The sequence below is a fragment of the Sebastes umbrosus genome, chromosome 16, assembly GCF_015220745.1.
Source record: "Sebastes umbrosus isolate fSebUmb1 chromosome 16, fSebUmb1.pri, whole genome shotgun sequence".
Taxonomy (NCBI): domain Eukaryota; kingdom Metazoa; phylum Chordata; class Actinopteri; order Perciformes; family Sebastidae; genus Sebastes; species Sebastes umbrosus.
Window position 1 is genome coordinate 9,700,694 of NC_051284.1, and position 144,179 is coordinate 9,844,872.

General features: G+C 39.5%; 7 protein-coding genes across 17 annotated transcripts in view; 3 read left to right on the top strand and 4 right to left on the bottom strand.

Annotated features, from left to right (window-relative positions):
• The first annotated feature begins 4,645 nt into the window (after positions 1 to 4,645).
• On the top strand, positions 4,646 to 6,944 carry LOC119504102 (complement component C1q receptor). Its single transcript, XM_037796161.1, has one exon. It carries the CDS (start codon positions 4,779 to 4,781, stop codon positions 6,492 to 6,494), a length of 1,716 nt encoding a protein of 571 aa, XP_037652089.1. The 5' UTR covers positions 4,646 to 4,778; the 3' UTR covers positions 6,495 to 6,944.
• Positions 6,945 to 7,515: 571 nt separating this feature from the next.
• Positions 7,516 to 10,090, top strand: LOC119475066 (thrombomodulin). The gene has a single exon (XM_037747545.1). The coding sequence runs from the start codon at positions 8,160 to 8,162 to the stop codon at positions 9,279 to 9,281; it is 1,122 nt and encodes a 373-aa protein (XP_037603473.1). The 5' UTR covers positions 7,516 to 8,159; the 3' UTR covers positions 9,282 to 10,090.
• Positions 10,091 to 15,986: 5,896 nt separating this feature from the next.
• gnmt (glycine N-methyltransferase) lies at positions 15,987 to 26,986 on the top strand. Its single transcript, XM_037746644.1, has 6 exons — positions 15,987 to 16,345; positions 19,708 to 19,835; positions 20,024 to 20,137; positions 20,452 to 20,594; positions 22,791 to 22,912; positions 24,652 to 26,986. The coding sequence occupies exons 1-6, from the start codon at positions 16,137 to 16,139 to the stop codon at positions 24,821 to 24,823; spliced, it is 888 nt and encodes a 295-aa protein (XP_037602572.1). The 5' UTR covers positions 15,987 to 16,136; the 3' UTR covers positions 24,824 to 26,986.
• A 19,527-nt stretch (positions 26,987 to 46,513) lies between these two features.
• On the bottom strand, positions 46,514 to 70,069 carry sertad4 (SERTA domain containing 4). 2 transcript variants are annotated; one of them, XM_037747115.1, is made up of 5 exons: positions 69,481 to 70,069; positions 69,229 to 69,314; positions 53,069 to 53,241; positions 52,011 to 52,129; positions 46,514 to 50,644 (listed from the first exon to the last, which is right to left on the bottom strand). In XM_037747115.1, exons 3-5 carry the CDS (start codon positions 53,220 to 53,222, stop codon positions 49,736 to 49,738), a joined length of 1,182 nt encoding a protein of 393 aa, XP_037603043.1. In that variant the 5' UTR covers positions 53,223 to 53,241; positions 69,229 to 69,314; positions 69,481 to 70,069; the 3' UTR covers positions 46,514 to 49,735. The 2 variants fall into 2 exon arrangements, with proteins under 2 accessions (XP_037603043.1, XP_037603042.1); XM_037747114.1 differs by lacking the exon at positions 69,229 to 69,314.
• A 7,838-nt stretch (positions 70,070 to 77,907) lies between these two features.
• On the bottom strand, positions 77,908 to 113,829 carry syt14a (synaptotagmin XIVa). 2 transcript variants are annotated; one of them, XM_037747254.1, is made up of 8 exons: positions 113,037 to 113,829; positions 99,951 to 100,103; positions 96,208 to 96,435; positions 86,957 to 87,228; positions 86,429 to 86,878; positions 85,995 to 86,184; positions 84,575 to 84,631; positions 77,908 to 79,592 (listed from the first exon to the last, which is right to left on the bottom strand). In XM_037747254.1, the coding sequence occupies exons 2-8, from the start codon at positions 100,048 to 100,050 to the stop codon at positions 79,279 to 79,281; spliced, it is 1,611 nt and encodes a 536-aa protein (XP_037603182.1). In that variant the 5' UTR covers positions 100,051 to 100,103; positions 113,037 to 113,829; the 3' UTR covers positions 77,908 to 79,278. The 2 variants fall into 2 exon arrangements, with proteins under 2 accessions (XP_037603182.1, XP_037603183.1); XM_037747255.1 differs by lacking the exon at positions 84,575 to 84,631.
• A 23,214-nt stretch (positions 113,830 to 137,043) lies between these two features.
• Positions 137,044 to 141,150, bottom strand: sdsl (serine dehydratase-like). Of its 4 annotated transcripts, XM_037796259.1 has the most exons (10): positions 141,001 to 141,135; positions 140,628 to 140,716; positions 139,818 to 139,980; positions 139,632 to 139,668; positions 139,409 to 139,548; positions 139,156 to 139,244; positions 138,817 to 139,050; positions 138,584 to 138,714; positions 138,309 to 138,395; positions 137,044 to 137,432 (listed from the first exon to the last, which is right to left on the bottom strand). In XM_037796259.1, the coding sequence occupies exons 2-10, from the start codon at positions 140,657 to 140,659 to the stop codon at positions 137,329 to 137,331; spliced, it is 1,017 nt and encodes a 338-aa protein (XP_037652187.1). In that variant the 5' UTR covers positions 140,660 to 140,716; positions 141,001 to 141,135; the 3' UTR covers positions 137,044 to 137,328. The 4 variants fall into 4 exon arrangements, with proteins under 4 accessions (XP_037652187.1, XP_037652189.1, XP_037652188.1 ...); XM_037796261.1 differs by lacking the exon at positions 140,628 to 140,716 and having other exon boundaries at positions 141,037 to 141,150; XM_037796260.1 differs by lacking the exon at positions 140,628 to 140,716 and having other exon boundaries at positions 141,001 to 141,145.
• Positions 141,151 to 142,452: 1,302 nt separating this feature from the next.
• Positions 142,453 to 144,179, bottom strand: part of LOC119474289 (apoptosis-stimulating of p53 protein 1-like) — a 65,994-nt gene continuing 64,267 nt past the window's right edge. For all 6 annotated transcript variants that reach the window (XM_037746228.1, XM_037746227.1, XM_037746226.1 and 3 more), the window contains one exon: positions 142,453 to 144,179. This exon is cut by the window's right edge and continues 173 nt beyond it. The gene's annotated coding sequence lies outside the window, so the exon portion shown is untranslated.

Genomic DNA, 144,179 nt, shown 5'->3' on the forward strand with positions numbered 1-144,179 from the left:
CACAAGCGCAAACCCGATGCTGACTTTCGTTGACTAAACGGCCACAGGTGTCGCTGTTAACAAGCATTTCTGATTCTTACAAACAGTCCCTCTAATAATTAAACGTTAGTAACTTCTTAAATTTTTGAAACTTCTTACATGTATAAATCGGGTTGGTGTCCCATGCCCATGCTCGTGTCCCAAATGAAAAATGTAACGCGTTATATTTTGAAAGGGCAAAGGATAAAGTAAAAAAGAAGCCTTGATGCATGTGGGAAAAATAGGTCACTGCAGCAGTCTTTGTGATGACATCCCTTTTACACTGTGTAAACAAAGATGCACTATCTCGGTGTACCGTACTCTTTTGTCTGCAACTTGTCTTGCTGATATATAGCTTGATGTTTGGCTTCATTTTTGTGCTTTACATATCAAAATTAATTTTTCTTGTACTCTTCATTTCAATAATCCACGCTTCTCCTATGTGTTTTTACTCCTTAATTTCACCACTGTTAAAGATAATGTTGTTTGTCGTTTGTTTCCATATTACTGACTGAAGTCTTCCAAGGTAATGCTTGCTCCTTGTGCAAATAGGAAACACACAAAGCTCAGCAAACAATAGACAACAATAGGATTTGTTTTTTAATGGTGTGGTGAAGCCATGTTGTGCCCCTGGGTCAAGTGTTTGACTGCTGCTTATTAATGTCAGGAGATATTTGCAATAAGATTAGAACACTTCTCAAGAAGTGGCGCCCCAATTCTCCAGAAGGAGAAACTCCTTAGGGTTCATTTGAATTTTAGTGGTTAACACAGCTGCTGGATGATATCAATACATGTTTTCACATGTACAGGCTGACTGCCTCCAGCTCTCAGTGATACAGAAGCTGCTGTGCCACTAGTGTAAAGCCCACTGCCCAGGCGGGGTCTTCACTATTTTTTTCCCCCATGGGAGCCACACTGTCAATAGGAGAGACACTTTTACAAAACACCAAAAACCACACAATTTTGGGTGCATGATTTTGGAAATGGCAAAAAGTTACTTTGCTTGGTACCGGAGGGGGTTTGGTGGCACATTAAACACAAATGGTTGGATCCGCGGAGGACGAATAAAAAAAATATTTGTTCATTCCTCTGTTCATCTTGTATGAACTCATAACTTTCTTTCGTTTTTTTTTACTCTGACCACCTGTCGTCTGCCTGCTATAGGCCACTCCCTCCATTTGATTTGCAACTTTGTTTTATTAGATGTCCATCAATTTGTATTGTTTGTACACTACATGCTAGCCAGCACGAGACCTTAGCCGAGCTAACGCTACTCGACGAGTAGGGATGTCACGAGAACAGATACTTCGGTACCAACTCGGTACCAAAATTCGAAAAATGTGGCTGTACTCGTTTTCTTCGGTACCAAAGGTACCAAACGATGCCTGTAATTGTCATTTGGTACCGGAGTGGAGGTACTGGAAATGCGATTCTTCCGGATCTAATGGGGGCAATATACGTTTACAAGTGTTCTCATCTGCCGTGAAATGAAGGAAGAAGAAGAACGCCATAACAGCATGGAAAAAAACAACAACACGAGACGTGAAAGATGGCAGTTGCTGCAGCGCTACCTCCGCCTCAACTCGTAGAGAAAACAAATAGCAAGAGTCGGGTATGGAAGTACTTTGCGCTCGAGGCGGATTTACAAGGAGTAATAATAGATTCGTAAAAAACAGTATGCGGTGCAGTAACGGTGCCGTCGTACTTTTCTTTCCAAAGGAGGAAATACTTCCAATTTAGCAAAGCACCTCAAAGACAGACATCCAGACATTATTGTTGGTTTTAAATACTTGAAGGCTACATGCCACTGTTCTGTTTTGCAATGTTAATAGACATTTCTTTTTATTTATTACTTAAGGCTACATGCCTCTGTTTTTTGTAATGTTCAAATGTTTTAATAAAGGAGTGCGTGTTGAATTACATGGGATTTATTGTTTTTTTTACCGTGGTATCGAATTGGTATTGAGAATCGTGTAAATTCACTGGTATTGGTATCGACTACTAGATTTCTGGTACCGTGACATCCATAGTCCTGCAAGCTGATTCTTGTATAATAGTCCTCTCCCCTGTTCAAGACATGTTGAACACTGTGTGAACTGTTGGACTTTAATTGGACGGTTCACAAAACCGATTTTCCCACTTGACCCCCTGTAGAGATAGTTTGGGTTTTATTTGCCCAGGTTGTGAGATTTCTGTCTGAAATTTCCTTCACCCCAATACATAGGAGGTAAATGGAATTCTATTTGTAGGATTCACAACATTAAAAAAATAAAAATTAGAAAGGTCCTGTTTATTCTGTATAATCCACATACCCCATTGTGAAAAGGAACTACTTCCTTCTGAAGCAATAATCCCTATAAATGTCAACATTGTTGTGCATTAACTACCACTTGGCTGGCTTGCCATGGCAGTTGGCCCACACATTTATTTGATCTTTTATAATGTGCTTCTTTGGCACTTGGTTTCGATGTTTTTAACGTTTTATGTAAAGCGCTTTGAATTGCATTGTTGCGTAAATGTACTATATAAATATACTTGCCTTGCCTTCTCTATATTCAGTTGAAATCATTGATGCTGGTTAGAATGAATGGATGAATGTCTGTAAAAAATGTCATGGAAATCCAATAGTTTTTGAGATATTTTAGTCTGGACCAAAGCGACTGACAGATCGACATTGCCATCCCTAGAGCCTAAAAGCTGCCAAGTCAAACCCATCTATGCAGCTTTACTTGCATACTTGTAGATTACACTGAGAAATTCAGTGGTGGAAGAAGTATTCAGACTCTTTACTTAAGTAAAAGGAGTGATACAACCATGTACAAATAGCTCATTACTGTACAAGGAAAAGTCCTGCATTCCAGAGCTGATGTCCATCTTGTTTATTGCTGCTGTGTGTCGTGGCTCCAGTTAGACTCTGGTAGGATTTGAATGATTTTACCTTGTCTGGAAATTCCTGAAAAACACAGAGGACACAGAGGATAATAAGGTTTTAACCTGATATGATATTAGATAGAAATGGAAGCATCTGTCTATAGGGATTTCTTTGAAGTAACTGCCTATGTGAGCTCAATGGGTGGAGGACTGTCTTACTCTGTTTCCTGTGATTGTAGTTGGGGTACTTCCTGTGTTTAGACAAATGCAGGAAATGTTGTCTGGATTCGCATGAATGTCCTTGGCACTAGCAAAACAGTACATTCAGGGTACTTAAACTCACACAGGTGATACACATACAAACATAATAAAGTGTACCCAACGCCATAATATTTTAGACTTGACTGTTTGACTGTTTTAGTTCAGTTTGCATGGCTGTCCATTCACCTGAAGGGCAAACAAAGCCAAGGGTTAGTACAGCATGGAAAAACTGCATTGTTACTAGTTTTTGTATGTATTTATTAAGTAAATATAAGGAGTTTATTTATTTTTTTTTTTAAAAAAAAGGCGCCTTGATGACTAAATTGCTATTTGAAAGAACAATCATACTTTCTTCTGTTTTTATGCCTGCTCACCGGAGTTGTTCGTCCATACGTCTGTCCGTCCATACGTCCATTTGGTCCCTCTGGTCCATTCTCGTGAATGCGATATCTCAGGAACGCCTGGAGGGAATTTCTTCAAATTTGGCAAAAAAGTCCACTTGGATTCAATGGATGGACTGATTAGATTGTTGGTGGTCAAAGGTCACTGTGACCTTACATCCATCCCATTCTTGTGAAAGTGGCAACTTAGGAATGCCTTAAGCAAATTTCTTCAAATTTGGCACAAACATCTACTTGGACTCAATGATGACCTGATTAGATTTTGGTGGTCAAAGGTCAAGGTCACAGTCACAGTTTGTGACTCACAAAACACATTTTTCGGCCATAATGCAAGAATTCATATGCTAATTATGTCAATTTCACACAAATGTCTAATAGGATAAAGTGATGAAGTGATGACATTTTGGACAGACATGGATGTTAACTGGTTGGCGGAGGCATACAACAGCAAGGCGGTAATTCTAGTTTTACTTTCTGTAGTCATACATAGCTTATACACTCCCACATCTCCCATAATTTCCGCAAGGAAGGCTCTGTACCAATCTTTATGAAATAAATTCATACCTTATCTCTCAATTTGGGTACTACTACAGAAGTAAATCATAAAAGGTTTTATCTTTACTGATGATCAAACAGTTAGAGACACAATAAATAAATGATTAAACTTTACACACCTTTATGCAGATAGTATGGGCAATAAGGTAATAAATGATTTATGACACTGACTGGGTGATATTAAATAATAAAGTGAGGGTGGACTGTAGTCCCTGTGGCAGCAGGGTGGCAAAGGTCACAGGTTCATTCTCTCCAGCAGCTATTATGCGTCCATCCACAGCGTCCATTTGTAATGTCAAAGTGTCTCTGAGACTCTGACCCCTGCATGCTCATGCATTGTAAGGCACCACAATCAAGGGAGTCAGCTTAAATGCCAAAAGCCTACTGGGGCCGGAGACATCTGGAGAAGCAGTCAAAACACTGCGGAGCCTGCCATTGTTTTTAATTTCAAAACGGAAGTGGTCAGCGGGGGAGAAAAAAAAGAACCCATAACTGCTGCTAAACATGGTTTCCGTCTTTAGTTTGTGTCCCAAACAGGATGCATGAGCATGAATGTTAGTCTGAGACCCATACCACTTGTTTTTGGCTGCGAATGGACGACCACGTATTGGTCACATTTCAGCTCCAAATCTCCCAGAGACCTTCTGGATATCAGCTAATTTGCTGACCTCTATGGCAATTATGTTGTGGATTTTTCTGCTGCAGCTCATCAACAGCTTTGAGGGTTTATCTGGAGCCGAACATGCAACGCTGTGCACCCATAATGCCTGTTTCACCCTGCATATGGTCAAGCTGAGCTTTGAGGATGCCCATAAGCACTGTGTCGAAAAAGGAGGTCATCTGAATACAGTGAGAGATGGAGAGGAAGAGGATGTGCTGCGCTCGCTTCTCTCGCGGATCCAAAGACACCGTCCGGACAGGGCGCATAAATTTTGGATTGGATTAAGACTGCACAGAAGGGACTGTGTGTTGGCTGACAAGACTCTCAGGGGGTTTAAGTGGGTATCTGGGGAGGAAGAGTCCCACTACTCCAACTGGGAAAAAGAACCTGTCACCACATGCACAGAGGAGAGATGTGTAAAGGTTCATTACACCATATTAGGTCAGAACCAACTGAAATGGACTGCTGGAACTTGCAAAAGCCCTGCTTTTTATGCATGTAAGTTTTATTTTAAGGGAATGTGCAAACCTTTGGCTCTGTTGGGGCCTGGACAAATCGCCTACACAGCGCCCTTCTCAGAAGAGTCACAAAGAAGTGAAATGCAATCATTTCCCCTTGGAACATATGCTGATATTTCATGTAATGACCAAGAGCCTCAATACTCCGTGTGCATGGGGATAGATGGCATCTATCGTTGGAATGTCCCTGGTCCATTTTGCAAAACAGGGAAGCAAAATTGCAAGGTAAACAATGGCGGATGTGAACATTTGTGCCACCAGGATGCGGATGAGGTTCGATGCTTTTGCAAAGAAGGTTACGACCTGGATGAGGATGGACTCACTTGCAGGATAAAAGACTTGTGCGGCGCCGACACCTGTGAGCATCGGTGCGTGATGAGGGAGTCTGGGTATTCCTGCAAATGTCCAGATGGGTTCGAACTAGATGCAAACCAGCGGAACTGCTCTGACACAGATGAGTGCCAGTCACAAGCTTGCGGGCATCATTTGTGCGTAAATACGCACGGCAGTTACACGTGTGCGTGCAAAGGCGGCTACGAAATGGTCAATGGTAAATGCACCGATGTGGATGAGTGCACGCAAACAAGATGCGAGCACGGCTGCTCAAACAAAATCGGATCCTTCTCTTGTCACTGCAACGAAGGCTTCACTTTGTCCGACGATGGCCACTCCTGTGCGGACATTGACGAATGCGTCAGTAATCTCTGTCAGTTCAAATGCGTCAATACCATAGGCAGCTTCTTGTGCACCTGCCCGCAAGGCTTCCACATGGAGACCGATGGATCGACCTGTGCTCCAGACGTGACAGAAACATCAGCTGCTTCATCAGATGACCCAGCTGAGGAGGAAACACAAGAAAACTTCACTGAGTCTTTAACCAGAACCACAGTGGAGCTCCAACACCAGTCGCCTCACACTGACGCGCCACTTCCAGACCTGGTTAACGTTACGCACCGTGGTCATCAGGGCAACACATCCTTGGTGACAGCCAAGTCAGTTAATTCCAGGGTGATCGTCTGCGTCCTCGGTTCAGTCATTCCTCTGCTGCTTTTGGTGGCGGTGACTCTGGCTATTGCGATTTTTCGATGCAGTCGCACCAAAAAAGAAGTCAAGAAAAACGCCACTACTGATGGCTACTGTTGGGTGCCCTCTGGTTTGGATCCTCGTTTAGAGAAACTGTATGAGTCCATCTTGACTGATGACCTATGACCTGATAGTGATGGAGAACACTGTCTGCATGGATTATCATGCTTATTTATGTAATTTATGTTCATGCAACCTCTCTAGGTTAGGCTGTTGTAAAAGCATTACATATCAAATCAATAGTAAAAAAAAATATGGTGACTTTGGCATGAAGTAGCAAAGTGTAAATCTGCGTAGCCTAGGCTCTGTTTTGCAAAAGGGCTGTTACAGTATGGCGGGGATGTGAGGGGCTCTGTATAATGAGGGTGACTGGGTGTAGAGTACTCATAGTTTAGACTGGGTGCCAGATTGTTCCAGAAAGTTTTGATTTGAGTTTAAGGAGACACACCCCTGGCAAAACATTGTTTTTCATGCACTGGTCCATTTTGAGATTTTGTGATATTTTGCTTCCATAGTATGTTTTCTTTCAGACTACTGTAAAGAAAACATCCAAAATATACATTTAGATGTTTATTTTACTGCACTTTTTCAATTTGCATCTGTAGATTTCTCCTAAATTCACCAAAAATTAGCATTAGATAATGCCTCATTTGCATATTTAAACATAACATTTTAAAAACTTGTAATACAAAAAATATTGTTCTTAGTCTAAGCAACCAACTGGGGAAGTTTCATGGAGATATTTATTAGTCAAAGATTTTTACCATATTCACCTGTGGTGTCTTGCGAAATGTATGAGATTTTACAGTACATATCTTTAAAGGATGAGTTTATCTCCACTTCAGTAGCACTTACATTTTCATTTCTATCTATATTCTGAAGGTTTTTACTGAGGAGTTTGTTCATATATCATTCATAACTTGATTTATTGAACATTTTATTCCTAAAAACATGGCGGAAATGTTTTTTTATGGCTGCTGACAGTATTTTCTGATTTATGGAGTGATAAAAAGAGATGTTCAAAATCCCCTCTGGAAAAACCTTTGACTCTGATATGTCAACAAAATGAAACAAGAATTTTGAACCTGGCTTTTTTCCAATGTTCGCATTTCTGTTCTGGAAATGTATGCAAATTAGCACAAATTTGATAAAGACAGTGCCTCATTTGCATAGTTAAACATAACATTTCAGAAAACTTGTAATGCAAAAAATACTTGTGTTAATGTAAGTAATCAATTGGGGAAGTTTCATGGTGATCTATTCATGGTGTTCTTTTCAACCTGTGATTAACTCCAGGCCCAACAACATTGTTGTCTTTACCACATCATTCAGATGACATAAAAAAAATTATACAGTACGTTCACCTTTAAATACCACATGGCAGAGATGGAATCAGTATTCAGATAGTTTACTTAAACCTGTAATAACTGACTTTACTTGCTGAATGGAGTTTGCACATCTGATGCTGGTGTAAATATAATGTAATGATAAACACATGTACGTCAGAGTATCAAATGAATATACTGTATATTATGTGATGATAACAAAAACAAAATAAATAGTTTGTTCTGAAATATGAATAGGTTTTGTTCCTGTATTTGCATATGATGATCCTTGCTTTCACCAACATAGGAAAAGGGCCAGTAGTCTAACTTTATCTCATTTCCTTCCTGTCGTTAACTCAGTCATTGTCCTTATGGGGTGTTGCTTCCGGAGTTCGGTAGCCCCAGGCTCTAAGTCCTCCATAACTTTAGTCAGCCAACATTATCAGATGATCTCCTGCACGACATCATGGCCTGCTTGCAACTAACTGTGCTTGTGCCAGCGAAGGTAATAACTATTTTGATGTCAGTGATGTTTTTCTCGTTTATTAAGACAGGATTTGGCATGAAACAGACTGATGTCTGTAGGCCATTTTGTACTGGGAGTGACTGCATAACTTTAAACCAAGATCGCGTGGATTTCCAAACTGCTGAGGAAGCATGCCGTGACAGGAGCGGGGAACTATTGACATTTCAGTCTGAGACAGATGAGAGCAACCTTGACATTTTGAGTCAAGAATTATATGGGAACTTCTGGATTGGACTGCATTTACCAGCTGCCGCTTGCAGCGACCTCTCAGCGCCACTGAGAGGCTATGAGTGGACGTCTGGTAGTGTGCACAGCAGCTTTATTCCATCCTTCAGCACCTGGAAAGACAGTGTTAAAGTGTGCTCTCCACGCTGTGTATCCATTTCAAACAACCAGAAGTGGACAGAGAGGCCGTGCTCGGACAAAACCGACGGGTTTCTGTGCAAAACAAAGCACAAAGATGCATGCCAGGCACGGGGATTATCAAATCCAGATGTTATCCCAAGCTCTGACGGCTGTTCAGGTGGTCATTGTGAGCATACATGCACAGATGCAAAAGGAGGTTACATATGCTCTTGTTTCAGAGGTTATATCCCAGACAGAAAGAACCCCGGGCGGTGCAAATTGCACTGTGCACAAGAGAAATGCCCCGCGGTATGTGAGAGAAACGCCGACCCATGCTTCTGTGCTGACGGCTTTCTATTGATTGAAACATTTTGCGAGGACATCGATGAATGTTCCAACGATGGATGCGATCAAGACTGCAGCAACACTTTTGGAAGTTATGTGTGCTCCTGCCGAGAAGGATTTGTACTGAAAGATGAAGTGAAATGCATCAAAGCGAAGGGCGGTGTCATAGGTTTTGTAAAACCAGCCCCCAGTAATCACACACTGAAGGGTTCTTCTGCGCCTGCTGGTGGTTTTCTCTGGATATGGATTTTACTTGTCGTGGCTGTGGCAGTGTTTGTAATTATGTTAAGGTTTTATGTTGTTAAGCGTCAGAAGCACAGAGAACAAAACTCCAGTCAGTCTGCTGCTCCTGTGGACAATATTGAGGGTTAATCCAGTCCAAACAATGATGATCACCAACTCCACCAACTAGAGTTTGTGAGTCTCCATTATCATTTATCAGGTGGCTGCAGTGGGTAACTTCTCAGGATAAACTCTTTTTAGTAACTGATTTTTGAATCTAGGTGATGCATTATAAAATATAACTAATATGCATTAATATGAATACATTTTAAATGAAGCGGCAGGGCTATTAATACACTTTCAGAAGTGGCTGGACTGGTCCACTCAGTTTCTCATATACATAATTAAAAGCAAAAGGAAAACACCTCATTAAGTCATTTCAAATTTTGTCTCGAATAAAGCACATACTTGTGTATAAATATACAAGCTGTATTATGCAATTGCAGCATTAACATATCAAACATGTTTTCATGTTTCAGTTGATATACTGTTTGGTTGTTGGAAAATCTTGACTGTTGTCATTTTATGAGTTCAACATACATGTTTCATAAACAAAATGCTAATCTGCAAAGCAGTTATTGAGTGAAGCTGTCAGATAAACAGTCAGCAACAGTAGAGCAAAAAGTAAAAATGGAGTTGAGCGGAGAAAAGTCTCACAAAAATGGAAATCCTCAGGGAGAGTTCTCCTTAAAATGTAAAACTAAATGTGTTCTTTTCAACACTGACTTTTTCTTTGAACATGTGTAATATGTGAGCATTTAACTGTTTGTAAAATATGAGTTTTGAAGTACATATGAAGTGGTCTATAATATGGGACACTGTGGGTGATTTGAAGTGTCATTTTGTGTTGATTTTATGTATCATGACATGAAATTAAAATCTGAATTCATTCATAACAAGTCATTGCTTTCGTCATTCTTGCTCTTAGAGTGCCACCTACTGGTCTGTTGTACACATTGGTGAAAAGGGGGGGAACCAGTTACACAACAGTCACATTCTGTATATGTGGCCTTCTGATTTCCTAACAAATATTTTTATTTATTAAACACATAAACTGTTAGGCGTGCATGCTTGCTTTTAGTGAATCCTTATGTTGTTAATGATTATTTAAGGAAAGATTATTGCTCATTTCAATACTTGAAGACCTTCAGACAACCAGCATTTTTTTTTCTGGACATTACATTTCAAAAAGCAAAATAGGCTGTTTTGATATGCCACATTGGGGAAAGCACAGAAAACAAATAATAGAATGATTTATGCTAATTTATTGAAATTAATATTTTATTTTATTTAAATAAATTGAAAACATGGTTTACGGGTCCTTGTATTGTGTATGCTGGCTCACTGTTGCACTGCCATGACTTACTGGGACATCTGAATAGAACAGAGCCTTCCTTAATGTTATTAGTAACACCTTTGTTATTATGATAAGTCATATTGTCTTCTGTGAAAACAAGGCCTGTTGCATTATTTCTGTATTGTTAAATGTTGTCATCTGGTTTAAATTTTCCATTTAATCCGCCTTCCTTCCAAAACTTAAAGGCAGGGTTGACGATGTTCTCCAGTATACACTATTTGTTATATTGGTTGAAATGGTCTTTACACCCCGACAGCGATCCATTACTGATGAGCTCTGAAAAAAGACCGGAAAACAGCCGTCATCTGTAGCTGCTGTAATCCTGTAAAAACGTTGACCAATCACTGCCTCGCGGTGCGCTTGGAAAGAACCAATCAGATGCCTCCCTGCTCGTACTCTACCCTTGGTGTGCACCAGCCTGAACTCAAAGCACGTCACCGCCGCGAGTTTCCTGGAGAATGGAAGAGAAAACTCAGCCAAAAGTAGCACTGCCGCAGTTACTTGTCATGAGGTGGCGTTGTTGAGTTGAGGTCCTCTCTCCGCTCTGTGTGCTCATGCATGTGTGTGGAGGGCGTTGCCTTGGAAGGAGCCCCAGGTCACGGCTCTGGATCAGTGTTACTGAGAATAGCGAAAGTTGAAAGTGACCTTTTTTTCATTATTTGCCCAAACCCTAAACAGGTTTTACTGCCTACTGAGTAAACAGTATCCACTTCCTGCAGTGTTGATGCTTTAAATCTTATTCTTGTAGCAACTGCCAGCACTACTGGATTTATATTGGATGGACCCTGTACATAGCCATTGGGCCCCTGCCTGCATCCACGGTTATTCATTCTAGTATCTTTGTGGGCCCTCCTCACGAGGGCCCTGTGTACTCCGTCACCTTATTCCCCCAGTCCAACTATGACTTTCATTTACAGATTCAATGCATTGTTCTTAGATATTCAGATATTTTCTCATTGGCTTTGCGTTCCAAGATTTGTTATACTCTTTTAAGGATGGAAAGACCTGAAAATGAAAGGAAGAACAGCTAAAAACAGCCCATATAGTTTGTCTTTGCTTCTCCATCTCTTCCTTGTAGGATGCCCACGATGAGCTGCTAATTGTACAGTTTTACAAAGCTGTGCAAATAGAGTATTTATTTTACAGTTTACACTTTTCTGGACTTTTTGGACCCCTCTCCATCTTCATCTGATGCTCTCCAATATCCCTCATCTCCTCCACATCATCATCATCACTCTGGCAATGTAGTCTGACACCCCTGAACCAGTCCTCCCTTTGTGTGGGTGAATTTAGTCACCAGTCTGCCAGCTGAAGGTAGTTGACAAAGTCATTCAGTACACTGTCACAACAGTAACTTTAGCTACGGATATCTTGTTGCAGTTCCTAACAGCTGCCACTAGATATTACTATTGAGACATATTTTACTGATAGTCACTAATTACTGTACTACCTATTCAAAATGACCTACAACAGAGTTGCCACTCCCTGTAGTTCCAGAAACAATGAGCACTGAAATCTGCCCATTACAGTTTTTCCTCAATTGCTTTGGTTAATTTTTTTAAACAGCCTTAACCTTCTCTAAACTGTGAGTGCAATTGTCACAACTGTTTCATGTGACATCACAACTCATTGCATGTTTGCAAAAGGTAGTAACTCATCCAAACCACATCATTCATGCTTCAAAACCTAGTTATTGTGTCAGTAAATTGGCCAATGCTATACCAAAATTAAAAATTGTTTTGTCATGGTGTGAGCCGTACTGGTCAAAATGGTTCGACGTTTTTTCAACATGGCAGTTAACCCTGGAAATATTTCTTATATAGAACAAATCTCTGTTTTGTTCTACTTATTTGTTGACACTGACTTCTTACTGTATTATACCGGATTGTCAGTTTTCTCTAGCTGAATGCTATTGTGTATCGCAATGAGCTTTTTAGATACCTTTTTGATTTTGCATGTGATGGCTCAAACAGTGAAATAATGTTCTGATCAGCTAGTAGCCATATGTGTGGTTAAGTTTTGATTGTGTACATTGTATAAAATTGTACTTATACTCTTTTCCACACACACTAAAAAACGTGCAATATCCTTGAATGGGTGAGAAATTGAAATCTGTTGTGAACAACAAACTTATTGTTCAGAGATTTCAACTTATTGTTTTGAAAAAAGAAAGTATTTTCATTCAAGAATTGAGCCAAAGCAAATGAGAAAAAAAACTGTAATATGGTACCTCATGGCAACTGGGACCTAACAGGGGTTAACCTGATTTTTCACAAGTTAAATGGTCAACCAAATCAACTCTGAGATGACCTAGAAAATCCCATTTGTAGACTCCCAGTAATATATCCAATCAGGAGAGTGCTGCCTTTATCTCATTGGGTCTGTTAAGTGTGTTTCTTCTTCTCTCCCAGAAAACAAGCACACCAGATAAGACTGCTGGAAAAACAGGAATTTCACCATTTAATCAGTGAGAAAACACCCAGGCTGTAAATGAACATAGAAAACATGTGGGCAAAGATCAGCGGTGACAGGAATCTCATAATGTGATGGAGAAATTGGAACAAAACAGACCAATTAATTATCTTTCATAAACATTATGATGCTATAATGAAAACAGTGATTACAGATATATAACAGCATGGTCTAAATCATTCTGAATAAGGTCCCATTGCAGTCAGGAAGTATTTAGGACAAACACATTTTAGTTGAGTTGGTTCTGCACTCCAGTATGTTGACTTTAAATAGTGACTATGAAGTTAAAGTGCTGACTCAGCTTTAATTTAAGGACTTGTTTAGGGTTAGAGTCAGAAGGTCAACAATGGGTCAGTGTAGAAAAGATCAGATGAATAGTTAAGGAGTTGCAGCCCTCAGTCCTACAAGTTTTCAAGGACCAAAATACATTTAAACAATAAATGTAGATAAAATGAATTCATCATATTTCCCTTGATAATGATCTCTCAGGCCTGCCCATCTTTACTTTCTGCCTGTTTTGGGCCCTTTGGCCTTCAGTCTAGTCTTCAGCAAATAAAATGCATGCTCACCTTAAAAAATCAATATCCACTTATGTGTATGCTGGGGGCATGCCGATTGTCATCTATTGTAGGTAATACACTGAATATGGATAAGTACCTCATACAACCCCACTTCAAAACCCCCAACTATGCTTTTAAGTTGGCCAAATTCATTCAAAAACAAAACACTAAGCACCAAAACTGCAGTTTCGCCTGCCCTGCAGTATTATTTCATATTTTTTACTCATTAAGAGTTTTTAAATGATAGCAAGATAAAACATTTTGTTTGTTTGACAAGCCCTGAAAACACATAAAGCTCAATTACCTAACTGTAAGTTCAACAAAGGACTCTCTGCACACACGCCTGCATTAATTAGTCTGGGATCCCAGTTTAACCTGTTGGACAAGTCATTGTGCATCTGTGCTGACAAGATAAATGATTGTGTCAACATTATTAGTGGATTTGGAATAGCAGGCCGAACTCTGTGACCTCATTCTGCCGTGGTTTGTGTTCTCTTGAAAACAAGTCTATGTGACTAAGAGACAGCATATTGTAAAGTGGGAGTCCAGAGTTGATAAGACTGGGTGGTACAAACCTAACCTGGATGGCACCGGTTGTGGCTGACACAACCTCACCTCTGTCCGTAAATACATGGTCCTTTGTGAGCTTGATCAGCCAATCACAACAGGAGGAGTTCCTTTTTTGGAAGTGAGCAAAAAAAAAAAAAGCTTTGGTTGTCTCTTATGTGCAGACACACTCTGAGAGAATTTCAGTTTGGCTATACATTTGTGTTGCTTTATTCTTAATTTGGTTTTATGCATTGTTTTGCAACCTGTTTTTTGTTTCAGATATATTATTGTGTTTCATGAGTTCATGTCCTTGCACCGAGCACTCTGCGTTTAGATAAGTGATAAGATAAGGTAAGATAAGATATGATAGAACTTTATTAATACAACAAAATTACAACAAGTTCAAGTGTATAAAATAGCACCAGTGCCTAACAGAATAAAAATTAAGTAAGATACATTTAGTAAAATTAGTAAATAAGATAAGATAAGTAAAATAAAAAAGGTTAAGTAAGCTAACAAACAGAAAAATAAGTAATATTACACATGTTGGACATTAATATTGCACACAATGAACAGTGATATTGCACATGAGAATGTAAAAAGGAGTATTGCACATGATATGATGTGCAATCAAGTTAATAATTATTGTTGTTGTCGCATAAATTGCAAATACATTTCTGCTAACTTCATTGTTATAATTTTGTAAAACTTTTGCATACATTAAATCAGGGCTGTCCAAAGTTGGCCCGCCATCAGGTTTGATGTGGCCCGCCAGATGTTAGCAAATTTTTTTTTTTATTAAAAGACCCAACTGACTTTACTGTCTTTTGGAGGCCGTACCAGGCTCGGGTTTATGGTTAGAAGATAGTGGCATCATATGAAACTAGAAAACCTAAGGACTCCATTAGTACCATATCATGTCATAGTAGCTTGTCAGGAAGGACGCTAACACTCTTAAGTTGGGCTAAATGTTGGAGAGGAAAAACTGTCATGGCCATTTGTCAAAGGGTCCCCTGACCTCTGACCTCCAGATATGTGAATGTAAATGGGTTCTATGGGTATCCACAAGTCTCCCCTTTACAGACATGCCCACTTTATAATAATCTTATGCAGTTTTGGGTAAAACATGCAGTTCTTTTAATGCAGTATACATGTGTTATTTTTGCCTATTCTAAAAATAGTTTATTTTAATATTTCTACATACTGGGGTCCCTAAACAGTCTTGGAAATGCATACATTGCATAAATGAGCCCAATTGTATTCAGCAGGTGGGTTTTAAGGGGCTAACTATGTAAAACATATTCAATTAAGGGAACTTGGGATCCTAGTACCATTTTGCATCTTAATAATACAATACAATAGGTGTTTAATTTTGGCCCGTGGCCCTCCATTGAGTTCCGGTTTTGGCCCTCCAAGGGAAAAGTTTGGGCACTCTTGCATTAAATATTTCACAAGCACTGTGTCCAAGCTGTATGATGAAATCATGAATGTTGAAATGTATGAGTTGGAAATAAGAGATGAGCATTTTGATGCCCTGAGTTCATCCTCACAGGCAACACCTTCCTCTACGCTTTCTGACTACAAATTCTGCCTTCAGCAGAATGCCTAGCCTCAAACATGTCTGTAACCTAAACACCTGTTACCTAACGTATCTAATTCACCTGGTTGTACGTTACTAAATAGTGCAATATAGTATGTAAATGACCCTGGGAGACGAATTTCGGGTAACAATACATTTTTTTAATCACGTCAGGCACGTCTGGTAACGTAAACACGGAAGTGGTGCGTCCCTCCTGCAGCTTCATCCAATCAGAAAGTAGGCGTCAGCTCAGAGCACAGTGTCATTGGGTTGAAGTTTGTCCCCCTTTATATAAATAATAACAACCGGATTCTGAGCTAGCATGTGGAGAGAGTACCTGGCAGCTAAGTAGCTCTCTTTCAGACACATTTTAAAGCAGCCAGGTTGCTGAATATCTCCCTCAAAGCAGCAGCAGTAGCAGCAGCAGCATGTCAGTGGACAGCGTGTTCAGGACCCGCTCTCTCGGTGTGGCCGCCGAGGGTCTGCCCGACCAGTATGCCGACGGCAAGGCAGCGAAAGTCTGGGAGCTGTACATCGGAGACACGCGGAGTAGGACGCAGGAATACAAGAGCTGGGTGGTGTCTTATCTGAAAGAGCAAGGGGTGCGGAAAGTGCTGGATGTAGCCTGCGGAACAGGGTAATGTCAGAGAGATGGGTTTAAATTTGGGGCTGGTTGTGAACGTCTCACCAAACTCCATTCAACTTTTGTTCAAGTTAACGTATACCCGTGTATATCAGCAAAAGTAACACCTCCAGTCCACTTTTTTATACATTTTATATATTTGCACAACCCAATCTTTAATTCGGCATTACTTTTATAAATCAAATCTAGGCCGACTCAGTAGTTTTTACACTGAGAGAGGGGGGGGTTTCAATTTGGGGCTGGATGTGAACGTCTCACCAAACTCCATTCAACATTTGTGCAAGTTAACGCATACCCGTGTATATCAGCAAAAGTAACACCTCCAGTCAACATTTTTTATACATTTTTTATATTTGCACAACCCAATCTTTAATTCGGCATTAGTACTATACATCAAATCTACATTATTTCAATAAGTGTGTTCATATTTTTTAGTTGTAGCAACAGTATAGAGCGAGATCTATTGACAAGTTGCAATGCCAAAAGATGTGCAGAGTTGTTATTAAGTGTGTGTCGAATATGAAGGCTACACAATGGTGTACTAGTTGTGTATTTAAGGAGTTATGCAACGTGCTGATCAAAATTGGGCTCCCATAATTACCCACCAGGCTGGTTGTGAACGTCTCACCAAACTCCATTCAACATTTATTCAAGTTAATGCATACTCTTGTATATCAGCAAAAGTAACACCTCCAGTCCACTTTTTTATACGTTTTATATATTTGCACAACCCAATCTTTAATTCGGCATTAGTTCTATATACATCAAATATATTATTATTATTTCAATAAATTCACAAGTGTGTTCATATTTTGTTTATAGCTTATTTTGTATATTGTATATTGGTAGAATTTTTTTTTTATTATTATTATTATTTTATTCTAACATTTTTATCTATTCTTTTGTTATTATACTGTTTACTTGCAACAACAAAACCAAAGCAAATTCCTAGTGTATACCTCTTACACCTGGCAATAAACACCATTCTGATTCTGATATTTTGAGTTGTAGCAACAGTATAGAGCGAGATCTGTTGACAAGTTGCAATGCCAAAAGATGTGCAGAGTTGTTATTAAGTGTGTCGAATTGAAGGCTGCACCCAAATGGTGCACTAGGTGTGTATTTAAGGAGTTATGCAACGTGCTGATCAAAATTCGGGCTCCCATAGTTACCCACCAGGTTTGTGAATGGGTGTGACCATGCTTGAAAGTACAGAATGCAATCCTGCAGCTCCAGAGCAGAGTCTAAGAAGATGTGATTCTTTGCCACGTTTACACTGTTTCTCATTTCAGTTTTTTTTTTTTAATATACAGTATATTTTTTGACTTTCTTGTGCTTGATGGAGCCACAGACAAATATAAGAACGTTTTTTAAACCTGCATAAAAGAGTTAATTTCAGTAAAAAATAATTAATTCTGAAAAAAGTATTCAATGTGGCTTTTTTGTTCTGTAATAAATAAGTTGGATTATCTATCTCTTTGTAGATAATGAAGTTAGTCTGACCTTCCTGGAATTTCAACCCCGCTGACCCTTTTAACGCTGGACAAAATCCGGATTAGGCCGGAGAGTAATGAATGAAAGTGCAGAGTTGCACTGGCCACTGTGCCAGTTCCTGCCTCCGGCTGCAGTCTGGAGCTGGGACCATGAGCTTGATTAAAATTGGTTTTATGTTACAACCAAGACGGCTTATATGGCCTGAACAAAAGCCTCAAGATACAAATTGTTGTTGTGCAGATCTATGTACATCTTATGTACTGTTTGTTAAAGTGGATGCTATCTGCTGAATGAGTGCGAGATAGTAGAAGGTGGGTTCAACTCGTTCTGGGTTGCTACATTGAGTTTTGACTGGTTCCATGCAGTCTGTTTACCTCTGCTGATAGTGTATCTGTGTGCTGGAACAACAGCAAGGCCACTGGCTGAACTCAGACAAGAGGACAACATACTTTAACCTGTCTGATGCAGCCCCTCAATTCACCTCAAATTGGTCTTTCTGTCAGGGAGATGCAATATTATCATTTATTTTGTCATCGAATGGCATTTACAACAGGATTTTACGCCCTCTATTAGTTTAGTCGAGCCATCTGCAAAATGGGCTACTGAAATGTATTTTTTATATCACCTAAAAGCCGTTATTACAGCCACTTCTATTTGGCTGATAAAAATTACAGAACCTAATAATCTTTATCATAATGCCCTCCACTGTTGGTTGACACCACTATCATTTGCATCTCAAAAATAGACATTGTGAAGGTCTATATCGCACATATGGCTGCTATGGAGGAACCACACTCCATAGTAGAAGTGTGCATCGGCTGCACATTCATCTGGGGAGATGTAAACACGCTCACGGTGGAATGAGGTTACAAATGGCCTCACTATTTTTGGCTGTCTAAATGTGACTGTGATGCCGGACTCTCCAGTTGTTCTGCCATCAGAATTTAGAGGCGACTTATGCAAGAGCAGAAGCTGCAGATCACGCCTACAATTAAGGCTACAATCGTCATTACTTGCAGATGAATTACCTTGATCTGAACCACAGAGGATTTTTTCGTCTGAGATTTATGTTGCGTTATTGCAACTGAACCAAAACTTGTCAAAAAAAAAGCTTGCCTTAACCTCAAGAATAAGGTTTAATTTGAGCTTCAATTATGTAGTTGTACTCCGTCTGTATTCTTACTGTCAGTTTGCTTAGTCTCACTGTCGATTTTTGTATTTTTTAAATGTATTTCCATGTCGTTGTATATTAACTTGCAGTTACCCAGTTGCTGTTAATGATTGCAAGTTTTTTTCAGGTCATTTTGCAATGGCTCTTGCTCATGTGTTGCTTTTTAACGTGGACCAATTTGATTCAGACGTTTGAATTTTTCCATTGCTCTTGCATATTGCTTAACATTAACTCTCAACTAGTAACTATTTGGAAAGAGTTCAAATTGCACAAAAGGCTTCAAAAGGACGATAATCCAAAGAAAACTCCACAGCCTCATTTCAGACTGTGTTTTGGCCAGAGTTCATGTTGTTCTGTTGGCCAGGCTTTCTAAGCATGAGGAGCTACTGACTATCAAATATCAACCATCTCTATATTCCTGTAAAACATTAAGAAGTTGATGATATTCTGAAGAAACTGTGTTGCTGTTTTAAGACAAGGAAAGGTTATTTCTGTTGTCACCAGCTAAAATTAGTTTAGGAGCACACATTCTTGTTTGACCACAACTGACCTCACTGTGTATGCGCTGTATGCTCACTGTGAACATACATACATAGTTGTCTTTAGTGTGTTATAAGCAGAGCTTTTGAGGTTATGCTGTTATTTTTATACAGAACTTGTATTTACAGAGCATACGTGTTTTATTTTGTAGAGTTGACTCCATCATGTTGGTGGAGGAGAACTTTAACATGGTGAGCGTGGACGCCAGCGACAAGATGCTCAAGTACGCGCTGAAGTCGAGATGGGAGAGAAGAAAAGAGCCAGCTTTTGACCAGTGGGGTACGGCATTTTTCATTTTGTTAATTGTCATGTTTGAATGTTGAAAACACTTTCAAAGTTACGTAAACCGTCGTCTTTGTTGGATAAGCTGATAATGATATTTTAGATCACGTCAAATAAAATCGCTGCAGTTTTCATCAGGTGACACACTCATTAATTTCCTCTTTGTGTTTCCTTCTTATCCTCAGTGATTGAAGAGGCCAACTGGTTGACGTTATCAGAGGATATTCAGAAACCAGGTGCTGGCTTTGATGCTGTTATCTGCCTCGGGAACTCATTCGCCCACTTACCAGACTTTAAAGGTAAGTGAGAGATAAAGCGACAGAGTCATTACTTAAAGCAATCAATTTTTTCCAATGACATCTTTCACATTGTTCTTGAGTTTGCTAGGTAAAATAAAAAAAAATAAAAAAAAAACTTTCGCTGGATACTCAGTCACAATAAGAACCAAAGATATATTGGTTTCATTGCAGACCATCTCCAACCAAACAAAATATATCCTTGCATTGATGCCAATGATCAATTAATGTCAAGCTATTAATAATCTCTTATTCAAACTGTGATTTTAATTGAACATCTTTCCATTGATGCTGTATGATCATGTTATTGCTCTTAGGGGACCAGAGTGACCAAAAGTTGGCCCTTCAGAATATTGCCAGTATGGTCAGACCAGGAGGGATCCTCATCATTGACCACCGTAATTACGACTACATCCTGGAGACCGGCATGGCACCACAAGGCAAAAATATCTACTATAAGGTACTAAACTTAATGGAGTTAGGAATGGTTTTTTTTGACAGAGGTGCAATGGTTCATTTTGTAACCCATCCAACCTTATTGCCCTGTATTTGATTTTCACCAGCAACAGCTTCAATCCTCCATCTGCATTTACACACAATGTGTTCAGGCACAGTATTGAGTGTAGGTCACCCGTCTTTTTGGTCCAACACACATAGTTACATGTGTAAAACAGAAGAAGATGGACTTCAGGAATAAAAAAAAATGCACTTTGGGTAACTTTTATTCGCATATATTGCGAGTGAAATGCAAGCCGTTACACAGCCGGTATACACAGTTGGATTGATTAAAATAGAAGCAAATCTGTTCTGTTAGACGCCAATGAGACAGAATCAGAATCAGAAATACTTTACTGATCCCGAGGGGGGGAAATTGGGAAGAGACGGACGACTAAAAAAACACGGCTGAAACGCCTCCTGTGTGAGGTGTGCTGAAGGTCACAGCTGGTGTACTGTTTACTGACTCTTCATGATTAGGCCATGAACATCTACAACTGCCTTGTACATTTTGGTTTCTGGATGTTGTTGGAACTGTCACCTACCTGCTGAGCATTAAACCTCTTCATTAAGGTGGTTTCATTGAGTCTGATAACTTTTATAAAAGTGCAAGTGCCCAGGGCTTAATACCTGCTAGCTATACTTCTAGCTTGGTCAAACTCTCCAACAAACAGGCTGCGTTTGCTGGTGGGAAACCAGTTGGTGGCCCCATGTGTTTAAAAGAAATCATGAGTCTGTCTACATCCTCCTCAGGCAACAGTGTCAGTTAGCAGCAACAACGACTGCAGTAAATGGGGAATTGAAATTGAAACTGAAAAATGATGCAAGGACATTGGTTTATTTCAATGTAGCACATGTTATGTCAAGAATTAATATATTACCAGGCGTGACAGCGTGTGGCTGGTATTGTTTTCACCTTGTGAGTCTGTGTGCGAGTCATTATGGCAAAATGTGGTCGTAGAGAAACCTACTGCAGCGGGAACTACCACAGATGCGGTTTTGAGTACTTTGCAAGGTGTTTGTATTTCTCTCTGTCTGTGGACAGATTTTGTCAACGCGATATCGTCACAACCGTGAAAGATGAAGTCAGTCTGTAGATTAAGTGTTGTTTCTCAACCATTTTGACTATGTAGTTGTTCTTATTTTCATTCTCTTATATATGAAACTAGCCTGTTGAATGAACAGGCTAGTTTTTGGAATGACTCCTCAAGAAAAGTGAAATGCATTACAACCCTTTTAAGAGACTACTTAAATATGTCAAAAGAAGAACAAAGCCGTCAGCCTGAACGGCACAAAAAAAAGGCTGTTTTTAATCTAGATTTCTGCTCTATCTGACACTTCATTGCTTTGAGAAGAAGAGTTGGACAGACAGAATTGTTTATGAATGGTTTATTTACACCATCCCTAGCAGCAGCTGAGTTTAAGACCTAAATCTCTATCCAGAGCCTGCCGGATATTGTGAGATTTCCAATGAAATGGCCCTAGAGAAACAGAAGGAAATGGGGATGAAATTGTCAGGTTTTAAGACTATTTTGGCAATGGGGAGAAAAAAAGGAGTACTGCGGAAAGAATTCCATTTGGGAAGATGGGAAAAATAACCTGCGTGTGTTCATATGTGGCTTAAAATGACGTGTAGCATCTACTTTGTAGCTCAAATGTGCATTTATTTGCATAGAGTATAGTACCATGACAGCATACGTCTGGGTTCAGTTATCTAAAGTTGAATTAAACAACCAAACCCTGCAATTTATTATCCCTCTTATTGGCAAAAGCTGAAAGATATGATATGGAAATATAAAGATATAACAGCAGATGCCAACAGCAATGAGCTTATATTTGATTTATTTTCCACAAAACAAGCTCCATATTCTTTAATCCAGACAAAGCAGGAAGTAACCAGCTGGAAGGCCTAAATAGAAATACTAAGTCAACAGTCGTGTGCTCGAGCAAAATCCACTTCTGATACCTCTGTAATCCCAGAGTCTGCTCTCGTGGTCCAACTCCTTACTACTCCATAACAGTGAGAGCTACCTCCTGGTTTTTGTTCAGTCACTGCTCACTCTCGGTCACTACTGAAGAAAAGAGGAAAAGGTCATGAGAGGTGTTTTTGGTGCCTAATACTCAGCAACGTGTTTCATAAATGTGTGTGTTTGTGTTGTAGAGTGATCTAACTCAGGAGATCTCCACTTCGGTGCTGTGGGTTGACAATAAGCCCCATATGATCACTTTGGACTACACCATCCACGTGCCCAAGGCCACCCATCAAAGTCTTCCTGAAGTCAGGTAGGTCAGCCCTCAAAATGCTGACAGCAGCATTAAAGTGTCAAAACCCACTGCTACTTACTAGGGCTTGATAATATGGAGGGGAAAAGCCTCTACTATGGTATACTGTATATCATTTTATGTTTTGATATCTTGATATAATACATTTTCTGAAGAATTAATTGAATAATTGCTAATGTATTAAGAGATAACCGGAAATTGATTTCTGTCAAAGTTAACGCAATAATAACGTGTTAACCATGTCATACTAGCTTGTCGCAAAGGAGGTTAAATAACGCTCCAAAGTTACGCTAAATTTTGGCGAGGAAAAACTAGCATGGCCATTTTCGAAGGGGTCCCTTGACCTTTGACCTCAAGTGGAGCAAGTCACAGTCAAGTCAGCACACTGACACACTGACAGCTGTTGTTGCCTGTTGGGCTTGAGTTTGCCATATTGTGATTTGAGCATATTTTTTTGCTTAATGCAGTACCTTTGAGGGTTTCTGGACAATATTTGTCATTGTTTTGTGTTGGTAATTGATTTTCAATAACAAATATATACATACATTTACATAAAGCAAGCATATTTGCCTACTCCCATGTTGATAAGAGTATTAAATACTTGACAAATCTCCCTCTAAGGTACATTTTGGACAACATTTTTTATTAATTAATTTGTAATTAATCCAGATTAAATACTATGCAGCCTTAATAAGCCCTGCATAGACTGCCACTAACCAACAAATTTCACACTGCCCGTCATATGACACACTGTAGTCATTCACAGTAGTGTACTATGTGCGATTAATCACGCTTAAATATTTTAATCGATTGACAGCAAATCAAATACAGTCCAGTATTGACAATAAGCAGTTTTGTCTAATAATTTGCATGGCCTCATAGAGTACACCCAGAGATGTTTAGGGATAGTTAGAGGGGGGGCTACGACATGCACTGAAATTCTCTAGCTAGAAGCAGGGAAGTTTCGGTTAAAATTGAACAACGGACATTTAAAAAAAAAAAACTGATATTATTCTGGAGGCTATATAACATGATGAAAGAAATACTGCAGGGCTTTGCCCTAACTGCCTATTTGTTCAAGAGCTACAATAAAACGTGTTTGGCAGAAGATAAACATTGATCGGCTGGATTTCAAGCAGCGATTACTACCCGACAAGGATTTTAAAAACAGCGAAGAGGTGCTATGAGACAAACTTGCGAAAGAGTAATCACACTTCAAGATATCTTTTTCAAGCTTCCGAACCGTAATCGTTAGGATCAGGACACAAATTGACGACACAGTAATAACTCTCCTATAACAGCCGCTGTCAAAGTTAACCAGTATCCTGTCATCTTACAAGCAGTTTTACTGTTTTGCCGTGACATACAGTACTTGTGACAGATAATGTTCTGACACCTCCTGTTTTTTTGGTGCATATTCAGAGCAGTGTCAACTTTGCATTCAATTTATCAAATTACTCTTCAGGGATCATTAAAACGTCATAATGACGATGATCCTTTGGAATAAAACGTTACCTCAGAAGCATTCTCTAATGTTTAGTGAGCATTTTTGCATTTGATATTTGTGTCACAGTCTGGAGTGTTTTTTCACTGTGAAGACTCTCTTGTATTGTTGTTTTCTGAACTCCCTTACAGTCAAGGTCGATGAGCTCTCTCACCAGACCATGTTAGACACAATAGAGAGTTACCTTTTAAAGAGCTGAAATCTAATGTGTGCGTGCATTATTTGTCCTCCACAGTAAATTCCGTCTGTCCTACTACCCTCATCGTCTGGAGAGCTTCAAGGGTTTACTGAACGAGGCCTTCAGCGGCAAAATGGAGCACAGCGTCTACGGAGATTTCAAGACGTACGTCCCGGGCCAGACCCAGGCCCCATGCTACTTCATCCACGTCTGTAAAAAAACAGCCTAAGAGCCCAACTTGCTGCACACATACACACACACACACACACACACACACTGCTAAGAAAATAATAGCTTTGAACATGCTCCTATTGTCCTCCAGATTTGGGCAAAATTATATTTGAATATGTTTTAAAAGATATTTCATCTTAGATCTATGTAAAAAAAAAATGGTGGAATGATAATCATTATATAAGAAAATATATTAACAGATTTTTTTTTCTATGCTTCTGGAAAGTTGTAATTCATACAATTTGCTACAAGTTTTCATTTTCTCTATTGATTTTTAAAAATGATGTACGCTAAAATGTTAAAGCAGCAGAGGCTCTTTGGCTTTATCAGGAACAATTGCTTGATTCCAATCTCCATTTTGACTTAAAACCCAGTTCCTAAAATGCTCCAATAGTAACAGTCTAACGCCGAAAACACACCAAAACACACCAAGCAAGCAGCGCAATAGCTAAATGTTTCTGCGGCCGGGAGGCGTGTTCATCTATTTCATGTCACAGGAGTCACAGGACTCTGTTAACTGATTGGCTGCAGGTACTCTCTGGCCGCACTTTGGCGCTAAAAGTTATACTATCCTCAACTTTTAGTTTGCCGTAGAATCAAAAGGCCGCAGCTTGCTGAGCTCGGGGAGCGGCCGACGCAGCTTTCCATAGACATTGCATGGCAGCTCGCCGCGGTTCAACACTGCGCTGGTGTGGTTTTTGGCGTAAAAAGGTCAAAGCTAGTTTGAAAAAATATATTCAAAATACATCTGCTGGACCACTGTTTTGCCCATATCTGGTTATTTTCCCCAATGTGCCGTGTGCTGGGTTTTTAACCTCGCTTCCTCCCCCGCTTCCCCACCTTTCTGAACATTGACATCCACAATGAACATGTTTCAAAATGGTGCTGTACATTAATGATATTCCTCATGATGGAACACTTGATATTAATCACCAGTAATGTACAAAGTGCTAAGATATATTCTTAGACTTTCATATTTTGTAAGTTTACCACAAGGGTCTTAAAAACACAGCTGTGTTTTGTGAATACAGTAGCCGTTCTTTTGCTTGTATTTTTTGAGCTGGATTAGGAAAAAAAAGCGGATCTCATTCTGGCACTACTGCCTTTAAGTTCAGGCAAATCTGGCACAGCACAAGACAGTCTCTATTCATTACTTTACTTTTATGGCACCCCCCACCCCCTCCCCATGTTCAATAATAATCTTGCACACCTTGGTGGACGTCACTTAAATAAAAGAACAGCAAGTGAAGATTGTGAATCACCCTGACACCTTAAAAAAGGCCTGGTTATCACACAACCAGAACCTGACTGTCAGTCCGATCAACAATCCTCCACCATAAAGTGTCCTTGGCTACCTCATCAAATCCCCTCCAGCTCCAGAGCTAAATGACCTCCTCTGAAGCTGAAAAAAAAAACAATCTGCTGAAGCCTGCTCTTGAGAGAGTGGCTTCTCATGTTTGAATGAAATTTGCCTTTTTTTTTAATAGCAATTTAGGTTTTAACTGGTTTCTAATTTCTCTTATTTTATGGTACAATTAAGTATACTTTATTTGAGCCAAAAAAAACAAAAACAGTTGCATTTCAGTAATAACCTGGAAAACCCAACAGTCTTTAAAATTGTTATCAACCAAAGATATTTGAAAATTGTTATTGTTTTGCTTCAAAAGTAAGAGAAACTTGAATGTAATTAAATTATGCTGCACAGTACTCAAATAATTGAGTTTACCCAAGTAATGAGGGGAACATGATGGAAGAATAATTTATTTCGCTGTATTATCCAGGTCCAAATTTGCTTTGCTTTGACAACCAAATTAAAAAATGTGTTTTTCACTTGAATGAGGAGAGAAATCAAATATTATCACTATCCCTGCTGTTCGCCTAAACAAAGAGCACGCGGCGCATTCAAATGTGGTGCCAGCGCCTCTTGTCGAACTAAATGTACGGTACGCAGTAGTTTGTGATTGAGATCAACAGCAGGTTCGGAGTGTGCTAAGAATGGCTGGATGTTTGAGTGGCTTTGAAATTTTATGTAGAGATAAAAAAACTATTTCACAAGTCTTATTATGTTGCCAATTCTTTTAAAACAAAGTGTAAACATTTTATAATGAACAATGATTATTGGAATTCTTTTGCATGAAATAAAAAAATATATTTGAAATAAGTAACCTGGTTTTTATTTTTATTTTTATTTTCGGTGTCTGTGACATGATTAATACTACTTACATTTAAAGATTCGTCTGTTATCATCTCAAGTAGATTACTGACACCAAGTAAACATTTCTGTTTGAAAGGTTGTGGCAGTTGGCTCATATATTTAGCATTTTGAGGTATTATACAATAGACATGTTGATGAGCATATCTAAGAGTTACACAGTCCATTAGAAAAGCAGCTTCTGTGATCACGCTGATTAAGATATCTATTACACAGCTTTGATGAATTCTCGATTTTGATTGGTCAATCACGGCGTTCTACGGTCTGTTATTTCTTTATAGCAGACTGTTGCTATGTATAACAGACCGTTGCTATGGGCGCAGTTCTGATGTCGGACTCTGGCGGACCATTGTTGTGTCAAATTATTGATTTCTTAAGTAAGTAGCCGTGTAATAAGCAGGATAATGTACAGCTAGCGGGTCATTGTTGTGAAATAAACCCCTTCATGGCGATGCAAGACCTAGCGCCCTGTTAGGGTTTATTTCACAACAACGACCGGCTCGCTGTACATTATCCCTTACTTGTACATAAACATTTTAATTCTGCATGAAAGCAACACAGAATGTGAGAATTTCCCTCAGGGTTTTCAGAATCATGATTATCATATGACAACTGTGCCAAAGCAGCTGATAAAAAACTGCACATTCTACTGTAGATCATTTCTAGACATTATATGACAGCAACTGCCATGTTAACCCATCAAAATGTTAACCTAATACCCACAATAAAAGGCATCAGTCATTGTCCTTTAAGTGCAGAATACATGATGGACACAAGAGGGCAGTATTTCATTACATGTAACTAATGAAAAGCAGTCAACATCCTACAAACGAGATCCAAACTCCATTAGTAAACTTCTGCTTTTTGTCTTTCTGCTTGATACATTTTATCATTGTACCGATGTGATTCTTTTACTTAATCTAAGTTTTAAATGTCTCATTTAATTTTAATGATACTGGACTGGTCTCAATTATGTTTATTGTGATTGCTAAACTGTTTGATATCTTGCTTTAAAGACCCAAGGCCTTCAAATTGTGTTGACTTTGTCTAACTTTATTCTTTGTGGAAGATTGAAACCCATAAGAACAAATGTTTTTACCTTCTAGCTGTCTTTCTAGACATTGCTGCAATACATTAAAATTCAAAGAACAGTAAGTTATTAGCCCCAATAAAACAAAACTGCTTCTTCACTGACAAGTCAGTCAGTGAGTGACATTTTCTGCCTTGTCCGTCTGACCTCTGAACACGAACTTGCTCACCATCATCCAGCTTCTCTTCCCCGGAGTGGAGCGTCTGTAGCTCATCTCATCTCATTCCTCCGAGGTATGCGATCAGACTCTGTGGTAGACGGCCGTGCAAGGAGCTGATACACAAACCAGATGTGAGAGCCGTTTGCCAGATGTGGCTGCTCTGCTTTGCTTTGCTCCAGTTAGGGGAGTCAAAGTGGTCAACCGTGGCTGGCGTTACTGGGGAGGATCGCTTTCACAGCACGTCATTGGCCAAATCAAACAAAAACAGAGAGAGCTGAGAGAGACAGATTGGCTGGAAAGAAGGAGATGAGTAATTATGATTAATAATGGTTATACTGAAGAGCCTTTAAAGGAGATGAGAAAAGATGTTCAATCAAGCGTTAATCCCACACAGTATGTTCTTGTTACGAAATATTAGTGGAAGTATTTCTGTGAACTTCCACATTTAAATTCACTATGAAATTTAGATTTTCTGGCCCTAGTATTTGATAAGAAGGCGGTAATACATCCCCCTCAGAAACCTACAGTATTTGTGACATCGACGACTGTTTGTTTCAATACTGTATCTCTACACCCGGTCATAAAGCTATATTTTGCGTATGAAAACTCTCCGTGTATGATCAGTCGTTCCCCGCAAAAAGAGAGCGAAGCAATAGCAAGTTTGTTTTGAGTTTATCTTCTGGATAAATTCAAGCTCATTTATTGGTTAAAAGGACACAGTGGGCTGTTGTTACACTGCAAACCCTTGAAATTACACTATGGAGGACATACATAAACAAGTATGTGCAATTTCTCTTGAAGTATGGTCAAATTTACTGCCAATCAAATCTCTGTCAGGATTTTCAACGTCATCCAGATTTCTTTTTTTTCTAGATGTTTGCTGTCTTAATAAGACAAATTCAACACAATTCTCCTTTTAGCTATCAATTATAGTAGTATAGCTTATACAGTATACTATTTATTAGTCTGGCTTGTGTCCATCCAGATAACAGAGTGAAGACTTGTGTTTCAGCTGACCCGGAACATCACTCGCCAATAGTCCTTAAATTGTCATTTATGCATTTGTTGGATTCCCTTTCTTTATCCAATGAGAAAGTATTGATGACATATTAAGTAAATATTTAAAGCTGCATTTATCTATATTTCTATTGAAACACTGGACAAATGACTAATGTGAAAGTTGTTATACATAGTGACAAACGCAGAGAATTGGCCCCTGACTGCAGTTGCCCTGGCTGTTTTAGCCTCTTTCAGCTAGTTGTTTTGGTTTTACAGCCCTCAACTTTACTGTTTTGGGTCACTCTCACCCACAGAGTCTGAACTGTTCTCATCAACCTTACTTCCTGACACGGCAGGCACCTGTTTTCAGACAAAAATCTCTGATAAAGTCAGTGTACGCTATACCTGCCCAACATCAAGCTATAGACAGACAAAAGTTAGCGAATAACTGGTGAGCATGGAGCATTTAGCAGCTAAAGAGCCAGATATTTTTATGCCTTGGTGCCAGTGACAGCCGTGGTTGGGATGCATTATATTTTTGGGTTGTCCGTCAGTCCAGTCCATTCTCATGAACGTGATATTTTAGAAACATCTGGAGGCAAAACGTCCACTTTGACTCAAGCATGAAGTGATTCGATTTTTGTGGTCAAAGGTCAAGGTCACTGTGACCTCACAATACATATTTTTGGCCTTAACTCAATAATTCATATGCTAATTATGACAATTTCACACACGTGTAATAGGATAAAATGATGAAGTCATGACATTTTAGATAGACATGGATGTAAACTGCAACTTGACTGGTTGGCGGAGGCATACAGCCATGAGGCGGTAATTCTAGTTTCTTAGGAGTTGGTGGAGACCAAAACTGAGCTGAAAGAGTGAATGTTAGATTTACATTTGTGGCAACATGGTCACAAACACAGCTCTGGCTTATGTTACTCTGCGTCTGTTGAATGTGTAAATAGGCAACAGTTTGCTAACTTTTTAGCCAACTTATTATTAAAACAAATGAGAGTATTTCCCAAATTGTCAAACCATTCCTTTAAGTGTTACTATTATTTTCCAATAAAATCACCAACCTAGTTTGAGTAGGACTTCTAGGAGAATAGAGGGAAAATAGAGGGTCATCGATGATGACTTTCTTAAAATAGAAAAGGACATTGGAGGAAAAGAATAGAAGGTGAGAAACAAGAAGTAATAAAAACTTCTACATCTTTGCCAACAAAACCACCCAACAGAGAAGCGAGGAGAAATCAAAAGACACATGAAGAGGTGAAACCGTTGAAGTTAAAGTGGAAAAAGGTGCAGCAGGAGTCCAGAGGTGCTGAAAGAGAAAAAGCTGAGAAAGGGGAGGGGGGGAAGAAAAGTCAGACAGTATCTTACTGGCTTCAGTTGCTTCCACTGTATACTGCCAGATGAGGGTTTTCCAGATGTTAGAGGTAGGGGAAGAATAGGGAGGGGATGTAGAGGGGGAAAAAAACATCCAGATTTTTTTTTTTACTTCTCTTTTTATTCGTCTTCCTGTGAGTTTCCAAGGCTGGTCAGAGCACGAGGTAAGTGGCTGCAAACACTTGAAGGTGAAGACCTCTGAGTGCTTTGATAGCCACTATTAGCCTCACAGCGCTCGCAGAAACAATAGATGTCGAAAAAAAAACTGTCGAGCTTGATGACTCGCTATAAACTCACTGAACTGCTTTCTTTTTCCCCTCCACCTCTCCCATCTTTTTACTTCTTCCTCCCACATCACTGATCGTTTTCTTTCCAGGGCGCATGAGAAATGATGTTTTTATGTGTGTGTCATGTGATTCCTTAGCACTAAAAGCCTGGCTCTCATTTTTCAATCCCCCTGTGTGTGTGTGTACACGTATTTGTGTGTGTGTGTGTGTGTGTGTAGAAGCAGAGGAGCAAGACTAAGGAGTCCCAGCTGTCTCTTTCCCAGCTGCCACTGCTTGACTCCTGATGAGAAAAGTGGACACAGTGATAGAATAGATAGCTTGTGTTGTTTTGTTGCATCTTCACCTCTGTTTGTTGAGTCCTGCTTGTATGCATGTGCACTTACTGTGGTGTGTGTACATAATGTGTTTGTGTAACGGGACTTTCTTGAATCCCCTCCTCGGGACGGGCCAAGTTGAGGGTCTGTAAGCATTTATAGAGTCGTTATAATAAAAGAGTGGGTCACAGCAAAAAACTCAACAGCAGCTCTGGGATTTTCCAGCCCTCCACTCAGCCGGTGCCAAGACACTGTTTAGACAGAGAAGGCTGGAGATATTGAATGCCTTGTCTAGTGTTACGCAGGGGAATAGCCTAATCCAGACTGGGCCCATTCTTTCCCACATGAATGGTGTGCGCTTGTCTGTACTCGGTGCATATGTGTGTGTGTGTGCGTGTGTGTCGAGAGGGGCCGGTATGAGAATCAAGAAACAGACAACATCCTCATGCTGCGCAGAGAGGGCCTGAAGAACAATAAAGCCTGGCAAGTGAAGGAAGCACTCTGGCTAGAGGCCCGCGACTGGACAACGCTTAGCTTGTTTTGGGTCCTGAAACAAATAAACGAGTTCCTCTCAGTTTCACAAGCTCACGCGCACACACACACACACACACATGCAGAGGAAAAACATATTGAAATCAATATGGTTTACTTACAACAAAGGGATTGAACGAGGACAAAACAAATTCAAGCTGTAATCAATCTGCAAGATTGTAGCGCATGCAGAGACAGATTTGTAAGCGCAGTAAAAGTTTGAGCTCCATTTGTTTTGCACACTCCACACAATATTTTTCTTGTGATGTCTAAACAGGAACATACTGTATATGAAAAGAACATACCTGAATGCAATGGTCAGGGAAATTGCCCAATGTTCAGGCAGGATCTAACAGGATGACTCTTCACTTCCAGGTTATATCCCACGAGTGTTTTTCAGTGGGCCTTCAAGCACCTTGTGAGCTTAATCTATGCTTCCACACTTATGTTTGTTATGATAATCAAAAAAACACAAAGGTGTATCATGACGTGATATACTAAAGTACTGGATGACTTTTTAGTACATGTTTAATGACATACTATGCTATGACTTTTTATGTCATGTTTTAGGACCTATTAGGCTATGACTTTTAATGGCTTTTTCATGACATACTGTACTATGCCATACTATACAATGACATTTTTATAACATACTATAATATGGCTTATTAATTACTTTTTTAAGACATACTATACTGTGGATTTTTTATGACTTTTTATGACATACTATACTATAGATTTATTTAAAATGTTTGGACATACAGTACTGCACTATGGCTTTTTTAGACATACAATACTATGATTTTTTTTTACTTTTTTCATTCAAACTATCCTATGACTTTTTTATTGCTTTTTTAGATATACTATAGTAGGACTTTTTTCGACATAAAAAAAAGTCACAGTATAGTATGTCGAAAAAGTCACAAAAAGCCAGAGTATAGCATGTCGAAAAAAGTCATAGTATAGTATGTTGAAAAAAGTCATAGTATAGTATTATGAAAAAAGTCACACAAAAGTCATAGTTTAGTATGTCGAAAAAGTAAAAAAAGTCATAGTTTGGTATTGCAAAAAAAGTCAAAGTATAGCCTGTCACAAAAAGTCATAAAAAAGTCATAGTATAGTATGTTAAAAATGTTTTCAACATACTATACCATGATTTTTTTAAACTTAATTCGACATACTATCCTATGACTTTTTTATTGCATTTTTAGATATACTACAGTATGACTTTTGTTTTACTTTTTTCGACATAAAAAAAGTCATAGTATAGTATGTCGAAAAAAGTAAAAAAAAGTAATGTATAGTATGTCAAAAAAAGCCATAAAAGGTCAAGTATGTTTAAAAAAGTTATAGTATAGTATGTCGAAAAAAGTCACAAAAAAGTCATAGTATAGCCTGTGACAAAAAGTCATAAAAAAGTCATAGTATAGTATGTCGAAAAAAGTCATAGTATAGTATGTTTGAAAAAGTCATAGTATAGTATTACGAAAAAGTCACACAAAAGTCATAGTTTAGTATGTCGAAAAAGTAAAAAAAGTCATAGTTTGGTATTGCAAAAAAAGTCAAAGTATAGCCTGTCACAAAAAGTCATAAAAAAGTCATAGTATAGTATGTTAAAAATGTTTTCAACATACTATACCATGATTTTTTTAAACTTAATTCGACATACTATCCTATGACTTTTTTATTGCATTTTTAGATATACTACAGTATGACTTTTGTTTTACTTTTTTCGACATAAAAAAAGTCATAGTATAGTATGTCGAAAAAAGTAAAAAAAAGTAATGTATAGTATGTCAAAAAAAGCCATAAAAGGTCAAGTATGTTTAAAAAAGTTATAGTATAGTATGTCGAAAAAAGTCACAAATAAGTCATAGTATAGCCTGTGACAAAAAGTCATAAAAAAGTCATAGTATAGTATGTCGAAAAAAGTCATAGTATAGTATGTCGAAAAAAAACATAAAAGGTCATAGTATAGTATGTTTAAAAAAGTTATAGTATAGTATGTCAAAAAAAGTCACAAAAACATCATAGTATAGTATGTCCAATTAAGTTAAAAAAAAGTCATAGTATATTATGTCGAAAAAAGTCAGAGTATAGTATGTCAAAAATGTTTTCGACATTCTATACCATGTTTTTTTTTAAACTTAATTCGACATACTATACTATGATTTTTCTTTACTTTTTTCATTCATACTATCCCATGACTTTTATTCTTTTTTAGATATACTATACTATGACTTTTTTTACATTAAAAAAGTCATAGTATAGTATGTCGAAAAAAGTCAAAAAAGTATATAAAGACATATTATACTTTGGCTTATTTTACATTTTTCAAAATACTGTACTATGACTTATTTCAACAAACTATACTATGACTTTTTTTACTTATTTCGACATACTATACTATGACTTATTTCGACATACTATACTATGATTTTTTCATGGCTTTTTTTTAATTTTTTTCGACATACTATACTTTGGCTTTTTTTGTTTTACTTTTTAGACCTACTATGCTGTGCCTTATAATTACTTTTTTTTAACTTGTTGTAAATTAAACATCATGTGAAACGGAGCACATCAGTATTTGCTTCCTACTGGAGCGCCATGTTTGATCTGATTTTATCGCAGCGTATGCTGTACACATTTCAAGACAGCTGCCATCAGTATGTTTACAGGGTAATGCCAAAGTCGAGGCCCATAAGGCAAGTAATTTGCCATATGAATATTGAATATTGAATAAAGTTTTTTTTTTTTTTTTATAAATGTTGCATGTAGCATGCAGCTTGTTAGCTGTTCCTAAAATGTTGCACTCCTTCTCATCAGTGACACACACATTTGCCAACCTTGAGACCTCAAAAATAGAAAGGATTTCAAAACAAAAGCGGGGGGTCTGGGGTTTCCCCTAAGAAAATAAATAGATAAATAATAATAATCAGAATCAGAATCAGAATAATCATAATTAGCAAATAAGCACACTGCAACATACTTTTTTGTTAAATAGGCCTACTAATTTTACTTTTAAATTCTCAGGAAAGAAACATGTATAATTTGCCTCAAACAATAGGGCTCATACATGCTGTGCAGTGTCAGAAACAGGTTGAGGTAACAAAAAGGAGAAAAAAAAGGTGTGAAAAATTGCCATAAATTGAGAGAAATGCGGGATAATTGTGACCCTGGGAGGAAACTGGGAGAGGGCAATGAAAAGCGGGAAAATCGGGAGGGTTGGCAAGTATCGTGACACACTGTATGTGACCAGAAGTAAGGGGTCCAGACGCTCCCATGCCAGCACATCTTGAACCTCAGCTTGTTTTTCAGTTTTATTTACGGCTGAATTGTCCACAAGTTTTTTTCACATGCAATTTAAAATTTCACACACAATTCATCCAAGTCACAACTGGCTGTATCCAGATAAGTGTAAATAAAGCCTCAGTCAGAACTCTCAGTCTGCCAGCATATTAAAACTATGACTCAGATGGCCCTGTGAGTCATTTCTACTGCTTCTCTCAGCCTCAGATAACCTGAAACTCCAGACTCTAATTGGCACGCAAGCTCAATTCTTATTAGCTGGCTTCTTTGTCTCATGTGATTTTGCAGTTTGGTTAAGAATTATGGTTCCCAGTGTAACCAATTAGAGTCCAGACAAACAAGGAGCTCTCGCATCAGGATATAGGTCAAAAGAACCATATACAATAACATCATGGTGAATCTGGAGAAAAAAACAATGATGTGGAGTTGTCATTGCAACACTTTCATTTACCACTGTTAATAATAATAGAACCAATGAGAATACAAATGTCCAAATTCCTTCACAGCAACTTGAACCAGTTTTTTTTTTTTGCTTTCTACCCAAACCCCTAACTTTGCATTCATTGGAAGTAAAAGGCAGGATACATGTGCCATTTAGCCTTATCACTGTTATCACTCCCACTCATAACAACAACAACCCAGGGCTTGAATTAGAGCCATAGAGAAAATACCTCCCACGTATTAATTTACCAGTTCAAAAGCATTTAATAAGCAATGTTACCTAAAGAAAAGAGGAAAGAGATTAAAAACAGCTCTAATGTGATTTTCCAGTGGCTTTACGAAATGCATCAACAAACTGTTGTACAGCAAAAAAGGGGGCTTTGTTGACAGCACCCTCTGCACATTCAATACAAATGTAGTTTGGTCAAATCAAACCAAAGTTTCTGGCCTTTGTGGGAAGACAAATCATGCTTTTAATTTCCAATAAAAGGAAAGCTTCTTATCTGGGCGAGCAGAGTCAAACAGAATAACTTCCCACAGTCCAAACAAACATGAATTATGACAAAAGAAGTCCAAGTTCTAACAACAACTCTAAATTTATGGAAGATGGTAGTTGAAATAATACCACAAATCCCTCTACAGTTCTTTCCTCTGGTTGTATAACTACATAGCAACCACACAGTTAGATGAAAACATTCGGTCTGCTCGGTGCATGTTAGAGAGAAGATGACATCTTGTAAATGACACTTCAACCAACTGACGCTAAACATTATGAACAAACATAAAGTAATGTATTATACTGATAGAAAATAATGAGACAGGTATGGGTTTTCCGGCCAATAAAGATCTGAGGAAGTCTCTCTGTCTGGGATAACACTATAAGCAAATTTGCTGGTTGATTTATGTGTTGTGCTCTCTAGCAACACTAAATCAGTCAGTCAATCAGAAACAGTGAAAGAACAGATTCATTACTGTCTGCAGTCGCCCCCTCCAACAGATGAACAGCCTTTGTTAACGTGGAAGTTATTCAGTCGCAAAACACTAGCCTTCAAATGGAAAACCTTGTCCAACCTCCACAGTCTGGATAAAGTACTGTCAACATAGCCAACATCACTTGCTAGCCTCTGATTATGAATGAACCAACTTGAAGTTTTACATTATCACATTACATATATTATTATTTCAGTAGCATTGACTATTTCTTGGCAAAAGCTGTTAAAAAGTAGAATCCTCTTTTACTGTGCAGGTGCAGGTACAAGTGAGATGCCACAGCTGTAATTGCAGCTTGTTCACTTCCATAGATAAGTCTGTAGAGAAAATCCTGTAGAACGATGTATTGCTTTAGAATATTATCTAGCTACAGCTTCATTGTCTAGAGATTTGAAAAAAAAAAAGTTGTCTTCATGTCCAGATTGCAGAATTTTGATATTTACATTTGTAGACCCCAGGAAATCTTTTCTACCTATTTTGGTGACCCTTTGACCTTTCTTATAGCACCAGTTTCAGCTCAAAATTTGGTAATTTTACACGTCCGCAAATTTCATGGTAATTAGGTGATAATTGGCAAGTAACCTATTTCTTTGCAGTGACTGCCAAATTACCCAAATATTTACCTCAAATTTTAATTTAATTTGAATTTATCAAATTACTTTATTATAAACTTTATTTAATAATTATATATTCAAATAGCATATACTCTTTAAAATAGGGCCCTTAGGCTTGAGAAGCGGCTGTGCGCTGCGCTTCATCGTAGGTGGAAAACCAAAACTAATAGACACTTATAATCAGGCCCCAATCTCACCATTGTGTGACTTATTGTCTACACAAATGTAACCTGGTAGCTAATGTCATGATTCAGGTAGTTTTTAATGAAATTTCAAATAAGTTATTTGCTAATTATTATCTTTACCAGCAGACATTGAAATAAAGCTCATCAAATAACTTTGTATTCTTTTCCTGGAAATGTATTAAATAAATTATCAGCTATTGGGAAAATAGCGAAACGTAATTATTAAATGCTTATAATAAAGTCATTTTCGATAGATTTTGAGGTAAATATTGGGGTAATTTCAAAGAAATTTCAAATAGGTCACTTGTTAATTATCAACTAATTACCATGAAATTTGCGAACCTGTAAAATGAAGTGTTACCCAAAATTCCCCTCGAGCAAGTCAACATGTTATGGTGAAAACTAATGGCAAGACTTGAATAAATTACAATCATTTTTTATTTAATATTCATGGTATGCAGGGGTGAATCATACGGTTTTGGTGACCCCAAAAATCTCTTCTCTGCAACATCATAAAGCCAAAATGTCCTTTTGTGCACAAATAAATTAAATTTACTGAGCACACTCATGTTCCCCAAAGGATGAACCATTTCCATGTTGGGCAGCGAGGTCAAATTGACTTTATACATGTGAAATATTAAATTTGGATAGAAAATACTACATGAGTATTACTTTACTTCATGGCAGGTTAACACACTTGACTCACTTTAAAAGGTTTAATGGCTTAAGAGTAAGCATTACCTAAATCCTTAACATTTAAAACCTATGGAAATTTGAGCTTCTGCAGGAGTGACCTGCCAGGAGGAAAAGACTTCTCTCCATGAAAAAAGTTTATGTAATAATTGTTCGCCCCACCTTCCCATCTCCCTCTCTTTGGGCAAACACATCACCGCTCTCTTTGGGACCCACAAAGCCTTTGAACAATAGATGCAGTGTACTCAGGGCCGTCACTGAAATCACCACAGCGAGAGAGCTCGCCCGTGTGTGTCTCCTTTGTGCGCACAAGAGTTACACCTTCCGCATGTGTGTTTGTGTGTGAAAATGACATCTATATGTTCATTTCTACAGGTTTGTTTGGTCGTGTGTGCAGACTGTGCCATTTCTCAGAGAACTGAAGACACATTCTTTGAGTGGTGGGCGGCCCAGAGGAAGCAGAGGGGGCTTTCAGATGATATGACAAGGTCGCTGTTTAACTTGGAGAGCCTGGCTGTTATTTCTGTCTAACCTGTGGCAAGCTGGCAACACTCTCTGAAACGAACCTGGAGGACCACTGGGAGGGAAAACCAAGCGGAGGGCATGAATGGGAAGTTGGGGGCGGAGGGATAGACACCGACAGAAAGAGAGGGAGACCTCAAACACCAAACATTTTTAGAGGCTAACTGTAGAAAAACAAACCATACAGGGTGTTGAGGCCTGTGAGTCATAACTGTCACTGCTCCATGACTGCGTCTCTCTAAAGAACAGTCCCATTGACAAACCTCTGGATTACACACACTCACTGTATGATGGGATTGTATTTGTGTTGTTAATGTGTTTCCAGTGATGTGTCGGTGTGAGTATCTGTCTGTAAATACATGCACATAAAAGGACTGTGTGTGTGTTAATGAGCATAGTAAGGCCACAGAACAGTTTATTGAACTATAACTGGGGATGTGTCCAGACATGACACACACACTCAGTTGCACAAATGTTTCATCAGGTAAAATTTCAAACTGGAGTTATGTACGATGACAAAAAATTGTATCTGTACTCAACAACTGGTGTGTCACAAGCTGCACTAACCATGGCTGCATCTTTTCATCACCTCAACCTCAGCACACACTTATAAAATAATAACATTTAGCAAACTAACACTACTGTACCCTACCAGATTTGTGTTTAAGGAAGTCCTCAAAATTCAAGTTTTGACATGCCATAGTCCAGTTAATGCAAATCAAGTGAATTTAAGACTACCAGGATGACTATTTTACCTAATCGTATTTATTACAGTAGATTTATACACAAGTACAAGTGTAAAAATGTACTTAAATAAAAGTAAAAAGTAGGTTAGTTAAAATGTACTCTGAGTAAACGGAAAGGGAAAAAAAAAACAACTTCACACCACAGAGCCCTGAAATTCCATTTCTACAGATGGCCCTCTGCGGCCATACTGATTATCAATATACAAACGCCTTCCTCGGTGTAGCCTCAATAGATCCAACCAGAAAAGAGACAAAATTCAGACAATTTAACAAAAATGGCCAACAATATATAAAAAGCCAATGGACACCGAATCAGGTGCAACAAGCGTTATTAAGCCATAATATAGTATGTTATAAAACATGTCGTAAAAATATCATAGTATAGTATGACATAAAGAAAGTCATAGTATTGTATAACATAAAACAAGTAATAAAAAGCCACAGTATATTAACGTTGTGGTGGAGAAAAATCATGAAAATCATGAAAAAATCATATTAGAGTATGTTATAACGAATGTCATAAAGAAAGTCATAGTATAGTATATCATAAAGAAAGTCATAAAGAAAGTCATAGTATAGTATGTCATAAAAAGTCATAAAGAAAGTCATAGTATAGTTAGGGAATTAACTATTTGTACTTTTTACACTTTGTTTTTTGTTCAAATTAAACAGACAAGATAGTGAGCTTCATAGGTGCCTGACTGCAGATTTGTTTTACCTTTAGACAGAGCCAACTGTTTCCCCCTGTTACCAATTTTTGTGCTGAGTCGTTGTAGTTTCTTTTGCAGCATACACTACAGACACAAGAGTGGTATCCATCGTCTCATCTAGTGAAAAGTGGATGCCTCATTTCCAAAACGGTGAACTACAATGTTCAACATCACTCAACTCTATACTGCTGTCACAAGCTGCCAGATAATAAAGAAGCAGTCATGGCTTTGCCTTGTTAAAGGGAGAGGTAAAGGGGATAAAGGGAAATGTTTGGTGGTGATTTGACCACTGGACAGTATATGTGTAGTTTACAATCCAGTTACTGTTGTATGTTGTTAAAATGCCTCACTGAATTCCTTCTGTCTGCACCATCTTTCAGCTTGGTTGCACCGCTCACATGCGCTTCAAAACACAATCGCAGCGTTTCGAGTCAAACTGTGCGTTGGGTCGGAGACGAGAAGCCGAGAGACCGGGAGAGTGGCATTAATCAGACACAGATGACCTGGCTTGCCTCGTATGATAAATGCATCCAAATAGGAAAGAAAGGGTTGACATTTGAAAGTCAGAAGTGAAAAGAGTGAAAACGGTTCGTAAAAAGCGGGGGAAGACTAAAAGGGTTAGATCAAAGCTAACATTCTCACATTAAAGGTTGCCAGGTCTTCCTCTATTGCCAGTTTTTCACATTTCAATCACTCCATCCCATCCTTCCTGACTCCCTATCTATGTTGCAGTTAAAGAGACCATGGTGCAGAGCAGGAAAGGACGTGACTTGACATAATAGGACAGTGGGCCACGGGTAGAGAGATGTGTAGCTTATATCAGCTGATCCCAGGGGTTGTACAGTTGGTGTGTTGAGGAAAAAACGGGGGATGCGGCAGGACAGATATAGAACAAGGTTAAAGGAGGACATGTTGTGGATGCTCTCGGGCTGTTCTCTCCTCCTCCTCCAACGTTTAACCTCATTCTTTCTCTCAGGTCCGTCAGGCCTCATTGCTGCTACGCCGAAACAAGGAAAGTGATTCAGGGCCTCGACAGGAAACTTGTGAATTGTTGCCAAAGATATCAGTCTTCAGACAGGGTGTGGCCATCCACTTTGCCTGCTTCCCCTTCATACTACTACTCTAACTCTCAAACCTCCCACCTGGGTCCTTTACTGCTCACTCACAGTGGAAGATCTACTGACTCTGTAGCTGCAATGTCACACCGACATTGACACAAGTTGCTTTAAACAGCGATTAAACGCTGATGAGAGGAGAAAATAAATGTCACGGGGTTTGAATGTCGAATTAGGTTTGTCTCTTTATTTTCTGAAATGATTATCATGGCAGCACAAAGGCTAATTAACCTTTGTTCAAGTTTAGTTAATGTTACATTGTGATAACTGTGACCTTGAGCGTGAGGTTAGATGACAGTTGTGTTCTGTTTGTGATCTAAAAGTCAGAAAAGTAGCATATTCAGCTATTATGACAAAGAAACATATAAATCAAAATATTAGATTAAACATTTCCTTATCAATTTTTACAAGATGATGAGTGAACAAATTAAGTTGTAGTGAAACAAATGTCAACATTACACAATTGTGTGTAAGTCTGCAGTTTAATTTTGTTTTTGGGCACTTGGGGGCAGCGCAACAAGCTGTAAACACAATTGCCATACCTTAAAAAGTTGAACGCATTAGCCAACTGTTGTCTATTTACACATCCAGCATACTCAAAGCAACATTAGCATTTATTTGGAGTTGTGTTTTCTGGTCACCTGATGAATGTAAGTCCAATATTCACTCTACTTTTGTCTCCGTTTTGGTCTCCACCAACTCATGAGAAAAAAATCTGTCAGTTAGTCGCTAACTTTGTCTGTTTGGTGCTGGGAGCTAACTTATCGTGGTTTTATCAGAGCTTTTTCGCTAAACACTGCTGCTTGCTCTGGGTGGAAACAGGTTGATAATAGTAAAGTTGTGGGCCATAAAAACCAAAACAATTCGCTGAAAGAAGCTAAAATGCTCCATAGAGCTGAGAGGAACAGCAGAGTTGAAGGAAAATTATTTGTAACAGGAGAGACTTCAGAGACCAGATCTAAAGGACACCATAGCACAGGGATTTAAGGCAATCAACTAGATTACAGACTAACATTTCAACGCCAACTGCGTCTTCATCAGAGTCAAACAGATCACATCCTCTTAAATAATCTCCCCTAGTTGGGAACTGATTCAGCATAGGCTGGAAAGTGAGCTCCCAACTAGGGCAATCCGTGTGCTCCAGTGTGCTTTGGACCTGGTCTCTGAAGTCTTTCCTGCTACAAGATTGCCCTATTCTGTGAGGCCTACTATTCCTTGTGAAACAGTTGAAGCGCGTTTAACCTCCTTTCTCCATTGAAAGTTATTTGTTATTAGTTATTAGCCTTTGAATTGGAACATGACTTTTTTTGTAATGGAGAAAAACTGATAGGTTTTCATCTTTAAGTTAACGTAGTACGTAAGTACAAGCGTCATTGTCGCGCCATTGTAGCGTCTTGGGTCAATCAGTGGGATTTTGTAAATGCAAAATGGGACAATTACACACATTATTCCAAAGTAATTACCCATTAAATATTAAATGTTAGTATTTTACTTTTACGTAATTAAATCTGTCTAAGACAGTAAGCTTGTGGGTTGTTTGCATTGCATTTACAAAGTCTCTTGGGACTGTCTTGGGACAGCAAAATGCATAGTTAGACCAGTAAGACAATTTATGGTTCAATCCAATATTAAGTTGAAGACACCACAAATCTGCAAATTCAGGTGTCACAGCCAGAGAAATGCATCTCTTTCATCTCCAGTGACAATCCATACACAACTTTGTCTTGGTGGCGTGAAAGATTCACCGGTGGGGAAAGGGAGTGTGCTTCACAGTCAAGGATTGAGGACATCCACCACATTGCAAGTGTTTATCAAATACCAACAGCTTCTTTCTGCACTGAAAATACAGGCGCATTATGCTGGAGGGAGAGACCCAGAAACATCAACAACAGCCAGATAGCTGTGGTTGTTATGTAAGCTGAATCAAATTGATCCTATGGGGATCGACTTGTTGGGCTTGAGCTGCAGTGACATGGATGAAAATTCAGGCATAATAATCTGTAAGCACTTGCAGCAGAGGGCACATCATTGCTGTAGTCCTTGTTGTTTTGAATACGACTGTGCATTCTGGTTGTATGTATCAAATCCTCTCCGATATCATCTGATCTCTATTATATTGTGCAGGATCTTCAGTTTTCTAATGATTGCAGTCGTTTGGCTTTTGATTCTAACAACAGGGCATGCACATGTCACTCATCTTCACTCACCAGAAGTCACCAACAAAAGAGCTTGCTCCTATACGATATCCTACTGAGAAATACTGAGAAAGTAAAATCTTAATGAAGATGCTATAGTCAGATTGTACAATGGGCGGGAAATACCACAAAATATGGTTCAGATCTGACACAAAGTAATACCAGGGCCAGGATAATTGATAGCACTTCAAGCTGCTAATGTTTTGTTATGTACAATGCAGGAGAGTCATTTGTCATGATTTATGAGGTTCATCATTAATAGGCATCTGAATACATTTTCATAGTGATTTAGCAAACATTAAACATTTGGAACTTTTAATAGTAAATAACAATTGTCTATTGTGTAAATTCTCTGAATTACTGATGTGATCTCTGTGCGCATGTAACCAACAGCAGCATAAATACAAAGAGTGTAGCGCTAAGCAGAGAATTCATGTGCCCAGAATGTAGCATGAGGGTTTTTTTGCTATCGATTCTAGTATCTCAAAAGTTAGCATTGGTAATATTGATACTGTAGGTGTGATCCACCCCCCGAAATTCAACATTTTGTGGACAGTCCAATGCTGATGCTCAACTTCAGAGTTGATACCATTTACGACTAATAGAAAACTAATCGAAAACTATTTTTGATAAATTGTTTCGGTCAGTTTTCAAGCAAAAATGCCAAACATGTGCTGGCTCCAGCTTCTCCACTGGGAATATTTGCTGCTTTTCTCTGTTTTATATCATTGTAAATTGAATATTTTTTGGTCACAGACTGTCAGACAGTCAGACAAAAGAAGATATCTGAAGATGTCACCTTGGGATGTCAGAAACTGTGACAGGAAATTTTGTTATATTCTGACATTTTATAGACAAATCTATCAATCTATCAATCTATCTATCTATCTATCTATCTATCTATGTAGCTGTTGTAAATCAAAGAGCAGATACAAATCTCCCTGCTAATGAGAAGACCCGACTGGGGAATGAAACAGAGGAATTCAGTCTGTGAGGTGGAAGACAGCAGAACAGGGAGAAAGAAAAAGGGGGGGGGGGGAGAAAATCCTGACAATATGTTTGAAGCTGTGAGAGACGGAGGTGAGGCGGGTGGAGGAGGGGTGGGACCTCCGAGGCTTTGGAGCCAATTCGAGGACCTTGTGATGCAAAACCAGTCCTCGGCAACAGACAGTTCCCATGGCAACGGTGAGCTGCCAAAGTTCCTTGTTGACAAATGACAGCTCCCCTCTCCTCAGCACTCGCCCGGCGATGTGTGTGTGTATGTGTGTTATTTGGCAAGTCCCCATTTTTGCCTTAAGCATGGGGGGGAAGAAGGGGTGAAGGGACACACAGAGAGATAGAGAGAGAGAGAGCATTGTATTATGTATGCAGACATGCATACAGTATTTACACACACACACACACACAGTAGTTGCTACAATGGCCAACATGCCCTGACTGGATTCTGAATAATTTGCTAAACTACAAGTTTGTTTTATAATAAATAACTTATAAGATGGTGATGATGTACTATTGTGTAGTACAGAGATTCCCAACCAGGTGCACTGGTATCCCAGGAGGACTTCGGGCAGTTGTCAGGAGGTTTGTGGAAAGATTGTGGAGTAGCTCAACTAATTTAAAAAATTGAAATGATGATTTGATAAGAAAAAAAAGAAACCCACATATAAAATCAGTTGACATATGTCGCAATTGAGTGTGTGTTTAAAAACAAAAATAGTGAGCAGGGAAGTCTTAAAGGTACAGTGTGTAAGATTTGGTGGATGCGTAGTGGTGTGGTTGCAGATTGCAACCGAGTTCCCCTCCGCTCACTCCTTCGTTTCCAAGCCTGCAAAAAAACTTGGTTTTGGGACAGAAGGTGGATGGGTTCAACAAAGACACAACTTTTAACCGGGAGACTGGTGTTTTGTTTTGTAAGGTATGTTAGTTTAGTTTTTTTTTAGTGACATTTGTGACGTCTTTTCCGTACTCACAGTATGTTATGTTATTTCTGTATGTATTTTACGTATGTACAGTTTACGTACTTTGTTTTTCCTAAACCTAACTAAGTGGTTTAGTTGCCTCAACCTACCTGCAGACGTTACTGTAGTTTAGTTGCGTGGTGTAAAAAAATGATGCATGAAATTGCGTCCTCATGACACTCAGAATGTCCTTGTAATGTCCTTCTATTTATATGCCTTCCCATGAGACCGGGGTTGCGAATGAATAGTAATTTCAGATATCCATTTAAATGAGTCACTTTAAATTTGCATTTCAATATGGTATTATATAAACATCTTTGAGTTGACTGCAGGAATTACAATTTTTGTATGTTGTTTTTTTTTGCATTACCATTAAAGCAAAAACAGTGCGTCCGGTAACAGTGAGTGCGGTGAGACAGTGAATGTGAAGTAGGAACAGAGAAAAGGTGGGGGAAGGCTGAGCGGCAGGATACACACACCCCTGTGGCACAAGTGTCGTGAAAAAATGATCTTCCATCCTCACCTCGCAACAGAGCTGTCAAGATGTTCAGCCCCGTGATTTAACCTCCCCGCTTCACACTGTTGCATCCTACCATCACACACACACACACACACACACACTACAGTACAGTATGCACCACAATGGCTTAACTGCTTTCAAGCTATCCGGAGCAATGTCATGCAAAACCTGCACAGTATTAGAAATAATCCAGTAATTAGGGTGCACATGGTGAACACTATTACTGGATCAAAGGAACATTTAACTTAAAGCCCAGTGGATGCCAGTGGATGACAGTAATGTGTAAGCACAGTGCCAGTACATAGAGTGTCTTTAACAGTCATAATGACAAGTAATCATGAGTGAGGAAGTGTTTTTTTTCTTTTTTTATCTCTAGGTTGTATGGGATAAAGGTAGAAGTGTGTGTGTTTTATGCTATAACAAGAGTTGCAGGGATAATAGATATGACAGGGAGTGCAAGGAAGGAGTGTGGGGGTGACTGCTCTGAGCGTAATGTCAAAAAGATTAACAAGAATTGAGCGGCACAGTGACACCTGAGAGACATTTGGCGAGTGCAATAAGCTGTGGTAGTGCACTCCACTGAACAGCAGACAGATGGGAAGCAAGACAATAAGCAGGAATTCACACACACATATATCATTGTACCTTGAGCTGCAGTGTTGTAATGTAAAGGAATAAAAGGAGGAAGCAAGATTTTTTTTTTCAACATTTCTTTTACTGATCTTTACACTTGTCACAGAACATCACATAAAAATTATCAGAGCTGACTCGCTCTTTTGTTTTTTTTATTTTAATAACAGACAATGCAGTTTACATGTTCTCGTCTCAGAAACAAACACTGCTTTGTCCAATTTTTTTCATCTTTAAAAAATACCACCGATAATCACTGGGATTTTTTTATTTAGGGTTTAGAGAAATGAAATAAAAATAGGCTGGTACTCGACTTGTCTCGTTGTAGATGTCTCGCTGATGTCTAAGGGATGCAAAATGTTATTTTTAACATCCGAAAAAAAAGACAGGACAAGTGGCAAGGCAGGAATGAGACCATCCAATTTTTGTACCTTAAGGTACGTCACGAAAAAGAAAAAAACACTACTGACTGATATAATCTTTACATTTTTTTAAACAACTTTGGTTTGGGTTTGTCATCAGCGTGAGGACCCTAATCTTCAGAGGCGCCAAACGAGACACACCAACAAACAAGAAACCACTGATCATGCCGTCATGACAGAAAGGCTCGTATACGTAGATTAGAACTGGGTTTGTATTGAATCTGTCCTTGATCGGTTTCTTTTAGTCCAGTAGAATACGTATGGTCTGTCAGCTCCTGACATGTGGTATACATGTATGTGTACGCATGTTGAGATATACGTATACATGCATCTCAAGGGTCGATTTCATTTATTTTATAATTACATATACTGTATACTCACCAATTTATACCTTAATAGGCTGACAATGTTCTGCAACCTATGCTTAATTCTAGACGCTTACGAGGCAGGTCATACTGTGAGAGGGAGAAGATACTTGTATTCCCTTTCTTGTTGAGAGTTAGATGAGATGATGTCGATATCACTATCATGTCTGTAATAGGGATATCATAATACCACAAGTTTAGTAGTCTATATCATCACCAGTGAAATTCTATGACTCTTGATACCAAAGGTAGAAAGCAAATGTAAAACATTAAATCCCATGTATTCAACATCCACTGCTTTATTACTGTTTGTATACTGTTTTTTGTTAGGAAGTTAAACAGGTCAGAATTCTCTCTCTATTACCTATTATATATTGCCGTGGAAACATCTTCAAACAACTGTATTTATTAAAGTTTCTCTACCAAAAACTAAATTTGACAAGATTACATGAGAACACATCGTGATAACGTTAGAATTTAGCTTTACGCAATGTAAATCAATGGCACCTCCCGTTAACATAGCTGTTAGCTCCAAGCAGGATTGTTCTGTTAACCAGCTGCTAACAGCTAACATTAACTTGCTCTCGTCCTGCCAATTTCAACACGGATTTGTTGTTAACAATGTGGCATTATCAGGGGAAAAAAAGGGTGTGTCCGATGGACGCTCCAATAGTGATTTAATATGTCCTAAAACACATTTTCTTTCGTCACCAGGACGACGTTAGTCTCAAGCCCTGATGGTACCTACGGTACCTGCAGTACTGTAGAAAAACAAGTACCGTCACATTTTCAGAATTTTGGCATCAACTTGGTAGCTAAGTATCGGTTCTCATGAAATCCCTCGTCTGTAAAGTAAATATGAAGCTACAGACAGCAACCAGTTTCTTTAGCTTGGACTTGGACTGGAAAACAAGTAGAAACAGCCAGTCTGACTCTATCCAAAGGTAAGAAAATCAGCCTATCAACACTTCTAAAGCTTACTAATTAACACATTTTGTCTTGTTTTGTACAACACCCAAAGTGTCAAAATAACACATTGTGGCTTTACGGAGGGTTACGCGACGGACTATTCCTCAACTACAATCGAGTAACCAGTGGAGACATCACACCCGAGAAACACCGTGTTAATTAGTGCGCTTTAGGGATGATGGAAAACAGGTTTTGTTAACTTTGGTATTGATCGTCTCATCTAACTCTCGGCAAAAAAGCATATATTTTTAAGTATATTGGCATAAATGTCGAACTATTCCTTTAATGTCCAAATAGAGCTGACTGAAGAACCAACTGAATGACATTTATCAGTTTGACTTGTCCTGTTGTGTATGTAGATCTGTGATGAAGGTGAACGTTTTGATTTGATTTTATAATGCTGCAGACAGACTTCAATTCTCTTTTTGGTAAAAACCTCATCAATGGACAGACCAACCAAACCACAACAAGCCTTTTCTGATTAAATCTAACTAATGTAAAAGAGGGTTTGAACACAATTAGCTTTTCAAGACTTTGTCCTTGAAAGCTGGCTGTAAGTTTGTGCATTGTCAAGACAGGCAGTGCTAGAAAACATGCATTTTTGAAGTAAAACGAACAGAACACATGTTGGGTGTGGAAATTTAGTTTTGCTTTGAACTTTCATAGACATCTGAAAGAATCCCTGCATTTAACTACATGCCCGTGTCCTGTTTTAGTCAAACGCAGTCGCTTGGAATGCAAGATACTTAGTAACAAGAACAATTACATGAACACACAATATGCATGTATCTATAAAAACACTAAGGCACTTGAACTTGTGATTTAACATTTCCAATGTTTATGATTGTTGTCTCTTAAAATAATTTCAAGAACACACACACACACACACACACACACACACATGGTGCCGCCACTGCAGCACAGTCGCTCGCCATTGCCTGAGACAGCGTCGGAAATCAACAGGCACACATAATTATGCGTGACCCATGTTTAATAAAAAAAAAAAAAACTGCTTAAAATCAAGTTTTAAAAATGCTACATCATATCTTGCAAACACACGCACATACACGCACAGAAGCACACATTCCCCAAAATCCACAACCCCTTCATTTCATAGGCTTGTTTAGGGTCCTGAAACGAGACCGGTGCACCAATATAAAGCCCCACTTGAGACCTTTTAGTTTTGTGCTGTGGGGCTTGAAAACGGTCTTGGAGACCCTTCACTTCACTTTGGGGATTTATGATCCCACCGTATGTGACCTTAGTCTACATAATTGTTTGAGAAAATGTGCCAAAAGTGGCCAAGAACTGTCTTTTTTCATTTGACCATAACACTAGAGTTGAAACGGAGTTTGTCTGTGTGCGATCCTGGAGTATATTGAACCATTAAAATAAAGCTGACTTGGCATTACTATAGTGTAGGTAGCTCACACCTTCATCTGCTAGGAGGAGAAATAATCTTCAACTGATGACAGTTGACGTCATCATTACATTTTCATTCTAACAGACTTATAATGTAAGTTATATCTCAGAAAGCACAATCATTGTCTATGAGCCCTGCGGTGCCAAAAGCTGACCTTGTGGACTTCCCTTTCTGTGCCAGTAGAGTCACACTTACAAGGTCTCACAACCTGCCCCTCTTCCTCCTCCTCCTCCTCCTCCTCCTCTTCTTCCTCCTCTTGCTCTCCCTCCTCCTCCTCCTCTTCTACCCTATCTGTCATGCAGCTGTCCTCCTCTGTCCTTGTGTGACCCAGCAGGGTCCTAGTCCTACTTTTCTTGCTCGACTTGTCCTTAACAACATCAACGGAAGGCCCAGCTTCCTTTCTATCATCTTCTTCTTCCTCCTCCTCCTCCTCCTCCTCCTCTTCCCTCTCTTCTTCTTCCTCTTCATTTTCCTCCTCCTCTTCAACATCTTCATCCTCATCATCATGCTCTTCTATGGCCACTGTGAGCCCTAACTTACTATGGCTGGCTAGCTGAAAGAAAGAGGGAGAGTGTGGTGTGGACGGGCAGGTCGAGAGTGCTGCGTCATACATGGAGAACGGGAGGTGGAGGTAGTGTCCTGCAGCGGCCGCCGCCGCGTAGATGCAGCAGCATGTCTGAGCACAGTCAGGGCGTAGATCCCCCTGTCCTCCGCGGACCATTCGGAAGCGCTTACGGAAGGGCGGTCCGGCTTGGGGTGCTATGCAGATCCGGGTGGGTACTGCTCCGTGGAGTGCCTGGTGAGCGGGGTTAGCGCTGGTTGCCGGGACGCAGGGGCCGGTGGTAAATGCTGGGTTGGGTGGGAAGCACCAGTCGGTGCTCTGGAGCAGAATCTCAGCTCGCAGGCGCCGAAGGAGGTTGTTAACGAGGACGGAGCGTCGGAGGAAGGCCTCGGGGTCGTCGATGAACCGCATCTTCTCCAGGGAGAGGCGCAGCACATGGGCACGCTCCTCCAACACCGGTGCAACCTGAAGGACATTGTCCCATTAGATCTATGCGTTTAAAAAGGTTTTCCATCTTTTATTTGCTATTAATAATATTAATGCAAACCTCAAAAAAATGAATGTGCAGGCGAATAAATCCCTTTTTTAACTATCAAAAAATCAAAAATTCATCCCTTTTTACAATAGTGGACTACATTTACTAGGGGTGTCAGGATTCTCCAAATCCATGATTCGATTTGACTTTTTTTTACGATTTGATTCGATTTTCGGTTTAAACATGTCATTGTTAGACGATGGGGGCTTGTTTCATAAAGATCAATAGATCACTGGTTTTATAACTGTCATTTACACTTTCAAATTCTTTAAAAAGAGAGACTACATGGCACAAAGCGTGATATTACATATGGTCAATATAACAATAACTTATTTCACCACTTTATTCGGAACAAAACAAAACAAACAACAAAAACAAAATCTACTCGATGGCAGGAGGGAACTTTACAACAACAGCCTGAGTTTCTCAGAGTTTACAAGGTACACCTGAATGCACCATGAAGTCCATGTCAGTGCCCACATGCTTTAGCGTAAAAAGCGATGTACACATAGAATAAATTTTAAGTGGAGGCTGAAAACAGTTCCCTGAGCGCTGTTTTCTTTGCTGGGGTGAGGGCAGGAGGGGGCTTCACTGTTTACATAACTCGCGTGGGCAAAATGTTGCCACACCGGTGACTTCAGGGAAGCAGGAGGAATTTCCAGTTCTGTTGTTTCCATGTTGTCTCAAAGTGCAGCTGCGGTCTACCGCTAAGCTATGCTGTGTCATCTCTGAAGTGTTTTTTTCCCCCTTTGGATACGTGCAAGTAGGCCGGGGTGGAAAGAATAAAAAAATACGGGAATAATTGTCGATCCTGCTTTTGACCTCAAAGGTCGAAATCGAAAGCTCATTTCGATCGATTTTTGATTGAGAATCGAAATTGTGACACCCCTAAAATTTCGGAATTCTAGGCGTAGAATTTATCCACTATATTATGGCCTCAGAAATTCCCATAATGGAACAAAAAATTCAAGTCATGCACAACTAGATCTCTCAGTGATGACAGAATTATGATGATTCCTAAGTGTAATCTTTGTACCATCTTTCAAATGTTTTTTATGACACGTGTTGTTCTACAAAAAGTAGAGTTAAAGAGTTAATTGGATGCAGTTTTTTGATTAGCATGACCTCACTTAACAATAACATCTAATAGAGATAATTACCTATAATTTGACCATAAGAGATTTTTCTGTAACCTACTTCTTTTTTACAGTAGTACAGTCTACAACAGATAGTAAAGAGCAATGAGGTCACTTGGGATACACTGTGTACTCTGAATTTAAGTGTGTCAATACTTACAGTCTGGCAGTACGTCCTGAAGCTGAATCGAGGCTCATCATCATCATCGACAAACTTTCTCTTGAAGTATGCGATCCTTGATACTGAAACATGGTCAGGAACTCGCCTGCAGGGGGGTTCTGCAGACAAGAACATACATGTAAGTGTTAAGCTTGGGCAAAATCTATTTTTTCATACCATCATATACCTTCCTGACTTTTCACCGGGGTGTATGGTATATGACAGCCCAGGGTTGTTGCTGTGCACTGCAATACATCACACCAATACAGCATCATTGGAAGCGGAGTGTCTGTATTTATGAGGGTATTGAAAATCCTACTGTCGTTTACATACTATATACTGTATATCGAGATATGACATAGCCTATATTGTGATAGAAGATTCTGGCCATATCACCTAGCCCTACATACTGTATATGAAAATCACATCATTTGTCAAAAATACTGTAAAAACAACATTAATATAGAATTAAGCTGCACATCAGCCTTGACACATGTCTGATGCATTAATAAAAAATGTAATGAAAAGGCACAACACCTTTTAGTTAAAGGATACATTTTGAAGAAAACATTGAGTTCCAGTTTAATCAATTAACAGTTGCCCTACTTAAGCTGTGGTTGAGCCTCAGCCTCAAAAGTAGCCTCAACGGCAGCTGGCTATTCTGGAAGAACAGGTTTCTTTAGTAACTCAGTTGATACTGAAATGACTGTTTAACTGGCAATGTAATTAAATTAATCCTTAAATTACACCGACAGGGAAGTACACCATCTGCTCTAACCTCAATTCAGTAGCGCTGCATGCTTAACTACAGTCAAATCTTACATTTTGACTGATGGAGTGCACCTAGAAAACTATGACAGCAGGGCCATGACAGGCAAATACTGATGGATGAGTTGGACAGATGTGTCTAATTGCCAGGTCTGAAAACTAAGGACTATCAAATGTGGTGCAAAATCCTTGGTAAACCTTATCAAATAACTTTATGGACTAGCATCTGATTAAATCCAGCTTACATAAATGACTGACTGAATAAACAAATGTGTGTTTGGTGTCTGTACCTTGTGTAAATTGCTCTTCAGAGCTGCATGGTGGGGCAGGGTTGGACAGGCAGGTCTTAGTGCAACGCTCCGATTCCCATATGGGCTGGTATGTGGAGAGCGGAGGGTCTCCCTCTGGGTCCAAGAAAGGATTCATGGACAAAACTAGGGTCATCTCTCTCTCTGATTCAGGTCTGGAAAAAAAACAGAAAGGCAATCAGTATGATTAAGCAAACAACACAGCCAAGTCAACCCCTAATAATTTGTAATTCGAAACATACTCTATGATTATAAGAGGCCACTTTCAAACGTGGATAAATGAAAACGAACTGAGGTGACATTCAACGCACGGCTCACTATTCTGCAAAATAATTCTAATAATATTAGTTATCTCTGTACCAGTTTATTAACACACGTTATCATCATAAATCTAACAAGCATTCCGCATATGCTTTCCTAATGATGTGGTAAATGTTAACAAGATGTTTGTCTATGATACTGGCAAATGCGTCGGTGTTGCGTGTGGAGGAGTAACCAGCTTCTGTGCAAGCTGCATGACAAATCTGAACGACAATAATGGTGAGCACTGAAAATTGGCAGATGGCTGGCAACTCTGTGATATACGCGTGGTACTGTTACAAGTGGGACACAGATGGAGAGATGACTCCCACTCGCGCCCGTGAATTCCCTATTGATTAGTTGGTGGGAGAGTTAGCGAGATGTTTGACACGCGCTTGTTCGGCGAAATGGATCCCACACATCAAATCGCACTTGGGAAGCTGTGTCAACAGCGTGGTAATCTATGAAGCAAAGGGGATGTGCACAGTGCCAGAGAGTCCAGCGCACCAGGCAAACAACTTGACACGAAGGTATCAAACGGGAACGGCGCGTATTTGATTTTAATGCATGTGGATTTGTGTCAGTTTCCAAATGATATAAACGGTAATATGAAGCCGTATCACCTTATGTTTTAAGTTAAAGTGATGCAGATAAGAGGAAACATGAGGAGGGCACATTACTTGGCAGCGAGTAGTACTAGGGCGCCAACTGAGCTTTCTTTCCAACTGAAAACAGAGCCCTACTGTGAAGACACTGAGGGCTCTGAGAGCCAAAGTCTGTCGTGAGTCTTTGAATCCGAGGGGAGAAACTCTATCGTCCTTTTGATCACGGTGAATAGCTGTCATTGGGTTCGCTGTTGATTTCTCCCCTTCATGCAGAATGCAAAAACATCTGTTTCAGGCATCAGCGGCCCCGGACCTCCTTGTCACCGCCTCTCCTCCTCAAAAGCTTCTCCCGCCCCTCCTCTACCTGCCCACATGAGCAGATATCATTGCCCACAACCCAGCTTGACAGACCAAACGGAGGCGACACCATCTCAGCCTCACCCGTTGGGTAGCTGATTAAAATGTCCGCTTCAATAAGCTCTCTGCTTTGCTTGGATGAACAGTTTTATTTCTGTGTGCTGCTTTTCTAGTGTTTGCTTTTAACTGACTAATCAGACACACCTAAAGCCACACTGAAACATCACCATAGGCAGTGCTGCTCCTACCAAACCTATCTAGCCAGCCCCGGGGAGTAATGGATTACATAGAGCAGCATTTCATTGGATATTTTTTAGGGGGTTCAGCGAGCATGCTTTAATATCAACTCCAGCAGTGCAGTACAATGCCTGTATCACTGCAAATGCTGCACCCATAGAATTATTTCTATGGCTGCACCAATCCATCTGTCAATTTTATGCTCCGTCTTATGTGAACAGGACCCCCCTGTGAATTGCCACTTTATTGTGGTGGAGGAGTTTGTGCATCCTTGTGACAGTCGGAGCTGCATAGTTGGGTGCAATAACCGGTTGACAAACTGCCCACAGACAAAGAGTGGTTCAAGAATCAACACTACAGATATATATGGTCATCATATGCAAAGATGTGCGTGATGTTTTGTTGCATTGCCAGATGTGCTAAGGCACACAGACATAACTTAACTCTTTCATTTTCTGAACTTCCACAGGATAAGAAGCACCTTATGGGTATACAGTACAGTACACACAAGTCCCCACCTGATCACCATTGTGTTTGAGTTTTAACCATACGATGTGTATGTATTTAGCTAAATCAATTTCTCAAAAGGAGATGCACTGTTTTTGGGCAGAAATGGTTATGAAGATGCATATGCATGCAGGTCATTGGAGGGCTTAAAATCAAACAAAACTAAAAGGTCTTTGCATACCAAGTCCGTATTTTTTGTATGCGTTTTTTTAATACGTCATCTGATAAAAAAAGTTACGCACAGAAATCTTGCACACTGAGTCTGATGCATTTTATTATTCTATTTGTTGCGAAAATTCGCAATACGAGACAAAACTGAATTCATTACGTGGGTGCAGTGGATAGCGCTAGACCCAAAAGGGGCTAATAAATGAACGAAATTAGCAAGAAGCCATCGTTTTGTCTAATCTTTCCTACATCCTCTGTTTTGCGACTATCCCCGATTCCAAACTGTTCTGCAATCCCCTGCCACAATCTACCTTTAAATAATGCATCTCTGTATTCTTTAATTTCGTTATCGTAACGTGATTTGTGCTAGGAGACAAAGTATATTTATCATGCCATTTTGGAGGATGACGTTTGCACGGACGGTGGCTCTGAGTGGTCAAACAACTCTATTTTGGCTTTTGCCAAATTTGAGGAAATCAAACCTGCTCCGAAAACTTTAATGACGGACGAAAGTTTTGTAGCCGCTGTGTAAACATGATCGACACAACGTGAGGTTGCATTTATTTTTAAACGTGCAACGATTTCGGACAAAAAAACTGAGCTAAATGCTAACGTCAGCATGCTAACATGCTCACAATGACAACGCTAACATGCTGATATTTAGTGTTTACCATGATCCCAATCTTAATTATCTTGTTATCATGCTAACATTTCATGGGAATGTCATTTGTTATGCATGTTGTCATACACCAAAATAAAATAAAATAATTAATTTACTTGTCAATTTGTTCGTCTTTTACGCTATTATAGTTGGCTATTGTAGTTTCACATTATCTGTTAACAAAAATTGTATGATATGTTTCATCATAGATTGTGATCCCAAATATTACATTTTATTTCACTTGTCTCGCTTTAATTTTGGAATCTTATTTGGCCAAATTTCTGATGACGAAAATGAACACAGCCAATAGAGAGTGTTTGCAGGTGGGAAGCTGGTGAGGGATCACATTCTTATCGCTGCAACAGTGACTGCTAATGGTTAGTAGTGGTGGTGGGGGGGATCTGGGAAGATCTGGGAAGAAAGCTGCATCAACGTATGGTGGGTTAAAAGAAGCATCTGGTGACTCCGTGTGTATCAGAGGAGACGTGTGATTGTCTACAATTTGCTTCAGGCCAACAGTGTGTGTCGACAGAGAAAAGGTTAGTAGAACAAAATTCCAAAATTTTGGGGGGAAAAAAGGACAAATTACTGTACAGTTTACTTCCACAATTCACCAACATATCCTGATGTTAATGCATATGGAAGAGATGGAGAGAGAATCCGACTGACAGTTTTGGTCGTAATCCGTCGTGTTGCATTATGGATTATTCACATTTTATAACGTGTTGTCAGAGTCAAACCATACTTGTGTGAGCTGAAGATATTCCACTGCTGAGGCCTCCCCCCCAACAAGGACCACCAACTAGGGCCAATTATGTCACTGTTACTGAGCGCTAGTGCCACGGTTAATTAGCAGCTTTAGCCCTTCTCATTTCCCCCCTGAGCTGCTTTTTTACCCTTAGCTATTTTCATCTCCATCACCTCCCCTCCCTGCTGCTGTTGCTGCGTTTGCTTGGGCACAAAGAAACAAGCATGCCATCACTCCCTCTGCCCTCTTTAGGGACCTCCATCTCAACATGCCCCCCTCCCTCTTTCATCCCCCAGTCTCAATCTCTCTCTCTCTCTCTCTCTCTCCCTCTCTCTCGTTCTCGCTGACATCCTTTCAACAGCGGTCACAGTCGACAGCTCCCTGAACCAGGGGGGTGAAAAAAAACAATGAGAATACCGACAGAGCAGCTTCCCTACATGTACAGCAATACTTCTTGTTCTTCAAAGACAAGGAGGACGAGGAGGAGGAGGAGGAGGAGGAGGAGGAGGGGAGACAGTGTGAACAAGTGCGTCTGTGAAAGAGGAAGGGAGAAATGGAGGGTTGAGAAATAAAAACAAGGAATGAGGAGAGAAAAATCTCCTGGGGGGATATCATACCTCTCCCTTTCTCTGTTTCTGTCTGCATCTCGCAGGAATGTGAGAATGATTGAGAGCGACTGTAGACCGTGTGTGTGCGTGATTGTGTTTAACAGAGTGTGTATTTGAGGGGGGAAAAAATAACCTGCGAGTGTGCACGTGTTAAGTGTGTGTGTGTGAACGCCGCTTCACCTCTGTTCACTCTCCTCTGGCTTCATCCCTCTTATCCTCCCTCTCTCACAGCTTCCCTTCCTCTGTTTGACTCTCTATCTCGCCTTCTTTTTCATTACACCCTTTGATGATGAGAAGTTAATTGCAGTGCCAGGGCACGAGACAAACCGTGGGAGGGGGGGAGACGGAGAGTGATAGAGAATAGGAAGGGAGAATGGGGAGAGAGGGGTGTAGATGGAGGGAGGGCTGAGGGATGGATGGATGGAATGAGTCAACGAAGGAAAGATAAGTGCCTGAGGAGCCTTGTCATGAGTGGAGACAGATCGCCCGCAGGGATGATTTCTGCTGCTGTGATTGACTCACTCCCTCCAGCGCTGAGATAGACACGCGCACACACACTCTCAGACACGCACAGCTTGTAGTGTCCTGAAATATTTCGGGAGGAAAGTCAACTAAGGCGACGACAGTCAACTGAGGTGCTCCAGAACCACGCTAGTGTCTGGATTTCTGCACACATACTGTAGGTGTTCCTTTATCTTCCTCAGACAAGACTATTTTTGACATTCTCAATCTAAGAATACCCGATGTCTTTGGCAACTTTGGAGGAATTAATTGTAGATTTTCCATTAAATTCTGGTGCTATTTAAGCAATAACATCTGCATATACATAAATGTCCGTTTTACTTTCTATTCCCCAAAAGAGCATCGCTCACACTACGTCCTCCTGTGCAGCCAGCCCGTTCGCACGAAAAAGCTTATAAATGCCACGATAATGCGTAAAGCGTTTTGCGTGCAATAAGTACACCTTTCTTGATTTCCGCATGTCATTTATACGCCATGTATCCTGTACTGACTGCAATATAAACACATCCCTGTATAAATGCTACGGTAAGAGTTAGTGACGTATTACCAGATTTGTAACCAGGAGACCCCTGTTGGAGACCAACAAACACCAGACTTTTAACCATGAGACCCGTGTCCGAGACCGTTGTTGACCAGTTTTTTTTTTCGTAAGTTACGTTAGTGACATTTTTTAATCGTAATGTGACAACCGACTGTTGTTGTCACATTTCTTATTGACGTTTGTGACGTTTTTTTCGTAGCTGTGTTATGTTGTTTCCGTACATGTTTTACTTAGGTTACATACTTGTTTTAAGCCCAACCATGACGTTTTTCCTTACCCTGACTAAGTGGTTTTCTTGCCTGAACCTAACTGCGAACATTTGCATGGCGTACAAATGACACGCAAAAAGGCTAAAATGTGCCCACATGACACATGTAATGTCCGTGTAATGTCGTAGTATTTATACGCCTTCCTGTGAGACTGGGTTGGTGCAGGAGAGACCTGTCTGGATGAAAACAGATCTCTGATGAGATCTGGTGAAAAACGCGGTACAAGAACAAGCTCTGAGCAACAACGCACACAAACTTAGAAGGATCTTAAGGAACTCCATTTTACTTTTCCTCAACTAAATTGACAGTGGTAGATGCCTACAACTATTACACACATTATGAAAATCAAACATGTCCGCTTTAGCATATTAGGTTTAGGCTTTCTCGGTCTGTTAGCATGTCATCAAGTACATACAAGATTCCTGTTTTAAAACAAGTCAACCAACTCATGGAGCTTACGTTAGCTTAATTTTCTAGCTACAACTGATAAGATCTGCCAACGACAGTTGTCATTTCAGACTGCAAAATCTAGGCCACCACCTAGAAAGGAGACACCTGTTTTTGTCTACTTCTGTCTGAAATCAGGGGCCTACAGTTTCAAAAGAATTTCAGAGATAAATCTGCCACCGTTATGATTGTAAACTGCACGGTGAAGTAGAGAAACTGAAAGCTTGACAGGCGCAGCAACAGTAACTTAGGGGGGGTGGAGTTTAGCGAATGGTCAATGGATCTCATTGTATATTCTAATTTAATAAAACTCAATTTCATCAATTTCGTCTATTTGTCATTAGCGATCACTGTGCTCCGCGACACTTAAAGGTGAACACAGCTCTCAACATGGCGACAGCTGACGGTGCTAACAGCACTAACAGTGCAAACAACGGAAACAGTGCTGACAGTGTTTACCTGAATTTACCAGGTTTTCTTGAGCAAAAACATTTTCATTTTACGCACACACACCCCCCTGTGGCATGTCTTAGATGCGAGGATTGCATCCCCACCAGCACCTACTTGTTTTCACATTTTGTAGTCCAAATTGCTTCTCAATATCCACAGCAGGTTTTTATGATGAAAGCTGTGCCGTGTCTGGTCGCAGGTATTTATGTTACAGTATCAAGGTGGGTAGAATATGACCCTCCGCTCTAAAAAAAAACCACCACCTGTGTTAAAAATCAATCTGAGAAATAAACAGCCCGACAGTAAACAGTGTAGGGATATATAGGGGAGCTTTTAGTTTATTTCCTCATTATCTTCATTCCATCAGTACTGGCTTTTTTAGACGTGTTTAGAGCTTCCAATTACTCGCCCTCACACTACGTTTAATAAAAAACACTCAAAGAAAAACTGATATTTAAGCCGAAAGTGGGGGAAGATTTCATTTGTTCAATGATTCTGGGGGAGTATGAAACCTGCCTCTAATAAACTTTGTGCTCTCTCTCTTTTTTTCAGTGGCCTCAAAAATGCTAATCGATCCAGCATGTGTTTGACAGAGTGTATGCTGTATTACTCTGAGTGTGTGTGTGTGTGTGTGTGTGTAAGTGTTTACTCCCTGTTCTTTTGGCCAGGTTCTTACTAAGTGTTTCCGAGCCTTAGGGGAACAGATAGCAGAGAAAGAGTTGTGGTTTTCACATCAAAATAGATCCCAGACCGCCTGAGAGGGTCTTCGCAGCACACACGAGCGTGCAATGTGTCATGACTTAACAACTGCACTGAATCAGGCAGATACATTTTGAAATTCTGCAGAGGACATGAGCGTGTTGGTAAGATTTTGTTCTGCCATATTCCACCACAAAATGACACGAGTACACGCCCAGTGTATCAGGAACACAAATTAAATAAAGACTTACACGGTGCATATCGGTATATACCCACATTGTAAATGCATTTATGTTTACAAGAAATTCAGAAAAGAAATTGCTGTTGGAGCAACATAGGGCTGCACAAATATTATAAAAATCTGTATGGCGAAGCTGCGACCACCATAATTGCAGTAATCACAATTACGTGTCTCTGGGCAAAATTGTTTTATTGCTTTTTCTCTTTTGTGTTGCAGGAAAATTAGCTTGTAAGAATATGTACTCGTCATCTGGTTTAAACCACAACATTTTCACATGACTGGACTGCAATTTCCTCACTTATCTTGAGCATATCCAGTCTTTTCCACTTTGCTCATTTTGACCAAAGATGTACAAAGTAACAATTCTCTGCCTGTTCCCCCGTCTTAACATTTATCTCGGTTTAGTTGATGCACATTGGTTGTTACTGATTGTGTGTGAAGGAAGGGGTTGAACATTGGTCAACGGTTCAGTATGACAAATTACATGATTGATAGTAGACATGCAGTAAAATAATGATATTTACAGAAGGATTAGCTGTGATTATGTGTGATTAAGTAGCACATACATTACTTTCTATCTAAGTGACCAAATAAAAATGAATAGCTCTGAGTTTTGGTATGTAACTTAAGGAACCCACGACACTGATGTAAACTATCTTTGCAGAGAATCAGATGGTTTCTCAATAGGGTTGGGTGATTGAACGAATATATCGGCTATCAGCGATTGGCTGAGTACATCAGCGGTTGTTGGTTTTCTTTGGGCGATTGTTTGGGTGAAAATTTGACATTTTATTTTGCTAATTCAATGGTCCACCTCCGAAGAAGGGGCGGAGAGAGATTCAGCGGGGATAAACAATGTGCAGAGCCGGCATATTTTCACATCTAAAAGGTCTTTGCATCTAAAGGTCTTTTCGAAAGCGTTTTTTTAATCCGTCCTCCGATAAAAAAACGTTATGCACAGAAACCTTTGCACACTGAGTCTGATGCGTTTTATTATTCTATTTGTTGCGAAAATTCGCAGTACGAGACAAAACTGAATGTATTACGTGGGTGCAATGGATTACGCTAGTCCTAAATGGGGCAAATGAATGAATGACATTTTCTTTTATTTCTTTATTGTAAAGTGCTTTTCACGAAGTGAATTTTGGATGATGACGTTTGCACGGACGGTGGCTCTGAGTGGTCAAACAACTATATTTTGCTTTTTGACGGATGCGAAAAACGCAGAAAATCAACCTGTTCCAAAAACTTTAATGACGGACGAAAGTTTCGTAGTCGGTGTGTAACGTGAGTGACACAACGTGAGGTTGTATTTATTTTTAAACGTACAATAATACGGACTTGGTGTGCAAAGGCCTGAACTCAGTGAAATAACACTTTATTCCGACAAAACCAGAGGTGGTGATTGTTGGAAAGACTAACGCGGTTTTAGTGAGTTTTATATGGTTTCTGTTGAGTTTCAATAAAGGATGTTTTGCGATGCACTGCCGCTAGAACACCTGATCTCGCAGCTGAAACTATGGCAGCAGGGGAGGTGTTGGTGGGAGGAGGGGGTGCATACACAAACCTGCGCATATATATTGACAATTGCCATTTGTTGGGCTGACGATGGCCGGTTGGAGAGTTTTAACATATCGTCCAACCCTATTTATTAGCTCATTTGCACTTGTGAAGCGCTTCTCTAATCCTACAGAAGACCCAATATGTGCATCAATTATTACTTAATGACAATGTAAAGATACTTAAATGTTTTTTAATGTAGTGTATGTTGAACCATGTGTCATGCCATGCCTTACACAGAGACTGGCAGAAATGTCAACTGAAATGTATTCTATATGTATAAAGCACTGGGGAGGGCGTTGACAGCATGTGCATACGTACAAAGTGAGACAAATCTTTTTTCTGAGTCACTCTTGACAATGTCAGCTCTTGAAAGTGTCAGCCTTTGTGTATGTATGACAGGTGTGTGTGTGTGTGTGTGTGTGTGTGTGTGTGTGTGTGTGTGTGTGTGTGTGTGTGTACAGTGACAGTTTGTGTGGTGGACCAAATCTAAGCAATACATCTCCACAGTGAAAAGATGAAGTGGGCGTAGCCCTGAAAGAGCTGCCTGTGGTTGCCTTGACAGGGGCTTCAACAGCAAGCTTCCTCGCAGCTATGTGATCTCACGGCAGGCACTTTGAATCTCGCTGGAAGAGAGAAAACTTGAGTGCTGGCAGTGCCTTCCCTGCTCCCTTGCATTTCTTTTTTAGCTTGATGCCTGCTGCCTTTGCTCACACACCGACTGAGCGGTGATGTGATTTGACAGGGACAGGCCTATTGAAATCTGTCACATGTGGAGTACCTGTTGTATCTGTATAGTGCTACCTGGTCACCTGCATCTCTTTGATGCTTAGCCTTTTAAATCCTCCCTTCTCGCTTGCATTACATCCACCCTCAGAGACTGCAAAAGCATAAAATCTAGGTGTAATTGCGCGAGATTTCACTGAAAATCCATTAAAATATGACAAAAAAACCTTTGCAGTTTGTAAGAAACCTATCTGGCCACACAAAGTATAAAGAAAATTGGGGGCTAATCCACAATATAATTAGGGATGTAACTTACAATTATTTGCATTATCAATTGATCTGCTGATTATTTCCGTTAGCATTTTTGCGAGAAAAAAATAACAAATGAGTAATTATCAAATTAGCAGCTGATTAATTTACTGTCAATTGACTAACCGATTAATTGTCTCCACTCCAGTAGACCAGACATGTACAGACATAACAAAAAAGGGGACATTTAAAAACCTGCAGCTTAGAATCAGAGTCAGAATCCGGTTTATTGCCAAGTGGATTTTCACATACAAGAAATTTGTTTGGTGTATTGAGCACCGACTAGGGCTATGTAATGGAAAGAATTTGGCAACAGAACCCATTTTCATTCACATATCTTGAGGTCAGAGGTCATGGGACCCATTTGAAAATGGCCAAGCCAGTTTTTCCTCTCCAAAATTGTATCTAACTTTGGATAGTTATTTAGCCTTCTTTGCAACAAGTAAGTAGTTTCATATGATACCAGTATCGTCAGCAGCTTTACAACTGAGCCAGTCTGAGCCAGTCTGAGCCAGTCTCTGAAAGACAGAATAGCGGCCTTTAAGAGGTTAATTAAAAATCGATAGTGTTTTGGAGAATCGATACAGTATAACAAAACATAATATCGCCATACTCATGTGTATCAATATTTTGACACTGACACTGTCCCACTCAGTACATATCATGGTCACAAGTCTTAAATAACCAAATTTAAGGGATCCTTATTAAAAATGTTTGTTTATATTATTTGTTTAACCAAAAGAGTGCAACTGCTAACCAACAGTAATTGTGCAGTTAATTCATTGTCCTGTTCAATTTTAACAAGCACAACAATTTTGTGGTGTTACAAAATAGTCACATACTGTGTTCATTAATGAAAACTGCTCTCTAATATTATGTTATTATTTTGTTACATATTTTTCACTCATTTATATATTTTTAGTTAAAGGTTTTCTTTACACTCCATGTTATACAGCCTACAAATTAGTGTCTCTATTTCCTACCTCATAAAATATTTGTAAAGCCCTTTTAGTCTTAAAAATCTGCATTATTTACATTGACATTATGTCTTTTTTTCTACTTTTACTGGTGCACTGCTACCTTTGGTGAAGCTTGCATTAATGTCCCACAGTTGGCAGTAATGTGTATCACACCAGCCCTCCCACGCTTGCAGCATGCATGTACGGTATGTCCTTATGCAAATACTACTGGAAATGCTGTATGTTATCATGGTTCAAAAGATTCAGTACAGGCAAATTACCAATATCTACAAAGTTTAATTGAAAAAAAAAAGTCAAGGCCATTTATTTTCTTTCTATATAGCACATTAGGTGAAAACTGCAGGTAAAATACCAACCAGAAAGCACGCTAATGACAAATAAAGTGGGTGGCAGACCATCATCCGATGTAGATCGTCATACTGTAACTGGGAGCTCTAAGCCAAGATACAGCCCACTTCTTCTCAATACGGAGAAGCTACTTCCCATCAGTATGCCTGTTGGCGTGGGGGCGGAGAGCGTGCAAGTGCTGGCATAAGAGGGTGAAGCACACAGCAAGAGAGAACAGATAAAGAATAGATAATAGGTGTCATCATGACATCAAGTTCTCCTTCAGAGTAGCAACAACCAGGCACTGTACAGAACGCCATGAATCAAAATTGAGACACTCAAATAGCGAGCAATTAGCCCCCTGCTAGTAGAGTGGACCGCAGTTACATGGAAAACACTAAGAACAGCCACGCTGGGAAAATTAAACAGAAACACCTAAAGATGTTTGTTTGCAGAGGCATTTTCAAAAAAAATAAATCAATGCAAAAACTGAAAAAAATCTATGCTTTTTTGAGCTTTCACACAAACCTTTATGCACCGACAGCCTCTTTGATATCAACAACAGGTTCAATGGCTACACCTAGGTCTCCTTGTTGAAATATTTATGTGACAGAAGATCTTTATACTGTATACAGGAATTTGTGTAGTATTAGAAACATTAAAAAAAATGTACAGCATTCTTTTTTCTGTGTGCCTTAAGTAAGACTTGTAAACCCTCATTTAGTTTACTGTTAAACAGCCTGGCTCCCAACACCGCTCGTGTGAGAAGAAAGGCACTAAAGAAACTTCAATGGGACGTCTACAAAGCTGTAAGTCTGGGACCGCTTTAGTCATGCATATTTGCAAAACATGTTTTCAGGCTTGACAAAGAGTCATGCTGGGTGATGTCTTGGGTCTCCTTTCTTAAAATTAGCCCCATTGTTTTCACTTGTTCTACTTGAGCCATGAACATTAAGGACGTAATGTACAATAACAATGCTTTTTTGCCACAATTCAAGCTATTCATAATGAAGCCCAAACTCAAAAATTCAACTATATTGTAAGACGTAGGTGGTGTTCAATACGTTTGCTACATATTGCCCTGTTTGGACAGCAGGTGGATGAGTCAGTTCCAAAAAGGGGCAAGGCCAATATAAGTCGGACACGAAACAGATAAGTGATGTATACATCACAGTTCTTTCCCTTCCTCCGTTCATGTGAATGAGACCCAGACCGAGGCTGGACTGAGGGCTAGGAGGCGGAGTTAAAGGAACGTTACTGCGCCTGCTCTATGGGCCCAATGGATGCCACTGAGCAACTTTGATAGGAATGAACGGGGCCCCACCGCCAACGCTGTATCCAGTTCTCTTTATACATCCATGTTCAAGTCTCCCAGCACAAAGCACTTTACGATAAAGAAATAAAAGAATACAGAGATGCGTAATTTGAAGATAGATTGTGAAAGGCGATTGCAAAAAAGCTTGGAATCGGGGACGGTCGCAAAACAAAGGATGTACAAAAGATTAGAAAGTAATGATTGAGCTTTAGGCAGCTAAACGATAGCTTCTTGCTCATGTCATTCATTCATTCGCCCCGTTTGGGTCTAGCGCTATCCATTGCACCCACGTCATTTGTTCAGTTTTGTCTCGTACTGCGAATTTTCGCGACAAATGGAATAATAAAATGCTTCGGTAACAATTTTCATTAGATGACGGATTAAAAAAATGAATACGAAAAATACGGACTTGGTGTGCAAAGACCTTTAGACTGACAACGATTACATTTTTTTTAAGTTATCTATTTAGCTCACACAATCATTTGTCAGTTTTTTTTTATGTTCTGTATCTACTACAATGACATATTAAGCTTAAGGGAAGGTTGAGCTCAAAAGAAATAGTGACTTGATTTAAATCATGATATATATAAATATGGACTGATACAAAAACAATATATTTTGTGTTATATCGCCCAGCTCTATAATCAGTAAAGGCGTATATGGAGTTCTAGCATGTTATACCTTATGCTGATGACATTTACTCTTCTTTAACAATCTGTCCACACCTGACTTCTCCATGTTGTTTGGGCATACTGTATGTGAATCTGACTGATAAATAATTTCAGTACACAAACACAGAAATAACCTTTCGCAAATGTATGTCAACATTTAAGGCTTTACGGTTTTATTTTCTAAATTAAGGTCTTTCCAGACTTTTCAAGGATACCCTGATGTTGGACTAAAAAATAACAGCCAACCAAGAGGCATCCTCCCTGCCCTTCCACTATATGCTGTGTTATGTTGGTATTTTTTTCTTTCTGTTGCATCTTAAATTGTGTTTGTGCCAGCTTGCAGCCTGTCAGGAGTCATCAGAGCAGCTTGCAGTTGGTGGAGGGCCGTCTTGGCCGCGGTGGCGTGACTAAGCTGAGCTCAGGGCCCCCGGGGTTTTGCCCTGCGCTCTTCTTGCTGAGTGGTGACACATGTGTTGTGGCAGGGCAGCTGTACGGGGCTGCATTATGGACAATCTGGGGACGGCTTGTTGTGGCTGCGAGGGCTAACGGGCCAGGGGTCTGTGGGTACGTCACTGCCAGAGGTGGATGCAGCACATTAAAGGCAGACAAGGACATCGGTATGTGTTTATTAAAAAAAAAGAGAAAAAAAAGCCTTGTTTGTGACAGTACTGTATAATGTAAGTTTCTCTGACATTCCTGAACTCACTTTATTAAAAGGGATTTGTTTTTTTATATTAGAGTATGAAACTGAAGGTTGTTGTCAAAGCCAATAAAAGGGGTCTGAAATCCACCGCAAATATGATACCACTTATGATAGGTGATAAACTTTTACTTTCTGGAATGTGAGGCATTTTGAGCCAGCGTGTAAATGTTGCATTAATTCTATCTCGTCTAAATAAATGTTTGCTCTTATGCAGGTCTAAATTCACTACAGATACACAGAGTAAAGTACTAAAAGGTATCTTTGACAAAAACAGTTAATACAGGATTTTAAGGTGGAGAATCTCAGGTTGTAAATGCTGTTTTTTTTTAGTGGAGGTGAAGTCGTAAGGTCTCAGCTATAAATAAACGTCACGTGAAACCTTCCTCTATTTTTGCACTTGTGCGCCGAAACAAAATGTGTGTTCTCCTTTCCTCTCAAGTTGTCCACCTTCGCTGTGTGTCTTTCTGGAGCACAAAGGCGTATTCATGACGGGGAAGCGGTGCCTGAGGGGAAAAAAGAAGTCTGGGGCTACACCCTGCGGTCCTCACACACACACACACACACACACACACACAAACACACACTAAAGCAGCTCAACTTGTATTGGCTGAGACCTTTTACACAAAACAGAGCGGAGAAAGAGAGGGACAAAGGGAACGAGATGCGAAGCCCGCCTTTTTCTTGCCAACTATCATCCCCAATGACATGCCATTAGCATTTTTTGTCTTTCAGTGGTAATCTCAACTTTCCTTTGTACTGTAATATCGACTACACCTGCTTTTTCTGTCAAATTACAAACCGTTACGAATTTGTGTATGAACAACACACTTCAAGTGCTATTAACGTGGCACCGCGTCTGCTGAAAGGTAGCCTTTAAAAAATGTATGGAATCTCCTTAAGCGTATACACTACGTGTCTGCTAAGAGCCGTGTTTTGAAATGCTGCTCCAGATGTGAGTCTGTGCTCCCCCGCTGAGAGAGATGAATGGCTAGGGGGGCTGCAGGCTACCTACAGGTTCACATCCTTAATGAGCAGAAGAGTCTGCTGAGAGCGAGATATGATTGATAGCGCCGCGACAGAACTGGAAGAGGGGAATCGCAGCGAGGGCTTTTGATAAAGACGACGGGGTGGAGGGCTTTGGCAGGCAGCGAAGAGAAGGAATCTGGCATCAGATAGATGCCAGGAAGCACCCGTCCACCGTGCTGCAAAAGCCGGGGCGCTTCCTCTTGTTCCAGCCCTTGTCCTCTGGTCTGCTAGTTTAGTCTGAGCTGGATGTTCCTCCCTGTTGCGTGCCCCACTATATTCAACATAACACACTTTTCCCCTCCGAGGGAAGCAAATAGCAAAGGTGGAATTCCTGGCAAGTGACTCCGGATGTTGTTGGCAGCGAGTGGAGGTGAAGCGCATCCAACCCTGTCACCGCTCGAAGCCCTTTCTTTCACCAGATAGAGAAAGGATAGAGACAGAGGGGGAGATATATTTATTGGACCTTATACTCCATGTTTGAATTTCCGTAATCCTCTCTGAGGGCTAACAGGGTGTTAATGGTCCAGTCTGAGTGAGTCAACGCTCGTGACACTAAGTCTAAGACAGCACCAGAAATGACATCAAGGAGAGAATTACAACAGGAGCTCAGAATTCAGCTAAATCGCCCTAAAACCCCGCTTCCTTTCAGACGGCAGGGGTAATACAGGCAACCGACACTTTGCAGGATTTGCAGCCAAGAGCAGTCCCCACGAAATAATGAAGTGAGGCTGGATGGATGCCAGGAAGGGTGGCTGGTTATGTCAGCCTGCATAATGTGTTAGTCCAGGGTCTCTCTTGTCATGTCATAATAGTGAGCTATTGACAGCCCTGATTCTCATTAGTAGCACATCTAATCATTCTACTATACAGGTTTAGAAAAAAAAGAAGAAAAAAATACTCTGCTCACTTTGCATTAACTAAAAAAATGTCACTAAATCAACAGAATTACCTTAAAAAAATGTTAATTAAAAAAAAAAAAATACTCAGCTCACTTTGCATTGACTAAAAAAATTTCACTAAATCAACAGAATTACCTTTAAAAAAATGTTTTATTTTAAGTAGCTTTTCTTCTATACTTTTTTCATTTAAAATGAAACAGAAATATTATTTTGTATGCAATTCATTTTTCAAAATAAAATTCACTTAACAATAAGTTATTGTTTACCTCTCAGTGTAGCCTCATTGAATGGGCGTCAACAAAGGTATGTGTGCACTTGTGCCAAAAATGTTGTTCCAAGTCCAAATAGGATGCTGTAAGGTGTTATGAATTATGGCATTATGGAGACAAAGACACACATGAAGTCATAACAACCTACTGTAATGTGAGAAAGTAAAAAAAAAAAAAAATGATATTGCATGCTTTTACTTTTCAATACTAAAGCCACTGAAACATTTATCTAACAGGATGTGATCTTACCTGTCTTGAATTGTCTGGACCTCGTCCTCGGCTCCACACTTGCTTTGTGATAACAACAGAAATCCAAAGGTGCGTTGATGAAAAAATGAAAAAGAAAAGTCCTAGTGAATAATAACACTAACCGTGTCCTCCTCTGGCTCCTCCGTTGTTCTAATAATAGCCCGCTATAGCAGACACGCTGCAACCACACTGGCGGTTTAAAAACACCACTTATGTAATTAACTAGTTAATTAGCTACTTGTCTAAATACTGATCATTAGGCGCGCGCGTTTCTCTCACTAGACCCGCGCGAAGCATCCCCACGCGCTTTCCCCTTCCTCACTGGTAAACGTGGAGACAGCTGCTGCTGATGTTGTTCTTCTTTTCCTTCAGTGGAATGAATAAAGAGGTGTGCTGGTGTTGTTGTCTCGGTGCTGTGGTAGTCCATTCAGGGTGGTGTTCCCGTGCAGAAGGTTTCCGTGCAGCTCACGTCGTTAACGGCTGCTGGCTCATGTGATGAATGTGTGGAGGAGAAAAACAACACCAGCGTCGCTCCGCAGCTCCATCCCTCCACTCAACTACTGCTGGGGAGTTCAGGGACCGCTCGGAATTTCTTGTCACACTTGTCTTGGCTCTCTCAAGTTGAATAGTCAGACTTGAATTGTAGCAGCTTTTAAATGGATGCTCCTTTTGATTTTTTAGGCTCTGCAACGATTATTTTCATTATGGATTAAGCTGAAATTTAATATAGCCTTCTAACAATTTACTGTCATGTAAAACCAAGATAATCTACACATCTTCACAAGCTTGAATCTGAGGAATTTTGGCATTTTTGATTTGAAAATGTTTTAAAGGGACTGTTTGTAACTTCTTACACGTATAAATCACCCGGGTCGGTGTCCCATGCGCTCGCGTGTGGCTATGCTGTTCAGACTCAGACTCCAACACAAACTACAAGGAAGCACCAAAACCACAAAGTTATATCTAGTGAAGCCCGTCTGTTAAACAGTGTTGGCCGCGGTCGGAGGACGCGGGGGAGACTGTAGCTTTGGTCTCCAGGGCCGGAGTCTCTGCTGTACTCTGCTCCTCTGCTCCTCTGCCTGCTTGCCTTCACTCAGCTCGCTCCACCTCAAGTGCATGCGCGCACACTACACACTGCAGAAGACTTCGTAGCTCTGAGAATATCTAGTGAATGTACAGTGGACGTTTGTGCAGAAATAACTACTGTAGCTCCTCCAGACCAACAGAGGTTTCCCGTGTCTTGTGAAGTGACGGGGCTCCGCAGCGAGAAACATTATCGTCTCCGACCGGGTGCCGGTGTCTCCCTCCGACCGCGGCTGAAGCAGGAAAAGCCAACACGAGGATCAGCATTGATTCATGGAGAGACCTTCGTCTGGTCAGCTAACATTACTGCCAAGCAGCTGAAATATAGAGTGATATTGTGGTTTTAGCTGACGTGTGTCGCCCCACTGTTTTGAGCGATGCTCGTTCATGTCTATGTAGAGCCAGCAAGCGCGACCCCGGCGCTGACTTTCGTTGACTTAACGGCCACAGGTGTCGCTGTTAACAAGCATTTCTGAAAGTTACAAACAGTCCCTTTAGTTAATATTTTTTTGATTAATCGAATAAATTATTCATAATCTCATCTGTAAAAAAATGTCCAACCTTCAGTCCCAAACCCCAAAATACTTGATTTACAGTAATAAGACCAAGGCAGGTAAAAAGAAAATCTCTATAGGGATGCACTGATACTTGATCGGATATCATGCCGACACTGACTCAAATAGTTGTATTGGGTATCGGTGACAATGGGGCCGATCTATCAAATTCAATTCTTATTTATATACTAAATACATTATATACTGGAATTTGAATTCCTGTTTAAGTTTTTACCAATTTGTTGCTGCATTAAAAAGGTTTACACCTGATTTATAATTCCTGTTAATTTTGAAGATTTTTTTTACCAAGTTGCTGGTGTATGATTTATTATTTTAAATAATAAATAACAATTCAGTAAATGCATATCTATGTATTTGTTACATTTTGTTTTTCAAAGTTAGGAAAGCAATGTTTAAATCAAGCCTGATGTTGCCTTATACATAACTGAATGATCCCAGTCACTTCCACATAGTGAGACATACAGCTTATTAATCAAACACTGGTATCAGATCCATACTCGGTATCAGCCGATACCCAAAGCAGGTATCACTATTGCTATCAGGACTGAAAAATTCAGATCAGTGCATCCCTAAAACATTTCACATTTGAGAACCTGGAACCATCAAATGTTTAGCATTTTTGCTTGACAAACGTCTTCAATGATTAATCGATTATCAAAAGGGTTGCCGCTTCATTTTCTATCAATCTACTAATCGATAGATCGACTACTCATTGCAACCCCAAACGACTAATTTACTATTCGCTTCAGCTCTAATTATGTTTAATTAATATCAGCCTACTGAATTGATTTCTTGCATGTTTGTAGGCCCACTTAATATTACTAAGCCATCAACATAGCCATGCATCACCACATACTTACTTATCAATCTTTTCATTTACCTTTGTGTACATTTTCCTTAAGTCTCATACGTAAATGTCACATTAATACCAATTTGTTTGGGCCTGAGCAGTGGAATTTGTAATTGTCATAATTCCGACAGCACTTGAAGGCAATCTAACACTTTTTTTTAGACTGCTTGTGTGTTGGAGATCTGCTCTGCAGGGATGTGACCGACAAAGAGAGGGGAGGGAGCAAGCCCCTCTCATCTGTCATGCATTTCCCCTTTGATTCAGCAGCAGCCACTGAATCTTATTTTCCAGCATTTTCTCCCCCTGGGCGCTTTGTTCTGTGTTCAGCTGTGGAATGTGCTGGAGAACACAGTTAATTGTAAAAAAAAAAGACCTATCTCTGATCTTGTTTTTCGTTGTCTTTACCTTTGTTTTCCAATAGCTAAAACTACCACTGAAAGATTATTCAGGTTTGTGCCAAGATCACACAAAGCAGGGGCGTCAATTCAGTCAGACCTACATCACAGCAGAGTCTCTGCAGAGGGGAACAAAAAAACCTTATGGCGTGACAGATATCATCTGTCTGTGTGATGAAATGTAGCTCACAAAATGATCAGTTAAGAGGAACCACTGCTCAGAAGTGTTCCCTATTAACATGCGTTTGATTTTCTTTAGATAAAACAAACAACAAGATCCAATTTGGACACAAATAATGAAGGTATAATGGATATAATGCATATCCACCTGATGGCATACATCTTTTTGTCTTTTCAATTTCTGTTCCTACACATAAACTAATGTCATTTTCATTATTTCCCCAGTATCCCAAAATTCTACAAAACCATTTTCTTTCAAAAATATTAGTTGGACTTGAATATGTTTTACTTTCACCAGCCACTTCCACCCACATAGTTTGTTTTCCAAATGAGCCAAAACTGTACAAGTCAACCACTCCCCATAAGAGCTGAAGGCAATCTGCTTTCAAACAAGAAACATTCAAAGTTTACATGTAAGAAATTATTGAAGGTCAAATTTGCCAAACACTGCCAAATAAGCAGCAAAATGCAATACTTGCTCCACCTGTTGGTTGTTTTGTGGCGATGTGAACATTTTGTAGACTTAAATAACTGTATTAGGGCAGAGCTGCACAACAAACTCAGAATTTACCAAGTTCAAAACCTAAGTGTGAGAAAAAAAACACTGTGTACAGAGTACAAAGTGGATATTTGCTCATATGAACACTAGTGTAGTTGCTTTAGGGTAAATGTCAGTATGTTAACACACAAAGATGTGATGAGATGTGGTTGAACAAACTGCTCCCACACACGTTTTTTCTTTCTTTTTTTTTTTTAAACAATAATTTCACATATAAATTCTCTCTATCATAAATCAATCTATAAGACATTTTTACAAATCAAACTCAGCCTGAAGTACAGAAGAAAGGTACATGTACAAGTACGTTAAGACACTGTGACACAAGGTTTGCTGAGTGAAACACAGTAAGGCACCAATGCCGTAGTATGCGGCATAGGTAGTTTCCAAACTAAAAGAAGAAGAAAAAAGTCACCAACCAGCATTAAATACCAGCATTTTTCAAAATGTGTCAAGAAAATGAAAGCAAAAGAAACAATACTGCAAAGCATAAACATATTGTGTTAAAAACCCTGTTAGTGGAACACATCCTGTGAAAGATTAGCAGGACAAAGAGCTACCTGGTCTTTGTGTTGGTTTGTACAGAGGCAGAGGAAGGTCATAATAATCTGAATTTTAAACGCAGCTGACGTAGTTGTGAAAAATAACCACTAGCCTACTGAACACTTAACGTTGAGATTTAATTACTACTGAATTAATAATTAAATACAGTATTTTACTTTGAAAACCATCTATCTCAATTCATGTGGTTTGAATTTCAAAACTTTTTTTCTTTTCAGATTCACAAATGTCCGGGGGTTCCAGACAGTCTTATTAGGTTAAAGTTTTTAATTTGTTTCTTGAATTTTGGCATCTGAATTTCCCAATCTAATTTTAGCAACCTGATTTCTTTGATCTGAAAACAACCTGAACATTTTTTATATATATATATACATATATATATATATATATACGTATATATATATATATATATATAATTTTGGGCACAATTTTCCCTCTGAATTTGCATTACCAAAAAACAAATTTAAAACCAAGAGTGAATTCTAATCATTTTTGAGATGGGAATTTAAACCACATAAATGTTTCCAATAACTACCAGAAATATTCATTTAGGTTGGTGTGTGGGATACCTGCAAAGCTGGGGGGGGGGTGTCCGGGGGCCTCATTCTAATGCCACTATTTTATCATATACACTGATCTTAATTATTGCATATTTGACTGATGCAGACGTTTCTCTATTGTCATGCTCGCATTGTTTTGAAGCAGAGGAAAGTGGTCGTAAAATGAGTAGTCGTCTGTTTAGCCGGCAGTTATAAATTCAGTTGTATTCAAATTAAGAAGAGCCTAAATTTCACATCTACTGTCGGTACTGTAGTTGCTTGCAAGATTAAAATCCTTTTGGCCTATTTTTGCTTCCGTAGCTTGGTAACAAGATCCGGGCTGCAGTCAAATAGTCTTTTTTTTTTGCTTAGGAAGGTTCCTAACTGAGTGAAATGACCCGTAAGTATCAAATCTAAAGCATAGGGTACACTGGACAACCCTTTACGAAAGGAAAGGAGATAATGCCATCCCACAATTCCTTTCGGCAGCATCACGGCATACCCACGTCAATAACATCCGCCGTCGCATAATTACGTAGCCTAGTGTAAGTGCAGTTGAATTTTCTTAACACTGCGATTGTCTTTTTCTAAGTCCTTATGAATTCTCATCACATAATTATTTCCTTGACCTCATGACGTTTTCCATCGAGGTCAAGGAAAAGTGTTGAGAAAAAGACACAATGTTTCTTGACTATTTGACCGCAGGCCTTTTCTTAGCGTTTAAAAAACAAGTGGTACGTTAATCACGCTAATAATAGGATGTGTGGTGCTCTAAGGAAAGTCTGTATATTAAATCAATTTTAAGTTGCCAATTCTTTCTACCATAATTTATTTCTGTGAAGAGTTGTTAGAGATTATTTTTGTCCCCAATGTTCATCATCCAGGATGCACAAAAACCAACATCTCCACTGATTATATAGTCTTGACTATGGAGCATCGCTGCCATCAGACACCCACTGACAGTGTGAAAGATCACACTATTTATATTCCTGCACACCTTCTGTTGATTCAACAAGATCGCTCCCCTTTTTACTGCAGGCTGTTGAACAGTGAGACATGAGAATTAAGTCAAATCAAATGATCCAGGCTATTCATAAAACAAATATTGCAAGAGGCAAATTTTTTGGATTCAGATGATGTATGATGCATTTCTCTGCAAGTACAAGTGAGCTGCTGCTGCCAAGCTATATCTTTTACACGGTGTGTTTCACTGTTGTGCTATAAAGGCTGTGCTTCTGTTTCACACTGTTAAAAAGCGTCAAAGCTGAAAAGATTGTTTTGAGATGAGCTCGGTGCCGGTTTCCGTCACGTCCCTTTCTGTTTTTTAGAAGAAGGGAATGTAAAGAGGACCAGAGCTATAAGACATAACTGTGTTACTTTCTCCTCTAAAACATAAAATAGAGTCACAGAATAAACAATAGCAATCCAGAATAGTATTGCTCACAGGATGGGTTAATATTTGATTCACTATTTAACCGTCTTAACACAACTTCCTCCCCATTATTGATACAAAAATAGTTAAGAAAACATGTACTGTATATAAAGTGTGTGGCAGACAATCAAGAAGTGGGTTACTTTGTTCTAAATATCGGTAATTAAAGTCAGAAATTGTCACAGCCGACGAGAAAATGCAACAACTACCTATATCACATCCCCCCACACCCTCTTTACTGTACCCTTCCAGTCAACACACACACACATTCACTTGGTAAACACTGCACAAAGCTAGCTTTCACCACAACCACAGGCACAGTAACGAGTATATGTATTTTTCTGTTGTCTGTAAATGAAATGAAGTGTTGCCGCAGCTAAAAATACAACCCATTCGCCTGTCGACATTCTGCAAGTTAGTCAATGTACACTGCGGCTCCTGTGAAAACCGTTTGAGTTCCCTTCGGCGAGGTTGAGTGGTGCCGTGTGTGCTTTCTGTAATTATGGATGCAGGTCTGTGTGCTCTGAGGGTGTGTCCGTGTCTGTTTTTGTACCGGGTCCATTTACAGAAATTTGTGAACTGACTAAACCATAAGGCAAGGGATTCTGTGGGCGCAGCCACATCACGTATTAGCACCAGTGCAGGTAGAAAGAGAGCAACAGGTACATTTACTTGTCACCTGTTACTGCTAACAATGTGTGACCAAGTTATTTTTAATTTCAATACATTAAAAAAGAGTCTTTGAATATGCCTTTGACATTCCGTGTGACTTTTGAATGGTGGATGGAAACTCAAGATCACACAACCGCCACAGCAACTATTATGCTTTTCTATATATATATATATATATATATATATAACATATCTCAGTCTGTCAGTGCTTCCAAAAACTGGTGTTTTCTAAAAATATCTAACAATGTGAAATGCTTATTTCTTCTCAGAGATCACTACTGAACTTCATCTCGACATCAACCGTTACACTTCCACTGTCAGGTTACATGTCATGAGTTTTATTTGCCTGACAAAAATGTCTAAAATGATGGAGTTGATGTTTTGTTTACTTAAGTTGAGGCTCGGCAGTGTCGACTGAGAGGGATTCATTCAAGTGTAGTAATTCAGCTGAAGTCTTCAAATTAATTCTTCATAAATTCACTATAAAACTAGTCTAAAATGACCACCGCTTCCGCCTGGCCTTCCAAATATCTTTCAACATGCCTCCGTCCCCATAGAGTCCCGCACGTTTGAATGCAACAGACAATTGCAATGAATTTGCAGTAGACACATTGGGATGTAGCAAGTTAAGCTTTGGCAAAGTAATAATCAGCAATATTTTCAACATGGTGATTTAAAGTTAGGGTTGGTAATGTTCTTCCAAAACACATTTGTTATATTTGTTGAAATTATCATTACATCCCGAAAGCAATCAATAAATCAAATGCTCTGACAAAAAAAAGGAAAACAAATCCGGTATCTGTGGCTGTCGCAGGAGTAATAAACCCATCCAATCATTTAATTTGGCCAAAATGAAATGACTGGACGGGCTACCTGCCTGCCTGCCTGCGTGCACATCACCAGAGTTTTCCACTAGCTGCTAGCTTGACAGCTGTAAGTACTACCAATAGCCATGTTCATTGTTTACGTTCATAGAGTGCTACAGGAATAAGTCCTAAAACCCGGAAATGAGTTAGCATTTTAGCACTTCCGGTTCCCTCGTCTGAGAGTCAATTCTTTTTTTTTTAATGGGTTATTGGTAAGATGCACGAAACATTTTGTTCTACGACATAAAATACATTAATAAATATGAAGCTTTGACGTGTCTTCAAAAAGACGGATGCTAACTAGGGCTAAATGAGACACAAAACAGCATCACGCCGACTTGTCTGCCTTTACAGCCTTGTTGCGTGTTCTCGCGTTCATGCAACTGTGGTGTAGTTCGTTTATAGCCTAACGTTAGCTTTTACTACTGGCAATTACATTTACTCTTCAAAAATCATAAAAGTTGTGTTCATTTGTGAAGATTATTTTATGAAACAAAACATGTAAGTATTATAAACAAAATTGTTTTTTAGCACAGAGCTTATTTTTTGCAATAATCCAAAACGCAAAGGAACAATACCGTTGGCTTTTTTGTCGAGGGAACCCAGGGCGATTCTAACTTCCTGGTTGGCCTACAAAGATACGTCATCCCTGGAGCACTCTATTACGATATGTTTACATACATAATGATAATTATGGGAGAGTGGCTTTGGAGGGAGGCCTGAAGGGACGGGCTGTCAATGATGTCTACTTGGCGACTTTCTCGCTAGATTTAGGGACTTTTGGAGCTAGTGCTGCTGCTCGCTACTTTCATTGGAAAAGAGCACAGAACATTGGGTTGGGTTTTTCGGTTCGATCATTTTTAAAAATCTAGCTGGTTTCTCAAGATTACCAACCCTAACTTTAACCTAAATTGTATCCATGTTCAATTCATGAAACTTGTCTCACTAATGACTTCCCTGGACGGAAGAAGTAGTCTACGTTTCTGGCCCAAAACACAGATTTGATCGTGATCGATACATGACGAGTGATGGTAGCTTCATGCAGCCACACCTCTGGCTTAAACAACAGACATCTCTGTTACCTTAAATATTGATTAAGAAATGACAAAGCACCAGTTAAAGATTGGAAAAATAAATAATTTTCTGTAAATATTTATTTAGACTTAGCCAATCAAAAACTGTGGGTGTGGTTTGTTTGTACTGTTAACGTAAGCAAACAAACTCATAACTGTCATAGGATTTTCATTCAAATGTTGCCTGACGACTGTAACTCTGGCTGCTTTATGGTAATACATGACAATCACCTTTTTCCAATTAAGCCATGTCCACTTCAAACCAGTGAGAAAAACAAGGAGCAAGAATACTAATATAGAAATCTCTCATGTGAAATAACTGCAGTGGAATATTTTGTGTACGAGTTTCATAGTAAGAAACTGAGAAAATTTGTTGTCAAGGCCTTTAACAACGGTGCTGCAGAATCCATGACAAAACAGAAAATAATTACTACTGATTTGAAAAGTGTCCATGCATGTCCATGTTCTGACTTCTAAATTGAAAGCTATTTCCTTGGTCAACTCTTAAATTTATGTTTTAAACTTCTTGTATACAGACAGAAAAACAAATGATTCATGTTGTAAACCTTTCTGTTAAGATTAAAGGATAATCCTGACGTCAGTTGTTTGAGCTGGAGGTGTGGATACACAAAATTACCAGACAATAGTTTACTCAACAACTTCATCCAGGACCTGCTTCTTTTAACGGTCCCAGCTCAACCAGTTCAACAGACAAAAAAAGAGTGCCATCTACAGAAACTTAAAGGCCATTACAAGGCAAACCATGAAAAACAATTACATCACGATACAAGCCGTATGACTAATCAATGGCTGTCAGTGATTTTACAAACAACGCCATGACAATGCTTTATGCTGTGCCACGTTAAGAGTGCGGACTGTGTCTTTCTCTTCATCTCCATTGACCCTGGTTGCCTGGACATCTGTCACATCCCTTTATCCCAGCTGAGCTTACACCCATTTCTCGCCCGTCTGGGATGACAACTGCTCCGCGCAGTTGTCCTCGCTTCCTCTTACTGTTAGGACTCCAACAAACTGTGCCAGCGGCAAACCTGCTGTCCTTTAGACTCTTTCATCTGAGTCCAGTGGGTGAGCTCCTCCTCTCCGGAGCTGTTGAGGCCAAGCGAAATCCAGCCGATCATCTCCTTGCGCTTCATGCTGCGCTTGTTGTAGACGGAGAGGATGAGCGTGACGTCCGATAGCTGGAAAAGAGCTACCTGGAAGACAAACGTCTCTTTGTAGGTCGGGTTGGGCTGACCTCGACGGATGGACGTCTTACACTTGGACATCTCATGGCCCATGGAGTTCAGTAAGGTCAGCTTAACATATGTATCTGAGCAAGAAACAGGTGGAGTAGACAAATTAAAGCGGAAATGATGGAAACCTTTAGATATATTTTTAAATGTATGGCACCTAACTTGGATCATCTGTGCAAAATCCTCATGTTCCTCCGGTGTATTCTCTTTGAGTTAAAGCATTACTACCTGCTGCAGCTGTGTTTCCTCTGCAGCGAAGCATGACCCATTTTCCCCACAAAGCATTTGTTCTTGTAATAACATCACGGCAGTTGATGTATAAGATCATGACCACATAGGATGCGTTTTTTCTCCTGATCAAACACACAATGCAGCTGTGAGTGTTCCTGATAACAGAGTGAGAATTCAAAGGGTGCGAGCAGCGTTACTTCTGTCTTGTTGCTATGCAACTACTGTATGTCTAACCTGAAGTAGGGGATAATGGTGAAGATAAAGATGGACTAGAAAAAGTTAGCGATGCGTCTGCCTGTGCTTAGAGGATGAGGAGCAGCTTCTAAAAACAGATGAGGTAGATCAAATTAATGTTCCTCATCAGGAAAGCCCTCCAGCAGCGACTATTATTTTCCCTGACTTTGATATAATGTCAGTGTCATGACATAACGTGCACAGACTTTTAGAGCCCCGGGCAGTGTCCCAAAACGTGCTCTGACCAAAACGTGATGCAAACAAATGAGAATGTGCAAAAACATGTACTAAGTTAGTGGTGGTCCCCAACCTAATTTCCTTGAAGCCTCCCCTACTTGCATCTAAGGAAAAGCTGAGCCTTATTTTCTGATGTCAAACAAAATCTTCAATTTGAAAAAGGTGATTCAGTGTATTAAATGAGTTAAGTCTTTTTTTTTATTAAATCAACTTTCTTAAATGAATATAACTCGTCAGTTCCGTCAACATTAATAAAGTGATGACATCTTGACGGATTCGCCAAGTGAATGTAGTTACATAGTATAATCTTTTTTTTGTAACAACTTAATTAATTTAGTATAATAGTGTTAGAACGGGAATTGTGTGAAAAAATGCTTGCCTCCCTTTGTGTGCAGCGAGCGAGAGAGCAAACTGTTTTTTGACCGCTGTGAAAATGTTGTTTTTTAAGGGCTTAAACGGCAACAAATATTGATTAAAGTAGAATATTTTGTTAGATAAAAACTAGTGCGGTCAAAGTTAACACGATAATAACACGTTAGCGCAAATTCATTTTAACGCAATCGATATTTCGGAGGTTGTAGCCTACCGGGCTCAGTTTTAAAGCTAGAGTGAAGCTACTGGTATCATATGAAACTACAAAACCTAAGGAATCCATTGGTACAAACCATGTCAGACTAGCTTGTCGCGAAGAGGCTAAATAACGCTCCAAACTTATGCTGAATTTTGGTGAGGAAAAACTGGCACGGCCATTTTCAAAAGGGTCCCTTGACCTCTGACCTCAAGATATGTGAATGAAAATGGGTTCTATGGGTAAATGCAGTACCTGTGAGGGTTTCTGAACAATATTTGTCATTGTTTTGTGTTGTTAATTGATTTCCAATAATAAATATATACATACATTTGCATAAAGCAAGCATATTTGCCCACTCCCATGTTGAAGAGTATTAAATAGTTAACCAATCTCCCTTTAAGGTACATTTTGAATAGATAAAAAATGTGTGATTAATTTGCATTAATCATGATTAAATATTTTAATCAATTGACAGCCCTAATAAAAACATGTTGTGAATTTTTGGAAATTATTACATTTATCTTTTTCAATACATTTGGACTTTTGGACTTCACGCTCTGAAGTTATTGGAAATCTTTGGATCACACAAGTCGGAAACAATCCTCTGCAGCCACCACTGGAATCTAATTCTACAAATAGTATAATACTAGCCTGATCTTTATCCACTACTGTGCAGACATGATAGAATGTGGCCTACTAAGTCGCAAAAAAATATATCTTTTTAAATTGTTTTATGTACAGAATTTTTTATAAATTATCCAGTAAATTTTATGATTTTAGTTATACAGGTGCAAATCTAATTTTGACAACCTCAGAGCAGACAAATCCTGGCACACGCCCTGTGATCTTTGGCACCCACTGATCCCAGGTTGGGAGCAACTAAGTGACTGGTGCCTTATTCTAATACGTCGCGACAATGGTATTAACTTTTCTGACATGGCACCAAACAATAAACCTAGCTCAACATCCTTATAATCAAGTAGAAAACATAATCTTTGCACACGTTTCACATTAGCAGTTATGTTACTGATAATCTTGGTCTGTGTGACATGTCCCATCTTTTCCCCCAGCTGATTCCCTTCTATCTATCTATGCTATTTTATTGTAAATCAGTGCATCTTCCCAAAAAATCATTCCCAATAAATCTCATTCATTTCGCTGCAAAGAGGAGAAAAGGAAAAAAAACACTGGCATTATCAAGTGATTCTACATTCACACTTTCCTTTTTCACTCCTCATTTCCCTGCAGAAATCATGATATAAACTGAAGCCACAAATCCAGCGGAAAGTAAACGAGGCAAGACTGGCAATCACAATGGGTCTTTGAGAGTGTTTCGCCCCTCGTCTACAACCGTACTCCATAATAATGCTGTGTATTATGTTCCTGTCTAAGAGGGAGTGTAAGGAATGAATTGCCGAGGCTTTCATGCTGTCGAGTGCCAGCTGCCTTCCAACGCCTAGCTCACCGCCTTGAATCACACATTCAGTTGCTCTCTTTGACATAAAAGCACAGTGAAAAAAATAGCCTTGATTTCTTTTTTGACTGCTGCTGAATGGGCTCTGTAGAGCCGTGGATGTCTTAAGTGGTCAGTAGCGGTGATGCATGGCTCTTTGGTATTGTTGCTGAATGAGAGGGGCTGCGACTGATGATTAACTTGACTTGTCGGCTTGGTACTGTTTTGAAATTATAGAAAAGGAGCTGTGAAATTGCTCTGCATCTTTCACCGCGCTCTTTCCACTTTGTGAGACGCACAAAGTCAATCAAGGCCTTCATAAGGATTTTGCACAAAGATTTTTTTTTTTCCCCATGTTACCAGATGTGACTATTTTCCAAACGCAATTTATATACAGTACGTGGATATGCTATTCAGGAAGGCACAAAACAGTATCGAAATCTGGCAGCTAGTCATTAGTTACAGACATTCATAAATACAAGGAACACAGCAATTAATGGGAGGACAGTACAGTGTGTCTTTTAGATGAATATTTATGCTCTACTCTGTCACAGAAGTCCTGTTTCTGTTTCACATGCTGTAATCACAACTGAAAAAATGTAAAATTACACCGAGAGCATGCCAAAGTGCACTGTTTGAATAAAAGCAGCAATCAATGACGCACAGCATTTCCTTCTAGCTGGCCAACAGCCACCAAGCAAACCGGATTGAGTTAGCATGAAGTGTTACTTCTGAGTGAAAACATGAAAGACTTGCAGGCATCACTGGCACGCACACAAGACACGACACAGGTAGTGGAGAGTGGTTGCTGGGCTCGATGAGTCACAAGACATACACATTGAAAAATGAAGGGAACGAGGTTTACAGCAAGCAGCCATCTTCATGGATAAGTGTTTCAATTATAAAGTGTGTGTGTGAAGGAGTTGCAATGAAAATTGACAAATTAATATGTTATCTCTCATTTGTTTTAGGGCTGTCCTCGACCAAAAATTCTCAGTTGACTAACACTCGTACGATTTTTTCGACTAATAGAATAGTTGATTTAATTGACAGATCTTTAAAACTGAGTTTCTCTACAAAGAATCACAAAAAAGTACCAATTTAAATCTAGTGTTTACCAGAGATGTGCTCATAACTTTCATTAAAAAACGCATTAAAAAACAATCGACTAAAGAAATCTTAGTTGACTGATGGTACATGTCCACAGGGACTTTTTTTTATCCCGGGGGGACGTGCCGCTTCCCAGCATTGGACGCTTGGTGGGCTGTCACTAGAAACAAGGCACTAGGCTCCTGATTGGACGAACGCTTTCCCTCCGTTGGCTGCTGCTCCCAGTTTTCAAACCGGAAACAGTATGGAGGCTCATTTGGAAACTTTCTTCTCTTATTTCACAAAAATAGTTCACCAAAATGTGTTTCTGAGAACATTTGAGGCGAGAAATAAGCCATGCAGCTGCTGAATCTGTCTTTATTTTGGATTGACAACGTCGAACGCCCGAGATTTATATAAAGTAGACTAGCACGCAACTTTATGCAAATGTGGAGCGGGCGTGGTGATGCTCCGTTTGCAGGGCTGCTTACATAGACAACGAATGGGAAACGTGGAAAGCACGGAGGCTGTGGACACGTACCATAAGGCCACAATGGCCGATTAGTTTTAAATGTATGGCACCTAACTTGGATCATTTCAACTAATTTCATAATCAACTAAGAAGGGGCAGCCCTAATTTTTTTAAATCTATATAAAACCGAAGCATAAAAACGACAGGTTGTGTTTATGTCCTGCACTATTTCTTGGCGCAGTAACACCCAGACAATCAGCGGAGATGGAGCGGAGGGATTTTGTTACTCCCTGTCTCCAGTCTTTATGTTAAGCTAAGGTAACCAACCGCGGGCTGTAACTTCTCAAAGTGGTATTGATCCTTCTCATCTAACTCTCGGCAAGTAAGTGAATATTCTTATATCCCAAAAAGTAAAACTTTCGTTTTATGTAAAATAAACAAATCCAAATTAGAAAAGAAAGTGACTGACACACATTTTTAGCACTTTTTGGCTCTTGTGCTTTTCAATTTCTTGGTTGTCACATTCTTTCATTTCCTCACAAATCATTAATCTTTCCAACTGTTTTTTTGCGAAATAAATGTTTTACAGATATTATCATGGAACCCGGATAAGCAAATAAAATAGTTAGAAAAGTAAAGGATGTAAAATTACAAATGTTAACCAATGGAAAATGCTCTGTGTTTGATCGACTGCATCCATGAAGATAGTATGAAAAGGGCCACAATTCAACAGTAATCACACCTCACTTTGCAGGCAGGGACAGAGACTCACCTCTGATAATATAAACCTGTCCACCTATCAAGTGTTTTAGACAACAGAACAGCCCATCTGACAACAAGGGTTGGACAGCAGTAAGAGAAAACAACGGACCAAGATGTCAAAAAGGCAGTAGGGTGAGAGAATTTCAAGGTGCAGACATAATAGAAGATGCAAGGAAAGAGAAACAGGGTCAAAAGGCCGACAACATTGCACAAAGTTCAACAGTTTTTGTTTGAACATGCTGCTCAGACCCCTGGAAACTGACCAGTAAATGAGGAAACCAGGGATCAAACCAGAGGAAAACTGAAAAGCAGGCAGTACAGCGGAGATAGATCAGATTATCTCTCATTTGGAGAAGCTGTGCCTAGTTTCTCTCTGGCTCAGTCTTAGTTGGACAAATTAAAGCAAATAACATTTATTACCAGCCGCACTGCGACAGCTACGCTAGTATTGTTTTCACTTTGTGAGTCTGTGTGTGTGTCATCATGGCAAAATGTGGTCCTGGAGACACCTAATGTAGTGGGAGCTACCATAGGAGCAGTTTTGAGTACTTTGCCAAGTGTTTTTAGACCTTTTCATTACCATTCTGTTGCTAGGGCAACAGCTTTGGTCCAAGTTTACTTCCTGTCAGCTTGAAAAGGTCTATATTTATGTCTGTCTATGTGCAAATTTTCTCAACTCAATAGCGTTACCATAATGGTGTAAGATGCAGTCATGAAACTTTTACAGGTGTATAGTTGAGATTGAAATGAAGGTTGAGTTTGAAAATGGCCATGATCCAAATAAGGACACCGGAAGGACCCCCCCACACCACTTTTGAGAACCCTGGCCCGTTTTGGCATCACAAAACTTTACAGGTTTGTAGTTGAGATCAAAATAAAGGCCAAGTTTGAAGATGGGTGAGGTCAGAGCAAGGATGTCAGAAGTAGGGGCGTGAGAAGTGGGTAAGGGGCCATTGGTCCCCGCCACTTTACAGCCCTGGTTCGATGTGGCGTTGCGGTTGGTGTGATCCCATCACAATATGGTCTCTAGTTTAATATACATTTAACAAAGGTCTTTCATATCAGTTTTGACATATTTATACTAATTTACGTGGAATGAATGAGTTGTATACTGACGATATACTAGTATACTTAAAAGGCTAACACACAAACAAAAAAACAAGTTGGTGGCCTGTATGGATTGGCAATCTTTATAAACTACAAATTTTGAAGATTGGTATAGAAAAGCAGTATCATTGTTTGTGACATTTGCTGTAGAAGCAGATTAGAGTGGCGTTATCACATGATACATATGTAAGGCTGCCTAAACATACATCCCTATGCACAGGTTCAACTTGTCATTTTCCCATCTGAAATAGGTCACAAATTGTTTACACTCTTCACTGCTCTCTTTGGCAAAGACTCAAATAAAAACGTTTTAGAGTACTTACTGGGTGGCTTGTTGGCAGCCAGGTTCTTAAAATGGATGCCTTTGATGATCTCCACAGAGAGACGTCCTGTTGTGGCGTTGTACACCAGGCCCACGAGGATCTCCGGTGTGGATGTCTGGCTGACTGACTGGAATGATGAGGCGCTTTCACTGCATGTCATGTCGGAGAGGCTGACCTGGGATTCGCCACCCTGGAAATGTTTGCACACATTCAGAAAAATTGGTATATACTGTATCTAGTTCAATATCAAGAATGTGTATTAGTTCCTAATACTACTTTAGTTCCTAACACTATCACCAGCAAAACCCAGTGTACAAATGCATTATAATTCTAATGACACTACTTAGCTTCGTCTAAGGCTGACAGCTGGTTCAGCAATTAGCGAGGTGTTTAGAGAGCGCTTGAAAGCCAACACCTGCTTTGATCGTTCTTACCGGAAGGGCACAGCACGGGTCTAATGTGACCGGCACCGACATTTTGCCCTGAAGGTTGAGCTTGGTGAGGTAGAGCACCTTTTCCCCGAGCACCTTCTCCTTCTTCATCCGCCGCATGCTGTACAGGCGGAACCGGATGGCGTAATTGCTGATCATCTCCGACTCCACGTGGCTAAAGCGGAAGGTCTCGGTGAAGATTGGGCACGGACCTCTCTGGATTCCTGTCTTGGCTCTCTGCTTCTTGGTGGGCAGCAGCACCAGGTGGACCTGCCAGGAGATGTTGCCAGTGCGTTTTAGGGCGGGAAGATCCGACACTGCCATGATGGTGACCGCCAGCTGCTGGTCCTCTGAGTCGTAGTCATACACCACGTCCAGAGTGCCATATTTTGCGACCGGATCTGGTTCGTAACCTTTAGGGAGCCGAGATGCTGATCCACGGGCTGACATGTCCTAAAGAAACCAGTGAGATGTTCAATGTGCAATATAAAACCTCAACATGCACATCTCTAGTCATATCTGGTATTTTACCTCTGGGCTGAGGACAGCTGTACTGTCACTGGGTACATCCTCCTCGTAGCCCTTGTTGAGGTAACTCTCGGTCTCGTGGCCGTCGCTGCACTCGCTGGGGCATTTCCCAAAGGACAGGTGGGGACTGCCGCTGGTGTAGGACAGATCACACTTGGCGTCTCCCAGGTCGGACAGCGTGCAGGACATCCTCGGAGAGCCGTTCTCATCCTGATAGGGAGGCGGCTGAAGCTCGTCCAGCGGCGGCGTTCGTCTCATCCTCTGGATGCAGTTGGCTGGTTGAGAGGAAGTCAGGAGAGAGATCACAATAATGTACAGATTATTATCATCATAATGATGATTATCATACAGTATGATCTAGGATTTGCATTTGAACGATGTGGATAAAGTCAACCATGGCTCTTTTTAGCCAAACCAGCAGCAGTACTCTAGCAATGGCAATGTTGGTCGGTTGGATAGGTTAACTACTTGGGTCCAGGGTCAAATTTCTCATTGGAGGGATTGCCATGAAATTTGATACAGACATTCTTAGTCCCCAGAGAATGAAGCCTACTGACTATGACTTTTCTTCTTCTACACCCAGACATGCCCACTTTATGATAATCACATGCAGTTTGGGGCAAAAACCATGCATGTTTTTGCATGTAGTATAAATGTCTTATTTTTGCCTATTCTGAAATGGTGTATTTCCGGTGTGTTCTTTATACTATGACAGTTTTCCTAAAATTAAATTAAAAAAATATCACCATGCTTACAGTATCGCAATATATCGCTACTGAATCGTTAGCCCTGTGTCATGATACATATTGTATCGCCAGATTCTTGCCAATACACACCCCTAGTGCAGCATTGCAGCTAAAAGCAGCCTCCCCATCTTTGGATTGGGGATGTCGGGAAGAACAGTATTTAACAACATATGCTGATAAGTATTGGTTTAATTTAGAAGCAGACCGAATCGCCCTTTCAAATATTTTAATCCATTTATAACAACAATGCCAGATAACAGGAGACAAGATGGAGAGAGAGTGTGTGGACTCGTGTTGTAATGAGTTTACAGAATTAACACTAGAGTACAACACAGCAAAGGCTGAATATACTGACAGTGAAGGACTCATTACTAAAGGCTTACACAGTCTTAACGCTTATGTACTTCTGCATTTTATTTGATATTTTATTTACTGAGGTTAGAGTAAATGTTTGATGTGCAGCCGCACCTCGATGCTTAGGTATAATTCAGATTCTTATTTTCTGGTATAATGTGCGTCGTTCATGTAATTCTTTAGCATTGAGTCATACAATGACTGTCGGCAATTTATCATATATTTCATTTTCCCTCTGACAAATGAGAGCTCATTCTGCCCGTCCTTGTGAGCATAATGCACTCTCTGAGAGGAATCTTTTGAATGCACAACCTAAATAAAACATCAGATATGCACCATTAAAGGACTGAACTGAATACTTCTTAATCTGCCACAGATTTCATGCCTCTCACCTTTCTAAATGATTCAGTTTGCCTGGAAGGCAGGAGAATGAGGCTATACCGAGAGTCTCTGTGGCACTTATAAAAGAACGCTGAATAGTGTTGTCAGCTGCATTCTCAAATCTGCCTCCCTTGTCCAATTTGGATTCACAAAAATTGAGCAGCCGATGCTAATACTCCCATAGGGACACTGGCGAAGAGTTCTTTAAACCCCGGTCTCTTGCAAAACAAAAAAAAAAAAAAAACTGAAAGAAAGAAAACAAAAGATGAAGAAGAATATAACTTGGGGGAAAAAAAAAAAACCTTTTTCTTTTTCTGTCTCCATAACTTTTGGAAAAAGCCAACACTGTGATGACGTAACCTTCTCCAACTCATTGTTCCAGCTTTCTCCCAAGTTCTAGAAACTTTCACTCTTAATAATGTCAGTGTGAGACACCACCTCAAAGTGGCACATAACAGTGGCAGGATGGAGGCAAAGAAGTCTTAACTAAGTGTCATGGAGGGCTTGATAAAAGGAGCAAATCCATTTTGAGCAGCTTTTTTCCCGCTGAGCCGGGGGCGGTTGATTTGATGGAAGCTGCTGTGTAAAAGCACTACTCTTTTCTCCAGCCCGCTAATTGGGATGGTTACCATTCCCCCCTCTCGTCTAACCCGCCCTTCCTTCACAGAGTTTCATCCCCCTCTGTACTGGCAGTCGCCTTGTTTTGCCGTCTTGTACCTCTGTACGTGGGAGAAACAGTTTGTGCTTTTGTGAATCTCGACTGTGAAACTCAGGTATAAATATCTTAGGTGACAAATGAGCGGAGCGGCACTTCGTTGTCCTTTCCATGGCGACAAGGACCCCCCTCCTTTAGTGGCCCCTCATCCATCTTGCACCTTCTAGTTTTACAAGACAGTATGTCGAGATTTCACAAAGCAACAGTTAAACATTACGACTATCAATCAGTAGCTATCAATAATGCAAGCAGTAAAGGCTTCAACTGCTTTGGGCAAAAGGCCCGCATCAGTTTATGTAGGATGCTACTGTTTTATGAATGTTTGTAACACAATTCACCCTGATTTAAACACAGCAATGTATGACTGAGGTAAATTCAAACAAATAGTAAGCTATGATATATATATATTATAGTATGTTTTTATAGATCTGTACATGGCTACACAGTAAATACACATTGTGTAAATGGATTTACAAGGTGTTTTGTTAGATATGCCTCTTTGTGCGTGCCTCTGAGCGCCGGGAAAACACAAACACACTTATTTGGAAATGATCTGAGCTATGTGGCTCCTCTGTTCATCAACTGGCTTCATTTCTTAACCTCAACCTTGGGAAAATGTGTTCGCTTTCTGTCAGAGAGTAAAGGCCTTTACACACCGGGGGGGGGGAGGGTTGGGGTGTGACGAATAAGCGGCACGAATATGTGAAATACTCGCCTGCGACTATTATATGTCTAGGGCTTTTATTGTGAAAGGTAAGAATGGAAGGAGCGGATCGGATCCTTGAAAGAAAAAAAAGTTTGCCGTCGTGGTTTGTGATTGGTTGATGCCTTTATTCATGGTGCGAAATCATCTCATGACATTATCAATAATTGATAAATAAATAAATGATATCAATCTCATGTCCGTGTGTTAAATATGGAGCTTGAGTCAGGATACAATTAGCTTAGTTTAGCATAAAGACTGGTATCAGGAATATGGGGAATGTTTGAGGGAGTGATGTGTTGAACATCGACTGGTGGAACTAAATCTGGCTGTTAAATAACTACTGAAAACTTTCTCAATTTTTTATTTGTACATGTTTCAGGAAATGCTACCATTTCCTCTGGCAAGCTGGATGCCTGCATTCCATCGCCTGATTGGCTAATCAGACAGTACTTGTTAGTTGACTTTTGAAAGAAATACTGTCACTAATACTCCTAGTGAGCAGTAATGTGCTGCACCGTCAAAATTCAAAATACGTTATTTTCCTCTCCTGCAAATGACCCCATATACCATACCACTGTGAGTTCTCGTAAAGGGCACCAAATGTTCCTAAATGTGTCCTCTTAAAGGAATAGAACATGAAGGAGACTGTTAGCTTAGCACCAAGACTGGAGTCAGGGGGAAAACAGCTAGTCTGGCTCTGTCCTACAGTAAAAACATCCACCTACCAGCACCTCTTAAACTCACTAATTAACATGTCATATGTTACACGGGGAGAACACCGGGTCAGCTGTATCGGGCCCTGGGTCAAGGGAGGGCCCTCTAACCTTTAAATAATCTGCTGGAATAATTTCTCATAAATTCATAATTGCAGAAACCTTATATAGTATTTGTGAATCACATAAAAGCTTGTTATTTTTATTATTTATTTCCTTGACATAGTGGTCGAAAACAATGTTACTTTCCCTCCCCTACCTTTTCCCAAAAAATGGTTTGGTCTGTCATGCATTTCCTGACCTCTTGCGTCACTCGGGGCATGCTTCGTAGTTTGTTTACATACGTTGACCTCAGCAAGATGGCCGCGTGGTCATTCTTCCTGATTCTGTAGCTCGTTTGTGAAAGTGAAATGACAGTGGTATCAACCTTCTCTCATCAAGAAAGCAAATAAATGTATTTCTGAATATGTCGAACTATTCCTCTGAGACTTGTTCACAATGCTCACTTACATGTTAGGTCATATTTACCTGTATTTTCTCCATGAACAAAAAGTATTGAGATCTACAGTGTTACTGGACCGATTGTTAGCCGGTGAAGTGGAAGTATTGGAAATCCTTCCACCCAGAAAGCCAAGTTTTCTAGCATTTCTCATCTAAAGTAGCATATTAGACAAAGTTAACAACTCATCATAATGAAAACAAGTTTTAAAATGAAGCCAAGCGCACTTTTTTATGAATTAGTCTGTTCGAATCATTTCGCTGACACTGAAATAATTCATGAAAAAAAGTATTGTGTCCTCATCGAGCGGTCATGACAGCACGCTCACCTCAGAGAAGAGAACGGAAGTTGGTCCAGACAAACCTCCTTTCTTTCTCACTGCTTACATCCTATTTTGGGAGGCTGTGCGGTGCCACCGGGGGTACCCGCCTCGCCTGATTCTGCAGCCTCTGCACAATCCTCCTCATGTATAATACATATGTCCTGAGGGTAAAGCTCTTCATACTCGCAGACAAACACACGCAGCAGTGGGAGTCGAGAGAAAATAACACAAGCGCCTCAGAACTTAAACGACAGGTTGTTTGAAATGAAGTGGACTCTCTCAGCTACGTCATTGAAACTACCTATGTGTACGTTTCTAATAATATTTGTCTATCCTGGAGGGACCTGATGTCAGGACTGGTGTGAGGTCACTGCGTGGTCATTGCTGATCAGTGATGGCTCGGTGGGAGAGAGAACCGCAGCCATCAAAGCCTTACCTCGGGGAGGAAAATAACGAACCTCTAGTAAAGTGCAGCCCTGGACGGACAGAGTTCTCGCTCCACTTCCTCTCCAGGCTACGGATCAGATTAGTGTGTTTATTACAAGTAAACGGATGACAATAATCTGATGATCCAAACAAGTTTAGAGAAACTGCAAACGCATCTGAATTTCCCTCCAATTTCTCTCAGTGCCCTCGTTTTACTTTACAGAAAGAAATAATCTCCTTCCAACGTTGAATATTCTATATAATCCTTCAAACCTTTAAGGCAAAATTTGACGCACACAAAAACAAACACTAGATCTTTCATAGCTAAAATGTTGTTGTATAAATAAACCAAGAAAATTTCAAATTATTGCTGTCGGGCACACATGACTCAAATCCCTGCCTCTCTCTCTCTAACAAGGAACACTGGCTACATAATGTTACTGCTACAGAAAACAAGTCAGTGATGACTTTCACCAAAAAAACAAAATGTCTTGAATCTAGTGTGACCTGTTACTTTGACATACATTAAAGGAACAGTAGAACAGTAATCCTATCAAGTCAGATCACCACAGATTTTCTCAAAAAGACCCGTTCCCCTTAAATTAAGAATGTAATAATACAGCAAATTTCCTTACAAACATGACACCAAAACACATAGTGAATCGTCTAAGCCAGTGGTTCCCAATCTAGGGATTGGGACCCCGCGATGGGTTGCAAGATACATTTGAGGGGTCTCAAGATGATTAACAGAAGAAGAAAGCAGGTTTATGCTTATGATTTCAGACTAACCCTCTATAGTCTTTGCTTTTTGTTCTTATTGAATTACTTATTAATTGTATTTCTTTGGGACTCTAAACATCATTCTAATAAAAGAAAGGAACAAATCAGTCATGGGGTTGGAAGTATAGCTGAAATGATTCCTCGATTAATCGATTAGTCGATCCACAGAATTAAATACATTTTGATGAATAATTTGTCATTTCATTCTTTTTTTTCAGGCAGAGCATTCAAGCTGAATATTCACTAGTTTCAGCTTCTCAAATATGAGAATGTCATATACAGTATGATAGTAAATTGAATATCTTGGACCGCACGAATAAAGGACATGAAAATACGAAATGCCCGACTATGAATATTATATGTATGTATAGGGATTTTATTGTTAAAGGTAAGAACGGAAGTGGATCTGGTCTGCGCTGCCTTTGTCAAGGTTGAAAGGAGTAATAAAGTTTGCCGACCTGGTTCGGACTAGGGAGCCTCCGTGTTTCATAAATATAAACACAACTTAACCCGTTAATTCCGCACAACTTTATTGGCTGATCCCTTTATTTGCGGTGCGAAAGCTCAGAAGAATGTCGCTTTTTCGTCGCATAATATTCGTGTTCTGTGTCGAAGTACAAAAATAACACTTAAAAAAAAATACATTGATGTGCAAATTAATCACACGAGAAAAAAAGGCCTTTAGTCGATTAAAACAAGCAATTCTTCATAATGCACATTTTAACTATATTCACACATTTACAGACAAAACAATGAATCAAATAATTGAGTAAATAATCTGAACATGTTTCGTTTTAAAGGTTCCAAAATAAAGAAGGTTGGGAACCCCTGTTCTAAATAGTGGTCTAATTTAACTACATTGCTGTTTAAAGCTTTATTTGACTGACTGTTAATTTGGATAAACTGAACAGAATATTATGAATAATTTACAGACATCGTGCACAAAACTAATGGAGAATGATTTAAATTTTGCTCTGAATTTGCCCTGCAAGTGGACAACAGCTAATCAGTAATGCGTTCTGTTCTCACTCTTGTCGGAGAGCCACTTGACAAGAATCACTGATTAGCCTCAAGCCAGAAAATGAAGAACCACTGTGGCTGTGAGACAGAAATTAAATTAGGCTATTGTGTTCCAGTTTGGATCTTATTATTACAAAAGCAAAAATCATCTTCAGGAATGTATATGCGACCAAAATGACCTGAAAATCCGAATATGTTATATCACTTCACAGCCCTTCTGGTACCACATATCTGAGGATGACAGGGACCATCTAGTGGTGATGAGGAGACGTACAGCTTTTTGCAGCACTTGCGTAACGCCAACCTTGTTCAGAGCGTTGCTTTTTTACTAATGGAGTCAGAAGCATGTCATGCGCTATTTATCCCTCAGCTACACATTCAAAGATTGCTTTAAATAGCTTGTGCCAGACACTTGGCTTGCCTTGGATCCCACTGTCTTATATAACACAAAGCTGGTTCAGACATGATTCACAGATTGAGGACCCTGCCAAAGATTAGATTGTTTTTGTCTTTGAAAAACACTGTCAGACATTAACACGGCTGATTTCTTGTCGGAGGATGTCGAACGCAAGCGTCATGTCAGATTTGCATCTTTGTACAAACAAAAATACAATGTTATAGTCTGATACAGTTCTGCAGGATATCACCACCTCTACTTAAAAAAAGGATCAGGTGTATGTTACATAAAAATCCACAACATCCAGGTTTACATGTACAGTTCTTGTCACTATTTTTATTGACTCACAATCCTTATTTTGTTCTAAGTTTGAGCCCTTCGTGCTGATTTCCTTCCTTCCAAGAAATAATACATCTTGGAGCTCACACTTACTCATGCACTTAATGAAAGTTATGCCGATTTTGGGCCCGATCCCTCCTCCCGACAATCGTCAGCAAAGCCCCAATTTTTTGATGGTTCTAAAGATTATCTTTCCAGATATTCCTGTGGTGTGAGGTATGTTAAGAGTTTTTTTTAAATCCCCCGATCGTCACGGAAGTCCATTCTGGCCGCACCGATTTCAAATCGTAAATATTAAACATGTTCATTATTTACTATCGGATATCCTGTTGTGTGTGGGGAACCCCGAGGACAGCCGATGACGCAGTCACGTGGTAAAGAACGATAGCCAATTGGGAACCAAGCTGACGGAAGAACAACCACCGCCGTCTTGGTGGCCGTGGCTAATACATGAGCTAATGCAAAAGCTCATGCACAAAGCAAGTAATAGTATGATGGACCTCAGAAGTGGAGGAGCAATTTGTTAATTTGTGGCAACAACAACATGACTCTTTATCATGTCTCCATGACTTCATCCATCCAACCCTGAATTTTCAGTACAGAGTAGTGAAGAAACTGAGATCACTAATTCTTCCTGACCATCATCCACCATGTTTGTTTACACTAAAGTCACGTTTGATCGCGAGACATTTTGTGAGATTGACGTATTTTTAGTCGATACTCTTGTTGTCCATGAATGGAATCTGTTAGTGTGTGGTGTGCTGTTTTGGTCAAATTGTTGCTCACCACACACTATAGGAACAAAACTGTTAGATTTAACATAAAATGTCATTATGTGTGGGGTCCCACACATTTTCAAATTCTATTAGTGTGGGCCAGCCTTAAGACGATAAGATTGATATACCACTCTCATGTACATGTGCAGTATGTCCGGTAAATGTAAAGCTACAGCTAGTTATCTTAGCTTAGCATAAAGACTGGAAACAGTTAGCCCGCACTTCTAAAGCGTTGAACTTTATAGGTGCTGGTACTCTGGACAGAGCCAGGCTGGCTGTTAATGCTAAGCTGTAGCATCGTACTTAAACATAAGACAGTCGTATCGACCGTCTTATCTAACTCTCGACAACCGTCATGAATAATCCCAAAAATGTTGAACTATTCCTTTAAATGCTTGCATCACAAAGATTTTCTTCTCAGCCTCTGGTTCATATTATAGCACCATTCCGCCTGAACATAATGATTGCAGCATGATGTCAAGTGTGTTACACGCCCTAAATGATTGATTCGACGTTCATGGTGCAAATGGAGTGTGTATGTCAAATATCAGACTGATCCAAATAGGTCAGTGCCGGTGTTCTCCTGTGACTTGGTCTATGTTGAGATAAAAGAAAAACCTGCCCTTCATCCGCCACGGTAAACGCCTTGTGATGGTGAGTCGGGCAGATGGGAAACAGAGATGCATGAAAAAAAGAAAAAAGAAAGGAAAAGTGCGAGGCTGCGGCTGTGTAGATTATGCAGACAGTTGACTGTTTCACAACCCTCCCACGGAGAGTGTGCTGAACGGGAGCTTTGCTTTGATCACCTCTCTGGATTAACTGACAGTGTGTGTCGGCGTGTGTACGTTGTGTGTGTGTGGCGCATTTGTGTTTGTTGGGTCGGAGGTGCAGAAGAGTCTGTGAATTTGGCTCAAGCTTACTGCAGTGATAAGGGGGAAATAGCTGTATTAATCTATAAAATGAGTGCAACTTCCCCTTGTTGAGGCATCATATCAAAGTGATTATGAAGAGCAATAGCCTTACAACTGCACTGTCTCTATATATGAGTAGCAGCAGGGAAGAATACTAGTTTTGACCTACCGTCCTCAGCCGAGGCTTCGCTGCTGTAGCCGTCATAATCAGCAGTCAGAGGGCTGTACTTCTGACGGCTCTCCCAGCTGAAACCTCCTGCGTGTTTGGTAGTAGCGGCCGCCTTGGCTCCTCCCCGCAGGCCTTGGGAGCGGCTGACCGCTTCCTGATACTGACCCATCAGTTCATCCTCGCTGTCCGACGATGAGGCCTGCGGGTCGGCATCAGCGTAGGCCTTGTCTGTTTGGGGGTAAAGAGAGATGGCCTGGTTACTGTGGGGCAGCCTGAGATGTGCAAGATCAGGTAGACTGGCAGCCTCTACTGGCCTCAAGCCTGTACTTCACTGCTTTGTTAAAAGATGAGTTCTTAATCTCAATGAGACTGCCTGATCAAATAAACATTAAATAAAAAGGCAAATATATCTATATTTTTCCCAGGTACAATTCCAATGTCCAGAAATGTATCATCGCCTTTTATATTTTGAATTTTTTCTTATTTAATTTAATTTTGTTTTACTTTATTTTCCTTTTTATTGTTGTTTTTTATTGTGTTTTAATCATTTCTTCATCTTATGCAAAGCTTTTTAAATCGCCTCTCTGTATTGAGGTGCCAGACAAATAAACTTGCCTTTCCTAAAGGTTTAAACCATTATTTTTAAATCAGGGCTGTCAATCGATTAAAACATTTAATCACAAATAATCGCACATTTTTTATCTGTTCAAAATGTACCAACCAGTCCTGCACCAATAAGTGAGCTGCAATAGATTGTATTTTACATGTTTTCTTAATTGCATTATACTATATATTAAACTGCTAGTGACATCTGTGAAATTTGATAGAAAGAAATGACATTTACTTATTGTTTTTCAGTACAAATGTATGAAATCCATTCATCCATTCATTGCAGCGTAGTGTTTGGTTGTGGCAGCTGTTGCTGATTGGATCATTCTGAACAGAGAGCTGCAGATCATTCAGTCACAGCTTTGTTACGGTGCTGCATTTAAAGAGACATCTGCACGCTCACCCTGCGATGCTATGTTCTGTATTTTATTTCATCTCTCCTGCGTCAAATGATCTAAATGATCCTTCCAGTGTTTTGTACATTCAGTGAGAAAATTACAAGAGGTCATGATTCATTTTGTTTTATGGTTCTGGGTGTCACAATGTCATTCATTCTTAAAGGATGATGATGATGATTGTCCATAGTTAATCATTTATCTGTTCAAAATGTACCTTAAAGGGAGATTTGTCAAGTATTTAATACTCTTATCAACATGGGAGTGAGCAAATATGCTTGCTATATGCAAATATATGTATATATCTATTATTGGAAATCAATCAACAACACAAAACAATGACAAATATTGTCCAGACACCCTCACAGGTACTGCATTTAGCATAAAAAATATGCTCAAATCATAACATGGCAAACTGCAGCCCAACAGGCAACAACAGCTGTCAGTGTGTCAGTGTGCTGACTTGACTATGACTTGCCCCAAACTGCATGTGATTATCATAAAGTGGGCATGTCTGTAAAGGGGAGACTTGTGGGTACCCATAGAACCCATTTCCATTCACATATCTTGAGGTCAGAGGTCAAGGGACCCCTTTGAAATTGGCCATGCCAGTTTTTTCTCGCCAAAATTTAGCGCAAGTTTGGAGCATTATTTAGCCTTCTTGGCGACAAGTTAGCATGACATGGATTCCTTAGGTTTTTTATATGGTGCCAGTATCACTGTAGCTTTAAAACTGAGCCTGCTACAACCTAAAAATCACAAGTTGCGTTAATGCATTAAAAAAAAATTGCATTAAAGCCTTAATATCGCGTTAACTTTGACAGCCCTAAATACAATGTATCCTTTTCCACACAAATCCTATATAAAAACATGTTAGAATGAACCAAACCACTCTGTTGATGTCACAATGTCTACAAGAATTAGATATGGCAGTGTGTTTTTATTCCAGGGCTCACAGAGAAGGTGATTCATCGCTCTGACTTGTGACAACAGACGACTTTATGGTCACACAAACCCAACACTGATCATGCAAGATGGTGAAGCAACGCCACCAAAGCATTCAACCCCATCTACTCTTCTTCATGGCATGAGTCACAGACATTTGCACACAACAGCCACATTAATCAAAATGACGAGCTCAAAGGGAATAATTCAACGTCGTGGAGAAGCAGGCCGACTTGTTACAGATTCTCATAAGACTCTTTTTTTGACACCAATGTTGCCATGAATTTCTGTCCATGATTAGACACATTATGCAACAAAGTGCCTTGTTACGCAACAGAAATATATTTATAGAAAGATAAGTAATATATTGTTAATGAATTGTGGAATACAAGTTTGTTAGATAAATAAAATGCAGTCCGATGGAAAAATTATGTCTTTGTGAAACTTAAATATTCACTGTCTCTGTGGTGATTTTTGAGGCTATAGTTACATAAAGTGGAGGTTTTTCTAATGTTTGGCCTACATGACGGGGAAATGAAACAATGAAAAACACCAACACCAACAACACCATTGCTTACACATCGTCCAACCGCTGAAACACCAGATGTAGTTTCACATTTGTTCCAGCAGGGGGCAGCAGAGCTTTAAAATGACTCCAGCCAGAGCTGCGCTGTAACAGACTGAACAATCTCTCCAAGATAACTGTATTTGCAAAGTGTGTTTAGTTTCAGAGCATAAAGAATAAAAGATTTTGCATCTATTAAAAAAAAACTTTAGTCTAAAAAATACCAGTTTCGGCACAGAAAGGACAGTAGAGACATATTCCTTCAGAAGATTGCTTTAACGCAATTTATGAAAAATAAACACAATCGTCCCATGTTTCCATTAAAACAGTCATCGTGCAAAAAGATAAACTGGAAAAGACACCAAGAACAGTCGCCTCACCACTTTCTACTGCCTCCCTCTGTTTTTAACTGAATGTTTACCAGGTGGCTTCTCAGGGTGGAGCCAACTCCCTGTGCGGGCTCCCTGGGGCCACCAACCTTTTAAACTTCTGAAGCCCTGTGGATGGCTGACAAGTAAACAGGCCTACATCTGTCAGCGGCATTAATCCCCTCATGGGTTGAGAAAGGCCAGTGCCAGTGGAAAGTGGCCCCATGCAGAGGTCAGGCCTCTCGTGCTGCGGTCGGTGGCATGGGTCCATCATTTTATGGAGCGGCTGGACGACACAAATGACCCCAGTCTGGCTTTTCTAGGGCCTGGATGGAGCCCAGGGTCACATAGGGCCATGGTGACGTTATTAATCTGTGCCTTAAACTGTGTTTTTTAAAATTTAAAATTTTAATTTATGTATCCTTTAAATGTATTTGATATATTACAGAAATTAAGTGCATCTACTTGTGGTTAATTGTGGATATAGTATATGATGGCAGTCCTGTCCTCAGCTGTCAGATGAATTGGAAACATAATCTGAAACAGACATGATCTCAAAATGTTATGTGTCCAAGATGTCAGGCATTTTTCTTTGGAAATTGCAAGAGGCCTAAACTTACCCAAAACAGTGTAAAGTGGGGTACATCATGGACACATAGCTCACAATTGGGTCCTGTATTATTGGTTGGAAGCACTCCAAACTGTACTAGAAGCATACAAAATTTAATTTGCCCCAGGGCATTTGGGGAACAATTAAAAAAACATATGATTTATATGACATGTCGAAATGTGCCTTGAAACCTTGAAGCACAAAAGCACAATAAGTGCCCATCAGCACGGATAATGTAAATGCAGACTCACCTTGGTTCTCACTTTTTTTCCTGAAGTCATCAAGGCACTGAAGGCTCCCTGGGTTCTCTAGTGACAACTTGTTGTTGACGTACCAGAACAGGAGGGTCATGAGGATGATGAAGAGTCCGATGGCCGTCAGAAACCCCAGCACCTCCGGAGAGACTGAGACAACAGAGATTCAAGTTAAAGCTGCTGCTGCTATAAATATCAGAACACTATACTGTCAAAAAATGTTGCTATAATTTTGGTGAACAAATGAGACAATGGCCAAGCGCATTTCCCAAAATGTTGCACTGCTCTTTTGAATTTGTACGATAAAAGTTAGAAAAGTAAGCAAACATGACAATTGGCAGCAGGAATACTGCTTTTATGGTATTTTTTATGATATTAATTATGGTAACCAAGACGGCTTATTTTGGCCATAAAGCAAACCATCATATTTAAGTTCCTGCCGGTACTACTACCCCAACCTTCATTACTTCATATTGTTCTCACATTCCCACAGCTTTATGCATCCCTGAACACACGCATTCATTTTTTTAACGTCTGTATAGTGTAGAAAAGAATTAAGAAACACTTGACATCAAGTATAGCAAATTATATATTTAAATGGTGGAAGTGCCACAGAATAATTTGTGATATGATTTGTCAATTATAACAATTTGTTTGTCTTAAATTAGAAGAAAATTACAACTAAATTCATCGACAACAGTTAAGCAGTTTAAAAGCACTGTGTGTGTGTTAAGGAAGTAAAGATGCGCACGCACACCGCAGAGTTACAGAAGTCGCACAGCTTGTTTGACCTACTGTCCCTGTTGGAATAAAACTGAACACCATGAAACATTAAAACTTATTTTGTCTGTCATTTTACTTGGGGGGATTTTTGTAAGAAACTACTGTCTGCCAAAAATCCCACAGCACTCGATGTCACACAGTCAGCTGCAGCAGAAGTTGACGTTTGCAAGCAGAAACGGTTTTGGAAAGGCATCGGGTTTCCCTCCGGCACAGATTAAAAACCAGCAGGGTGTGCTGGGCACAAACACACCGCCGCTGGAACAATTTAGAAGCAATTCATAAAGAAAGCTGGAGGAGCGCAGACAAATGGTGCATTCATGTGCTCCTCAGATGGTCCCATTTCCTGAGTTGGTAAGTCGTTCTTCCTACTTTGGGGTGTTCATGCTTTAAATCATATTGTTATGGACGCTACAAAGACGATGTGTTGTATTTTATTGCTTAAACAAATCTTGTTCCAACTTGAAGGGGCTATCACGTGACTTTTCTCAGTCAAGAACACATTTATTTTTGCTTGAATTTTACTCCTACACTTATTTCTATATGTGAAATTGTTGTACACTAATATTTAAAATGTACTGGTGATTTTTGTATGGTATTTCTTTACCCTTTTGGGTGTGTATTTTATACACGTAAGCCATTATAGGTTTCTGACACACCCTCACACGTATTTTACATTCCTTTCACGTGAATTGTATTTCTATTTATTGTGAAGCAAGTAAACATAAACAGCACAAATGCCCTATCTCACAATAATAATGAAAGTGAAACATAATGCGCGTACAAACAAACAAACGGACAAACCGAGCGGAAAGCATAACCTCCTTGGTGGAGGCACCAAACTGTATGTTTACCTAACGTTAGCAGATGTGTTTTCTTGTTGGAAATACAATTTCTGAGTGAAGGATTGTTTTATGTGGGTTTTAGCAGGCAGCTGCCGTCCGTTCCTCCCGGTGCGGCACTGAATCTTTTAGTGGTACCGAGTACCAATAGGAGCCAATACAGAAGGACATAAGAGTGTAAAGGCCAGTAGAATCAGTCTTCTTAGTAATGTGAATTAGTGGTTATTGATATTTAAATGAATGTGGTTGGTTCATGTTCAAAGGCAGCATGATGCACTTTTACAATATAATTAATGTTATTAATGCAAAACTCCTCTGTCTTTCCCCTGCCCATCTGTTTTCCATGTTTCCCAGTTACCTGGCAGCAGGGGATCATTAGGGCCAACACCTGGTCCCAGTGTTCCCAGTCCAGAAAGCCCTGGCTGTTACAGTCTGCTCTCTCTCTCTGTCGGCCGTGCTGCTGCTGCAGCTCCCTTCCTTCTCCTCACAGGCACCCGTTTGCTTTGGTTTAGTATTTTGCTATATAGTATATAGTTTATCCTTATGCATTGTTTTGCACCTTACAGCACACACACATCCATCACTCATGCACACTTGCACTGATGACATCTAGGGCTGCATGTAACGATTATTTTCATTGTCTATCAATCTGTCGATTATTTTCTCGATTAATCGATTAGTTGTTTGGTCAATAAAATGTCAGAAAATGTCAATCAGTGTTTCCCAAAGCCCGAGAGGACGTCCTCAAGTATCTTGTTTTTTTCCACAACTCAAAGATATTTAATTAACCGTCATAGAAGTGTCTCCCTTTTTGTTATTGCCACCTGAGCCAGGTTGTAACAACCTTAATAAGTAGATGAGAGACACAGAGAGGGAGAGAGAGAGAGGTAGAGAGATTGTGTCACTGTAGAGACACAACTGGTTTGTTGCCATAGCAACAGCTTCCCGCGCAGCGTCACTCCAGACTCCAGACACACAGGCAAGTCAGATCTCATTAAACGCAACACCGACTGCCACACATCAGAAGATACGGTTTGGTTTAGAAACAAATACCAGATACGCACATAGGAATCATAAAAGCAGAATGAACCCTGTTGATGAAGACAATCTGAGGTGTATGACCTATGAATCTGTATGACCTTCTATCTCATATTTGACCTTCTAACATCTTAATGGAGGTGTTGTGTCATCATCGGATGTAGGTCACAGGGGAGACTTCCCGTCTTAGCTATCAGAACATATGTTTTTCTGTTGTTCTTCTCTCTGGTAGTAGATCAACCCTTAAAGGGGAACTACACCCATTTTTTAAACATTCATAAATGTTATTCCTATGGTCTAAGACAGTCCAAAAAGTATTAGAAACATGAACAACTCTCTCCAAAATCCCAAAACCAGAGTGTTATAACTCAAATTTGTGATGTCATAGGGTATAAAGTGTGGAACTGCTCCATAGGCAATGACCGTAGGAATAACATGTATGAATTTTGAAAATGGGCATAGTTCCCCTTTAATATCTTTGTCCTCAACCGCTGCCGACAATTTAATGTAACCCTTTCAAACTTAAAATGCTAAACCACAATAATTAACTAGAAACATTTTCACATCAAAGACCTCGACAAAAGTTCAGGAGCAATCAACCTTCAATTCCAGAGATTGAGTCTCCCCTCCTGCCGGGAGCTCAGGAAATTAATTTGACATTTTAACACTGGCAAAATAATAGGCTGCAATCAGGGACACACGGAGGATGAGTGGGTCACTGGCTGTTCACAAGCTGTCACACATTAAAAGACAGAAGTGCTTCATAACACTAAAATGTCCCTTTGAGGGTAATTCCTACTTTATTTTCCCGTCATAATGAGAATTGGCTGAACTAAGCAAATAATGCTGAGAAGAAACAACTGACATCAACATGTCAGAGAGGGGCTGCAAAATGATGCGCATGCTGTGTGTGAAAGGAGCGTAGCATCGGTGCAAACTGCTGTCATGTAACAGTCGCTATACGCAGACTGGATGCTGTCTTATGCTGTCAGTAGAACTTATTGTCCAACAAGTAGGGACACATTTGACACATCATTTTCATAGCTTTAATAGATGAGGCACTGTCCATAATTTAGGGAGAGAAGTTGCGAGTGGCGGTAGAGAAAGTAGGAAAAAGTCGCAATTACAAATCTGTCTGCTACTTCAGCACCACGGACAGCGCCATGGATTTGTCAGCACAGTTATGCTGCGTTCACAGACTACAAGTAGGGCTTGGCGATATGGCCAAAATCTTTTATCACGATATAGGTCATTTCAAATCTAGATAACGATATATATCACAATATGGCATGTTTTCTGGTAATTCAATAAATAGTCTATATAAAATAACCACATGGTAGTATACAGTACTTAATTAAATACTTGAAAAAAGAAGTACCGATGTTAGCACCTCCAAAACGCCCTTAAACGACATTTCAAAAGGCGGGCCTTGGCAACATGTCTATCCGTCCTCCGGCGCACTGTGGCCGGCGTGCAGCGGTGCGGCTCGTCGGTGCAACAGTAGCCAGACGGCCGTCTCGCCAGGAGGAGACAGTAAAAGAGAGCATGTGATAGAGAATCGATGTGTTTTGCTAATTCTTGTCTCATTTTTGGTCTGATAAACACTAAATTCATCATAACTGGTTTCATCTAACTGGTTTCAGAAAATATGCAATCTGGTTGCCATGGTAATGAAGTACCGATCTGATTATTAACCACACCCCCGTTCTCTGTTTGAGAAAGAACGTTTACCAAAAAAACAGGAAGTAACACTGGCTGGAGTTCTCATTATAATAATTTGAGTGCAAAATGAACATAAAAGTTTTAAGTGAAATTATAGAATAAAAAATAAATATAGGCTTAGCCTATACCGCGATATAAGTTAATGAAATATATACGATAGACATCTTTTTTATCGCTTTGACGATATATATCGCCATATTGCCCAGTTGTAACTACAAGTTATTTTCAATGGAAGCCGGTGATATGAAACTGCAAACTGACGCCTCGCCACTTGAAATGCCACAAATAAAATTGAGCTGGTCTCAACTTTTTTCAACACTCCAACGACTTAGTGAAGCGTCTTCCAATCATATGTGTCTGTTTCACCGTGTTCCGGTCCGCCTTCAGAGCCATGGTCGGGGCCGTAGATTCTAACATGCACAAACCTCAGTCAGATAACTGATCAATGAGTCAGGTAGACTAGACTAACATATTCAACTAAACAACCCCTCTGCTACTAGGGGATGGAGAGAGCTGATGGCAGGTTAACAAGGTACAAGCATTTTGGTTATTTTGTTAACAAGTGGGATGGCATTCCCCTTCATTCCCCATCAAATTGCCTACTGGCTAAGAGGCAATAACCAGTCAGGGCAGTGGCAGTAAACGGGCTATTAATGCCACTTCTGTTGAGCGTGAGTCATTGCAGAGACTTATCCAGGATGATGGTGTCTTTGCAAATGGCTGAAAAATAAGAGAAAATTGCCACATTGTGTGTGATCATGTGGTCAGAAAGGACAATAGGGATGAGAACAGAGGCAAATACATAATGTGTTGCAAATTATGGGATGAATACTGTCTCTCGTTTCTCAGTATTGCAGAGGAGGTTTGTATTCACGGTGTAACGGTGCAGGCTTTTACCGAGGATTTTATGCATGAACACTGCACACTATCAAACACTGTATACAGACCTTCTCACACAAAGTTTGTGATAGAAAGAGTGAACTTGTGCACCACTCTGTATTCTCTCCAACATCCAGAGGATCATGGTGAGAGGGATTTGAATTGTGAAATGCAGTGGAAAGGAAAAAAAGGATTTACAATGCAAGCTCACTGCTGCTGACTCCACTCCAGGAGAGAGTAACATGAACAAAGTTAAACTACTTTTAAGTATTTAAATAGTCAAGTCACATTTATTTATATAGCCTAACTTTGTACAAAGCCTGCCTTGAAGAGTTGAGCAACTCATAAGAGAAAGATTAAAAAACAATGGTCAAAATCAAAGAAACAAAGGACGACATATCCTGATTTTTTACTCTCCGGTATGGGCCTCGCTCCAAAAACACCTACAACTCCCTTAATAGCGTAATTTATTCTCGCTGCCTGATAAATGTCCACATCTTTCAAACTCCATGCCTGCAGTTGTTGGTGATGCATGATTTCTTATGTTAATGAGTCACCAAGCCCGAGCTGAGATCACCGCAATGACATCATCTGGGTTATTTTCTCAGACTTTTAGAAAGCTCCCTCCTGAACCACAAAAGACATTATACAACTGATTTAACACTCTGTGTAGTCAAGCGGCAACCTCCGGTGCTGAGAAATGAAGCCAAAGGCAGAAGTGCCAAAAATTGCAGTTCTTCAAATGGCCACTTGAGACAATCCATCTCTCTGCCCATTTTTGGATTAGTCAGGAGTAATAGGCCTTTCACACAGAAAAAGGTTTGCTGTGTGCTCCGTGGCACTCACGCTTCGCTCGGCGCAGCAAAAAGCTGTTGTTGCTCTACGCAAGCCATTGGAAATAATGAGTTTCTGAGCGCAGAGGTGCCGTTGCCACGCGAGCCACCCACTTTGAGCTTCACAACAGCTCTTTAGAAACCTATGGGTGACGTCACGGAGACTATGTCCGTATTTTATACAGCCTATGTATGTATGAGAAACATGATGAGAAACCTAAGGCATCATGAGTGGACTGATATAGTTTCCCCCCCTAATTGTTAAGAATTTACATAAATCAAGTGTTAAAATTAGGGCTTTCAAAGTTAACGCGAGAATAACGCAATAACACATTTTTTTAACGTATTAACGAAACTTGTGATATCGATCTTTCGGAGGTTGTAGCAGGTTCAGTCAGTTTTAAAGTTTGAGTGAAGACACTGGTATATGAAACTAGAAAACCTAAGGAATCCATTGGAACCAACCATTTCATACTAGCTTGTCGTGAAGGAGGCTAAATAACGCTACAAACTTGTGCTAAATTTTGGCGAGGAAAAACTGGCATGGCCATTTTCCCTTGACCTGAAAATGGGTTCTATGGGTACCCATGAGTCTCCTCTTTACAGACATGCCCACTTTATGATAATCACATGCAGTTTGGGGCAAGTCATAGTCAAGTCAGCACACTGACACACTGACAGCTGTTGTTGCCTGTTGGGCTGCAGTTTGCCCTGTTATGATTTGAGCATATTTTTTATGCTAAATGCAGTATCATTGCAGTCAATATGATAATATCTGTCATTGTTTTGTGTTGTTAATTGATTTCCAATAATACATCTATACATACATTTGCATAAAGCAGCATATTTGTCCACTCCCATGTTGATAGGAGTATTAAATATGTGACAAATTTCCCTTTAAGGTACATTTTGAACAGATAAAATTGTGTTTAATTTGCGACTTATCACAATTAACTATGGACAATCACACGATTAATCACGATTAAATATTTTAATCGATTGACAGCCCTAGTTAAAATAAAAAAAACAATATAATATGCCTATACATAGGTCTAGAAGCTCTACATTAGCAACCATCAATAGTGCAAATGTCTGTCATTAGTCATTCACTTTACATTATAGACGACTGAAGGGTCATACTGTATAAGTGGGAAGTAGTGAGAAGTAATAAAAGAGATACGATAAGAGCAAAGGAGAAAGCTGCAGCTGATTTTTTTTTGTGCAATTAGAAAAAATACATTCTCTCCTCAAATTACCGCTGAGCTCATTTACAATGATGAATTAAGCTCCGCGCAACACGGAAATCACTATATGTAAAGTCCATTTCGTGCAATTAGAACCAAATGACTGCCTCGGTACAGATGGGAGATAATGAGCTCATTTGGCGAGAAAGTGTACTTAGATGACATCTTAGTTTCCGATCAACGGCGGTGATGATGTTTTCTGTTATTTATAATGTCTAGATAATGCCTGCAACAATTCACTGGACTGGGCCGACAGTGTCACTGTGATCAGCTTCACTGCATGCACTTTTGCATTTGTTTCAGTCTGTAGTAGAGTAAACGCTGGTTCTTTTTTACAAACACACATACTGTACACGTTTAATTATATTTAACTAACTTCTCCATTATGAAAACAAGGAGCTGCCAAATGTTCTTTAACAATACGACTGTTAGATAACTGCCAGACTTCCTATTTCACACCTAAGGAACGCTACATAACCTGCTGTGCTCTCTATTTCCAGCTCCTGTTTAACTTTTTAGCTGCATTTCTACAAAAAAAACAAAAGAAAAGACTGAGTAATTGTCAGTTAAATGTGCCTGGGCTGTAATGAGCCTGGATTATTGTTGGTAGCCCACAATGTTTGGTCACATGGTGAGGTGGGAACAGGAGGCGTTGTCCCACGGGAATGCCTGTCTGCTCACACTGTACCAGCTTCTCACTGTTGACTGAATTATTCACAGCACAGATGGAGCGGGATCCTGCTCTGTATAATTCCCCAACTGGCTCAAACAGAGAAAAGAATATTCAATCACAGACATCTCTCTTTACTTTTGGCTTCCTGTCTTAAGGCTACTAGATTTTTTTTTTTGTTTAGCTCTATAAACAAACTCTGTATTCTTCACTTGTACTACCTTCGACGTACTGAAACATGAAACATTGGGCATGATGCCAACATAAAAGTGATGTAACACAGTGTCGGTGTTGCATTATTTCTCATTTTCCTTTTTCAATTTTATGAAACACAAACTCGTTCCCCTTTAATTCAAATGTATAAGTCATTTAAAGCATTTATATTCTCACATCGGTCAAGTTGCTTCTCATTTAGTATTCAAACCTGCAGCCACTAACTGGAATTAACTGGAAATGATCCTGATAATTGTAAAAAAAAATGATATTATTAAAAAATTAGGCTTAATATACAGGAACTTGATTAAATAAATGAGTCAAATGGCTACAAATTAACAGTACAAAAGAAAAATAACAGGGAAATTTACATTTTGTTTGTGGGTAAAGCTACTACTACTGCAGCCGCACACACATGCACACACATACAGCGTACGTTCAGTTTTAGCCAAAATGACTAATTTAACCAAATTTACCGTATTCATAAAAATACTGAGAAAGCTCTTAGATCAGGGGTCAGCAATCGAAGCAATCCTTATCTAAGGCTTAGATAAAATGAGGGGGATTGAGTGATGACTCACGGGAAGATTTAACAATAACCGACTTTGTTACACAAGAAGCTCAATAATGTGGGAGAGAAACCTTGTAGTGGTTATAAACTGCACCACAAACCTTTGTAAGAGTCTTTAAAGTTAGTGTTTGCAGTGGATTTGGAAGAAAGATGAGAACAAAACATGAGAAAATAATGCATCATTCACTAAAGTATGAGTCCAGTGAGCAAACTGACAGATTTTACATTGCTCCCTCATCATGATGATCACGGATCAACTCCTAATGATATGTTGAATCATTTTAAATATATGAATACTATGACAATGTAATGTCTGTAGCTTGCACAGTTTTGCTTTATGATACAAGTAAGACAACTGAATCAACAGATGTCCTTGTTGTTAACGGGAAACTGTTAGTCCTGTGTGTGCTTGGTATTTCTTATTAAGGGGATGTGTTAAAAGATTTCGTAGGAAGGAAAACCTGGCGATATCAAGGACGCCTACACCATTCTCCAAAAATAAAAGATGCCAGACTGTGTTCAGATGGAAGTCAGTTGGAGTTAGAGTTGGGTCGATTTCTGCTTTTGCCAGTCCGGTGTACCATCTTAACACCGGTTTGATTTTATGCCAACCGTTTGAACAGGCCGACATCAGCAACAGGTGCCGACGGCGTCACGCCTGCTTGTACTGCATTAGTGACAATCACTATGACACGGTGATTAACATAATATTATGTGTGTTTATAAACGGACTAACTGAGCCACTAGTGTTTGACAGGCCGTGCGCATCATGGTGCGCATCTGTCGAGCTGATGGCGGTGACTTCGACATAACACCGGCAGCATGAAGGAGATCACATTTCAGTAGAGGTGGGAGGGGGAAGGGGCGCACGCCGCAAAGTTGTGTTTAGTCACTAGAAAGTTCAAGTGTTTTTTAGGGGGGGCGAGACAAGACAGGCTTCCATCAGCCAGTTCTAGACACGACCAGTTTATTACAAGCCTGGCAGCCCGTAAAGTTAGAGAGTATGTGGTTGTGAGAGAGAGAGAGGGTGAGTATGAAGTCAGCAGTAATGTTATAGCTGTGAACGTAGCAGTGCAGTGTGTGTATAGTTTTGATTGTCAGTGAATAAATGCTACAACTCCTCAAGACCCAAGCCAAGTTCCTGTGTCTTGCTTGCCACCTGCTGATTAAAGTGAAGGGGGGTTAGCCCCAAAGCTAGCGACAACAACGGCTCCGGTGGGCTGACCTTTAAGGTGGACCAGCTATTCTCATTTTGGAGCTCAAACAGAGCGTTTCAGACAGAGGGTAAAAAGAGGTGCTGCAGCACAGCCGGTAGGAGAAAAATAAAGCATTTTTTTTAACATTAAAGCAGGTAAACACGTTCTAATAGAAAACCAAAATACAAGTATGCACTTGAAAATGAGCATGATAGGTCGTCTTTAATCTGGTGCAACAACTGATTTGCATGAGACGCTCAGTTTGAACGTAAAAAAATGATATTAAGGATCAACTGGTAGGTTAGAAAGTGGATGAAAACGACCTACTACTCAGCAGACAAGAGGTGTAATGTATTTATAGGGGAATTACAAGACTGTCCAATCCCTGGCCACAGTCCAAGGACACAATGACCCCTTCCTTGTGTTTAACAAATGGAAGGTATGTAAGTCACAGAAAGGTTTCTGCACTGCACACCACGCAAATGACATCTTGACCCGACCAAACATAAGGAGCAGCTGGTCTTATCCCTTGTACTGGATATCCTTGACTGGATCCGACTGTAGTCATGTTACAAATACTGCACATCTTTAGCTAGAGACATTAAAGAGCATGTTTCTAATTTCACCATCATAATCAAAGACAAGAAAAACAATGCCAGTGAGAGTCCTTCTAAACTTTCATCCTTCAACACAGGGATGTCGGGCGGTGTTAAGACACAGGACACACTGGAAGAATAACTACATACCCCACAATGCCTGCTGGGAGCACTTAGAGGTCCCCCAAGAGGAGCAAGGGGACGTTGCTGGGGAAAAGGACATCTGGGCTACTCAGCTGACCCTGTTGCCATGGCGACCTGACACAGATACGTGGCTAAAAAAATAGATGTATTGACAGTTGAGGATGCTGAGCTGATGCTAGGTTCCTAAAATTGTCTATAAAGTTTAGGGTTTAGGTGTTAAGGGAGGTATTTGCACATGAATATTATACAGTATAAAATGAGGAAAACCTACTGCACATGAGTGGAATGTAAATGTGCGTTAGTTTAAAGTTCTGCAAGTGCTTTATTGTCACTTTTGACAATATCCTTGGAATTTTTGTTGTTGCACATTTCTTTTGTCGTTGTTGAGTTCTGTCTGCATGGAAACAGTTGCCATGTTGAATGTCAAAAAGCACAAAACCATCTCAAAACCACAAAGACACCCACACACTCCACAGGCAATCCATAAGCACTCTCACCAGCACTCCCATACACACTCCCACACATGTTCATACAATGCCCCGAAAGCTCAGTATCTACTGCGTAGCCATTGCCAGGCACACACATACATACACACCTCTGGGACCTTCAACGATCACAAAACAAATGGGATAACTCAACAGGCACACACTTACACAACCAGACAGACCATTCAACAGGCTGCTACTCTGTGATGAGCACCCTCTGAATCTGCTTGTGCATGTATTTGGTTGAAGAGAGAGTCATCACCATCCAGAATATGAATACTGCCGTGGCAAAGAGAGGCACTGAGTGCTCTGACTCAACATGCAAAATTATGATTATTCTCACTAGCCTGATGAGTTAAAAGCTTGTTATTACGGAGCCTCACAGCTGCAGCACCATCATGACCTTCAATGCATGCAGTTTCATAACAAAATACTCTTTTTGTATGCTGCAAACTATAACTTCAGAATTACCCATATTGTGAAGTATGATTTATCCATTTAGGTAATCTTTACTAAATTAATTAATATAAATTCACAATAATGCCACAGTAACACTTGAGATTACAGCCTGCAAATTACAGTGCAATATTTAGTATATACAAGTTATTTAGAGAAGACAGTGTAAGAACCTGCGCAACAATTATGGGGTACAGTAATAGATAAGACAGGAAAAATGGGTCAAATGGGTTAACAGTGCCGATATGTCAATAACATTAATTAGGGTATTATTTTTAAGAAATGTTTATTCCAAAAAAGTACTTTAGGAAATTACATTGCAAAATATTTTTATGCACAGAGTACTTACTTATTATTAATAGTGTGTAAATAATTTTTCCTGCGGAACAAAACATTAGACTAAACCTGTAAAGAGGTTGTACCTTTAGTTATAGTTATGAAATAGTTACAGGATGTGTATGTTTTTAAAATGATGATAAAGAAAATATTAGTTTTGTTGGACTAATGTTAGAGAACCAGCTTTTACGTCGTATCTCATATCGTCATATCATAAACATTTATGGAGCCAAATTTATATACTATAACATAACAATATATATTTTTGTACAACATACAGTATGAAGATGTGGATAAAGAGAAAGATATCCCCCCCTTTAAGATGTGTGCACAACAAAACTATTTATTTATATTAATGTTTAATTTTATAACAAAGCTTTGTTTGACTGTTTTTTTTTTAATAAAAGTGCCATATGTATTATGGCTCCTTTTTATTTGTTATTCCCCTGTCTGCACCCTGTAATTATTATTATTATTATTATTATTATTATTATTATTATTATTATATATAATTATATATTATTCCCTTGTACCTTCAAGTAGATGCCCAGTAAGCATTTAATTAATTCTCCCATATGTGCAAAATATTACACTATGATTTGATGTCTGTAATTTGAAGCATTATCATATTCACACGCGTACTCTAGTCTGACTAAGCTTTAACGTCTGAATTTTCCATTAATTCATACCACACTTAAACACACTAAAATCACCTTAATCTCCCTGACAACAGTGTAGACAAACTAACAGACTGTGTATAAGGGAAAAAAAGTAATGTTTCAAGCCTAAAGCTTATTTTCTTTTACTTGGTCCGCGTTGAGAGAATATGACATTAATCTAAACATTTTCAGTTGAAAGTTGGACAATGAACACAAGCAGTGAGCACATACAACAAAATAAAGCACACAAACGATACAGCCCAACGACAAGTGAAGGCAGCGCAGCCTGAACACAGTGGAACAAGGAGAACAAGGACGGGTGTCAGCGGCGGTGACAGTTTAACAGTGATAAATGCTGATGAGGAAAGTGGAGTGCGGGGTCAAAGGTCAACCTCCCAGAGCTCTCTGATCTGCCCTACCTTTTCTGACGCAGATGAGCTCATGAACTCCACAGTTACGCTCGCCACCTGGAAAGACAATGCAGTTTCAATGAGCCACACGCTGCGATGGCGGCAACGAGAGACAGAACAACACATCATGGAAACACATTTAAATATGCTGGAACATTTAGACAAATTGAAAAGGACATTAACAACACAGATATAAGACGCTGACAGAGACTGGATGGTAACAGTCTGATGGTGTGGGTGGTGTGCAAGCTGCTCGAGTTTAAAATACACCGGTTAAACTAAGAAACACTTCAGACATTTAAGACTACTTCAAACAGCCTGTACATGACAATTGTATTTTCCTTTTTGTCTAATGGACAATAACTGGAAAGCTCTTAATGCCCACATATGGCCCCCAAATGTTTTAACAGCATGATTACAGCAGACTGACAGCTCCAGCTTGATTTGCGTTCATCTGAGGACAGAGGAGCTTTGCATGATTGAAGGCTGGTTTGGGTTTTATGCACAAATACTGTGATAAGCAGTTCATATTATACAGCATGTGCTATGTGTTTATGTAGAGGGGTAGCCTGTAAATCTTGTAAACCTAACTTATTTTAACTAGACCATGTCTCACACTCCAGCCTTATTAGGTGTACATAACCTCCTTTTATCCTTTGTTTCAGTTCTTACATCTCTCCCACCTCAAACCTTTCTCTTTAACTCCACTTTAATTAACTTAATGTATACAGCACGTTAAACACAACACAGTTGTTCTGAATTCCATTACAGAAAACTCAGAAAAAGGAACTAGGAAAATATTGCAGTACGATTTTTGATGTATATCTTTGTTGATATTTTATTTCCATTAGAGGTGCTAAATGAAAGATTTGAAGCATTTCTATTGCCCCCGCAAGGCTCTCAACATGGCGACGGCTGAGCCGGTGGCTCAGTAGCTAACAGTGCTAACAGCGCTGACAACAACGGCAACAATGCTAACATAAGCTAACAGTGTTAACTTGCGGGAGAACTGGAGGGTGGGTGCTACGTTTCCACAATGGCGCCATTGGTCAGGACGGCGTTATCAGCTGTAACCACCGTATGAGAGCAATGCAGAGTGGCAGCCGTGAGCTAGCCGGTTGGGTGATGTGGCGCGGCCGGACCAGCGATGTCAACAAAGCACAGAGAAGCTCGGATAACAACACACACAGAGGGAGAGCAACTTCATTCTCTGCTTAGGTAGACATTACTCCGATATCTACATAGCAAAATAGTTGTTTGCTGATATATTAATGCTCTGGATATCGTATAGAGCACCTTTAATTAACTTTATTTATGTAGCACTTGAAACACAGATTTTGTTACTCTCTTCTCCCTTGGAAAAAGTAACTAGGAAAATATTGTAATCTTGTTTTTGATGTATATCTCGTGTTTGTACTGTACGCTGATATTAAATTTCCATTAAGATAGTAGCTGTGGGTTCAGTGAAAGACTTAAGTTTGGGTTAGATTAATGTATACATTTAGCACAACATGATCATCACTCCTTCCATGCCTACAGTAGAGTGTGCTTCTTGCAAGAAATCACTCATCCCACTTTTCAAATTCAACCCTATGCAGTGGGATGGACATGTGAACAACTTAGGGACAAAAATAACATTTGACATTAAAACGTTGATTTGTAAAAAAAAAAAAAAAAAAAAAAAGATTATTATCAATACAGAGTAAAAAAAGTGCTAAAAACGATGTATTTCTTTTATTTCAGAGCCCAGAATCAAGAACGATGTCTGGTGGAGAGACTACTTTTCTACCATGGTTTCCTCACTGATGTCTTCTGTCGCTCTGAATTCTTATCAAGTATTGTGTCATCTCAGTGGCCTGGACCCAATTATGGCAGCTGCAGGAGTGTGAGTGTCCGTCAGTCAGAGCATCAGCACATCATTCGCTACCTAGATACGATTATTCAGATAGAAGACCTCTGCATAGAGCTCAGCATTGGCTTTCTTCACGAGGCTTCTAACTGTAATTCATGACTATTACTCACACTTGTGAGGGCCTCCCAGTCTCTGAGCTCTGCCTCTGGGATCTGCCTACAGGTTGAGGTTTCAAATAGCTCCGGCTGCCTTCAACTGTGACACTTGTGAGATTTTCACAGCTCTGTACCAAAGCTACAGAAAGCACTGAAACTAATGGCGTCACAGTGGTCATAGAGACACACAGACTTTGACACATTTTTCATACAAAGCTAAGAATTGAACAGCAAAATGACTCCAAACTAGACAGAAAGAATCTAAATTTAGCAAAGACCCACAAACACTAAAAAAATCAGAAATAAAAGAAAACAGTAGAAATACTAAAAACTAAAACATTATTAAGTTTTTTTTTAAATAATGAACCTTAACCCACCCTGCTGAGAACGGACATACTGCATTGTTCCTGTTGATATTTTCCATCTTGGAAAGGTCAGACATACAAATATAGCTCAGATTTGATACTGATTAATAAGAGCAGTGTCTATTGGCTTATAGGTCAGTCTGACAGTTTCACAAAAGGCAGAAACGAGAACTACAGCTGCAACAATTGGTGGAGTCGATCAAAAATAAAAATTAATCTGCAACAAGTTTAATCATTTATTATGAAAATTGTATTTTAGGCAAAAAAAATGCCTCAAATATAATTAGTTTTAGCTTCTCAAATGTGAATCTTTGCTGGTTTTCTTTGTTTTCTGATAGAAAACAGAATATCTTTGGGTTGTGGACTGTTGGAGGAATAAACAAGCAATGTTAATATGGGCTTAATATGGGCTCTGGGAAACTGTAAACATGTTTCATATATTTTGCAGTCTGAAAAATATATTGATTGAGGAAAAAATCTGCAGATTACTTGATAAAGACAGTTTGGATCTGGATCTACAACCACTGATAAAGTCAAGTTTTTAAGAGCTTTAAAGTAATACTTCCAGCTCTGAATAAAAAGACATGCCTTTACCTTGACTTCTTCTACATTTACAGTCTTTCTAATGTATTCAAGAAAAGTGTTACAGCGTGTAAACACAACCATTGAAGGAAGTTGAGCCGCTCGCTACATGACAAGACTGTCGGAAAATCTTTCCTGCACAACTAAGAGCTGAAAGCCGAGTCGTTGCTGCTGTCCAGCAGATCGATACAGCAGCTGCGTGTGGGAGGAAGCTCCCTGTGCTCCTTCACTCCTCTTTCACTCACCACACACACACACACACACACCATACAAAAATAACATTTTCTTGCATGTGCTCTTGAATACGGTACACAGCGCTGGTTGCTCATATCACACCACAAGCAATCTCTCTCCAGGCTTTTAAATATTTTGGGGTCGGAAGTTCCTTTAACCAGCAGTCAAATTTTCTATGTAGCCTTCAGAGGATCGACTACAGAATTTCATACTTCCATTTCAATTAAACATGAAGAATTTTGACTCCCTAATGTCTCGCCTTAATTACCTACTTATGTATATCAAAACATTCTTGCCGATGCTAATTCGATTGTCAAATGAATGCACTAATGGGAAAATATGTGCATTAACATACTTGTCATAAATAAATGGTGAAAATGAACAGACAGACAAATCATATTCATTATTACATAATGTAAGCAGCAAGTTGCATAATCCAATCAACTCACTCTTTGCGTAGACTCCCTCCAAACATAGAAGGTAAAAGTCAGTGATTGTTTTTAAAGTGCAGTGTCATTCTTGAAGGAGAACTCCATCAATTGTACACACCATACCGGTGTTGGGGAGTATTACTGCACATGTCCAACATTTTATAAAGCCTTTTGTGGCTCAAAAGAGAGATGTGTGAAGCCTGAGAAACTGCCTCAAGTGATGTCACCTGAGTCAGCATCAGTTGGGGCTGAAGAATACAAATTTGGAAATGAAAAAAAATCTGGCAGTGTGGAGTTAAAGAGAAGTGATCTCACCAGACATCTGTAGTCCGCTCCTCATCTCTGTTTGAGGCTAGCGGCTTGAGGTTACATTAGCCACTACAGACACAATATACCCGAATCTGTGACCGAACTGTTGGTGCTCAAGTTGCATTTTGCACTGATAAAAATATCCTGATTGATCTACATAAAAAAATCCAGGCAAAAATTTGCAAATAAATTCAACTTCAGTTTATTATGTAGATCAAGAAAAACTAGTATTTTGTAAGGATTTTAGCCATTTTTCCAAAAGTGTTATGTGAGAAGATGATAATTTTGATTTAAACCACACCTCAAATTTTTATTGAGATGTTTTTGACATTAGGACCATTGATGCTGCTGCATCAATGTGATATAGTGGAAGAAAGAACCACTAAGACCTTTGATAGACTTTGAAAGAGCCAGACTTGATGTGGTCCAACGCAACCCACTACACTCATGGCTTACTTCCCATGGCTCCTCCCACTTCGCAAGTGTATTGGAATAGAGTAAATATAACAAGATCATTGTTTGTTGTGTGGGTGTACCTAAGAAAATTGGCTGGGATTATGCCACGACATCTTGTTAAGGGAAAAAAAAATGCACATTCTCTTGTGTTTTGAACAAATGCAAATTAATTTCAAACTAGATATCATACAAACTTCATTTTTAATTGTTAATCTCACAGATTTAATCATTTAATCATCCGTAGTTTTTTCAGTGGGAATAATGTAGGCGCCAGGTTTTAACAAATAGAAATAAACATATAAAAGAACATATCTCTGATCGATACCATCGGGAGTACTTAAGTAGAAGAAAGAGGTCAAAAGCTCACGTTTTCTGCACCTTAAATAGGGGATGACTTTTTTCATAGAGCTCCAATGATTGGACGATTAATTATTTAGAAAGAATATCAATAAGCAGAAGCTTTGATAATTGATTTATCGTTTCATATCGATGCCAAACAAATAGCCTCATTTACAAATGTGCTGCTTTGAGGCCTCTGGGGGGAGATGGACAAGATCAAGCACAAAAAAAGTCTTCCTCATATCAAGGCCAAACAAGACCACAAATAAACCCCTCCACGGAAAATAAGAATTTGAAATCAAGCACCATCCCTAAATCCGTCAGAAACATCCTCAGAATTAACACGAGTTAACACGAACACATCGTGGCAGAACAAATCATTTGGCCAGCCTAAAATTGTTGCAGGATAGCAGAGACTGAGCTGAGAAAGATGAATATTTTGAGTGCTGATGATACGTACGTATGGTGAAGGTATCAGGTGTCATACTGTGATGAAATAAACCTGCACACTAAATACAGTATTTGTAAAAATAGCTATCACTCAGACTGACATGTGCTTGATTATCTGATTATCTATCTCTCTTAACTGTCTTTTCAAAAATCAATTTGTAAAAGGAATCAATTTGAAGCACCAGTTGTGATCAATATGTGAGGTTACTGAGTTCTTGTGTCTCATCCTCGGTTTCACCAGGGAGCATGTCTCACCTTCGGCAAACTAAATCAATTTGAAGTCTGTGGCCTCACAGTCTTTCCTCATGTAGACGTCTGGGGCCGGGCTGGCAGCAATTTTAGGATTTGTCCCAGTTCCTTTAAGGAATCTCCTCTACCTGCCCCCTCTAATCAGGCTGCCGAGGCTAACGCGTCTGGGTTAAGGAGAGAGGGATGGACTGAGGCCCGTGACACAGAAAAGCTGGGCTGAAGAAATTGACCTGACAGATATTTGGATGTTTGAGGTCAGTGGAGAGAACATGCTGTGAGAGAAAGGAACAAGGGGAAACAAACTTGCGGTCTTGCCCCCATTAAGTTTCAAACTCAAATATAAGTCTAAGAGTCACTCTCTCTCCAACTTCTGAGGGAAATATCTGGTCCTTTAGCTGCTCCACTATGTTCATCGGCTAGTTTGTAACTTTGCCAGTGTGCTGTTTGGTGCTGGACAGGTAGCATACAGTGAGTTTAGCTATCTGCTAAAAACAGCTGCCTGCTAGTGCTAATGAGAAATGTGAGAGTGAACCAAAACAATGAGCAGAAAGATGCTAAAACGCTACGTAAAACTGAAGAGGACTGCAGAGATGGGTGATCATTCTCCGTGGGTTTTCTGCTACGAGTGACTACTTTGACATTAAACTTTGTAATCTGATCCATTGTTAATATAAAAATATGAATCAGTGCAGCTTTAAAGGGATAGTTTGGGTGTTCTGAAGTGGGGTTGTATGAGGTATTTATCCATAGTCAGTGTATTACCTACAGTAGATGACGGTCGGCACGCCCCCAGCTTGGAGAAGCAGACAGGAGTTGCCGCACGGAACCAAAGCATGTACTGTTGTGGACGGGGCCAGCAGTAAAACATATTTTAGCCACCTAAAAGAAAGGCCCACCTTAAAAAAAAATCAATATCAACTTAAGTATATGATATATTTTGAATATTTTCACCGCTTTACCTTGTCGTAAGACGGCCCTTTCCGACAGGGAACTGATGCTGTTGTATCCATCTCGCCAAAACAACAAGACTCCATTGAAAAAAACTGTAATTTTACCTTGCAGAACACAGAGGTTGCTGGTCTACCGCTGCCTCGATCGGTTAGTTTGTGCTATTATGTGACTTTGGTGAATCCGAACTAACCAATGTCACTTAAGAACACTAACTAACTAACTAACCGATCTAGGCAGCGGTAGACCGGCAACTCCTGTGTTCTGTGAGGTAAAATTACCTTTTTTTTTCAATGGAGTTTGGTTACTTTCGTGAGAGCATAGATAGCGTCTTCAGTTCACCGTCAGAAACATAGACTGTATAGCTGTCTCACGGCAAGGTAAACCAGGGAAAATGTTCTAAATATATGATACTGATTTATTTAAGTGGGCCTTTTAGGTGTAGTGCTTCTCCAAACTGGGGGCGTGCCGACCGTCTTCTACTGTAGGTAATACACTGACTATGAATAAGTACTTCATGTAATCCCATAAAACACCCAAACTATCCCTATAAGATTAATAACTAGGCATGCAGGAAGTATTCTATAATGGACTCTGGACTTAGGGAAGTAAGATAACTAAACATGCAGTGGTTTTCATCCTCATCAGTAAAACAGAGACGAAGGACCCGCTTGTGTTGCTTGGGTTCTTCTTCATACACTATATAACAGAGATAATTGATTTATGAGACATATTACTTGTCAGCAGCCATTTACATGAAAATCCCTCAGTCTCTTTATTGAAAGTGGCAGAGGGAAGGTTTGTGTTACATCAGGTTGGTCATGACCATGTTGGTGTTGTCATAATGAAAAGGAAGAGGGAGCGACTTCAGAAAAAGCTCCAGCTAATCCAATTAGCAAATGGAGGATACAGTGCGTCAAAGATTAGCCCAGCTTACCTGACGGTTCAGCTGTATACATTCATAAAGCAGCAGCGGTTTCCTCACACTATACAGCTGTACACTGCTGCATAGGGTTTTCTTGTGAGGAAGTCACAGCTTACTTTGCTCTATATTACCAGCGCCTCGGGCAATGGAAACACACGTGCAGTTGACACCTTATTTTTAGAACGCACAAAGCCACATATACCCAATTTAGAAACCAGAATATTCTTGTCACAAAAAAGCTGTGAAGTAATAATAGCTTGAGCCTGCAAACAAGCTAGCAGACATTAATACAGATGTAGTATTTCTTCCAGCAAATCTTGTTATTCCCAAATCAAACTCAACCCTCAGTGTCAAATGCATCTGTTTTTGCAAATGTAAATATTTCTTGCTATTCATCTCCCAGCCTCCCTTCTGCCATGTGTCAACTGGAGAGCTGATCAATAAGTGAACGGCGGTAAAAAACAACATCAACAAATCCCTTGCTTTGTCTCAACCAGACAAACAAGCCCTGAGATGACATGAAACATCTACTATACAGCGGAAATGTTGCCGATGATGAGTCAACGCAGTGGATCTATAATCCCTCTTACATGCTGTAAGAACCACTTGCTCATCAAAACCACAACAGATCAAACCAATGAGGTCCTGAGCGAGAAAAGTGCTGCGAACAATCCACAGAGAGAAACATTAGCAAACATGCAGTTAAAGAGAAGTGTCTAAAACTTTACCAAAGAATGACGTCTGTGTCCACAATTCAACGGGACATCATGCATATAAGTCACACAGTATCTTTGAGTTCATCTGTTTTATGGATTTCACAGGCAATATCCATCATCTTCAGGGCCTCAAGACTTTTAGCATACAATGCTAATTCTGCTGACCTTTTCCGTACCTGTAGCTCTTATCTCTATCTCTATTTTAAGTACATCAAATAAATAAATGATAACTTAATTTTGGCCACACCAACTCAACACAAGTTGAAAATATGGCATATTATTGCCTTAGTTGCTATAGCTAACATGTTAGCAAACAGCTGCCTCTTTACGAGGGATGTCACGAGTAACGGTTATTCAGTAGCAAGTCGATGCCAAAATTCTGAAAACGTGACGGTACTCGTTTTGCTACAGTACCACAGGTACCGTAGGTATCGGGGGGCTCGAGACTAACGGCATCTACAATCTGAAAGGATGCATTAAATTCGCCGTCGACGTATTCAGGGGACGCACCCCATTTTTTCCCTGATAATGCTACATTGTGAATAACAAAATCTGTGTTGAAATCGGCAGAACGAGAGCTAGTCATTGTTAGTTGTTAGCAGCGAGTGGACAACACAGTCCTGTGGAGCTAACTACTAAAGTTGAACGTTGAACAGTGGTTTCATTATGATGCATTCAAGCTGTATTCAGTAAAAATAAGAACTGCTCAAAGGTAAATTATAACACTATCATGATGTGTTCAAATGTAATCTGGTAAAATGTAGTTATTGGCGAGAACCTTGAATAAATACAGTTGTTTGAAGGAGTTTGAAGGAATTATGAAATGTTAAACTTCCTAGTGTTTATTGTTTTGTTTTTGTTTATTACCGTGGTATCGAATTGGGTATGGCGAATCGTGGAATTTCACTGCTATTGGTATCAACTACTACATTTTTGGTATTGTGACACCCCTACTCTTTACACACTGAGCAGACACAGAGCAACATTAGCATTCATTTAGAGTCGTGCTTCTGGCTACCTGACAAATATAAGTCCAATATTCACTATCATTTTGGCTCCGTCTTAGTCTCCGCTAACTCCTGTTGAAACCATCTGTGTAGGTGCTAATCACTCCACTGTGTTCACAAGCTATAGGCGCTAACTTTGTCTGTCTGCCGTTTAGTGCCGAGCAGGTCAGTGGGTTTACCAGTTTTTCACTGAAAACTGCTGCTTGTGGCTGAGGGGAATATACGAGCAGCACCGTTTACATTATGCATAGTCATTTCATCCATTGTTAATCTAAAAATATTGATGAGAGCAGCTTTATTATATCATAAATAATCAAGACTGTCACTGTGAAGACTGGCAGCCTCCTCGTTGCCTTTTAGCTTGTGGTACACTGAAATCTCCTGGTTAGATTTGTGGCTCATAACAGGAACAGTTTCACTCTGAAAGTAATGCATTGCTCTATTCCAGTTACAATATCTCATAGCACACATTAGCTCAACCGGTCCGAAGACATATTGGCTATTATCGCCTCATATCCTGTTTCTCGCTCGCCAAAACAAACAGCCATGCCCAAGAGGAGGAGGGGAGAGGAGCTGAAAAATCGTCGACAGGAAGCAACAGGGTTAATGGAAAAACACGGTTTTAATGTTTCCAGAAAACAGTGTACTGTTTGTATTTCTCTCAGTCTAAACAACATATGTAATCTACCGTATATTTCTTATTGGATTCTGCTCAAGTGGCTGACAAAGGCACCAGAGGACAAATGACATGGCAGGCACTTCAGTAGGATTTGAAAGATACTGTCAAAATGTCAGCATGCAGAGCTTCTCTGTTGCTGTCATTTCAACACATAATATTTCCACAGCTAAACACCTCCTGCGCTGCCTACTCTGTACTTGGCTCCAGCTCACGACTCAACAAGGCTTCGCACACGTTGGGAATACGAAGTCGGGCTGTTTTCGATCTGCCGGCCAGAAAGCCGAGCTTAACCATGATACGTGAAATCCATTTGCAGTCGATCTGTCTACAGCTTGTCACAGGAGCTGATGCATGGAGCTCAGATCCAGTCAGGGCTGAACAGTGGAGCTACACACACAAATACACCAGTACTGATGAGACAACATTTCTACAAGAAACTCCTCTGTATTTTAAACTAATTAGGATGTATTTTTACTAGGGCTGTCAATCGATTAAAATATTTATATTAATCGCATGATTATCCATTATTAATCGTGATTAATCGGAAATTAATCACACATTTTTTATATGTTCAAAATGTACCTTAAAGGGAGATTTTGTCAATTATTTAATACTCTTATCAACATGGGAGTGGACAAATATGCTTGCTTTATGCAAATGTATGTATATATTTATTATTGGAAATCAATAAGCAACGCAGAACAATGACAAATATTGTCCGGAAACCCTCACAGGTACTGCATTTAGCATAAAAAAATATGCTCAAATCACAACATGGCAAACTGCAGCCCAACAGGCAACAACAGCTGTCATTGTGTCAGTGTGCTGACTTGACTATGACTTGCCCCAAACTGCATGTGATTATCATAAAGTGGGCATGTCTGTAAAGGGGAGACTCGTGGGTACCCATATAACCCATTTTCATTCACATATGTTGAGGTCAGAGGTCAAGGAACCCCTTTAAAAATGGCCATGCCAGTTTTTCCTCGCCAAAATTTAGGGTAACTTTGGAGCATTATTTAGCCTCCTTCTCGACAAGCTAGTGTGACATGGTTGGTACCGATGGATTCCTTAGGTTTAGCTTTTCTAGTTTCATATGATACCAGTATCTTCTCTCTTGCTTTAAAACTGAGCCCACGACAACCTAATAATCACAAGTTGCATTAATGTGCAAAAGAAATTAGTGGCATTAAATCGAATTTGCGTTAATATCACGATAACTTTGACAGCCCCTAATTTTTACAGCTTTTCTAAAAGTCAGTGAATTTTGATTAACATTTTTCCTAATTTCAATTTCTATTGCAGTTACTTAATTAACAAAAAAAAAGCTTTCATGACATGTACACAGGCTTGGTTATGTCACTCAGTGATCTTGCTGTATATCCAATTAACAAGCTTAAGGAGCTCTGATTTAGTTGGTATTTAAGGCAGCACCACTTTGATTAATGGTAGTTTTAAGATGATGATTCAGAGACAAAGCACAACCTGAATAAGCAAAATAAACCGCACTTTGATTGCACAGTTAATGCCAGTTAATACATAAATAAAGTGTCTAAATGGATGCCAACACATGAGCCTTGAGGCATCAAGAAAGCTCAAATGTGTGGGTCACACTTGAGGCTGTTGCCTAAAAGTACGAGTAAGAGGGAAATAGGTTATAAAATGTAAGAAAAAACATTTAAATTGAATGCAACGCTTGAAATACCTATCTGAAATAATATCTGGCTTTTTTTTTTCTTTTAAAAAAAAACTTTTTTAGTCTGACAAAAGAAACAACATGAAGACTCTACTTTAGGTCTTGAAAAATTGTGAATTTTTCACTATTATTTTTTACATTTCATACAGTCAATGGGTAATTATTTAAGTGAACGAATAATAGTCATCTTATTCAATGATGAAAATAATTGTTACTTACATGTATGCGACTTTAAATGAGACGAATAGCACCTTTTGTACTTTATAATTATTTGCAAACACTGATTCATGCAGCCACAATGAAACATCTGAATTCATTCTTGCTCTAAAATGTCAGGCAGAAACAACTTGTTCCTGTTTTTTTGTGACACCTCATGATGTGCATCCAACCTAACATCACAAGTACAGACGGAAACACAGCCTCCCACTAGTGTGGACAGCCCGGCCTCTGGATGTTGCAGGTGTCCAGTCAGCCCCACAGCTGCTGCATAAATCTCAGCGGAGCCAACTAGCTCCGGTGAAATATCGCTGAGACGGGCCCGCTATAATCACGGCCTTTCGGGAAATGGCACTTTGCTGACTAATGTAGTGGGAAGTTGAGGTCGGTGGGCTGGGTAGAATCAGCATCTGACTCGGGCAAGGTGTGGCTGCCGGATGAACTGGAGGAGTTATGATGGTGGCGAGGCTGCTGGAGATGAGGCAGGGTGAGATTTAGTAACGCAGGACTGTAGAGCTGCCTCTAAAGGTGTGCCTTGTGAATTTATAACATGCTCCTTTTCAGCTAATTCTTCATGTGCTCTTTCCAGAGCCACATTAACATCATTTTTTAAAACTGGATTTTATCATTTAAGAAATATTGCGATGGTAAGGAGGATGCTGAAAACCTCATCCAAGCTTTTATTTATAGCTTTTATATAACGCACTGCTCACAGGATTACCTAATAAGCATCTCAATCGTCACAGAACACAGTTGCTAGAGCTGGAAAAAGTAAATATGACCACATAACACCTGTGCTGAGGTCATTAGACTGGCTTTCAGTACATTTTAGAATTGATTTTAAACGTTGAATGTTTGTTTTTCAGGGTCTGGCCGCCCAATATCTCTCTGACATGCTCGTGAGTTACGAACCAGCTATAGGCCCCGTCAGGTCATCTGGAACAGGCCGTCTGGTTATTCCCCAGGTCTCCACGAAAACTGATGAAACATGCCGTTAGCGTTTATACTCCCAAGTCACTGGCACATCTTACCTAATCATGTTAGGTGCGCCCCAGCGCTATCGTCCTTTAAAACTAAACTGAAAACTTTCATTTTTAGCTGTGCTTTTCAGTAGTCTGGTTTCTGGTCTTAATTATTATTTTATTCTGTTCTTACTTCTTTATTGTTTTTATTTATTATTTTTTTTACGATTATTTTTGGCGCTTTTTTGCCTTTATTGATAGTGACAGAGATAGATATGAAAGGGGGAGAGAGAGGGGTGACATGCAGCAAAGGGCCACAGGTCAGACTCCAACCCAAGGCCACTACAGTAAGGACTCAGCCTTGGTACATGGTACTAGTACCAGGTGAGCTACCGGGGCGTTCCACTTCTTTATTGTTTATAACCTATGTGTTTTATGTGTTTGTTTTAAATTGTGTCATCTTATGTATAATGTTTTATCTTTACACAGTCAATATAGTGTTTGTGGCAGCAACTGTTCTCACGCGTTGTGCAGCACATTGAGCTTCCACCTGGAATGAAACGTGCTATATAAACAAAGTTTGCTTGCTTGCCTTCAATATGTAGGAATAAAAAACACTCAATCATGGGGAAAAAATAGCAAAAGGCTGTTATGCTAAGATAAAAATGAAAAGACTGGGATCAGATTAGTTTTCACTAACTCCCTCCGATGGTAAAATGTCAAATATATGTCCAATAAACAAGTTCCAGATTAGTCCATATGGATGTAAGGTCCCGGATCACTTGAAAAATGCAACGCTCTTAGATATGGTTCATAGTAGAGAAATTAAACTCTTGGTGTAATTGGCATTTCTTTAAACATATTTTTTTCAGACTATCCCTCATACACTTGATGAGTCTCATGCTAAACAATGTGTCTCTGAATTTCACAAGTGGTATTAGCGAAGCCCCGAGGGCTGCTGGTTGGTCTATTTGCCTAGTTTACAGCAGGATAGTTCACATCACTGTGCTGGTTTCTGAACGCAGCTGTCCTGTATTCCTCGTGGCCTACTATTTTCCCTCTTTCTCCCAAGATTGGTACAGACCTTAAACTTTTACAGGTTTGGGGTGTCCTACTGGCCTAGTGGTTTAAATGTATATTATATAACATGATTACAGCGTTCCCCATTCAACTCTGAATGGGGAACTTTTTAGTGCTATTTTCCATATCTCTCATTCCCCCTCATGTCTTGTCACCTCTCTACTGCCCACTTATAAATAAAGGCATAAAACACATCCATAAAAAACCTTTATAGGTTTGACTGTGGAACATATCACATCATACAATATGAAAAAAAATTATATAATCACACAATGTAGAACAGACTAGTTAAAGCTTCTTTTTTCCCAGAGCACAGCTTTATATTCTGATTGAAAGGGTAAAAAAGCTTCCACTCTTTATTATTACAGAAACAGGTCATTTATCATCAAGCTATGTGATGTCCTCTTTTCCAGTGACATTTAAAGTATACGACAGCTGCAAGCATTATGATATTTAAACTGATTAAATAAACACCAAAGCTGCTTACAACCTGCAAAGTTATATAAGCAGAGAAAGGTGTACAAGCACATTATCTGTTCACTGTGCAGTCCAGATACAGATGACACACAGAGACTAACTCACAATATGATATACACATATTTATCATACAGTAACCTGAAGCTAAACTTATAGATATTCCAAAGCTGAACCAGAGCTTTTCAAAGCATACAATCCCGGGGCTAAAACTTGGCACAGTTTCACACTCTGCCTTTACAATTGCACCCACCGAATGAAACCAATTACAATTGAAACAAATTAGGATGTATTTTTACTAGGGCTGTTAATCGATTCAAATATTGAATTGCTATTAATCGCATGATTGTCCATTATTAATCGTGATTAATCGGAAATTAATCACGATTCATTTTTATTTGTTCAAAATGTACCTTAAAGGGAATTATTGTCAATTATGTAATACTCTTATCAACATGGGAGTGGGTAAATATGCTTGCTTTATGCAAATGTATGTATATACTTATTATTGTAAATCAATAAGCAACACAGAACAATGAGAAATATTGTCCAGAAACCCTCACAGGTACTGCATTTAGCATAAAACAATATGCTCCAATCATAACATGGCAAACTGCAGCCCAACAGGCAACAACAGCTGTCAGTGTGTCAGTGTGCTGACTTGACTATGACTTGCCCCAAACTGCATGCGATTATCATAAAGTGGGCATGTCTGTAAAGGGGAGACTCGTGGGTACCCATAGAACCCATTTTCATTCACATATCTTGAGGTCAGAGGTCAAGTGACCCCTTTAAAAATGACCATGCCAGTTTTTCCTCACCAAAATTTAGTGTAACTTTGGAGCGTTATTTAGCCTCCTTTGATAATCTAGTGTGGCATGGTTACCAATGGATTCCTTACTGTAGGTTTAGCTTTTTCATATTTTTCATTTTTTAGCTAGTTTCATATGATGCCAGTATCTTCACTCTAGCTTTGAAACAAACTGAGCCCACTACAACCTGATAGTCACAAGTTGCATTAATGTGCAAAAGAAATTAGTGGCGTTATATCGAATTTGTTGTTAACTTTGAAAGACCTAATTTTTACAGCTTTTCTAAAAGTAAGTGAATTTTGATTAACATTATTCCTTATTTTAATTTCTATTGCAGTTACTTAGTCAACAAAAATAGCTTTCATGACTTGTATACAGGCTTGGTTATGTCACTCAGTGATCTTGCTATGCACAGACGTAGGCAAAGTTGTTGGTAACGTTCCGTTAAAGAGAGAAAAACCCACAATGGTCACTGAAATAACTTGAAACTGACAAAAGTAATAATAAATAAAAATTCACTGAAAATTAACTAATGAAAATCAGATATTGTTTTTGAATTATGGTTCAGCAGAATCATTTAAAAAAAACAAACTAATGAAACTGGCCTATACAATCATACATCGCAATACATCATTTTTGTATAGACCAGTTTCATTAGTTTGTTTTTTTAAATGATTCTGCTGAACCATAATTCAAAAACAATATCTGATTTTCATTAGTTAATTTTCAGTGAATTTTTATTTATTATTACTTTTGTCAGTTTCAAGTTATTTCAGTGACCATTGTGGGTTTTTCTTTGCCTACGTCTGTATATCCAATTAACAAGCTTAAGGAGCTCTGATATATTTGGTATTTAAGGCAGCACCACTTTGATTACTGGTACTTTTAAGATGATGATTCAGAGACAAAGCACAGCCTGAATTAGCAAAATAAGACAGCCCTAATTTGTACAGCTTTTCTAAAAGTCAAACTCCATCATCTGTGTGTGAGGTTTGCTCTGTTTGACCCAAGTTGTAAACTACCAGCATGCAACGAGGCTACTAAACGACCAGCAGACTTCTCCATGAGAAACCAAATGACAGCCGGAGTTAAATGAACAGTAGAAACACAAACAGCGAACAGACACAGTTGCTCTCCGTTTCTAAATAACCGGTATGCAGTAGAGATAGAGGAGCTGTCCTTTCAGCACCACCGCTACAACACGCATCTTTCTTTTACTCTCGCTAAACAGCAGAGGAGGAAAAAAAGCACCGCTTCAAAAAGAAACTAAAACAACTTTCACTGATTCCAGCCGCAGCAAAGCACCGCTCCCCTGATACCATTTGCACTTTTTTTAGTTTAATGCATTCGGCTGTGATGACATGTAGTATTATATCCAGCTGAAGTTAATTAGGAGGAGAGGAGAGAGACAGTTATTGGCCTACTTACCATCAATCGCCATGATGTTGTGTTTGGGCTTCCACCGGAGCAGGCGGTGAAGAAGGGGGAGCGGTCCACTGCACCGGGAGGAGAGGGGGGGACTCACGGTTTGGTACGGTCCAAATGAGACACACTGTCTGACACCACAACACACACACAAGAAATGTTTAAATATCTAATCCATAATGTACAGGTTTTTTTTTTTTTTTTTTGTAGAAGCAGCGTTCACTTTTTATTTCTTTTAAATCAAAGCTTATAACTGTCCTGTTTGCTGCTGCTGCCTTTTATTAAACCACATAATGATTTTATATACTGCACTAGAGCTTTTACTCTTGTGTGTTATACTCTATTTTAGCTTCTATCCTAGCTTTTATTTTTTGCTTGTTTTTATTTTCTAATCTTTAATGTTTTTATAACTGTTTTAATTATGTCTTCATGTTCTTTTGCACCTTGTCGCAATGTTCTTGAAAATTTATGTAAAGCACTTTGAATTGCCCTGTTGCTGAAATGTGCTCTACAAATAAAGCTGCCTTGCCTTGCAGATGATTCATTTACAAACATTAAGGCATTGTAATCTAAACTCAATACTTCTAACATACAAGGCACAATTGGATAGGAAAGATAACTTAAATTATCAAAAAAAAATAGTATAATTACAAAAGTAAGAGGCTAGAAAATAATTAAAGGAACAAAAAAATATATATATAATAATAATAATAATAAGACACTTTGCATGTTGTCCTTTCATTAGTCTTAAAGCATTGAGCTGATTTGTCCACAAGGCCCCTTTTGATCATCATCACAATGCAACTCCTGAAATGTTCTGATTAATACGATGATATCCAGGAATGTAAAAAGTAGGTGATGGTGATTTATTCCCCTGTAGTGTGAATCTTAAAAGGTCAGGTATTATTAAAAACAGCCCTGGAATTAAATATTTAGGCAGGCATAAGGCATTGTTGCTAATGAGAATATCTGTTCAATATTCACAGGGTTGTTATCCATAGCTGCATACTGTGCTTCCACCGGTGATGTAAATACAGTAAAACACCTAAGAAAGTTGGAGAATATATTCAAATATTATTCGCTTTCTATTGTACATCCAATCCCAAAAGCATAGGCCAAAGTGTTACTCCCACTGGAATGGTTTTTACTTTTGCCCTGCCTGAACCTGCCTTTTGCATTAATAATACAACACAAACACAATTTATAACCTGCACATGTTATCCAGTAATTACTCTATTGCCTTCAGTATTTATTCTAGTCTGATCTGAATCGCTCTCTGTGCTGCTGCAGTCGCCCCATTTCCTGCTGAGGTTCATTAAACCTTCATTTCTATCAAATCAAATTGTAATTAAGCTAATCCTGCTATTGCTATCTCTGTAAACCAGAGTCAGAAACACACTACTTGTGTTCATTACTCGACTGAATGCCTAACATGTACATTTACAGCTTTGTATAAAGTATCTCAGTACCTTCTGAAAACATGCAGCTGTTATATTGTATAAGAAACCTGTTGTTACAAACCCATTAAGTTTCATCACTCCCATGCCGTCATCAGGTTGCCATGGATACATAAAGCAGCTGCTGAGCACCTACCATGTGGTTCCTTGTCAAAAAACATGGGCAAATGTCATCCAATCGAGGCTTTTTGTAACACACTCATCTGTATCCTCTTGCTCTATTGTGCCTCTAATTTTAGAATCCTCATTTTCAGTCCAACAGAGCAGTGTATGACAGTATTTGGCATGTTTTTAAAGATTGTGTACTTTGTGATACACACATAGATATCTGAAAAATGCTTTGTAATATAATCTGACATGCCGTTAACATTGTATTACCTATACGTTATTTTTTTTTATTGTGTGATAAAGTGATTACAGAACAAGTGAAGACAAGTACAGGGACACATTATGAACAACCAAAAAGAGATTATACAATGTACGACAAATGACAAAACAACAAAGGGACATGAAAGCTGTCTAATGGAAGAGAGCGCGATGGCTGATCAAAGCCTCACGATGCTCAGGGAGGGCAGAGGAAATCATTATGCTTTGGCACTATTCATCACCTTACGAGTGCAGCAAAATGATGTCTGATGTTTGTGCAGTTACTGTCATGCTGCAAACTAAAACTTCATTTATTTATCCCTTACAACTGATAAATACAAAGTACTGGATAAATACAACTACTAAAACAACATTAAGCTGCTCTACTACATCCCTTTGTCTCATTCTCAACATTTTTGCTTGCAACAACCTTGATATGAAGCAATATCTCCCTGCGACATCTTGTCGTAGGTTGCATGCCTATGAGTTGTGAGCGCTTCAATGAAGTGAGAGTGATTTTCCTCTCTCAGATTCTGTCATATAAACTATTTTTAGTGGCCTGAAAAGGTAAGACAGTATTTCACAAGAAAGAAGTAAAGATTAGAGAAAAGTCTGAAAATAAACCAAATGTTTGAGAAGTTTAGTTTCCTTTAGATTTCTACCTGGGCGATCAACTCACAACCAACTAGGTCCCAAACCCCAGCTTGGGAACCAGCACTCTAAAGCATCCTGATGTTGAAGACTGAGAATTGTGTAGTCTAAATCACTGGTTCCCAATCTGGGGGTCCCAAGTCCCGACCCCCACTAGGGGTCACCAAAGCATCACGTTGGGGTCGCACGGCCTTCTTGATTTTAAGACAACTTTTAAAATATATACATTTGGCCTATATCTCAGCATTTCATTCATTTCTGTGAAGAAAACTAAATGACATTGATATTTTTAAAGTTTGTATTATTATTTAAGATATAAACAGGATAAGGGCACGGTGAAGACCTGAACACAAGCTATATTCCCTCTCTGCTAAACAGCCTCTTCTTGCACTAAAAAAAGTTAAAACAACCAAAGAGCCAATAGAACAATGGCCAAGCGTCAAAAAACACTGAATTTGTTAAAAAAAAAAGAAAAAAAAAAGGAAGCCTTTTAATTATGTCATTGTTAAAATTTAAATAAAAACACAAAACAGAGAATTGTATTGAAAGTTAAAAGTTTACACAAACTTCCTGCTAGTTATTGCGTTCACTATTTGGGTTAATTGTACAGTTTATCAGTTGTGTTGTGCTGTTATCGTCACGCATTGAATATAATATGAAATATCTATGTCATTTAGTCAGAGGTCGTTAGTTTACTCAAAGATAGAAAAGGGTCCCCAGAGGAAAAAGGTTGTGAACCACTGGTCTAAATCACTATGGAAATGAACTGTTACAAATATGTTTAATTTAATACACCTTTAGCCAAATATTAGTTAAATACCATGCAGCATGTTAGCCAACATTTGCATCCGCTTGTGTACATAAAGTCAATTTACAAATAAAGACTAACAAATTATCATCAAACACATGTTAGATTAACAATTCAAATACAAATTTAGCCCAGCACGCTTGACCTCTTACCATGACCTTCACTTTAAATCACTATATGTAATACACAAATTCAAAAGATTCCGAAAAAGTAATAAAGTGAGCAAATTTAACACAAATGATCGATTGGAAACAAAGACAATTTCAGAACAGAAGTGTCCAAAAATCAACAAAACCAATTAGGTTTTTGTCTTTGATATGCGAGGCATGTACAAACGGGGTTTCACCTACAGTGTGTTTGTCGAGGTGTATTTGGAAACAGGTTTTTAAATAATAATAATAGTGACTTTCTCTTATCCAGATGTGGTGGAGCTGTGTCCTGGAGGGAATAGGTTTGGAGTATGACTGCATTTTTGAGTCACTTTTTAAGGCAATTTAACAAAAAAACACGGACGGCACAGCATTTGGAATATGGTGTGTCAGGAAAAGAGCCTACTGGTTGAAGATGGTAAAACATGCGCGCAAACAAATGTGCACCAACATGTCCATGTGCATAGACATGCATGTATCATCTCCATCTCTATCTCTTCCCCCATTCATTCTTGTTTACCTCGTCCTATTTTTAGCCGCAGCTCGGCTCAAATGCCCTCTGCTGGGCTCATCAAAGCAGCTCCTTCCTGTTGTCATAGAAATGGGCTGGCACGTCCATTAGCTCCTCCATCTGCAGGCTGCCCGAATCACCACTCACCAGAGGAGGGAGCACAGCTGCAGGTCAGGTAGATCATCTAGACCGGGAGAGGATGTAAATAATCCGACTGTTATTTAATCGTGCGTGGGCGGAAAAGATAATTTCTCATGATGTAAATATATCCAATTACACCCCAATCACCTTCACTCCTTTCATCTGAGCGTTCTCCTGCGAGGCTGTGGTTTCACAGTCTGACATGACAGAGGAGCATTTACAGTACAATCATGTCCTGTATGACCTTGTGGCGTGAATACCAACGGTGCGCTTGGGAATTACACACTTCCATCAGCCTCCTGCTGCTCTGGTGCTGCTGGGAACATTGGTTATTCAGAGGAGCCACACACACTGAGACTGAATGAGAGGCGTTTCATAGCTGCAATATACCGACTTATATCACCTGTTTTTACATTAAATGCATTCACGCCAAGCAAGCGAGGATGTTTATCGCTTAGCAACAAGCACCTCGGAATATACTTAATGCTTTTAAAAATGTTGTAAATGTCAAATGAAGGCCATGATGTACTCTGGGCTGCGTTATTGATGTGGAAGATATATTCATATACACAGGATGTATAAAGCTTGAGGGACACCATCCCTTTTACACAATACACAATACAAATCCTCGACTTATCTGTCGTCGTAGCTCCTCTATGTTACCGGGATGGATTTGATATGGGGAACTACTGTATGAGTGGTAATGGATTTTAAGCTCTTTAATATTTGAAACATTCAGTGTATATGATGCTGGAGGCTTGAGGGATAGGAATCCTCCAGTGCAAAATGATTGATCCAACTATATGTATTTTGCCCCCATAAACAAGTGTTTATTTTATATAAGATGTCCAATCTTGTAAAAGTCTCAGAAAAACAATACCCAAAAATAATACCAGACTTTTATATCCGTCATTCAGCCGTGGCTGTCATCTCTGAGTCATCTCATCAGTCAGTAACTGATGCAACAGCGGAAAATCTTTTTTTTAGTTCAATGTAACATCATAAGGGAGAGGAAATTAAATCACACAACTACAACAGTGTCAAATATAATACAAGTTCAAGACTTATTTCCATTGAGGTCCTCGATAGCAAATATGCAGGATTAGTAGGATGTCGCTTGGAAAGTGTCAAAGCAACTCAAACCAACTGCCTTATATTCCCATTTCGATTAAATGTACAGTATGTAGGATTTGACGGCTTCTAGTGATGTGGTTGCAGATTGCAACCACCTGAGTACCTCTGCGCTCACTCCTCACTTTCCAAGACTGCGGTAACGTGCTCAGAGGCCATCCTTACCATAATAACACTACTTTAGGAGCAACGGAAGTCAGGCAGCGGCTGGCGGTACCACGGTTTTGCGCTCTGCGGCTCACTTTACTGCAGTTTCACAAGCGTGTCGGAGAACTACGGTGGCCTTCAGGTAACATAAAAACACTAAAGGCTCTCTCTAGAGCCAGGGTTTGGTTTGTCCGTTCTGGGCTACTGTTGAAACATGGCGGAGCAACATGGCGGACTCCATGAAGAGGACCCGCTCCCTGGTCGTGTCTAGAAGGGAGCCCGCAAATTGCGAAATCTGATGAGATCTGCAAAAACTTACAAAAACTATCGCGAGTCTCGCTGCCCAACGACCTATCCTAACCCTAAACATTCAAGGTTAAGGCCTAACCTTAAAGGTCCCATATTATAAAAAAGTGAGATTTTCATGTTTTTTTATTATAAAGCAGGCTTAAGTTCTATATAAATACTGTAAAAATATCGAAACACTCAATCCACAGGGAAATACACACAGCCCGTATTCAGAAACTCTGCATTTGAAACAAGCTGTCAGGATTTCTGTCCATTTGTGATGTCACGAATATACAATATTTAGACCCTTGACACAATTTTAAACGTAAATCTTCTAAATGTGTCCCAGTTTATTCCTGGTTGCAGTGTATGTGAATGTCATCAACTGACAGGAAGTAAACATGGACCCAAGCTGTTGCCTAGCAACGCAACTCTGTTGAAATTCTGTCAAAATGAGCTAAAATGGAGCGTTTCAGACAGAGGGTAAATACAGGAATATTCAGGCTGACAGTATGAGGAAAATAACGTTTTTTTTTAACATTACAGCATGTAAACATGTTCTAGTAGAAACACAAAATACAAGTATGAACCTGAAAATGAGCACGATATGGGACCTTTAACTATTCAAGATCAATGCCTAACCTTAACAATCTTGCAAGATTTTCCCCAGTTTGCAGACTCCCTTCTAGTCACTACCCCGCTCCGTCTGTAGATATGAAGGACTCATTCTAAGCTAACGAAAACACAACGATTCTTAGTTTCAGCTGATTTATACACTAATGAAAACATAGTTATGAATATTATATTCCATTTATGCTAATAGATCCCCCGAAATGCGACACACTGTTCCTTTAAATTAGCTTTTTTTTTTAGCCAGAGAAAAAAATGTTTGCAACTTATTTTCATGTTTTTTTCTTAAATCATACAACTAAAAAATGCAAATACAAACTATCATGTTTTTACTGAATGGGTATGAAGAAAGTCCTCATGTGATGGACAGCAGCCCCTTGTATAGTTGACCTGCTGCCGACATGTTATCACAAGACCAAAGTTCCATACTTAGGTAACAACCGAACCATCACCAAGACAGTTGAGCATTTGCATTTGCAGATAAAGGCCATGTGATGTTGTTGAAAGCTCTGGAAGAAACCTAATAAGTGACCCTTGAGTTAAAAATGATTCAAACTGATGAGTATACTAGTGCAAATACCAGTTTACATTGACTATCGCTTATTAAATATGTTAATTACAGATCAGTCTTTATTATCATCATATATATATATACAGTATATATGGAGTCGTTTTCTTTACAGTTTCTTATTTGCTATATTCAAAAATATATCTTTTGTTTCAATCAGTAAATCATTTGAGGTGCTTTTTAATACACCATGTTGTGTTTCAGAGCACGCAGATGATCAGCTATGAAGTCTATTTTCTGCTTGTGAACCTGACATCTTATGCAACTGTCTGAGAGTTAAGAAAGACTATCAACAGGTTGTTAAACGCAACACTTTCCACTGACTTCTCTGACGCAGGCAGAACAGCGAGGAGCCGTTTCCATAGTAATAACGTCCTACACATAACACAAACTGACTGAACTTCTATTTGTAATGTGTCGGTGAAAATGCCACGAAACAATCCAGCATTAAAAGGTCTGTCGTTTTCATCTAAAATATAATATTACTGAATTGAAAACAAGCCAAGGCTGCGAAATGTATTCGCAAAAAAAGAAGACTCAAATGCACAAATATTTAGGTGGTTGTGTAATATGTTGTAATGCCTCAGACTGTCTGGGCTGAAGTACAGTTCATTTATAATCAAATCAACATCAACAAATATCTGTTTGAAGCAGAAAATATATTTTTTTTTCTATGAAGTTTTCATATGAGACTCTGTGCATGGCCTATGTATAGTCTATTGAACTGTGACACCACCATGTGGTCAAACCTAGCTATTGATTTCTGACAGTTCACTGAGCTCACTCAATTATTTATAACTGAAGAAATTTTGGTTTTCTAAGAAACTCGTTTCATTTTATTATTTTATGTGACTTATAAATTACACTGCAATATAAGAAGACACTCATTTCTTAACTACCGATATTGCAAACCAGACGATACATTTCTGTAGTTCTTGTACCTTTTGTTTACTATTTCCAGGAATTCATCTTTCTTCCATTCATCCATCCACATGTCATTCACTGAGCTGATGCTATCTTTTTCACATAGACACACATTTATTGCAATGCACCCATACAGACACACACACGCGTTTGCACACATACGGTACTTTAAGTCTGCAGTTTGCGTTTGAGGTTGGTCAGTTGCTCCATGTCGACGCTGCTGCCACCGCACACGATCACCAGCAGGGGGCCCAAGACAGTCGGCAGCCGACCTAAAAAAAGAGTTCCAGAGGTTTCCTCTCATTAGAAAGAAATAACTATATACAGTAAGTTTTTATCATAAATATTGTTATTAAACACATTTTTTGCCAACATGACTGTAATCTCAAAAAGGTCTTATGATGAACGCATGCATAAGAAAAAGGAACCATGAGAAAACAAAGGCTGTGTACTGTGTGTAGGATTTGGCAGCATCTAGTGATGTGGTTGCAGATTGCAACCAACTGAGTACCCCTCCGCTCACTCCTCTCTTTGCAAGACTGAGCAAGGCGATCAGCGTTACCACAGGTTTGCACTCGGCGGCTCATACTGGATTACCGCAGAGGCCATCTTTACCATAATAACCCTACTTTAGAAGAAACAGAAGTCAGGCGGCAGCTGGCGGGAACCAAGGTTTTGCACTCTGAGGCTCACGTTACCGCAGTTTCACAAGTGTGTCAGAGAACTATGGTGGACTTCAGGTAATGTAAAACATGGCGGAGCAACACGGCAGACTCCGTGAAGAGGACCTGCTCCCTATGTAGATATAAAGGGCTCATTCTCAGCCAACGAAAACACAATAATTCTTAGTTTCAGGTGATTATACACTAATGAAAACATAGTTATAAATATTATATTCCATATCTGCCAATAGATCCCCTGAAATGCTAAACACTGTTCCTTTGAGAACTGCAACAAAACATGTTTGTGATGAATTGTCAACCAGATTACTCGGCTGAAGTGTTGTGACGCATCTTAATTCCTGTCTCAGACACGGTGTCACTGTTGTATCAATAAACAGCGGAGTTATAAATTCAGAGGAACTAATAAGGTGGTGAATTTCTTTTAAGGCGATGATGACTCCAGAGTAGCAGTAGTATAGTAGTTACCTTCATCCTGTAATCTGCGTACAAGTCCGCTGTAGACAGCTGCTAGTGCTGCTCCGCATGCCAACTCCACCAACACACGCTCCTCATCTACAAGATGACACACACACACACACACTGAGTTTAAGTTAAACAAAGGCAAAGCCAACATGAAGCAACATTACAAAAAGTAAGGATTGTTCATTTTCTTGGAGGATATTTGGACTGTTCCCAATAACAATTCATTACCAGCCAAAAGAAACTTTCTAGGAGCAGCAAACACACACACACACACTGACCCAGGAATGTTTCGACAGCCTGCAGAGCCTGCTGGTCAGTCACAAGTTCGGAGATGATTGTGAGCTCGCTGCATTGGCCGTACTCAAAAGCTTTCTTACAAACTGTCTTTGCTCCGAGACATTTCGCCTCACTGTGGAAAGACAAGAAGACGATGAAGTCAGTTCAGTTGCATTAAAAAAAAAATAAATAAGCGGAACTGCAGAAAACATTTGAACTCCTTTTAACCTCTAACCTAGTGATGTCATCCAGGGTGACCACCCTCCCCGCCTTAACCGCAGCGTTGAAACAGTCGGCCCCCGGCGTCTCCATGGCGACGATGGGTACATCTGTCCAGCCTACATCCTTCAGGCCTTGGATGACGCCACAGAGGAGCCCTCCTCCGCCCACGGACAACAGCACGGCTCCGGGCTTCACACCGGGACCCAGAGAGGCTGCGATCTCTGTGATCATACTGGCGTGGCCCTGCCTGGGCGCGAAGAGTTGGAATGGAAGTAACTTAGAATTGCAGGGTTTAAGATTAACACTCCGTTGCAGGAAACTGGAAACTTTTAATTGTGATGAGTGTTTCTACCAGAGCAGCGGGTGATCGAACGGAGGAACATAGGTGAGTCCTTCAGTCTCTTGCAGTCTGAGAGCCTCTGCATTGGCATCATCCCAAACCTAAGAAGAAGATTTTACGTCATTTTCTCTTCTAAACTCTTTTTTTTTGTCTTCAGTACACAATTACAGACTTGCTGTTTAAACAACCATGATCAGATCAGAACCAATGTGTGCAACTAAAAGAAATCACTAATCATATATTATATAATAATATTATACTTTACCTTGCCTGTAATCTTGACAGTAGCACCCTGATCCCGGAGTCTCTGAACGACCAGCTGAGGAGTCGAGGAGGGAACTACGATGGTGGCCGGTACACCCATTTTTCTGGCTACGTAGGCTGCAGCCATACCTGCATTACCACCTAGAAAAAAGGGCCATGTCACAGTCTCCAAATTATACCGTATTGTGCATATTAACACGTTGTGTCACAGTATAAATTGTCACCTGAGGAGCAAACAACTCCTTTGGACTCTTTGGCGAGCTGCAGAAAGGGGCAATGAAATGAAAAATGGCAAGTTAGTGTTCTACACCACAATCGGTCAACATTGGCCTTTAATTCAAGTGACACGTCAGATAGTCAGTGTTTGATATTATGGAGGCACCAGCAGAGGGAGGAAGGAGGGCTCCTACCTGCTGGCAGAGGTGTCCGATGCCACGGATCTTGAAGGAGCCGGAGGGCTGGGAATTCTCCATCTTCAGGTACACGGTGGTTCCCACGCATTTGGACATGCTGACGCTCTCCAACAGAGGCGTGTTCAGGTGGAAATGCTTCGCCATGGTGCACCTGATTTCACTAAAATGCCAAACAAATGTGTCAAGATGAGGAGAAAATTGAGTGTGATGACGATTGTGCAAACACCATCCACTGATGAGGACTGAGGAATACGGATGAGAGCTCCAGATAAAAAGCTACTGAGTGGATCTAGAGTTTAGTTGTTTTTTTTCAAAGCAGGAAGTTAGTTAACTGTGCAATATTATTATCATTATCACTACTCAGGTGTAATTCATACTGTGCAATATTTTCAGGTGGAATTTCATTTCATTCTCACTGTGCAATATCATTTTCTACTTGTGCAATTTTGTTAATAGTCTGTTTATTGTCAATACTGTATATACTGCTCCTATTTTTATACTTCCTTCTGTTTAAATGGTTCATATTTTGTTACACTTTGTTTAGCTCTTTTTTTTACTGTGTTAGCTGATGCATCTTGTTTTTTGCACTATCCCCTTTGCTGCTGTACACTGCACATTTCCCCACTGCAGGACTAATAAAGGAATATTTTATCTTATCTTATCTTATCTTATCTTATCTTAACAGCCACTAGTACTTCAATCTGTCTTTCAAGAGAAATAAGACATCTTCAGTAATGCTCAGCAGGTGGTTCACAGGAAAAATACATTATCTTTACTACAGATTGTTTATATATTAACAGATGTTACACTGATGTTTCCTGTTTCCTCTTGTGTTCCATGCATGACCAGTGCTGCCTTCAAATGCAGCCAGGAAACATAGGAATATGTAGGCACATCTGCACATGAACATGGAAAAGCAGGAAAATCATAGTTGTAACACATTTTATAGATCACTGAAGCTTTGGTGACGCCTATTGTAATGAAATGAAGTTAAAGTTAAGCAGAAATGCGCAATAAGACATTATTGTTTGATCATTGTTGTTCCATATTTTATAATTACACATAAAGCACATAAAGTTGTAATGTAAACCAATTTAATGACGTAACATCACCTTAGCAACGTGCACTGTACGTCATAAGGTAACTTTAAGGTATTTTAAGGTATTAAATGTTGACTTACGTTTGGATAAAACGTCTGGTTAAACAAGCCTCTGACCTTTAAGTGATAGGATGGTTTATTTTATGCAGTGTGTCATATGTTCAGCGCACAGCTATGCATAGCTCATGCTAGGCTATGACGTAGCTAACACGTAGCAACAGAAGAGCCCACCAGTAACAAGCTACCACTTCCGGTTGAACTTCAAAATAAACGTTGCACTTGATTCACTTTTTCAGTAACACAGTAATCACAGTCTATGACATTAATACTAATAATAACAATAATAATATCAAATATTTGCACATCATTGTCCTGAAATAAAAGTCTCTGAAGTATATAATTATCTGACGGACACTTTGTGTAATAATCTGGCAAAACTGTCATCTCATCAATATACATATTGTATTTTTATATTTTATATTGTATTATCTTTTATATTTTTTATATTTATATTGCATCTCTTTTTTTATTGTATTATCTTTTTTAGCACCTATGGGATTGTCACGATCTAATTTCGTTGTACTACACAATGACAATAAAGGGCTTGAATCATTGAATCATATTATATCAAGTGTATACAACAATATTCTTTAACTTTATATTTTTGACCGGTAATTTGTATGGGCTAAACTCCATGTTTTCCTGCTTTAAGGTCAACAAATTATTATTTTTTTCTTCCTTCATAAGGCAATATTAAGTATTGCAGTATAATACAATACTGACTGGACTGTTTGAGAATGTAATGAATAAATAATAATAAAAAAGACAAAAAAAAAACAGATGAGAGGACAGAATGTAGGGTATTTGCACATCATATTATATCAAGTGTACACAACAATATTCTTTAAAATTATATTTTGACCGGTAATTTGTATGGGCTAAACTCCATGTTTTCCTGCTTTAAGGTTGTCAAATATTTGTTTTTCTTCCCTCACAAGGCAATATTTAGTAAACATGCAGTATAATACAATATTGACATGACTGTTTGAGAATGTAATAAATATTTAAAAAAAAACAAAAAAAAAAACAGACAAGAGGACAAAATGAGCAGAAACCCTACAGTCTTTGTGATGGCTAGGGTAATTCACAGCTAGACTTCCAGTGTGTGGTAACTCTACAAGTATTTTGTATTTCAAGACAAGTTATACCAGCATGTCAGCAACTTTTAGCTCTTGAAAATAGGGAACATTACAAACTAACTAGCACAGTGTGACAATATTGGGAATTTAAATAGAAATAAACTTACGTGCGAAGAGAATTTCTGTCGGTGCAGAGACTCGAGTGACCTGTGAACTTTAATTCCTGTCTAAAGTCCACAGTTTATTACCAAGGCTTGAATGTGAATGTGCATGTGCCTGTGTGTGTGTGTTTGTGTGTGTGTGTGTGTGTGTGTGTGTTTGTGACCTCTGACACGCAGATGTTTTTTATCACACTCACAATCTCTAGTGAGTCAGTCACAGCGTTGATTCTCTGTAGGGATTATAATTTCTTTATTATTATGATACATTAGCTGTTTAGTTACAGGTTGCATATACACAGAATAAATGGTTCGCGCTCCTCACACCAATGTGCCATTCTCACATCAAACATCACTCCACTTATTGCCTCATTATTTTACACAGCATGTTCAAGGAAATGACGCTTTGTGTCAGAACCTCTTCTGTACACTGGGTGGCAGCAGTGAGTGGCGCCAGCACTGACACATAAAGATGTCTAATAATAATAATAATAACAACAATAGAAAAACAATTGTTTAAATAAAACAACAAAACAGGGGAATAATACATTTCATACAACTACTAAAATATGTAAATATGAAAAAAAAAAAAAAAAAGAACTTGAGAAAGTCAAGTTGTTTTCACACTTTAGATTGTTCATTCACTCTGGGCTGATTTAGCCCCATTTGAACACTATAGCAGTTATCCCGGGGATAATGTATACGATTATATTTGCAATCTTCATCTTGGTAGATGGGAAACACTGCTTTGTAATATTGTCAGTGTTAGAGCCTGGTATCAGTATTTCCCCAGTATGAGGACCAATATGTGCCAGGCCCTAGTCTGGACTAGATATTGTGTGTTAACGGATACAAACTGGCAGAAGTTATATTAAAAAATGAGGAGAATATTGTCACTTTAATTCCTCCTCCTCCTCGTTTCCATGTTGTAGCTGCTTTGGTTTCACAAAATCAATCAAATTATACAAACACATTCTTGTTTTCCTTCTTTCCTCCTCCTCTCTCTAACCAGCAGCAACCATTTTGCAGTTGAACAGATGTTGATATGACCGCATGCGCCAGTGCTGAGTCAACAGAAATGCAGAATAGTAAAAGGTTGAGACATCTGTAATTAATCACAGATGCTTCTTTTTATCATTTTGTGAAATCAGATTTGAAATATTCTTCTGAAATCAGTTCAAACAATTTTTTCTTTTTTTTTTTAACCATGCCATAATATTATATTGTCAACATCTGTTGCTCATGTGGGTTGATGTGGACCTCAGCCACCATGCATCAAAAGCTTGCTGGATTCTGTTAGTCTTGTGGTTGCACTTCAAACGTTATTCCTGCTAATAGCTGCTCCATCTACATAACTTGACAAAACCCTGACTTCCTTTAACACACATTCATCTGTTCCCTTCTCTCACTTTCCCTCCTCTCTCCCAACTTCACATCTCACACACACTTTCACCTGATCTAGCCTGTACATTTACTGCATTTAAATCTTCTCACCACACAGTGTGAACGTGTTTTCAGACAACATACTCTGTTCATTGCTGTGCAGTCGATGAGCTTGGCTTTACGAAGATCCATCTGGGTGTTTTTATTATTATTATTAAATTAACACCATACAAAAATAAAGTGGCATTCAAGAGATGGGGATTATTTGGATGAATGTCAGATAGAGCCTCGTGAATCCAAGCTCATGTGTTCATGTTTTTGAGCTCAAAGCTGCATCCAAATGATTTTTTTTTTCTTCTATTCAGCTTCTCTCATGCGGCTGAACTGAAGTTTGCCAAGCTACTGTTGCTCAAAATAAGATTCAGGCAATTTCCTTTTAGCTGCAGCAACTCGGTGAAAATATATTAGGACTCTAGCATAAAGTGGCTCTGTGGTTTTCCAGCATCACATCCAAACAAACAGGAAAAAAGTTGCTTCATTAGAGTTGTGAGCTCCAGCTTTGTTTGTCTCTTTCTTTCTA

Excerpts from the sequence above, each read along its gene's own strand:
- LOC119504102 (XM_037796161.1), top strand. The coding sequence starts at position 4,779 with ATGGCAATTATGTTGTGGATTTTTCTGCTGCAGCTCATCAACAGCTTT.
- LOC119475066 (XM_037747545.1), top strand. The coding sequence starts at position 8,160 with ATGGCCTGCTTGCAACTAACTGTGCTTGTGCCAGCGAAGGTAATAACT.
- gnmt (XM_037746644.1), top strand. The coding sequence starts at position 16,137 with ATGTCAGTGGACAGCGTGTTCAGGACCCGCTCTCTCGGTGTGGCCGCC. Across the intron at positions 20,595-22,790 it reads GCAAAAATATCTACTATAAG|AGTGATCTAACTCAGGAGAT; the intron begins GTACTAAACTTA and ends TTTGTGTTGTAG. Across the intron at positions 22,913-24,651 it reads CAAAGTCTTCCTGAAGTCAG|TAAATTCCGTCTGTCCTACT; the intron begins GTAGGTCAGCCC and ends TGTCCTCCACAG.
- sertad4 (XM_037747114.1), bottom strand. The coding sequence starts at position 53,222 with ATGACCCTAGTTTTGTCCATGAATCCTTTCTTGGACCCAGAGGGAGAC. Across the intron at positions 52,130-53,068 it reads TGAAGAGCAATTTACACAAG|AACCCCCCTGCAGGCGAGTT; the intron begins GTACAGACACCA and ends TCTTGTCTGCAG. Across the intron at positions 50,645-52,010 it reads TCAGGACGTACTGCCAGACT|GTTGCACCGGTGTTGGAGGA; the intron begins GTAAGTATTGAC and ends AATGTCCTTCAG.
- syt14a (XM_037747254.1), bottom strand. The coding sequence starts at position 100,050 with ATGACCCTCCTGTTCTGGTACGTCAACAACAAGTTGTCACTAGAGAAC. Across the intron at positions 96,436-99,950 it reads GAAAAAAAGTGAGAACCAAG|ACAAGGCCTACGCTGATGCC; the intron begins GTGAGTCTGCAT and ends ACCCCCAAACAG. Across the intron at positions 84,632-85,994 it reads GGCTGCCAACAAGCCACCCA|ATGGGCTGTTCTGTTGTCTA; the intron begins GTAAGTACTCTA and ends CCTTGTTGTCAG.
- sdsl (XM_037796259.1), bottom strand. The coding sequence starts at position 140,659 with ATGGAACACAAGAGGAAACAGGAAACATCAGT. Across the intron at positions 139,981-140,627 it reads AGGAAACAGGAAACATCAGT|TGAAATCAGGTGCACCATGG; the intron begins GTAACATCTGTT and ends TTGGCATTTTAG. Across the intron at positions 138,715-138,816 it reads ACCCTGGATGACATCACTAG|TGAGGCGAAATGTCTCGGAG; the intron begins GTTAGAGGTTAA and ends GTCTTTCCACAG.